General features: G+C 41.2%; 3 protein-coding genes across 8 annotated transcripts; 1 reads left to right on the top strand and 2 right to left on the bottom strand.

Moving 5' to 3' along the window:
* Positions 1-1,997: 1,997 nt before the first annotated feature.
* On the bottom strand, positions 1,998-4,447 carry SOWAHA (sosondowah ankyrin repeat domain family member A). The gene has a single exon (XM_089503733.1). The coding sequence runs from the start codon at positions 4,348-4,350 to the stop codon at positions 2,752-2,754; it is 1,599 nt and encodes a 532-aa protein (XP_089359859.1). The 5' UTR covers positions 4,351-4,447; the 3' UTR covers positions 1,998-2,751.
* Positions 4,448-29,947: 25,500 nt separating this feature from the next.
* SEPTIN8 (septin 8) lies at positions 29,948-116,722 on the top strand. Of its 6 annotated transcripts, none has more exons than XR_016281783.1 (11): positions 70,542-70,563; positions 70,681-70,795; positions 77,036-77,231; positions 81,004-81,190; positions 87,588-87,749; positions 89,654-89,750; positions 90,499-90,667; positions 90,988-91,120; positions 92,402-92,592; positions 106,128-109,891; positions 115,666-115,754. XR_016281783.1 is itself a non-coding variant. In XM_089530820.1 (10 exons), the coding sequence occupies exons 1-10, from the start codon at positions 30,031-30,033 to the stop codon at positions 94,188-94,190; spliced, it is 1,461 nt and encodes a 486-aa protein (XP_089386946.1). In that variant the 5' UTR covers positions 29,948-30,030; the 3' UTR covers positions 94,191-94,311. The 6 variants fall into 6 exon arrangements, 4 of the variants coding, with proteins under 4 accessions (XP_089386946.1, XP_089386965.1, XP_089386956.1 ...); XR_016281778.1 differs by having other exon boundaries at positions 106,128-110,475; positions 115,666-115,749; XM_089530820.1 differs by lacking the exons at positions 70,542-70,563; positions 106,128-109,891; positions 115,666-115,754 and adding exons at positions 29,948-30,060; positions 94,010-94,311.
* A 214-nt stretch (positions 116,723-116,936) lies between these two features.
* CCNI2 (cyclin I family member 2) lies at positions 116,937-133,559 on the bottom strand. The gene is made up of 5 exons (XM_089530869.1): positions 133,339-133,559; positions 124,443-124,597; positions 122,493-122,627; positions 120,461-120,535; positions 116,937-117,122 (listed from the first exon to the last, which is right to left on the bottom strand). The coding sequence occupies exons 2-5, from the start codon at positions 124,554-124,556 to the stop codon at positions 116,946-116,948; spliced, it is 501 nt and encodes a 166-aa protein (XP_089386995.1). The 5' UTR covers positions 124,557-124,597; positions 133,339-133,559; the 3' UTR covers positions 116,937-116,945.
* Positions 133,560-144,179: the final 10,620 nt, after the last annotated feature.

Genomic DNA, 144,179 nt, shown 5'->3' with positions numbered 1-144,179 from the left:
CAGTCCAACCCACTGCCAGCAGGAACTATGGCTATGGCTTAAAGGCAGTGGAAGGAAAGAGACTTCCATCAGCAGTTGTTCATAAGACTCAAATTCTGTTCTGAATTGGTGAAATTCATTTTGGTATGGACCAGTCTACATATAGCCTGTCTTGAGTTTTATATTCTCATGTAGCACAGCCTACAAATGTGTCTGGAATCTTGGTGGGATGTTGCTTGCTGTGGACTTGCACCTGCAGGAAATAGAATTGGAAATGTGTGCAAGATTCATATCCAGCAGATGATTGCCATTACATAATTACGTAGCAGAGCCAGCAAAAGGACCAATGTGCAACAGGACCAAAGCAAATTGGGACTGATTGACTACAGGCCCCCTACACGCATCAGACCCATGGGCACCCCCAATGCACAACTGGTACTTTTGCCAGTGTCCCATCTTGCAACTTTGCAATTCAGTAACCAGGTTACAGTAACTAGTGTGGTGTACTGGTTTGAGCATTGGACTATGGCTCTGGAGACCAAGGTTCGAATCCTGGCTCAGCCACATAAACCCACTGGGTGACTCTTGGCAAGTCACACTCTCTCAGCCTTAGAGGATGGCAATGGCAAACCCCTTCTGAAGAAATTTGCCAAGAAAAAAACTGCAAGAGAGTTGCCATAAGTTGGAAACAACCTGAAGGCACACGACAGCAACAACAACCTGGTTTTTAGCCCCTCTGCTACTTAGTTAAGTGTGGACAAATTTACTGGGGGTGGAAGGTCATACAGGATTCTGGTCATGAATATATAAGTGAGAAGTACTTCCTGGTAAAAACAAATAGATTCAGGTTGGAAGTCTCTACACAGCTTCACTGAATAGACAATGGTATCAATGAGATCAAGATTAACATCATGCCAAAAATGAATTTTCACTACAACAATATCTTTTTAAAACTTGCCACAGAAACATGGGCCCGTTACAAATGGGCCTATAGTACGGACTGGGTCCGTATTAGGGTTAGAAAGGGGCGTCCCTTCTGGATGCCCCTAACTCTAATACAGAACGAGTCCGTACAAAATGGCGGCACCCGTTCCACACGGGAGCTGCCATCTTTACGTAGCGGACGCACTGCGTCCGCACACTGCACAGCGCATATGATGCTGCAAGTGCACCATTGGCACCTCATGGTGTCATATCCGCGCCGTGGAAAGAAGCACCATTTTGGGGCTTCTTTTTTCTCCGAGAGGGAGCCGCGCGGTTTGGCTGCTGCGGCTCCCTCGTGGAGCAACCAGCAGCGGCGTGAGACTGCCCCTTTTGGGCGGTCTGTAATGTGGCATGGTTTTTCACAAATTGTAAGACTGCAGTCTTACCCACGCTTACCTGCAAGCAAGTCCCACTGAACTCAGTGGGCTTATTTCTCAGGAAACACAGAGATGATTATACTGTTAGTCATTTACTGATACTGCTGATAAAAACAATTCTTTTTTTCTTTTTTGCTCTTAATTGTGATTGATAAAACATGCAACACATTCAAACTTTGTTTAAAAGGTCATCACTGGAAATACATCAATGATTCTCCATGTTCATTCAATGAACACTATAAAAACAATTTGCCTAAATTGTTATTTTTCCATTATTCTGTTCCTCCTATCAAAATATGTACCCCCCAAATTTATCTCCTGTTACCACACTATTTAAAAACAATCTGTTTCACGGAACAGCAGAGGGTTCTATTACATTTCCTTAAGATGTCCCTGCATTCAGAATAGCACAGTGTTTCATAAGTTATTTTGTAAGTTTGCAGTTAGCATTGTATAGGTTTTCTATATAAAAGACAAAACTGAGTGGGCCACAAAAAGGTAGCATTGAGGTAAATATATTACTTGAAAGATGGCATATAAAGAGATTTTTAAAAAAAGTTATATATAGTAAAATATCTTCTCCATTGATTTTTCTTCCCTTTTCAATCACACTGAAAACTTTGATATAAAAGCAACATTTTTAATTTCTTGCTTCCACTTTATAAAATAGAGTACAGATTTTTACAGTGCCTTAATTTACTCGTGATTTTTAACCACAGGAATCACAGATACTCTCAAATGTAAGGTGCTTCTCATAAAACTGAATCCAGTGTGAACGACAACACAAAGGGCTGAACATTTTTAACATGGAAAATGGCACATTGTTAGAGAAGGGAGTCCTCCTTTCAATTAACAAATTAATCTGCTTTAGAAGAGCTGGCTAGGACGCTACAAAATACTTTTCATTCCCAGTTCAGAAGTGTTCAAAGACTTTAAGTCAAATGTTCTGTTCCTGAAAACTCTTCCTGCAATGAATTAAACATGGTGTTTTTGTTTCAAAATGCACTTTATATACAGGAGCACATGCAGACCAGACCTATCCTTGCTTACCCCAATGTACGTTCTTTGATTTCAGCAAGAGACAAGAGTTCAGCCTCACTCATTCAATTAATTTCCATTGAAATGCACAACAAATGAGGTTGAGGCAGCCTAAGCTGAGCACTTCCAGAAGATCCTACATTAAAGTTTGCTCACCAACACAAACCAACCCATCAAAACCCCGATGAAGCTTTGCATCAATTTAGGAAGAGTAACTTTTCTCAAGGCTATCTGTCTAAAGTCATACTCTGGAATGCTGCAACCAATTACAATGTTTAGATATACTCTCACAGAGGATCCACTTTAAATCACTGGATTATTAGACCAGCTAATATGCTCACTTCAGTGTTCATATTATTTGACATCAGGAAGACTAGTGACCAAAAAATAACTCTGACATTGGTCTCCGTTTTGCTGTTGTTGTCGTTTCCTCCTGATCTTCCTCCAGCGCCTCAGACAAGGAAGAATAAGAAGAGAAAGTCCCTCTGGACTTCATCTTCCTCCTTGGGGCTGTGGCTGCATTCAGAAACTTATTAAAAGAGGCTGGCTTCTTTAAGCCTTTAGTCAGCTCATAGAAAGCCGTATCGTCAGACAAAAGTCCCAGGACGGTGCTGGTGGAGCTCAGAATAGAGGCGGCCACTTTGGCGTTCTTCTTGATGGAAGCATTGTGTCCGGTGACGGTGTGAAGATGGGGGTCACGCAAGAGATGCCGGACTGCGAAAGAAGACCCTTCCTTCAAATACTGAAATGGCTTCTTCCCACTGTAGTCCCTCAAGCTGACTTTGGCGTTGTAGTCCCTGACCAGCTGGGCGACAACTTCTTCTTGCCCGTGTATGGCGGCAACGTGGAGCGGGGTGTACCCTCCGTGGGACTTGACATTGACGTTGATGCGAGCGCCTCCTTTCTCGGCCACCTCGATGACCTTGCGCAGCATGTCGCAGTTCCCGCTCTTAGCCGCCCAGTGCAGGACAGTGAACCCGCTCATGAAGTCCCTTTTGCTCACCAGGTCCTTGTCACTCAGGAGCAGGCCGTGCAGCTGCGGGGACCACTCTCCGGCCGTGGACTTCACCAGCCACTCGTGCTCAGCCGCTTCCAAGGGGACGGCGGTTGCACTCTCGGCCTCCTCACCTACCTTCTGAGACTTGGGCACCCGGCGTAGATAAGGGGAGCCTGAGCCCGTCTCCTCCAACTGCCGCCTCTTGGTGTACGGAGACAGGGCGCGGAGGGCCGAGGGAGCCACCTGCAACAAGTCCCTGACTCCGGGCCGCTCTTCCTCGGGGGTGGGCTCCCTGAGGCCTTGACCAGGCGCCCCAGCAGAGGGCACTACACAGCGCACTGGCAACATGCAGGGCTTCAAGGGGGGGCCTTTGGGGGCCCACCTGTCTTGGCTGGAGGGCTTGGGGGCCTCCCCATCCTCCCTTTGGAACAGGCTCTTCAACTGGGACACAGGCAGGGCCTGCTTCTCCTCCTCCTCCTCAGGGAGGGGTCCCCGAGAAGGGCCTGGGGAGCCAGGGTTGGCAGGAGCCACAAGGATGGCGGCAGCTCCCTCCTCTTCCTCCTCCTCCTCCTCCTCTTCTCCTTCCTTCTTCTCCAGGTTGTCTTTTTCTCCTTCTCCTCCTCCCTCCTCCTCCTCCTCCTTCTCCATGTTGCTGGGAGTCTCCTGGAGGGCTCTGGGTTCAGGAGCTGCCAGGGGGCGCCGGTATTTCTTCTTGAGCACCACGAACTTGACCCCTCCGAGCTCCTTGACCACGGCCACGGCGTTGACCCAGCCCTTGAAGCGCTCCCTCCGGGCGGCTGCCTCCTGCTCCTGCTGCCCATCTCCATCATCCCCAGCAGCAGGGGCCCCCGCCGAGTCCAGCAGGGGCTTGAAGCGGCTCAGCAGCTCGGCGTTGCGCACCTGGCCGCCCTGCTCCTCCAGGAAGCTCAGCACCGAGGCTTGGCTCAGGGCCGGAGGAGGCAGCCCCGAGGCCATTCCCCGGGAGAAAGGGCTGCTGGCCCTGAGGGCTTCTCCAAGAGGGGCCAAGGCTCTTCGTCCTTGCCTCCTCCTCCTCCTCCTCTCCCTCTCCACAGCCACCAATGGCTCCTTGCACCCCCCACTCGGCTGGGAGAAAGCAGGGAGGAGGAGGAGGAGGAGGAGGAGAAGGCGGGAAGAGGGAGGAAGCCTGCCCCCTTCCCTCAGCCTCTCTCTCTCTCTCTCGAGTCTCGCCTCCTGGAACACCTGCAGCCAAGGCGCCACTCGGGAGGCCCTGGAGGCAGTGGCTGTCCCCAGGGGGGTGTCACCCGGGCTGGACCCCACCCCACCCCCCTTGGCCTCCTCCCATGCCCCCCCCCCCCGCAGCCCCCTCCAGCCATGCTGCTTGGCAAGTGGCAATGGGCTCCTCAGTCGGCCACCTGCCATGGAAGGACCCTCGAATGGTCGGGAGGGAGCCCCTCAAGCAGCGCAATTCAAACTCCACCTTTGGATGAAAACATCACCAGCACAACCTCAATGTAGCCACACAGACCCAGGGAAGATTGGGTTAAAATGCAAGGTTTTTAAAGAATTTCCAAAAAATTTAAATCATTTTTTATTTTAAAAATATGTATTTATTTATTCATTCATTCAAATGAAAATTTTGAAATTTTCATTTAAAAAAAATATATTCCAGGGCCTCTCCTTACTCCCCCCTCCCTCCGTCTCTTAAAGCAGGGGTCCCCAAACTGTGCCCTGAAGAGATTTGGGGACTTCAACCCCCATGAGCCTCAGCCATGTTGGCCAATAGTCTGGGATTCTGGGGGCTGAAGGCCAAAATCCCTTAAAGAACACAGTTTGGGGACCAGTGTCTGAAAGCATTTTCAAGGGAAACGGATGAATGCCACAGCCCCTTTCTGCCAAAAGGTTGGTGTCTGAGGAGACCTTGTGTCACACACACCCGCTTTAAGGTGTCACTCTGCACACACACACCCCAAACACACACTCCCCTGGTGATGCCGCTGGTGGGTAGCACACCAATGCTCCCCAAAACCTCCCCCTTTGGGCACAAACAGACTGTGGCATTCACCTGTGTCCCTTTCAAACACCAAAGAGAGGGGCTGAATGGGGCGAGGCTTAGTGGAAGGGAAAAGGAGAGGCTCCAAGTTTTAAATTTTTTTAAAATATATATTTAATTTTTTAATTATTTTTTCTTTAAAAACATCAGCTTTTACCAATTTTTTTCACCTTAAACACATGAAACTATGTATAAAAAAGGAAAGGGTTTCCCCTTTGACAAGGTTTTAAGTCATATCTGACTGTAGGGGACAGTGCTCATCTCCATTACTAAGCCAAAGAGACAGTTGGGTTGAACTCAACTTCCATGGTCATGTGGCCAGCATTACTGCACTGACACACTGTTACCTTTCCACTGAAGTGGTACCTATTTATCTACTTGCACTTTTACATGCTTTCAAACTGCTAGGCTTACAGAAGCTGGGACTAGTGATGGGAGCTCACTCCGTCACGCAGCACTTGGGCCTCAAACTGCTGACCTGTCCATCTTGCAATCAACAGTCAGCATCTTAACCCCTGAGTCACTGCATCCTGACACTATGTATATGTATACCTATATGTAAATGCATTGTGGCTGTGCGTATGATATTGTATGAAAGGTATAGTTTTAATTTTGTTAGTTGTTTTATGTTGCAACTGTGACCATGGCATTCAGTGGTATGTGGGAATTACGATTAATGAGTAACATTAGTACAAAAAGGCATGGCTAAAGATTCTGTATGGTGTGGGTTGGGAATGGTCAAGGGGGAAAGTGTGGCACCATGAGTTGCCACACCAGGTGTTGCCTGGCACCTCCTGCTCCTGGAATTAAGGGGCAGCAAGGGAGGGGGAAGAGAGCCAATGTGGTGTTGTGGTTTGAGCCTTGGACTAGCATTCTTAAGACCAGGGTCCAAATCCCCACTCGGCCACAGAAACCCACTGGATGGCCTTGGGCAAGTCACACTCTCTTAGCCTCAGGATGGCAATGGTAATCCCTCTCTGAAGCTACTTGTCAAGAAAACTCTGTGATAGGTTCACCTTAGGGTTGCCATAAATTGGAAATGACTTGAAGGCACACAACACCCACACACAAGGGAAAGCAGAGAAAGAAAGGCTTTGTTTCTTTTTGCAAGAGTTCTTTTCTTTTTAAGCTCTTCCACAGTGCCTTTTTATTGTTCTTGTTTACTGCCCTCGAGTCGACCCTGACGCATGGCCACCATATGGGTGAGATATCTCCAAGCCCCCTGTCTGCCACTGCTCTGCTTAAGTCCTGTAGAATCAGGCCTGTGGTCCCTTTGATTGAGTCTACCCATCTGGCATGGATCTGAACAGAGCAGTGGAGGATAGCAGGGCTTAGAGGTGTCTCATTCCCAGCATTGCCATGAGTCAAGTCAACTGGAAGGCAGTTAACAAGAACAATAAAAAGGCACTGTGGAAGAACTTTTTTAAAAAATAAAAAAGACCAGCTACAAAAGGTAACAAAGCCTTTGTTTCTCTCTGCTCCCAGGTTGGCTTCCACCCTTCTACTGCCCTTTACCTTTCCTAGCATTATTATTTTTTCCAGTGAGCCATACCATCTCATGATGTGGCCAAAGTACAACAGCCTCAGTTTAATCATCTTGGCTTCCAGGGACAGTTCAAGCTTGATCTGTTCCCATTGGTTTGTCTTTTTAGGAGTCCATGGTATCCATTCAACTCTTCCCAAGCATCACATATCAAATGAATTGATTTTCTTCCTGTCCACTTTCTTCACTGTCCAGCTTTCATAACCATACATAGAAACTGGAAGTACAATGACAGGAATAACCCTAACACTAGTATTCAATAATAGTCATCTTAGCTTTCAGGGAGAGTTCATGCTTGATCTGTTCTAGAAACCATTTGGTTGTTTTCTTGGCTTCCCATGATATTCTCAGTACTTTTCTCCAGCACCACATCTCTAATGAGTTGATATATTTTTATCCATTTTTTTCACTGTCCATCTAACATATCCATGCATGATGATCGGAAATACACTGGATTGGAGCATTCAAACTTGAATGCTCAGTTGTATATCTTTATACTTTAGACTCTTGTCTTGTTCTTTTATAGATGACAGCTCTTTTAAAAACCCTCATTGACAAGTTATATAATTTGGAGGAAAATCAGAGTAGAATGCTTAAACAAGGAAAATAGCATGCGATTGCTGTTGTCATTGGCAGCGTCAGGTAAAAGAAGCAACCTGCACATACCAAGGCCTGAAATATGGGGTGGGTGAGGTGGTTCTGTATTTGCAGAGGTGGGTGGCTTTCAGATCAGAAAGACAGTTCTGGGAGTTTCATTTAAACTTTTGAGGAGCTTTCCAAGGTGCTGGACCTATTCTGAATATAGGATTCGGCATGTTGGACAGTTAGGAGTGGTTTCACTCCTCTACAGATGTGGAAGCCACCAGCCAACACTGTGTGCATGTATACACAGGTGCATATGCAGATGCTCATCTCCTGAGTCACCTGCTGACACCAGATATCAGGGTTTAAATGAACAAGAATGGCAAAAAGGAAAACATGAATATGGGAATGAGATAGTATAGGTCATCTACTCATTCAGTTATCACTTTTTTGTCTGTAATATTTGTTGTTGAAAGTCATGCATAGTCATGTAATGTGTTTTAATTGTGTTTAATGTATGGTTTTTTTTGTACATTTTTTTTTCTTCTTGTGTTTTTTTTTACTCAATAAAAATTTAATTAAAAAAAAATATGCCGGGAAAAAAAAGAAAAGAAGGTCATGCATAGGGTCACCATAAGTTGACTTAATGGCAATTAACAAGCATTATAAACAAAAAAGTGTAGTGATGACTGAATGGGTGGGTGATCTATATTTTCCCATTCACATATTTATGTTTTCTCTTTTTGTCATTCTTGCTCATTTTAAACCTGATATCTGGTGTCAACCACAGCCCTGCTCAGGTCTTGCAAACTCAGGGCTGTGGCTTCCTTGACTGAATATATCCATATGTAATATGGTTTGCCTGTTTTCCTACTTCCTTTTTCCTTACCAAGCATTCTTGTCTCCACTTAATATCACCAAAGTATAACAGTCTCAGTTTAGTCATTTTGGTTTTTAAAGAGAGTTCTGGGTTGATTTGATCTAGGATCCATTTAGTTGACTTTTAGCAGTCCACGGCATCCATACAACTTTTCTCCAGCACCACCTTTCCAATGAGTTGATTTCCTTCTTATCTGCTTTCTTCACTGTCCAGCTTTCATAACCATACATAGAAACTGGATGTATAATGGCATGAATAATCTTAACGTTAGTATTCAATGATATGTCTTCGCACTTCAAGGTATTATCTAGTTTCCTCAAAACTGCCCTTCCAAGTCCCAGTCTTATTCTGATTTCTGGATTTCCCTATGAAAACTTTGAGGCTGGACAGATGGGGGAAAGGGGTGGACAGAGGCCACCCCTTTATCCCCTGCATTGTTGCCGTGGCGACAGCACATCGTGGCAACGATGCACTCATAAAAAGGAGCTGTGAAATGCACCATTTTCTGCTGCTGCCAAGGCACCATTAGCGCCCTGGAGTGGTGTGCTGACATCTGTTGTGCACTGTGCTGTTTGGATGTGGCACACAATGCACATCATTGACAAGCATGCTGTCTGAAGGCACACATACCAAAATGGTGCCAGGAGAGCATGGTAGGGCTCAGGAGCATGGGGACGCTCCATTCTCCTGAGCTCTTAAATCAGCCTCAGGCTGGCGCATAGCACCAGTCTGTACCCAGCCTTTGTTGTTAACTGCCTTCAAGTCAACTTTGGCTTATGGACCCTATGAATGAGAGACTTCCAAATCTCCCTGTCATCACCAGCCCTGCTTTGGTTTGGCAGACTCAGAGCCATGGCAAATCTATCCATCTGGGATGCAATCTTCCCCTTTTCCTACTGCCTTCTACCTATCAAGCCCCAGTGGTGCACTGGTTAAATGCCAGTACTGCAGCCACTTGCTCATAAACCACAAGGTTGTGAGTTCAATCCCAGCCAGGGGTTCAGGGGCAACTGAGTCCTGCATTTTTCGGAGGTCACTAAAATGACTTGTTGAGGGCAATTAACTTACAGTTGTAAACCACTTAGAGACTGCTCAGTGCAGTATGAAGCGGTATATACATTGCTATTGCTGTTTCTATGAAGACAGATCTACTCGTGATGTGTCCAAAGTATGACAGCCTCAGTTTAGTCATCATGCTTTCTAGAGAGAACTGATTTGCTTTAAGACCATTGCTTTTTAGCAGACCACACTATCCGCAGAACTCTTCTTTTCTCTACCATCATATTTCGAATCAGCTGATTTTCTCCCTACTTTCTATGGAGCAAAATAGAGAAAAGATATGAGCATTTTTGTTTAAGCAATCCACATGTCTTGGGGCTCCATGCCTCCTTTGAGTGCTACCTTTTTGGTGTTACAAAGGCCATTGCAACCTCCAAAGTACAAGCTGACATCCAGAGATGCAATATAAACATATAGAAGTATCAAAAATACAGTGTGGGGATATTGGGTTGTGCACAGCAGGACCCTTGTGAAAGTAGAAAAATCAGAAATAAAAAACCCACTATTTTTTTACCTAAGAGAACATGTATCTAGGAATCTCCTGTTCATACACTGAAATTCTATAGCCACCCTCCACTGGAGATTGACCATAGAATCATGCTGGAGGACCTACAAATGCCTAGAGAAGTGTTTTCTCTAGGAATCTCTACATCCTTCATCATGACTCTATGGTCAACTTCCTGCTGGAGGACCTAGAGCTTCCTAGAGAACATATTACTCAATTCTGTGAATAATTAAATCCATAAAAGTCAGAGCTGCAAAGTAGAGGGCTGATTGTATACATTTGTACACTAAATGGAAGTCATAAGAGTGGAGGCTGGTTGGGGAAAAATAATCTTTGGATACATTTGGAAGAAGCCTTCAAGTGGTCTTTAGAAGGTTCAATATCTTTTGTTTACTTGTGCAATGCTTACTTGGCTATTTCATTTCAAATGTGCATATTGTCAATTTTGAATAAAAACTTTGCTGGTAAATGTTGAAATGCTCTTCTTTTTTGTAGCATGGAACATTCCATGCTATTTTTGCCTCCAGCACCAAATTTTCTGTTAAAGAAGTAATGTCCAGGAATACATCCACTCAGTTAACTGAGATTCGTATGCATTATAAACATCACAATAAAACAATTGCCACATAATTGTTTGAACAGAACATTTAAACCAGATGTGCTAAATGAGATAGTATTTATTCAGAGTTTTGCTTTTCCCAGAAAACACAATTAACTTCTCACATTGGCTGCTGCTCCCATGAAGCAGTTGTGCTTTTGCACTCTGTACCTGATGGATGTTTCTGAACTATCTTTGAGGAGACCACTGTCTTGTAGTATCCAAATGAAAGAGGCTAGCTAGGTTGGAAGATAAACACTTGATCCCTGATGTTATTATTAAGATTTCATTGTAACTTCCTGGACTGGAGCAAAATTACAGGCACATAGTTCTTAAGACAGTGAAGATAACACAGGCAAGGACACATCTCTCCTAGATAACTTAGCATCTTGCCCGAATTTGCCATCTCTTTATGTTGTAGAAAGAGGTCAGAGCACTGCTGTCTTTCCTCACATGAGTCACTGGTAAAGGCAGCATTATCTATAGGTAAGAAGATAGGTGGCTGCTTTTTCCTCTGCTGCTTTCCCCAGCATATCATGTTATTTCTAAAATAAGAATGTTACAGTTGCATGAAACCTCCTCCTTCCTCTGGGGCTATTTGGTGAGGGCTGCTTGTGGTTACCTACTGGAGATGGGATGGCATGCTGCATTTCCTCTTGGCCACTTCCTTCTTTACTTTTATCACTGTACTTTAGAAGATTAATTTCTGAGCAATCCAAACAGGTGCAGGAACAAAGTTCCAGAAAGCTAATGAAGCTGCCTTACAATTAAATTACGAAGCTGCTTTCTTAATCTAGCTCAACAAATATGTTCTTCTCTGTCTAGTATGCAGTCACACTGTACATTTCATAATTTAAAAATATGATTAAAACATAAAAACTGATCCATTAAAAATACATCAGTTAAGACAACCATTATTGTCATTGTTCAATCTGTGCCTGGTCAAACTGTTCTCTAAGATTATGTTGTTCAAATTCCAAAAATGAAGGTAGCTGTGTTCGATCCAAAGAATAAAACAAAATCCAAAATCCTTAAACAGACAATAGAGGTATATAAGCCACTTGTTGTTTAAATTGAGTATTCTGAAAAAAGCACTGTTGTATCAGACTGATCCAAAGTAAACTGGGTTGCACAAATATTTCAGTGTTGATAATTAGGTTGCTACATTAACATTTAGCCTCCCTCTTGCCCTCATCAAGGAGTGGATAACAGCAGAAGAGACATCAGAAGGAATGTTAACAACCACCACCCCATTATAGCCAAAAATGAAACTGAGTGTTACATCCAGCTTTGAGTTTAGGCCATTTTCAACTAATTTTCTTTTTTCTTAATTTTTCTTTGTTTTGTTTCTTTGCTTCCATCATTCTGGTAAGTAAGTTTTAAATCAACTTTTGCATTATTTTCACCCAAAACCTTTGTCACTATACAGTTCTAACAATATGGTTGCACTTCAACTATCATGGCAATATCCTATAGAATCCTGGGATTTGTAGTTTATGGGGAGGTGTATGTGGAACCCTCAGCCTGGGAGCTGCTCAGGTGCCTCTGACCAAAGTACAAAATCCAGAATCCCATAGGATGCAGCCATGGTCATTGAAGTGGAATCATAGTGCAATAACTGTGTCATGTGAAATGGTTCTGAGTGATGGTGCAACACAAGAAGGATTTGAAAGATCTAAAAGACTGCTGGGAGGTAGGGGAAAGCACCCAGGAGCTGCATTTTGCCCACCACTGCTGTAATCTTTTTTAAAAATATGTAGGTATAAACTTGGCCAAAATCCTGTTTGGCAGTGCAAATATGTAACTTTCAGTTACACATTCACAATTGCTGTGTATTCATGATCTGTATGCAGCCCCTACTTTAGGGGCTATACAGGGGCCATCGAAGTTTCTTAAGCCCCATTTACTGATAAGCAGCTGCAGGGATTGACGGGAGTCTGTTTCCTTGTTGATCAGGAAACAGCTGCCTGATCTTTCCATCCCCTTTGTGCTAGCAATCTCTGGCATGAGGGGGAATTGCAACAGAAGTCCTTTTTCTACCTGTCATGCCCGAGCTAGTTCACAGAAGGGGGTGGGGATGTCAGGCAGTGGCTTCTCACTCAACAGAGGAATGGCCCCCTATTGTTTTCAGTGGCTGCTTACTGGTTATTGGGGTGGGGTGGGGGAGACACACTGGAATTCACTAAGTAGCAATGCCATTATGGTGCTATGTATTATGCAATGGTTGCATAGGATTTCAGCAGTTTGGGGCGGGCAGGCATACAGTTCCCAGCCAGCTAGGGGTTTCTTGAAACTGTAATCTAAAAAGTAATTTTTCCAAACTCTAGCTAATAACATGGCTAAACATGTATTTGCAATGGAAATGTTATCCACATAAAGATTTATTTGAACAATTCAGTGTCTTTTAACAGATGAATAAACTAATACAAATATTTTCAATAAGAAAAATTCCATTTTTAAGGATCCTGGAGGAGCTGGATAATTGACAAAGTACATTGTATCCAACACCTTTGCTTGGCTCACCAGCACTACTGTACTTGCAATGAAAACTATTGCCCATTGTTCTGATGTAGCAATTTCTAAATCACCAAAATGGGGGATGTTGCTTTTCATGTCCCTTTCTTAGAAGCCACAGAAACAGCATCTGGCATAGGAGTCAAGCTGGCACTGTTTATATCGTAAACACTTTTGAAACCAGCTGTATAGGCTGCCGTTACAGATATGAACAAATGCAGAAATGGGGTGCCCAGCTTTTATGATGTGTAGGGAGCAAAGATATATATTTTAATCTTTCTGAATTTCTAATTTCCTTGACCAGAACTTGATATCAGCTATTTAGTTAAGTATCTTCTGGCTTGACACCCCCCCCCCCCCCCCCACTATCTTAACTTACTGGGCAAGAGCTGTTGCAAATAACAGGGATCTGTTTTGTCAATCAAGAAAAAAAACACTAACGTTTCCATTCACTCCTATCAGTAAATCTCCGGTGTGAACATCAGAAATAGGATGTCTGTTGCAATTCCTCCTTGCATCAGAAATTGCTGGTGGGGAATGTGTGGAAATGTCAGTGTTCTGCATTTTGATTTATGGAAGAACAGACCTTCATTACTTGCAGTGGCTGCAGTCTGGTAGGTCATGGCTGGGATACTTTTACAATCCCTATGTATGGGGAGCCAGCGTGGCACAGTGGTTTGAGCATAGGACTAGGACCCTGGAGATCAGGGTTTGATTCCCTGTGATAGCTTCACTTTAGGGTTGCCATAAGTCGGAAATGGCTTGAAGGCACACAACAACAACAACAACAACAACAACAACAACAACAGATATATTTCCTACATTTTAAATACATAGGGATTATGAATATGAAGCAGTTACAAATGTGTAACTCTCTTCAGAACTGCAATTGTGAATTCCAGCCAAAGACTGCAATTTAAATACTCTAAATAAATTTGCTCTGGCATAGATTTACTGTAGTTTGAGAACAGAGCAAGACATTTTTGAAAAAAGGCTGGAAAAATGCATGTGCATATGTGTATACATATTTCCAAATACAGGTAATTATGGACTTTTCCTAGTGTGCACATTTTTGTCAGTAATTTGCCCAATACAATAGACTAAATTCAGTAGTTAGTACCAACTGGAGTAGATGTATTGACTTACCAAGTGCCCATTAATTCAAGTCTAACTGGGAGAGACTAGCCATTGGATTTAGTCCAGTATTTGATGTATTTACTTTCCCTAGTATACACACTTTTGCATGCACTTTTACTTTATATATCTCTTCTTGTGCACAGTTTGAGTTGCAAATCAGATTACAAAATTATGAAAAACATGCATTTTGGTGCACTGCTGCATTCCAGTTTGCTTATACAGGCAGCACATCTGAAATTTGTTGAATTCATACAAAAATTCAGACCTGACAGCTTCTTCTTAATTTTCTGTGTGCTTTTCTACATTGTGCTTTTCTTTTGTTTTGAGGTGATGGATTTGATCACTCACCCAATCCTCTTTCCCTGCCTTCAGAGGAAGAAATGACAGATTCATTGACTATGCTCATTGCCAAGTGAGTCCACAAAATGCTTTCTCTCTCTATTAATGCAGTATAATCCTTTCGTTACTTGAAAACTGTTCTTGTTCATTGCTTAACACTGGCACCCTGCCTTTCATATTGTTTTTGCATACTACTCCACCCTTTAAGCTACCTGTGTGTGGGAATGTTGTAGAAATGACCTTTCCACTAGAATTTTTTTTAACTAAGCACTCCCATTGATCTCATTCTCTGAGTGCCCCCCCTCTCTCGTAGACACACACACCATCCTCAGGCTCATCAGGTCACTGGGACACCAGGAGCAACCTGTGCATGTCTCTCAATCTGTCCTTACCTACTTGTAACACAAAATAACATGTTTTCAAACTTCTTTCCCTACCACCACGCCTTTCTTTTTATTTTGAATGGCCTCTTTCTAGTGTGCAATCTTTTGCCAGGATGTGCTCCTTAATTCTATCTGAACTGATTCCATTCCTAGTACAGGCAAGAGAGAACATTCCAATATTGCTTGATTATCTAGAACATCCTCTACAGATCTATATGAGCTATATATGTGCTATAATGTGGGTGATCACATCTATTCTGTGGGGAGTAAAAAGGCACAAGCTTAGAGCCCTTTTTTATTTATCTGTTTATAAATAAACTGAATTGAATGTGTACTGTCAGCTTAAGTTGCCTGTCAACTTAAAGTGGTCACATTAATGTCATAGGGTTTTTCTAGGCAAGGAATAAGCAGAGATGGTTTTACCAGATTCTTCCTCTGAAATACAGCCCACATCACCTTGTACTCATTGGCAATCCAGGTACTAACCAAGGCTAACCCTGTTTAGCTTCCAAGATCAGATGGAAACTGGTGCCTTTAGAACTAAAGATGTGTAAACAGGCTTGATGTATGTACCCTGGCTCAGATGAAATGTTGTGATCTGTGAAAACTTCCCATCATTGTCCCATGGGTGGTGCTAGCAACACAGGGAATGCCATTGGAATTTTCTGAGTTCTTCATACCAAGATCAGGGCCACAGAAAGGGTAGATCCACTGATATGGAACACAGACTGGCCATGAATATTTAGGAATTTAGGAATGGTGCGACTTCTGTAAACTGTGCTTGTTAGCAAAATACTCAAAAGCAACAGAAAATAATTGTATTCTGTGTGCTTGTATTTGGAATCAGAACTCATAATTTCCACTTGTGGGTGAAATTCATAAATAATGTACCAGCAAGCCTAAATACCCTAAAGGCACAAGATCCCATATGATTTTGAAAACCAAGCAGGGGGATCCCTGATTAGTACTTGGATGGGAGACCACCAATGACTACCAGATGTGGTAGGCTATAATTCAGTAGAAGGAACTGGCAAAACCACCTCTGAGCATTGTTTGCCTAAGAAAATCCTATGAAAGCTATGGGGTTGCCATAAATTGATATGTGACTTGAAGGCACACAGAAAATTGGGGCTTGGGAATGCTTATGTGTGTGATAGAGACAACCAGCAATCTGTGTACATAAAATGTATAGTGCATGTTTACATACACTATACATTTTATGTACACAGATTGAGAAGTCACATGTGATCACCATATCACAAACAATAATGATGATGATTTTTTTATTGTTAACTTTATTAATTTGTTATTAACATTATTTATACCCTTTATTTCCCCCTCCAAACCAAGACTTAAAACAGCTTACAAATTAAAATATAATACAGTTCAAGCATATAAAAGAGAAACAATAACATGGAATTAAACTATCATGGCATTTATAAAACAATTTAAACAATTTCACCTTGTGAAAAAGCAACGTACAAATACAAATATAACAGTCTGGCACTCTGTAAAAACCACTGTCTTTAAAAAACTTCATTTCTTAAAAGTCTGTCAGAATTTTTTAAAAAGTCTTTGCCATCCTTAGGGAGGGAGATCTGGAGCTTAGGGGCAGCCACTCAAAGGGGCCTGTTTTGCTTTGTTTTGGGATTCCACAGGCCAGCGGCTAGTGAGTTGAACAGGAACCCCCCAATCCACTTTCTAGGCTCACCCTTTCTGGATGGAATGGGGCCACCATGAAATGGTGCCTACAGGTCCCATCTCATCAAGGCTGCTCAAGAAGATACCATGGTCGATAATATCAAAAGCCGTTGAGAGGGGTTGCCCAACCAACAGAGACACACTTCCCTGTCCAGTTCATGCCAAAGGTCATCCACCAAGGCCACCAAAGCTGTCTGTGTCCTATAACCAGGCCTGAAACCAGACTAGAATGAATCAAGATGACCCATTTCATTCAGGAACACCTGGACCTGGGAAGCCACCACGCATTCTATTTACTTTGTCCCAAAATGGAATGCTGCACATTATAAATCCCGCCCCCCCCCAAGCATGGTGTTGCAGCCCTTGATCCCACCAGACTTCCTGGAGTCTGGACTCTCTTTTTGGTAATCAGGAAAATAAAAGTGAATTGGCTTTCCTGGAAGTAGTGGTTCACTTTTTAAGTGGGTGACAGCCTCCTTCCCTCCGTGGCTTAAAATGTTTAAATCCACACTTTTCAAAACATTTAGCCATTTCTGATTTCTTCTTGCCCCATTTTTTGGCAGTTTGTGCCATCTGTTTAGCCTCCTCCCCCCCCCCCCCCCCCGAGGGTCCCAGGGGCTAGAAACTGACCCCCAGACCTGCAATAGTTGCCCATCTCTCCTTTTGTGAAACAGAATATTGTTAATCACTCAAACATCTACCAAGTGATCCAGCTTTATCTTCCATCCATGTCTGTCTTCAAATATTTCATCCTGTGTTTGTCTGCAGCATCTGGTCATCAGAAGAGTACTATCTATCTACATTGAGCTCTTTGTACCACTGTTTGTTTACTTACTACATCTGAAGCCTGCACTTTCCGCAAATAGACCTGCTAGGAAAAGTAGGAAAGCATAAAAAATATAGATTTTAAAATTAAAACAACAACTTAACTATTGACAGTAGTATTCACAAGCATGTGTCTGAGTCTTCCCTCTCTCAATGAAATAATGGTAATCCCAATTTTGTCTCCTTTTTTCAAAACAGCCAGTTCATTGTAGTGGTTGGAGTACTGGACTAGGATTTGGGAGTTCCAGGTTCAAGTCTCTATTCAGTCATGAGATTTACTGGGTGGAGTGGCCAGTCCTCTCTCTCTCTGCCTAATCTATCTCACTGGGTGGTACTAAGAATAAAGGGAAAAGGAGAAGAACCACATACACTATTGTGATCTCACTGGAAGAAAAGCAAGATATAAATGTAATTTTAAAAGTTTAAAATACATAAAGATATTTTCTAAGAATAGAACCAACACCTTGGGCTACATGTCATATTTTAGTTCCAGCTAGAATTGACCCATTTAAATTGTGAAATGGTGAACTGACAGATGGAGAAATTCTCTTGATTCATTGGGTCTATTTGAACTGGGACTAGGATTCAGGCCTTCATGTCGATTTTTCCTGATGGAATAATCTAAGGATCAAAGAAGGGTTGGGGAATTACAAGGTGTCCTCTAGATTGTGTTATCTGCTGACATAGCTGTGGTGCTTATTACTCTTTTCATTGTTTGTAAATTGTCCGGAGGTCTACAGGCCTGAAACCAGAAGAGGTCCACAGGCCAGAAACATGAACAGTCACAGCAAATTTCTGGCTCCATCAGTACGTTACTAACAGTGACTTATATTGGGACTTAAGCTGTTCTGCATAATGGCGTCATTGACTCTACTGGACAGAATGGAGCTATACAAACACACACTATATTATCAAGAAAGTGGGATTTTCCATATTAATTTCTAGATACAGGTAACAGTTGTGCCGTTGTGTTGTAGTGGGCTGAGTATTGGATTATAACACTGGAGACCAAGGTTCAAATCCCCACTCAGCCATGGAAACCCATTGGGTGACCTTGGCCAAGTCACACTCTCTCAGGACTGTATCACATGAGGAAAATTGGGGGTTTAAACAGCAAAAATCACATGAAAACCCTGCAATTAACAATTTCACATGACGTTGTGATTAAAGTGCCATTATCCCAGGAATCCCAGGCAATAAACAGCAACAAATCATGCACGGGGGATCTTGTGAATGATTTGTTGCTGTTTATTGCCTGTTTATTCCTGGAATAATGGCTCTTTAATAGCGATTGTGCGATTTCCGTGCGATTTCCGCTGTTTAACCACCCCCCTGATTTTCCGCAGGTGATAAAGTCCTCAGCCTCAGAGGAAGGCCAAGGCAAACTCCCACTGAAGAAATCCTGACAAGAAAATCCCACGATAGGTTCACTTTAGGGTCACCATAGGGCAGAAATGACTTGAAGGCATAAAACAACAAAGTTAATAGTTACTAGAGTAATAATAACATCATCATCATCACCATCGTATATGTGCATAGCAACTTTAAAAGCTTAAAAATAAACTATCAAAGCAAAGGAAAGAGAAAGGGAAAAGGGCAATGGAGGCAAAGTAAACAGGAGGAATAATATATAAGTGTTTAAATTTGTGGGGGGTCAGTGTGGTTTAGTGATTTGAGTATTGGCCTAGGAATTTGGGAGAACATGGTTCAAATCTCCACTAAGCCATGGAAACCCACTGGGCGTTCTTGTGCAAGCCACACTCTCTCAGCCTTAAAGGAAGGCAAAGGCAAACTCCCTCTGAACAATCTTGCCAAGAAAACGTTAGGATAGGGTCATCATTTGCAGAGTTCACTTGGAGGCATATCACAACTACAGCAGTTTAATTTCTCCTACTAAAATTTGTTAGAGTGATATGGGGGACCAAGGGGTTATATCAAAAGCTACTCTGGTGTATTTTATCCTTAAAAGTTCAGGGCCAATATGGGCACTTTTTCTGCCAGATTTTCTTTCCTGCCCAAACTTGCTGTTAAAAACAATTATGCTTCTGGCGCAAGGTGTGCCCTCACATTGCAATTCAGGTGAAAAGGAAAGGTAGCAAGGCTGAATGAGCAGGAAGAATGAGATTTTTCCATCCAGCATGAACACATGGAAGTTCAAAGTTGCAAGGCTGTTAGCTACCTGCTCCTTTCTCAAGAGCATTAAAAATAGTGGTGGGGATATTTTTAAACCTCCACTGCAGAACAAATCTGCTCCTGGAATACAATCTTATTCTCTGTAGCAAACAGAACCCACAGTGAAAGCTAGAGCCATTGAATTTCCTCATTCATATTTTTCTCCTAAACAGAGAGGATGGTCTGTAAAGGCAAACAGCTATTTCATTGTTCAGGAGAGAGATGCAGTAAAATGTCAATGGATAAACAATCCAACAAGAGCCTGTGGAGGGGATAAGAGGTGGGGGTGCCCACAGATAAAAGGCATTATTTCAGCAAAGACTTGGACACAAATCAAGAGCCTATTCTAAAATGTATCACTTTGTGTTGAGCAGTGGACAATATTACGTGCTGTTTTTCGAGCAGCTAACTGAATTGTGTTCTTGTTGTAGACAAGCTTTTGTTTCAAACTGATTATATGTGTGTGTGTGTGTGTGTGTGCGCGCGCACGCGCTAAAGGTGAGGGTGGAGATAGACCTGATCTAGCCTTTCTAGTAGCTACCTTGTGATGACGTTGCTACTTCTGAATAGAGATGGAAGGAGTCACAAGAAATCTCCTTACCTTATGAAATGTGAACCTGTAATTTAGGGAACCAACAGCTTTGCAGCTCAGATTCTGGCAGCCTAACTGCAGTGAGGATTATTGTTGTTGTGTGCACTCAAGTCATTTCTGACTCATGGCAACCCTAAGGAAAACCTATCATGGGGTTTTCTTGGCAACAAAAGTGTGGTATAGTGGTTTGAGTATTGTACTAGGACACTGGGAGGCCAGGGTTCAGATCCCCACTTGGCCATGGAAACCTACTACGTGACCTTGACCAAGTCACATTTGGCCATAGAGGAAGGCAGAGGCAACCTCACTCTGAACAAATTCAGTCATGCAAACCTCATGGTAGGTTTGCCTTGGAAGACACACAGGACACACAGCAATAACAATTATTCTCTAGCAATATGTAGTAGTTTCAAAATTGTTAAATAATTATATTATTTTCCATGTGGAAAAGCAATCGCTTTCTTCCAGAGCCCTCAAAATGTCTCCTTTATAGATTATTAGTTCATATATTTGTTGATGACAAATTAGTTGAAGGACAAATAATTATTCCATTAACTCAGGGGTAGGCAACCTGCGGCCCGCGGGCCGGATGCGGCCCGGCAAGGCCTTGGGACCGGCCCCCGCCCGGTCCTGCCGCCGATTGCCGCCGGAGCCTTTGGCCTCTCACGTGAGGGTGTGGGGCCTTTGGCCTATCAGGAGGAGGCGGGCAAGGGGGGCAAGTGGCAGGCAAGGGGGGGCAAGCAGCAGGCAAGGGGGGCAATTGTCTATAGAAGCCTCCGAAACATGCATTTATATTAACATTTTTGCAAAAATCAGCAAAAGTGTCCTCCATTTGAAAATTTTGTCCTACATTTGCACCAGTTTATTTATTTATTTAATTTTTTTTTAAAAAAAAAATTAATTATTTAATTTTTGGCTTCGGCCCCCCAGTTGTCTGAGGGACAGCAACCCGGCCCCCAGCTCAAAAAGCTTGCCTACCCCTGCATTAACTGTTTAAAAAAATGTTTGAAAAATGCAACTGTGTTGCAACACACACACAAACACACACAGGTGTAAACTGCTTACAAATCTTGGTCTAGTTTCTGCTGGCTGACAAAATTATGGAAATACAAATAGGTGTGAAAGGACTGTCTTGGTAGGCAAATTGTAAATGAAACCTGTGGACACCTCTCTTAAAGAGCAATTTAAACATGACCATCCAGCTGAGTCTGAAAAATGTTCAGGGGTGGTTCTTTTGGATGATATCAGCCCACATAGTACAGCCTGGGTTGCCTTGCAGGGCCAAACTGGAGGGGTGAGTAGACTCTGCCAAGACAAATGGGATGTTGATTCTCTTTCATAAACATTGTTACACCCTGGCTGCAACTATGTTGTGTTAGGAGTGTCATAGGATGTGTCATTTATACCAGTACTTCCATACTAAACATTCCCTAGCTGTATTTAGGGATTAGCCAAATAGAGTACAAACAACATGCATAAGAAGGACTGGATTGTGCATGCCAGCCCCACCCTCAATGTCTTTGCATGTGCCAGCCCCTGTTTTGAAAAGAGAATTCTATAGGGAGCATGTATAGTCAGCCCTCTGTATTGGCAAGGGTTCGGTTCCAGACCTGCCCTCTGCTGCAGATACCAAAAATTGTGGAACCTCAAGTCAAATTATTGTCAGTGGCCAACAATGTACACATGTCTGTGTTGGCATGCCTGCAGGCACTCACCACCATTGACAACAATGGCATGTGGCCATCCATTGATACTCCAATCCATGGATGGCCAGTCTGCCAATGCGGAGGGGCAACTGTATTCCTATAAACAGAAATGGAGTAAACCCTTTAAGTGTGTGTGTGTGTGGGGGGGGGGTCTTCAAGTTGCTTGTTGACGTATGGCAACCCTGTGAATTTTATAGGGATTTCTTAGGCAAGGAATCCTCAAAGGTGGTTTTGCCAGTTCCTTCCTCTGACACACAACCTATAGTAGCTAGTATTCATTAGTAATCTCCCATCCAAGTATTAATCAGGACTGACCCTCCTTAGCTTCCAAGATGAGATGGGATCTGATGCTTGAGAATATTAAGGCCTCAAACTCTTTAAGTAGTACCCCGATAAAGCAAAATTTCTAGCTGTGTGTAGGTTTTTAGCCAAATTAGAATGAATGGAAGCAAAGGCCCAGGACACAGTCTTGCTCAATGAGAGGAGGCAGGAACATTGGAGTTCCTCTGGTATGAACAACTCCAACTGTCTTAGGCCTAAATTCTATTAGTAACTCTCAAGTAGAGAAGTTGTTTGCCTTCAAATAATATCTGACATATGGCGACCGTAAGACGAAAATATCACAAGTGTTTCCTGACCAAATTTGTTCAGGGAGCACTTTGCCTTTCTCTTCCTCAAGCTTAGAGAGAGAGTGACTTGCCTAAGGTCACCCAGTGGGTTTCCATGGCTGAATGCAAATTTGAACCCTGGTCTCCCAGTTCCCTAGATCAACACTCAAACTAGTAAACTACATTTGCATTTGCTCAACTAGAACAGACCCATTTGACTCATTTAATCAATTGTTGAATGGCAAGTCAACACACAAGTAAATTCTACTTATTTAGTGAGGCCTGTTACAGACTGCCAAAATAAAGCTGCTTCGGGTCTCTTTGGAGGTATGCTGTTTCAATGATGCATGCATCCTAAGAGTCCAGAAGCTGCACCAAAGCTGCGCTCCAGTCCTTAGGACCGGATCGTGGCTTTGACGTGGCTTCTGGACTCTTAGGACGCATGCATCACTTAAACAGCATACCTCCAAAGTGACTCAAAGCAGCTTTATTTTGGCCTGTCTGTATGGGGCCTATGTCTGCTCTAGTTGTGACTCACCAATAGGCTCTAGGCCCTTGTTTGTACCATATTCGGCATAAAGCCTAAATAGGGTTATACTAATATGGTTATATGTTTCAATGAAATCCAGCAGGCCCATATAAGATTAGGGCTTGGACTCACTGACCTCCTAGTTCATTCTATCTCAGTGTTTCTTGATGCAAATACAGAGGGTGAATGGGCTTGAAACTTGTCAGACAGATCTAGCCTAGAATATTCCCTTCTTGGAACTAAGTGGTAGGATGATGGCTTGAAATGGGTTATCTTATCAATAGACAGCAAATATCTGAATGGGATGCCTCCCCTTCCTCCTAAGAAAAAGGATGTGGCAATCCCAGAATTTGGAAAAGCGTCCATGCTGAATCGAGGTTCCTGGGAGCTATAATCCAAAAAGTAACTGAATAATCCAAGTGCCTCTGTAAAAAATAGGATCTGTAGCTTGGAAGTAGGTAGGGACTGAAATAAACAAGGGGCTGGGAGTATTTTAGGGTACAGGCAAGTCCTGATATAGGAACTACAGAGGCTGAGCATCTGTTGGAATGCTATGCATTCCTGGTCTACAACCTGCATATTTATAAATTAAAATGGAGAAACTCTGGCCTGGTACAGATGAGGAGAAAGGGGTGACCAGAGCTCCTTGCCACGCCACCACCAAGGAGCCATTTCTGCCCTGGGGCATCATGGTGACACTGTTTGGACATTGCGTGTGTGTGACATCATTGATACATGTGCTGTGTGGACGGCGCTGTGTAACAATGGTGCCGTCCACATGAACAAGGGCTCAGGGGTGTGCTGTTGATGAGTGCTCCTGAGCCCTAGTTTTGGCCCGAGGATGCCACAAGGCACCCTTTTGTATCGGGCCTCTGTATCCTGAAATGAGCCCAGCCAAGTTTTAAGATCCTTGTGGGAGAGCTTTCTCACTTGCACTTGGTGAGGACATGGGTGTGAGCCTTCTCTGTGGTGGTTCCCAGACCCTCCCAGGGAAGACTAGGTTGGCCCTTCTTTGCTGTGCCAGCAAATAAAGGCCCTTCTATTTACATAGGAGTTTGGCTGTTATCTGTGCATTGCAAAAGGTCTTTTAATTGGAGTGTGCAATATAGGATTGTTTGTTTAATTGTTCAATTGTTTTAACTTATATTGTGAGCCACCTTGGGTCCCATATTGGAGAAAGATGATATAAATCAAATAAAATGATAGGTAGGTTCATACTTTCTATGCAACAGTTTTCAAGGAGATAGGTGTGTTAGTTTGTTTCAGCAGAAGAAGGAAAGTGTAGGAGGGGGGGAATCTACCCACAGCTAGGAGACTAATATATTTCTGCACAAGCTTTCATGAGAGACAGCATGGCATAGTACTTTGAACACTGCATTATGACTCTGGAGACCAGGGTTCAAATCCCTGCTCTGTCACAGAAACCCACTGGGTGACCTTAGGCAAGCCACACTCTCTCAGCCTCAGAGCAAGGCAAAAGTAAACCCCCTTTGAACTAATTTTGCCAAAAAACCCTCAAACCCTGTGATAGGTTCACTTTAGGGTTGCCATAAGTCGAAAACAAAGACACACAACAACAACAAGATTTCATGGACTACAGTCCACTTCATCAGAGGCATTAAAGCTTATGATGTCACCAGTTAGTCACAAAGCTAAGTAGTCTTTTTAAAACCTCCATATCACTGTCAGCTGCTTTTAACCACATCGTACCATGTATGGAAAAAGAAAGCAATTGGCTTATAACTGTGGAAGTGGAGAACCAGTGAAAAGGGGGGGGGGGGGAGAAAACACATGTTTATAACACAGCCCAACATTCTCCCACTGGCAATATTCATGGGAGCTTTAGGTTTAGAAAGAGAAAATATTGAGCTGTTGCTGGCAATTGCCATGTGTGGTCTGAATCTAACAAAATTTGTGAGGTGAGAGGCAAATGAGTGGAATGAAATGCAAATATTATGTCCCTTGCAAAAGAGGCGGAAGTTGTCTGTGTACAGGGCTATGAAAAGATCTTGGCGATCATCATGGAGAAACAAAGAGGGACACATTTTCTTGGCACAGTTGCCCATTGTTTCTGTGCCAAGGCCTTTGCTTGTCTTCTCTGAGGGGAGCTTTATAGGCACTTTTTGGCATATCCTATAATTTCAACTGCCTTGCTTCTAAGATATTTTGGACTTGGGTCTTCCCTTTGCAATTCCCTCCCCTGAACTTTTCATCCAGTGTCTATCATTCACAGACAGAGTTGGATCACTGCTAACACTGTTCTCAGTCTTCAGACTATGGTAAAGGTTTCCTCTGATGTGGTCTACTTTCACCTACTGTGTTAGTGACAGAATATCATGTTTCATCTTTTATTTCTTTTTCATATAATTTAAACAGGTTTGGCCTGAGATTAACCATCTGATAGTGGAAGGGCTGTTCTTGCAGAATTTCACCCACCTGATTTTGGAGCAGTCTCCCTAATTCTCCTTCTGATAGCCTACAGCACTCAACAGGACTTCCTAATCCCAACTCTATCTGTGTCATTTTCAGGCGGCTGGAGGAGTGGTGTGAGAAGAGAGGAGTAGAGAAGCATGGTTGAGTATGAGTACTGATCTAATGTACACACACACACACACACACACAATCTGTTTGAATTTGTAACCCAAAATGTTTTTACATTGTTGTTGTTTTTGTGTCCCATCCTTGCTAAAAGACTAGGTGTGCTAGGCTCCTTCACCTTCAGTAGCTGCACAAAAGAATACGCTTCAGTGGAGGTAGTTTAAATAACAAACTATACCCGGGTAAAATTATCTCTTTTTAACAAGAAGCTCTGTTCACTTTTTCTATCTGATCATCCTAATGGTTGTTGGTCACATTCAAAATGGCATCCACATTTAACAGATGCTATCTAATCTGCCATTACTGGGGCAAACCTAAAACAAACTCAGCTGTTAGGAGTCACAGCTCTCACATGAGAAGGGACTTATACAGGCCTGCCTAGAATATTTGATCCCTTGGGTAACAGGCACTCAGCAATCCCTTGCTACACTGAAGACCCCAGGGACACAGTACAGCAAATATCTCTTGGATCCACACAGCTTCATTGATTTCTCCTAAACATTTTGTCTCGTTTTTGTGACCTTGAGTTGCTTGTGCAATTGAGATGGCTCTGGAGACAAGATGAACAGTGTCTGAGACAAGCAAAAATGGATGACCACCCTAGTGCAGTCTTTCATATGTAACCTTCAGGGAGTTACAATACAGAAATTGTAAGACGTTCCATGCCCTATATCCAAGTGCTGGTTCCAAACAAACTAGATTCATAAAACTAATTCTTGAATGGTAAGTCAGCATTGGATTTCAATAGGTCTATTTGGGCTGAGAATAGTGTGTAGTTTGGTTTGGAATAATGTGGTCATCCATGTGATGTAAATTGCTATTCCATCCTTAGCCAGAGTACACAATGGTGACAAATGCTGGGAATTGCAGTCTGAGAATATATGAACAGCCACACAGTTCCCATCCTGATTTAGGCCACTGAGTCCACTGGGGTTTACTCAAGACAATCTTGGAAAATCTAAGCCAAGTTCAGGTGTGAATATTTATGAGCCATTTGACTAGCAGCTGATAGCCTTACTGTGAGGAATGTGTGTGCAGGATTGCAGCCTATGGCCTGAATCTATGGCTATTTTGTTGTTGCTGTTATTTGCCATCAAGTTAAGTTTAACTTTTGGTAATCCTATGAATGATAGGCCTCCAAGAGCCACAGTCATCAACTGCCCTATGTGGGTCTTGCAAACTAAGGGTCATGACTTCCTTGAATGAGTCTATCTACTTATAATGCCATCTCCTTCTTTTCCTATAGCCTTCCACCTTGTAAAGCATTTTATCATGTTTTCTAATGAATCATGCCATTTTATGTTATGTCTTGAATATAATTGCCTCAGTTTGATCATTTTGGCTTCTAGGGAGACTTCAGGCTTGAACTGCTAATTTATTTGTCTTTTTAGCAGTCCACAGTATCCATAGAATTCTTCTCCAAGCACCACATTTCAAATGAGTGGATTTTCTTCCTATTAGGTTCCCTCACTCTCCAGCTTTTACTAACATACAGAGAAACTGAAAGCACTATGGCCTGACTGCTTTTGCTACATCATGCCTCACTTATCCTGTTTCTCCTTTGATTCTCAATTTCAACATGGTGCAATGATCTGACTATTATGGTCCACTTTAGCTTGTTCACATCCAATATGGCTTTGTGCATCAATTTCTAGATTTTCCTGATTTATGTTTCTCACGTAGGATATACAGGAGATTATCACATGCCAAATCTGTGCCAGGATAGATGCAGGTTGTAACGTTATTGACAGATCTTATCGCACTACCCCGTGCCTTGGCAGTAGGCAGCCAGTATTCAACCTGGGCTTCTCCTGCAGCTTTTCAAGAACAGGAAAATCCTGTTCATGAAAAGCTGCAGGAGAAGCCCAGGTTGAATACTGGCTGCTTACTGTCTGGGCACGGGGCAGCACAATAAGAGCCATCAATGACAGTTACAACCTGCATCTATCCTGGCATGGATTTGGTGTGTGATGATCTTCATAGTATTCCTCTGGGATTTTTCTTTCACCGCCAAGCTTGGCAGCAGCTGAATATCTTTTCAGCTTGAGTTCAGTTGCACCATGAGACACAACACTGTTCATACTCATCCTCTACTCTCCCCAGTAGCTGCTTGAGTGTTCTGACTTGTGAATCTCACCTTCCCGCACCATCTCTTATTCCATTTTTCATTTGATCATAGAGTCTTCATGGTAAAAGACATTCAGAAGTGGTTTACTGGTGCCTCCTTCTGTGCAGCACTAACAAACATTAGCTATGGTAAAAGTGCCTGCCAATAAGAGATCCTCCACCAGTGTCACTTCTGACTACTTCTGCTGCCCAGTAGCTGTTTGGCTCTTTTATTCTGGCTCATCATCAGCAAAAGCCTAACATAGAAGACCCCATAGGCAGCAATGCTGCATTCAGGATAGCCTCTTGCCTTACAGGAGTATACAATCCCACCGTCATGGAGAGGTAGTGCCAAAGTGGTTCTCAACTATACTAAATCTATTGAATCAATGAGATCTGCATAAGTACTGACTCAGCATTCAGTGGTTCTGCTGTAATTGGATCTGCCAATAGGATTTATACCTAAATCTGTTAGCCGTTATGCCTCATCAAAACACTTCAAATCCAAGCCGTTGAATGAACTTTCTTCCCAGTAGACATGCATACAATTGCACTAAGCTGCACTGATTTAATTCAACACATAATCCTCCAAATTCTAGCAAGCATTTAGTTCTTGATTTATTTTTACTTTAGTTTTTACTTTCAAAGTTTTTTGTTTCCTCAGTGTTCAGACTTTTTGAGATTGAATCAGATGACTGGTTTCTCTTGGGGTGCATCTACACTGTAGATATAATGCAGTTTGACATCACTTTAAGTGCTAAAGCTCCAGATAGATGGACTCAGTTAAGGAGGTTATGGGAATGAATTTACAGGAACTAAGCAGAGAGAGACAGTGTGGTGTAGTGGTTTGAGTGTTGCACTATGACTGGAGACCAGGATTTGATTCCCAGCTTGACTATGAAACCCACTGGGCAAGTCACACTCTCTCAGTCCTAGGGAAGGCAATGGCCAACCCCCTCTGAACAAACCTTGCCAGGAAAACCCCATGATATGTTTGCCTTAGGGTTGCTACAAGATGGAAACAACTTGAAGGCCCACAACAACAAGCAGAGAGGTGGAAGAGAGAAAGTCTTGGAGATGTGTTCTCCACAGGGCTGCCATGAGCTGAGACCAACTTGGGAGAGGTTAAACACAACAAAAGAAGCAAAAATGAATTTCAACATGGAGAAATGTAAGGTACTACACTTTGGACAAAACAATAGATGCACAGATATAGGATGGGGGACACTTGGCTTGAAACAGTACATGTAAAAGGGATCTAGGAGTCCAAGTAGACCACAAGTTGAACATGAGTGAACAGTGTGATGCGGCAGCTAAAAAGGCCAATGCTATTTTAGGCTGCATCAATAGAAGTATAGTGTCTAGATCAAGAGAAGTAATAGTGCCACTGTATTCTGCTTTGGTCAGGCCCCACCTGGAATATTGTGTCCAGTTCTGGGCGCCACAATTCAAAAAGGACATTGAGAAACTGGAGCGTGTCCAAAGGAGGGCGACAAAAATGGTGAAGGGTCTGGAGACCATGCCCTATGAGGAACGACTTAGGGAGCTGGAAATGTTTAGCCTGGAGAAGAGAAGGTTAAGAGGTGATATGATAGCCCTGTTTAAATATTTGAAAGGATGTCATATTGAGGAGGGAGCAAGCTTGTTTTCTGCTGCTCCAGAGACTAGGACCCGGAACAATGGATGCAAGCTACAGGAAAAGAGATTCCAGCTCAACATTAGGAGGAACTTCCTGACAGTAAGGGCTGTTCGGCAGTGGAACAAACTCCTTCCTCAGAGTCTCCTTTGAAGGATTTTAAACAAGGGCTGGATGGCCATCTGTCAGGGATGCTGTGACTGAGAGTTCCTGCATGGCAGAGGGGCTTGGATGGATGGCCCTGGGGTCCCCTCCCACTGTCTTCTTCTAGGAGCGTATATTTTTCTGGGTGTTTGGGGCTTTTCTTGGGCGTCTCCCTCCCTTTTCGTGTGGTATTCCTGGCGGGCCCTGCACCCTGCTCCTCCTTGGCGGCGAGGAGGCGGCGCTGTCCCCGGCGGGGGCTGAGCTGCCACTGGGCCGCTGCCTGCCTCCCTGGGGGCCGGTGGGGCGGGGCTGATGGGAGGGAGGGAGGGAGTTTCCAGGAAGTGGCCATATTGGATCCATTCAGTGGCTGCTGCAGCCTCAGTGCCTCCGCCGAAGGGAGAGCAAGGAGAAGGAGGAGGAGGAGGCCAGGGGCCCGAGGCCAGGGAGCCAGGCGCAGCTGCGGGCCATGGCTGCCACCGACCTGGAGCGCTTCTCGGTCAGTCAGGGGATGGGCCTCGGGAAGGCAAGGGGCACCCTGGCAGGCAAGGAGGGAGGGAGGGAGGGAGGGAGGGCTAAAGGGGCCCCAGGAATGAGAGAACGAGGGAGGGAGGAATGGAGGCCAGGTGCGTCCTCCTCCTCCTCCTCCTCCCAGAAAACCTGGCGGAGGGCTCAGGCCCCCTGAGGCTCTCCGGGCCAGAGATGGAGGGCAAGGCCCGCTCCAAATGGAGGACCCTTTGAGGGGATGCCTCCTGGACAGAGACTAGGAAAAGCTGAGGACACGCCTAGAAAGGGAAATGCAGGCTTCTGGGTCAGGCTCAGAATGGAGGACTTTTTGGAAAGCCTCCTGGGCAGAGATTAAAAGCTAAAAAGACTCCTAGACATTTAAATTTATGCTTCTTGGTCAGGCTCAAAATGGAGGACTTTTTAAAATTCTTCCTGGACAGAGACTAAAAGCTAAAAAGACTCCTAGACATAGAAAGGCCTGCTTCTTGGTCAGGCTTAGAATGGAGGACGTTTTGGAAAGCCTCCTGGGCAGCAAAGAAAAACTACAAACACTCCTAGAAATAGAAATGTAGGCTTCTTGGTCATGCTAAGGATGGAGGACATTTTGGAAAGCCTCCTGGAGAGGAGGCTGAAATGTAGGACGTGTCCTGGGAAAGGAGGACATGCCTGGCCACCCTGGACATGAGGAAACATTGAGGTGGGGATGTCGAGAGGTGAGCAAGGTAACCAGAGGTCCTCACTGCAAGGGAGGAGAAGGCACAGCAAAATGGAGGACCTGACCAAATGCAAGCTCAAAACACTGGGAGAGAAATGTAAATTCAGGCTTTGTAGTTCTGCTCAAAATGGAGGGCATTTTGGAATGCCTCGTGGACAGAAGGTTGAAATGTAGGATGTGTCCGGATAGAGGAGGAGACCAGGGCACCCTGCTTCTGGAGGCTCCGTGCCCACCAGAACCTCTCCCCCAAAAGGAAGGATGCTGCCAGATTGCCTTTTCCTTTCCTCCCTCCTTTTAATCAAAAGGCCCATTTGCAGCCCTGGCCAGGAGGAAGGGAAGAGCTTGCCTCCTCCTGCCACCCAGCCTTGGAGATCGGGAGGAGAAGGGAGTTTTAATGCATTTTGACTGACCCAGGTCAGAATTCTGCACAGGGACTAGTAGTTCACCAGTAGGATGTTAGGCATCTTGGCCAGAGATACCCCAGCTTTCCTAGGCTTGGCCTGCAGTCAAGGAGGGGGATTTGTAGCAAGGATAGCTCTCCTCCCCAATTGTTTGGGGGATCTAAGCATTCCAGGGGACCAGGGTTGGGTTGGGTTTTTTTGTCTTGCTGCAGTCCTCCTTTTCAGCTCTGCAGAGGAGATGTGGAGCCATGGCTGCTGTTGTTGCATGCCTTCAAGTCATTTCCAGTTTATGGCGAACCTCAAGCAAATGTATCACAGGGCTTTCTTGGCATGTTTCTTCAGAGGGGATTTGCCATGGCATCATCCTTTTGACGCTGAGAGTGTGTGACATGCCCAAGGTCACTCAGTGGGTTTTCATGGCCAAGCTGGGATTCAAACCCTGATCTCCCAGTTTCCTAGTCCATGCCCAAACATTACACCACACTGGTGTTACTTGGAAGTAAGCCACACTGCATTCATTGGGGCTCACCCTTCCCTCCCATAAGTCTCACTGAAAACATGGGGGCTTTGGTAGAATTTTGTCTGTTGGTGTGTATGTGTAGAGAGGCACGTCTCTTTAGTTCAGAACTAGCTTAAAGGGGCCTAAGAAGAGCCCTGCAGAATCAGGCCAAAGGCTTATCCCATCCAACACTTTGTGCCCACAGTGGCCGGCCAGCCAGTTGCCCCAGGAAGCCATCCAGCAGGACTTAAGTGCAAAATGGATGGTCTTGTGATGAATGGGAATTCTCTTTGCTGGGGAATATTACATGGCCTCAGCCTCAGGGGAAGGCAATGGCAAACCTCCTCTGAACAAATCTTGTCAAGAAAAAAGCATGGTCATTATAAGTCAGAAACAATTCGAAGGCACACAACATGAACAATTACACATTTAATGCCTTCTCAATGGGTGGAAAGTCTGATTATCAGCATAAGCTGTGGTTGGTTGGAAAGTTGCTTCTCTGCTAGATATTACATGTTGACGTTTTCTTTTAAACCGTATCAAGCTCTAGTGATCAAGCAGTTGGGCATGAAGTCGGCTTTTGTATTTGATGATGGCATTTACAAACAGAAATGAGGAGAACTTGTGATTGTGGGTTTGAGTCTGTAGATGAACTGAGGCTAAATTGTTTGTTTCTGTCAACCTAAGTTAACACAATTGTAGCAATGCAGTGATGCACCCTGGCTGTTCAAGGCCCATTTGTTCCATTGATGCTCCTCACAGCAGTTGTTAAGAGCATCAGCCCCTATATCAGATTACCTTGGGAATGCTAGCACAGTCCAGATAATAAAAACTTCAGGCCTTTATTAGCTTTGAATTCCACAAGTGGTTTCTCACAAGTCCGTGATGCAATGTGTCAGATAAGAACGTGCTCTGAACAAAATCAGATGTCTAATGCATTTATAATAACTAATCCATGAGGCTCTGTTTATGACAGTTGTTATGTAGCTCTGTGCAAGAATAGGATTTTGCTTTCCTTAATACAGTTTTATCTGCGCCATAAATTCTGGCTGGTGTTTCCTGAAACAAACAGCTATTTTTCCCTCTTTTTCTCTTACAGAATAATTTTGGAAGGCTGATTGTCAGACTTCTGTATGCGCCATTATCTTTATTCAGAACACAGCCAATGTTTTGTTTGAGTTGCCAGATGTCATTGGCCATTGCAAATCCTTAATTGTATAAATGTTGGCATCCAAACAAGACAGAAGCAAGGCGATGGCTTTCTAAGCCAACACTGTGGGTGTCTCTGAATGGCAAAATCAATTAAAGGTTGCTTTGCACATGTATAAAGCACACATTGAGCTGTGTAGTGCTCTGTGTTTGAACGGTCAGATGGAAAGGTTTGGAGAGTGTTCTGTATCTTGATATGGTGAACCTGAAAGAGCTGATTATACTCCAGTTGAGAAGAATTGGGATATTGTATGCATAATATACAGCTGTTTGCATATACATTATGTATAAGTAACTGTATACATTGTGTAATCTCATTACACTCAGTGAAAGATGCTGTCTAAATCAATCTAATGCTGCTTTGCATTGTATGTTTCTCATTCCTCAATTGAGCAATTATAATGTTTCCTGCATGGCCTTTGTCACTTGCATTGATCCGCACAAGCATTTTCTGTGGCCATCTGGAGACATTTGTTTTTGTTGCTGCTGCTGTTTTGATACCATCCTATGGCAAGAAGCCAAGTGGAACTCTAGCTTCTAAAAGGATATAAAGTGCATTTCATTTGCGACAACCACACAGCCACTTGGATTTCAACAGCTGACTCGTGCATTGGGCATTTTCTCAAGATATAAGTTCTTTATGCAGATCTTGTCAATATCAGTTATAAATATGGCCATAAAGTGGGAAAAAGTTACCCACATTACAGATAAGAGACATTTAATCAACTAGATGTTGTTGGGTTGTAGGTCCCAGCATTCTTCACCATTGGCTATTGTAGATGGGGCATGTAATTCAGTAGTTTTGGGCAGATTGCACCTGAACCAGGAATGTAGTGAGACAGTAGGGACAGATATTAGTAAGGCAGAGGTATACAGTATTTCACTTGCTTGGTAAAGGGCTGACCCATTTCCTATATGAAAATCACATATGAATAGGAAAAAGAACCATATGTCCATGGCTGGATTAAGGCATGATGAGGCACTAAGCTATATTGAGTTGAAAAGGCCCCGTAGTATTGCCCAGGAAAATGTGTTTTATTCTTACAGATAATTTTGTTGTGATTTTTATTTATATTTAGAAATATGTCATAATCTGAAGCCCTAAGAAGTAGCATATTTAATTTGTGCAGAAATCTGACATTGCATATGCCCGTCACTTGTGGACTTGTTTCACTGCAAATGTTTGTGAAATTTCTAGCCGTGACTAGTGTTAAGCATGCATTACTTGTAGATATCATGAAACAGATTGTGTGTGTGTGAGGGAGGGGGGATGGGGTTCAGTGTTAATAGCAGCTGTCAGTTTTGCAAAAGTACTGCTGGTTTTTTGTGGGTTTTTCGGTCTATGTGGCCATGTTCTAGAAGAGTTTCTTCCTAACGTTTCTTTCTCTGAAGATGCCAGCCACAGATGTTGGCAAAACATCAGGAAGAAACTCTTCTAGAACGTGGCCACATAGCCCCAAAAACCCACAACAAATCATGGATGCCGGCCATGAAAGCCTTCGACTTCACAAAAGTACTGCTGTTTTTCTTGTTCTTTTTTTCTTCCTTTTTAAATATGGGTAGATCTGTTGTTTCTGATTGTTAAAAATATTTAAAAAAAAAAAGATTTGCAAAAAGTCACATTTGAAGCAGTCCATGGAGGAGGACAACTCAAAAAGAATGGCAAGTTTCTTTCTGGTTATTTGCATTTATGTCCTTCCTTTCTTCCATTAAGCTCAAGATGGTATACATGTCTCCTCCTTTCCATTTTTGTCTTCACCACTTTATGTTCACAAGAACAATCTTGTCAAGTAGATTAGATTGAGAGAGAGTGACTGGCCAGAGGTCTTCCAATTAATTTTATGCCTCTGTAAGGTTATGAATTTGGATCTGCCAAATCCCAGTTTCAGATTATGACCACTACATTTCACTGTCTCTGAGAGAATGAAGAGTGGTGGTTCTGGGCAGCATGGCACTGAGAGCAAAGGTTGCAGTCGGAACCATGATCTGAAATCACATGTTAATCCTAGCCCTAGTAATGCCACTCAATCAGTTGCTGAATGGTAAGTCATATAGAAGATGGAGCAAGCTTGCTTTCTGCTGTTCTGAAACTGGAAGAGCTGTTTGACAGTGGAATAGGCAGCCTGAGAGGATGATGGATTCTCTGCTTTTGGAGGTATTTAAAGAGAGGTTGGATGACCATCTTTGAGGATTGCTGTAATTGTGGGTGTCTTCTTTGTCTATCATGGTGGCGTTATTTCAACAGTCAAAGCATGAATAATGTATGATTGTGGCAACCTCAAATTGTAACAAGAGGGTACTAATTTTTAATGTTGCCACCCTTTTGGGTGTTCAGAGCACATGTAGAAAATTGATATAAAGGGGATAAAAATAAACAGCTCATTTGTATTCTGGTTTTGTGCTGATGCTTTGATACTTTGCCAAAAACATGTTCTCAGTAGCTACTGTGTTTCTATTGAGAAGCCAGCTCAGAGGAAAATTGTTCCTGAGCTAATGTTAGCAGCAGTTAGGAGTGCAGAAACATAACAAGCAAACAACCAAAAATAATAAGTGGTGCTTGAGTGCTAATGTGCATGTGCTAACAGCTAAATAAATAATCTAAAATACAATTGGCAGAATCTAAACGGAGCAGGTTGAGTAATTGTTCCCATAAACTGAACTGGGTGGGATCTGTGTAAGTTTGAAGCTGTGGTTAGTAGTGCTGTTCATAAGCTTGCATCCTGTTGTAAAGTTCTTGGAAAGTAATTGAAATAATAAAGAATAAAATGCTTTTCTGTGCTTGGAATAGTTCTGCTTCCTAAAATAGAGCAATGGTGCCTCTGCTCCCTTCAAGAATGAATTTATCCTTCTCCCCCATCTATTCTCCCATCCTTCTCCAAAATCTCAATGGGATTTTGTGGACCCTATTTTATGCGTTGTTATCATTATTATTATTTTACATAGCACTGTCAAATGTGCAGCGTAGACATCAGTGTAAAAAAAATAAAAAGATTAAACCAACATCCCTGCCTAAGTCATACAGTTTAATTTCATTTAATATAAAAAGGAGATTCGTATGTGTATTATCTCTCTCTTTGTATTAACAAATGATTAACAAACAAATTAGGGAAGTATTTCAGAAGCAAGCTGCATGCAAGATGGCAGTTTAAATCTTAGATTTTATACACATGTGTAGTGTGTATTTGGCGGACGCGGTGGCTTAGTGGTTAAGATGCCAATTCTGACAGTTGGAAGATCAAATGGTTGGCAATTCGAGGCCCAAGTGCTGTATGATGAAGTGAGCTCTTGTCACTAATCCCAGCTTATGCCAACCTAGCAGTTCAAAAGCATACAATGTAAGTAGATAGATAGGTACCACTTCAGTGGGAAGGTAACACCATTTGGTGTAGTTATGCTGGCCACATGACCACCAGAGTCATCTTCCCACAACTTTAGCTCTTCAGCTTAGTAATGGAGATGAACACAAACACACACACCATGGTTGGTTATGACTAGACATTCATGTCAAGGGACTACCCTTACCTTTATAGTGTGCGTCCACACTGCAAAAGTAGAGCAGTGTGGCTACTTTTAACTGCCATTACTATCCTACAGAATCCTGGGATGTTTATTTTGGTGGGGCACCTGAGCTCTGTGACAGACCAGACTGAATACCTCCCCAAACCAACTATTAAAAACATATATTAAAAATAAACAAAAGCAAGCAAATGGGGCTACAATTCAGTTGGTTGGTGTCCACATGGCCAAAAGGAATGGCATCTGCCTGCATGGATATCCCTCCATACCATCTTAACAGAGAACAATATCTGTACCAAATGTAGGCCTGTAACTTTAACCTCATCATATTTTTCTTTCTCCTATATGGTTTTTAACTCCTTTGCCAGATGAAGAAGCCAGTGGAGCTTCAAAAGCTTGCAACATGTATTTTATGCATTTGGGTTGGCACAATCGCTGTTTTATGGATTTTGGATATTTTACATACATATATAAGAAAAGAAAGGGACAAATACCATTTTAAAAATAAAAGTGAAAAACAATTGTCTGAGAACTCTGGTAGCAGTGGGGCAAGAGCAACAAATGGAGAGATATGCAGTATGATATAGTGGTTAGAGTGTTGGGCTAGGACTTAAATCCAGGTTAAAGTCTTAGTTGGTTTGTAACACTCACTTCTTGACCTTGAGCTACTTAAATTTTCAGCTTTACTTACCTTACAGGGTTGCTGCGAGGATAAAATGAGAAGATGATTCATGTACTGTACATTGCCTTGAGCTTACTGGGGGAAAGGTGTGGGAAAACTTGGTGTTCAAAACTGAGGAGGTTTTGGAAATATCACATTTAGATAAATGTAGCGTGGCCTAGCCATTCTTTGCTTAGACATGCTTTCTCCAAGAAACAAATACTAGGTTGAAAATTAGGAATTCTATCCCTGCAATTTGGCACTACCTGAATAGACCTAAGAAGTTAACAAAAGGGCCTGGGGAGCATATTGTGAAGATTAACTATGCTTAGCCGTAATTTAAAATGTAGGCATACAATATTGATATTGCAAGTATCCTGTCACATACCACATGCTGCTTTAGAAATTTGCTGTGTTTGTCTCTGCAGGTATGTGTGGCAGTAATTAAGAAGGACTGTGAATACCACCACTAGTTCCACCTCTGGCTCCAGTTGTTATGTAAAATTCCCCATCCCACCTCCAACCAGAACACCAGGGTGCTCTTCTCTGCATGTGACCTTAATGCTGGCCTCAGAATGAGTTGGTCAATACTAATTAGCAATGTGAGCAAACAGAGCAACCATGAAGCTCTCTGGGTTGCCTTGGGCAAGTCACGCTCTCTCCACTTCATCTATGTTATAGGGTGGCTGCAAGTGTAACATTTAAATCTGTATACTGAATTGGTCCATGAGATGGATGCTTTTTGTTTTGTTATATTCTCTTCTTAAACCCCTCCTCCAGGGCCATTAGTTAATATTCACCAAACTGATCCAATAACATCCAAACAGTGATGCCTTTATCATTGTTTGGATGTTATAGGATTTGCTATTTAGTCAACACAGCTACCCCTGTATGTTTTTTACCATACTGGTATTTGCTTGGTGCTCATGAAGAGGTATAATATCTATTAAATGGCATGGAAGGCTGCATTCCCATCCATGCTTGGGAGTGACACCCATTGATCTCTGTGGGAACAGCTTGTGTGGATGGCGCTGTGCAGCATGTGTTGTTTTTGGATTTGACCTGGAGGCTGGGTGCTTCACTTTGTTCAGGTGCCAAAAGGGAACCTGAGTGATTTGTATCTTTGGGTGTGTGAAAATATGGTTGACATTGTAGCCCTACAGGCTGGGGAGTTCAGTTGGTAAAACGAAATTCATCATAGGCAGTATGAGGCGTGGGTTTCTCTGCCTGCATATTTCTCCCCGTCGAAGCACTGAGATCTGACAAGGGAGACGTCATAGTTTTTTGTGGGGTTTTTGGGCTATATGGCATCTTCAGAGAATGCTTGCCTGGAAAAGAGTTGGGTGTGTGAGTGAGTGTGTGTGTGTGTGTGTGTGCGCACACACACAAACACACACACACACACTGTGTCACCCTGGAAAAGGAAGAGTGATTTGCATGTATATTGTTTTGTTGCTAATGGCAGGCCTCAGGGTGGGAGGATATGCAAAGGAGGATTAATGTCTGCTTGACATTGTCTGCTGGAAAGCCCCTGACCCATTTCTCATTTGCATTTGTTGAGTCTTCAGCTTGCTGTTTTTCAGGACTGGAAGCCAAATCTTGTTTACTTTGAGGGTTTCCTCTTTCCTGTTGAAATTGTCCAGATGTTTGTGGATTTCAATGGCTTCCCTGTGCATCCTGACATGGTAGTTCTTGGCATGGTCCAGAATTTCAGTGTTTTCAAACAGTATTTTATGCCCAGGATGGTTTATAACATGTTCTGCTACTGCTGATTTTTCTGGCTGGCCCAGTCTGCAGTGCCTCTCATGTTCCTTGATTCTTGTTTGCACACTGCGTTTGGTGGTCCCTATGTAGACTTTTCCGCAGCTGCATGGTATGCGGTAAACTCCTGCGGCTGTGAGAGGGTCTCTCTGGTCTTTGGCTGAGCGAAGCATTTGCTGGATTTTCTTTGTCAGTTTGTAAACCATTTGAAGGTTGTGTTTCCTCACCACTTTGCCTATTCTGTCTGTGATTCCTTTGATGTATGGTAAAAATATCTTCCCTTTGGGTGGCTGCTTGTCTTCAATTCTCTGGGTTTTTCTGGGCCTGGCAGCCCTTCTGATGTCTGAGCTGGAATAACCATTAGCCTGTAGAGCCCGGTCCAGGTGCTTCAGTTCATCTTCCAAGAAGTGGGGTTCCCAGATGCATTTTGCCCGGTCTACCAGTGTTTTTATTGTGCTTCTTTTTTGTCTTGGGTGATGGCTGGAGTTCTTGTGCAGGTATCTGTCCGTATGTGTAGGTTTTCTGTATACTGTGTGGCCCAAATGTTGGTTCAGTTTGAGATGACAAGGACATCCAAGAATGACAGTGTTCCTTCCTTTTCTTTTTTCCATTGTGAATTGGATGTTAGGATGGATGTTGTTCAGATGGTTCAGTCAGAAGGGAGACTTTGTCTGCCTCCCACCATTGGGGGCAGAATACTGTGTGGAGGTGTGAGGGAAGGCCTTTTCAGTCATGGCATCCTTGTTGTGGAAGGCTCCTTTTGGAGGCCTGACTGGCACTAGTATTGGCCCCATTTTGGTACTCAGTTGAAATAGTCACTGTTACCTCAAACTTTGCTGGAGGTGGCTGTAATCTGAACCTTTATCGGATATCATGGTTCAGACTTGGATTTTTTGGATTGTGAATTTTATTTTATTTTAAAAAGCTGTTAACTTTTTAAAAAACCTTAAAACGTATTTATTCCTTGTAGCCTGCCTTGTGGGCTTTGAGTACAGTCAGCCCTCTGCATTTGCAGTGTTGACTTTTGTAGATTTGATTATTCACGGATTTGATTAACTTGTTCTCTCTGAGGATCTCTGGGTCCTCCAGTGTAACTCTGCCAGAAGTTGACCACAGAGCCATGCTGGAGGACCTGGAGATTCCTAGAAAAACCCCTTCTCTAGATATTTGTAAGTCCTGCAGCATAATTCTGTGGTCACCCTCTGCAAGATGTTGACCATAGAGTTGACCGACCTGGACGGCCTAGAGATTCCTAGAGGTAAAAAATATAGTGTTTTTATTTTATTTTACAAGAGTCCTGTGCCCCTAATCCCAGCGAATGTGGAGGGCTCACTGTATTTTATTTCTAACCTGTTACCTATTTTAAGCTCTGTCCTTTGTTAAATTGGGAGTCTTTCTGAGCGATGTGTAGAGTGCACACCTCTGTTTTTCCTTGTGCTGGGATCTTGTCTGAGTTTCTGTGTACCAAAGGCAGAAACATTTGTTGTTTTCTTGTGCTTTTGTTCTTCTCTCTTCTTCCTTGTAGCAAGATCCCTTTTGCAGTTGTTCATAGGGAACGGTTATCTTTTAAGCATGCCCTCAATATGCAAAGAAGAAGCTGGCTGGGTTGGAGGGCCTTATTAAATATACCTTGTCAACTGTTGACACTTCTAAAGCTGGGTTTGGGGATTGATTGACTGATTGTTTTGGAGAGCTGCCATCACTTCCTAGGCTATCAGTTAAAAGAAGCCAACCTCCCAGCCACCCACCCAAAAAATGAAATATGACTGAAGGAACAATTGTGAGAACCTTACAGTTGATGACAGACAATCTGGGAAGCCAAGGTTGTTATGAAGAACTCAAGCAAAACACACATGGTTTTCCCTGGGATGGATGTGAAGCTTTTAGATGATCAGGTGTTCTTGACAAATCAAGGAATTATGGGTGTGTGGGGGGTGAGAGTGAGGAAGAACATTTTAAAATGGTACAAATAGCTGGCAACAGTGTGAGAACTGGTCATGTGGTTCTCTGCTCTCATTTCATAACAGACCACAACTGTGAAATGTTCTGCGGGGCATTGCTGTGGGAAAGTGGGTTGCTGCGATTTCCTTTTGAATTGTCTTGGCTCTGCTTCCTACCTAACCAAAAAAAAAAAAGAGGGGAGGGCCAAAGACGCTCTCCCCAAAAGGAACTGAGAGGGTGGTGGTGCTCTTAGATTCCTCCCCTCCCCCCAAAAATACATCCAGTGGCTTATTTCTTCCCCACATCAGCCTTTGGGGATATGTGCTTGTTTCAGCTCCTCTTTCTCTTTGGAAGCTTCTTCTATTAGTGTACCATTCACTAAAAAGTATAAAATAATGATCATGAATGCATAATTTAACAATAAAAACAAACAAAGAGATACCAAGACAGCAGTAAGCATTCAGCAGAGCAGATAAAACTACTGTTGAAATCAGCTCGTGTTATACGCTGGAGGAATGTTGGGTGAATAAAAACATCTTTGCCTAATGCTGGCTGGAATGACATCACAGTTGGCAAAGATCCCTGGCAGGAAGGCTGTTTTGTAGGAGAGCTTGGGAAAGTTCCTTCCCCCCCCCCCCCCCTAGTTCTTGGAATTCCTCTGCTACCATGCCCATGTTGGTGGGGTGGTAGTGGTTCTAAGAGTCATGGTCCAGAAAAGTAACTTTTCCAAGTTCTATTCTATAAATAAGATGTTATGGCCAAGATGGTTTCTTCCCCAATAGCTACCCATGTAATTTCAGTGGAGGGACATGGCAGAGACCCAGATCTGACCCTGAGGTGGCACTGGTTATCAAATGTGGTAAATGGGATAGAACGTGGCCAAGAGTTGTTAGGCAAAGTGAAATACCATTTATTACTTCACCAGTGAAAACCACTGATTTTGATATATTGCTACCATTGGGCTGTAGTAGAGGAGGAAGCTGAGTATTTGCTTTATTTTGAGAGAGGCCACTGAGTTTCCTCAGAAATGCCAAACAGAAGCAGATGTTAAACTAAGTGGGTTACTGTATACAAAACAGATGGAAATGCAAGTGCAAAATTCCTGTGCTGTTATATTATATATAATTAAAAAAATTAAAAAAGGAACACAGTTCTAGCTATAAATAAAATACCTTTCTACCAGTGCTACTCAAAGGAGAGAGAGAAAGGAAGAGAGCAACATTGTTTTGTGTATCTGTAGGGAGAAGGGAAGGGGGACCTTGATTCAGACCTTGATTCAGGAGATAGATTCTCAGCTAGGTTCAAAAGCTGAGTCTTTAGTATATTTAAGTTTTTTTAAAAAAAAATACACAAAAAGCATCTGTTGCGATGACTCTAAACATCTAATAATAATCAGAGTTATGCACATATATGGTCATCAGATATGTCTGAAATACGAGGGTGGGAGGTAATGAAAGCTTGCTACCCTGCAGGTGTTGACACATTTGGGGTAGCTTCCTTTGCCAGGCAGAATTGGTGGCTCTTGGGAACCTGTTCCTTTCTGAACAGAGGAGGACTTGATTTCATTTGAGGACATTGCATGGTGCCTAGATTTCCTCTGAAGGGCAGCATAATGTCAGAACTGAGCCTCTTTGCCTTCATCCTGAGCTTGATAGGGATCTTCCTCCTAGTTTTACAGCATGTTCCAGATTCCTCCAATACATGAAAGCCATAGTGCAACCATGTGGCTGATCACTGATTCATCCAAACAAGCTCAGGAAAAGTGGTCCGAGGCTCCTCACATTCATTCAGAGCACATAAGAGCTGGGAGCATAAAAACATATAGTGGTAGGAGCACCAAACCACAACAATACTATCCTTTGCTGGAACTTCCCAATACAATAGGAATCACAGGCTATCAGTGGGAGAAGATGGCAGTGTTTGTGGCTGAAGTACTGTTAAGTACCACTAGGAAAGTTTCACCATACATGTGTGCAGTGTGGCATTGTGCTTAAAATCCCCAGTCCTCAAAATCTCAAATCCTTACTTTTTGTTTCAAAGTAGCTTTCACTGCTTCCTGTTTGTACAGGCAGCCATTTTATTTAACTAGCAGTAAAATAGTCTCAGTGTTATATTAGGGCTTGGGGAGATCAGGGGACAAATTCTCACTCAGCCATGGAGCCTCACTGTCCAAGTCCCACTCCCTCAGTCTCAGAGGAAGTCAATGGCAAAACTCCTCCGGTTCCTAGGAGAGGGTTACCATAACTTGATATTGGGTTGAAGGCACAAAACCAAAACAAAATCTGCAAAGATAAGCTCAACATTGTGTAAGCGTTGTCTGTTTAAAAAAAAAAAGGGGGGGGGATAGATAAACAGGTCTATCTGGGTGAGAAAACTTCAGAGCCCTCCACAGTTCCCGGTCTAGCTATTAGAAATTGTGTCTTTTGTTTGTGTTTCCACCCACAGAAATAATTCCCATTAAAACTAGCAGAGCTTGCTCTTAGTTAAGTGAGCATAAGTTTGCAGCCTTCATTTACATAGTTTATCCAGGATATAGAAGTAATGTTCTTGGACTAGAATTTGAGGGATTAAAAAATATCCTAGTGTACAATTGCTCCTATCTTTGTGTAGTACAGAACAGGAACAAACTGGGTTTCTTTGCTGCAGGGTGCTGATTCCCATTTGGAGAGTGTGATATAGTGGCTATAGCAAGGCTGAGAAGCATTGGACTACAATTTCTGAATGGCCAATTATAAGGGATTATGGGAGTGGTGGTCCAGGACATTGGTAGGACAAAATATTGACCATCCTGGGACAGTGGATCTTCTGTTGGCTGTACAGAATGGTTACTATCCCTGCTGGGGTTTGTATGTGGCTTGTGGATCATCTTCATCCCTGCTGTAAAGAAGAAAAGTGCAGTGACCCTCTTCACTCAGAACCACCTCACCTTCTCAAAGGAGAGGTGCTGTATGACTGTGATGAAACCAGATCTATAGTCATTCTGGGCTCTGAGCTCAACATTTTCAAAGAAAGGCCTAATAACCAATGTAAATGCACAGCAGCTCTGCAAACCTGGAGTATGTGTGTGCGAAGTATGATAGTCTCTTTCCATTACTGAGGAACTCTGATGCTGTGAGGGAAAGCATAACTCTTGTGAAAGTTTAGATGAGTGGTGACTTGTTAGTGTTACTGACTTGGCCTTTCTTCTTCTTTCTTAAAGAACCAGACCATGTTTTCCATTTCTGAGTGTGACCTCATTTGGGGAATGGAATTTTAGTACTGCTGAAGCAGTGACCTTTCTCATCCCCTAAGGTCATCCTGGAGGAAATAGCTGTCATTTTTGTGTGTGTGTATGTTGTGGCCTCCCTCTATGTTCAATCACTTTGTCAAGGCACGATTTGTGTCTATAAAAATTCATTCTGTATATCAGTGTTAGAGGCAGGATCCTGGTGTGCCACTGAAGTCTGCTGATTGAGATTCACATGATTTAATTGCTCCTTCATTTTTTAATCACTTAGTTGTTAACTGCCATATAGGCAACATCAACTTATGGTGACTCTATGAATGAGAGCCCTTAAAGAACCATGTTTTCCTTGATTGAGTCCATCCATCTGTAATCTGGGCTTCCTCTTTCCCAACTGCCTTCTACCTTACCAAGCATTATTGTCTTTTCTAGTGAATCATGTCTTCTCATGAGATGCTCAAAGTATGGCAATCTCATTTTTGTCATATTGGCTTCTATGAAGTGTTCAGACTTGATTTGCCCTAAGACCCATTTATTTCTCTTTTTAGCACTCAAGGCTATGCTCAGAATTTGTTGATTTGCTTAATAATGCAAATCTGTTTTTCAAATTATCTTCACATTCTATGGTAATGTTCTTCAAGGTGTATTTTGGCATGATGGTTAGTTTAGTGTTCTTCTTTAGCTTTACTTTAATTTTGGATATCAGCAGTACATGGCATGTGCCACAATGCTTCTGGTCTTGTTTTTGCAGAGACAATGAGATTTCTCCATCTTCTGTTTTCAATTATGTAATATATTTGTTTTGTGTGTTAGCCACTGGGTGATGTCCATATACACAGTCACCTCTTTGGTTGTTTGAAGAATACGTTAGAAAAATTGCATACGGTAGGGGGGAGGAGGTTTTTGACCTTGTATCCTACCTAGTTTTCTAACTATAGGAAATATTTCTATGGTGGAATAAGCATGAGCCCATCCCTTGCAAGCTGAAATTGTATAATACAGACACGTTTCCTTCTACACTTAGAGCTAGGCCAGAGCAAACCTTATTTTCTCTTTCTTTCTTATCTCTGTAAACATTAGGCTGCTTAGCTTGTGTAGAATAAATCTGAAAATCTTGGTCCTTGCAGCATTCTTGTAGTTTGCATAGGGTGGAGAGGCTTCATTCCTAGAGGGTGGAGAGGCATCATTCCTAGAGCCTTACCCATCTGTATAAATAAGTAGATGGCTATTCTTTCAGTGTAAGCAGAGTGACAGGATTAGCATTTTGAGGCCAACTATGTGGGTTTGACTTGCTTGTCTGGTCCAGGAAATGTATTACTTTTTCAATCTATGGATGTTTCTCCAGTTCTACAATGGATGCTTCTATAAAGCTTCCAAGAGAATAGTTATTCATTTCATTTCATTTTATTTTTTAAAATAAGATGGCTGGGTAAACAGATTGTACAGAATAAGTAGGCAAAGGCCTCTTTATTTTGATCCACCTTTACTCCATAAGTTGATTAAAACGTCATTCTTAGCTTTAATTCTATGTTTTAACTGAGATTTTACCTGTCGTGTGTGATTTTAACTTTGTGCTTATAGTATTATATTTGTATTATGCTCAGACCTCTTGAGCATCATTTGAATGGAAAGATGAGTTAAAAGTACTGTAAAAGAAAAATTGAAAACTTTCTTTTTAAAGTGTAGTTTGTGATAAGGGGATTTAGGATTTAGGACACAGCAAAGTTCAACATTTCAGCAAAGGTCAGGATTAACAGAACCTTGTGTAAATGACAAAAGTAATTCTGTGTTCTCAGGAGAAGTTTCAAAATTCCTCTCCCCTCACCAAATTCATCTGTTCTTCATTACAATGCTTCTTGAAATACACAAATGATTGTAGTCACAAGGGGAGCCCAGCACATGAAGAAAACTTTGTGCATGGCTTATAGGATCCCATCGCTTGAGATTCTAATGTCTTAGGATTTAAGAGACAGCATTCTACCTCTCAAATCCTGAGATATCTGGAATAAAATTAAACAATACATTTGTCACATACACCCCAAAAGTGCTCCCTTAATGACAAAAGACAGCAGTTTGTCATAGCGTGGGATTGTCCTCATTTATAAATCTTGCATTTAACATACCATTTTTTTTGTGAGTTACAAATCATAAAAGGTAAACATTGGCTGACTTTGCCAGTCTGATTACAGAGGCACATACCTCTGTGGGAGAGAAAGCAGGTTAATTATGTATGCCCCTTAATATCTTGCTTCACAGATATCTTAGATTTAACATATATTAGATAAGGAAGAGAATTATCATACAAAATGCCATAGAGTTTTCAGATACATAAGGCATAGTGCAAGTCAAACATGTATAATGGATTTTTTTTTTTGCTAGTTGTATATAATTATGTCCAGCCTTGTATTCAAAAATAGGCTGTTGCTCACTTTTCATGAGTGCTTTAGATTATTTTTAAAAAGTTAAGAAATTCAGTAGAAAAGGACAAGTAGGTGTGTTCATGTGGTGTGTGTGTGAATACATGAGAGAAATACCCTCTTTGCTATTATGAATGGGATGGGCAACTGGGAGAGCATGTGTTTCTGGACTAAGCAGCTGTTTCTTTTGCAACCTGACTTTTTAATATCTTGATGATCTTTAGGCTTTGTTTAGCAATTAAGATGCTTGGGGGTTGAGCAATACTTAGGCAAAGATAAGTGAAGTTATTGTTTACTTTTGAAGACTAAAGAACAGAACTTAGATAAAGGGATTAAAAGGGGAGGGTGTGTGCGCATATAGAATTTGTTTTTTGAGGGTGAAGATGTCTCAGTGGCACAACATTACTGATTATAGTTTTGGCCCAGCCATCCTTCAAGTAGCTCAGGGTGGCATACTGGAGGTTATTCCAGTCTGATGACAAACAGTACTGTTGGATAGGGTAGAATGATAGAGCTTACTGACTCAAGACCACCTACTGTACTTTGTGGGCTGGTAGAAATTAATTTGTAAACTAGACTGGGTTTCTCCATTCTCAGGCCAGTGTTCCAGACAATTACCACTGGCTGCATTCAAATGTAAAACTAAATCACAGTTTAGCAATGCATGAACTTTCCAGAGAGACTCTTAGGGTCATGAATTTCCCATACTCTCCTCTGTACTCCAGTCCTCCTGTTGCTGTTGTTTTCAGCTATTCATGGTTACTCATTTCATCCAAACCAGGTACTTAGTTTAGCCCAGGGGTAGGCAACCTTTTTGAGCCAGGGGCCAGGTTGCTGTCCCTCAGACAACTGGGGGGCCGAAGCCGGGGGTTTGGAGCTTCCACTCTCCGGAGGCGGGGCTGCGTGCTGGGGGCGGGGCTGCATGCCGGGGCAGAGCTTCCACCGAAGCCCTGCGGGGAGGAGGAGGCGTGTGCCCACTCTCTCCTCCTCGGTCCCTTTCCGGCCAAACACCCCCAACCTGCATTCCAAAACACACACAACAGCACATTTGTGCATTTCACATGGCTTTACTTAACGTGGCCTCTTGCATATTTCAGAGGCTTATTCCATAACCAAACTCCTTGGGTTTAACACTTAGCATGGTTTAACATGGCTATGCATATTGAACATGTCAAGGTGGTTTCACTTTTCTTGCACCAAGTGTACTTCTCAGAAGTGTGTACTTGGTCAAGGGACTTTGGTCTTTCTTCACTGCACATGGGTTTGTAAAAATCACAGCAATTTACATTGGCCAAGCCTCAGAGGCTTGCTGATATCAATATCACCATTAAAGAACCAAAAACACACAGAAAAGGCACTTTGGAAAGTCACACTCTCTTGGCTTCAGAAACAGTGCTTGCATGCCTCTGAAGCTGAGTCATATCATCATCACACTATCATTGTCAAAGCAAGGGAGACTTGTTAGCATTAAAAGCACCCAAAACACACTTTGGAAGGTGACACTCTCTCAGCTTCTGAAACAGCGCCTGCATGCCTCTCAAGCTGACTCATATCATCATCATCATCATCATCATCACACTATCATTGTCAAAGCAAGGGAGACTTGTTAGCACTTAAAGCACACAAAATAAAATTAAAAAAACCTTGAGGCCTCTGGCCACTCACCACCTCCTCCTTCTGCTTTCCCTCTTCCTCTTTCTCCTCCTTCTGCTCCCCCTTCTCCTCTTCCTCCTCCTCCTCCTTCTGCTCCCCCTCCTCTTCCTCCTCCTCCTCCCCCCTCCTCCATGCGCCACGCGGCCTGTGGGCGGGGTGGAGGAGGCAGAGGAGAAGGAGGTGGGCAGCGGGGGGCAGGGAGGGCTGCGTGGGGCTGCACGTGGAGGAGGAGGAGGAGGGCAGCGCAGTCAAGCGGTCATGCGGCTGAGGAGGAGGTGGAGGGGGAGGAGGCGGCGGTGGTGGCGGCGGCAGGACCGGGCTGGGGCCGGTCCTGCCGCCTCTACGGGCCGCATCTGGCCTGCGGGCCAGGGGTTGCCAACCCCTGGTTTAGCCTGACTATCGTTTAAGCTAGGTTGGGAACAGTGTGGCCTTCCAAATGGTGCATCTCTGACTGGCCTGAGTCAGAATAGCTGATAATGAGGAATGTTGCCATTGTAGTCCAACCTGTGGAGGGCTATACTATGTCTATTCCTGTTTTAAAGAAACAAGCCAGTATCGTAAGTCATGGTTTGAAATTGGCTGTTGGCTGCTCTCAACTGTACAGTAGTTAGCTGTAGCTAAACTAACATTTGTGAAGTCGAAGGCTTTCATGGCTGGCATCCTTTGTTTTTTGTGGGTTTTTCAGGCTATGTGGCCATGTTCTAGAAGAGTTTATTCTTGACGTTTCGCCAGCATCTGTGGCTGGTATCTTCAGATAATGTTGGCATAGACTAACATAAACTAACATTTGTTTGCGCTTGGACATAATGAGGAACTGTAGTTAGTTGAAAATGGAAAAGAGAATTTCAGATCTCTTCTTCATGGTCATAAAGCTGGAGAGAAGAATGGTTGGAGTACAGGTCTTGAGGCTCCCATATTTAACTCAGATTGTATTCTGCCACTGCTTGAGACCAAGGTTTTACAAAGCATAAATATTAACATGGCTTTGACAGGTGGGGAGGAGCAGATTGACAAATACAGTGTCTAATTATCCTGCTTGAATGTCCAATATGTTGGGGTATCATAAAGTGGCAAAATTATATAAGGTACTTCTGACTTATGAGTTAGAGAAAGAATCCATCACTGATAGTATGACAAAGTGGGCACAAGAAGTGGGGCACACAATTAGTATAGATCAATGGGAAAATTCATGGAAACGAACAAGTAAATTCACTGTTGCGCAAGATCTGAAAGAAAATTATGTGAAGGTAGCCAATAGATGGTATTTTACACCTGTTAAAATAGCCAAAATTTATAAATTAGGCAACGATAAATGCTGGAAATGTGGGACAGAAAGGGGTTCATATTATCATATGTGGTGGGGCTGTTCAAAAATTAAAAATTACTGGAAGGAAATTCATCAGCTCATACAAGGAATGTTCAAAAGAAAATTCCCCATGACCCCAGAGCTTTACTTACTAAACATGACAACCTTCATGGGAAATTCAATAGAAAAAAAATACTGGAAAATCATGCTCTACTTTGTTACAGCAGCCAGAATATTGCTAGCAAAATGTTGGAAAAAGGAAAATGTCCCAGACACAGAAGAATAGTTAAAAAAAATAATGGATCTTGTTTGGAGGTTCTAGCAGGGGAGCGCAGCTATCGTATACCCTTGACCGAAGAACGGTACGGTCGTCCTCTTCCACCGAGCACGCAGCTTCGGGAGGGACGCACATGGAGCGGTGAGGGAGGAAGGGGACACCCGCCTAGCCAGCCAGATCAGCCGAATCAACCCTGGCGATAAAATATTAAAAATATTAAAAAAAATAATGGATCTAAAAGAAATGGACAGATTAACTATGATACTAAAGGGAAAAAAAGAGGAGGTTAAAAATTATAATATAGTAGACGACTTTCTGAAAAAATATTGGAAATTAGAAGATTAAGTCTGAATATATCATTAATAGGTTGGAAATGAAGAGTAATAAATAAATATATATGTATATAGGATATGTATAGGATTGACCGAATCTCAACGAGAAAATGCCTTAGACTGGAAAAGATGCAAGGATGTATGGATTGCAGTAAAAATATTGTAATTGCAAAAGAAACCAATTTTCAAGAAGATGTATGTAATATTTATTTATTTAATTAATTGTAACTGTATTGCAAATAACTCTGTGTAATAAGTACTGTTTTTAAATTAATAAAAATTATTTAAAAAAAATAAAGTTTTAATTATCACCTTTAAAAAAAATTGACAGAAAGTTTGTTTTGATTTGTAGTTGTTAACTTTTCTCTACATAGTCACCATTCAGATTTACACATTTCCCCAACATTTCTTGACCCTCCAAATACCACTATTTTAGAAGTCTGTAGATTGTGCCTTAAACCACTCTTCCACTTCATGAATGACATAATCTGTGTTGTCAAATTGGCGACCCCGCAACATATTTTTCATTTTTTGGAACAAGAAAGAGTTTTTTGGTAGGGAGAATAAGGCGGATGCTGCAAGATCTCAAAGCCACATGCCCTTGCTTTGTTAACTTCAACTTGAGATGGCTGAGCTGGTGCATTGTCAGCTAGGAGACAAATGTCTCTAGAGAGTGTACTCCGGCGATTCCTTTTCAGAGCATCTCGCAAATTGTCCAGAAGATTGCTGTAGTATGTGCCAGTGATGGTTTGTCCTTTTGCAAGGTAATCTGTGAGAATCACTACATGACAGTCCCAAAAAACTGAGAGCATGACCTGCCCTGCTGACTTTTGCACCTTTTTTGTGGGAGGGGAATTAGCATGCTTCCACTCCATGTTCATGGTTTTGGTCTCTGGATCATACTGATAGATCCAAGATTCATGCATGGTTACCAGATGACCAAAAAAATCCTCTTCATCCTGTTCCAACAGTGTCAACATCTGTCCTGTTTCCTTTCTGGAAAGGGGGTAGCAAACGTGGAACCCAGTATGCAGACACCTTAGACATGCAGTTCATCATGAATCATTTCCCACACACTAACATAACTGAGACCAGTTTCATTCGTGATCATTTGGATGGTTGCTCATCTGTCTTCCCGGATTAAACACTCCACTTTCTTCACTGTAGCTGCAGGCTGTCAATGATGGTCTTCCAGGTCTTGGCTCATCTGTGAGGGACATGTGACCAGTTTGGAAGTTCCTTTTCTACCTCACAATAGTGTCATAAGATGGGCAATCGTTTCCATAAACTACCATCATCTCATCATGAATTTACCAGGCACTATTACCCTTCAAATGCAAGAACTTTATTACTCTGCGAGTCTCCATCTTCTCCATCTTACACTTTAGTCATTTCTGGAACAACCTGTAACAAAAATACAGGACACAGTGAGATGATCATGCACTTAGGGACCAATTATGACACTGAAAAAATTTCATCAATATACCATTCTAACTTCCAGGTGATAATTAAAACTTTACGATACCCCCTGGTATAGGCTATAAATCATCCTGTCCAAATTCAAAGCATGGGTTTAGTACTATAGCAAGGAAAATACCATGATCTCTAGAGCTCTTTTTAAAATGTATCTGCTGTATTTAACTACTCTGTGACATTTGTGCTATTATCTGTGAAGCTTCAGTTATAAGAAAGGCTTTGAACAATAGTGTGTGTGTGTGTGTGTGTGTGTGAAACTACCCATTATGGGCAGTTCAGTTCTTTTTCCTGTTTTTAAAAAAGCAGTGGGTACTTCAAGGTCTCCCCACCACCACCCCAAGCTGCTTTTCTGTTTGTGGAAGGAAAAATAGGGTTGCTCCATTAGTATAAGGACTGACAGTGCTAATGTGTCTTTTGGCCCTCAGTGTTGCCTGGAAATTTTTGACATTCCAAGAAAGAGATAAAAGGGTTATTTTCTTTCCTTTTCAGTGAAAACATAAACACAGTGATGGAGAGCTCCAGTTTGGCTGGGTGCTCTATTATTCTTATCATGAATCCTTTGAGGAATCAAGCAATGAATATGTACCTGGGACTGCAAAAAGAAATCTTAAATATTTAACATTCTTCCTTGGTTATTAATTTTGAAGTATCTATAGATTTAAAAATGGAAGAAATTATTAAAATTGAAAGGCACCTTACTTTGGTGAGGACAGTAAGATTATCCAGAAACCCTAACTTTCATGTTACAATTCCCATTATTCACAGGTAGTATGTGTAAGAACTGTGCCAGATAGGATTGATGGGATTTCTAGTTCAATGTATCTAGAGGGTGCCAGATTGGCGCAGGCTATCCTAGACCCTATATCTCAGCCAGGTGGTCTGGCTAGGGGATCATAGTAAAAAGGGAGAGAGAGGGACCAAAATTATGATTTAGAACCTTGTTTATGATTTACAGAATAGCTGGTAAGTTTATTTTGCCACTTGAAAAGAACATCTGATGATGGCTGTGTCCAGATTCTGTTCGCAGGCCCAAGTATACTATCACCTTTTCCTGCACAAACTTGTATGACAAGCTTGTCTTACTGTATATTACATGCTATACAGTGTCAATTTAAAATGGATGTTATACAGTTGTAACTTGAATGTAAAAGTTGACAAATAATGATGGAAATAGAAAGGGAATAAAATATTTTGAAAGTGAGATAGAGAGATGTATGAAAAGGCAAAATGCAGAAATAGATTCTGTGCACAGCTTTGATAATTGTGCTCAGATACAATTTTTTTAAAAATCACAACTGAATTCAAGGAGCAAGGAGAATTTGAGGGGTCTGTTTTATCATTTAAAAAAATCACTTTAAAGGGACATGGAAAAGGTAAGTAATGGGTGAGGACCTTTGAATTAGAAAGTAGTTTATTGTCTTCACATTTGGAATGAAACTTAGTGTTTGCTTTGCAATGTAGCTGAACATATAAGAAGAATTGGATGCTATTGTTGGTACCTTGTCTGCTCTGTGTGTGGTGGGAGAGAGGAGCGTGAGAACGTCTTGCTCTGTAACTCAGTTTCCCTGTTTGGAAAGAAGTAGAGTTTATTTTAGAACTGCCTGGAGCCACAGAGTTTGATGAAACATTTTGCTGCTGCTTCCTCCCTTTTCCTTGATCTGCATTCTGGGATTGTACTGCTGGTTGCAAATGAACAAACAGAAGGGAATGTAATCCTTCCTGTGTTCTTTCCCAACCTCACACAATCTGTCCTAGTTGGCTACTGTGTTGTGTTGCTCAACACAGATCCAGCTGAATTTTTGATGTCTGAAAGCTTTTGCTTTGTAGTAATGATAGAGCAACTACTTGAATAAGACTTTGTGGTAAATTAAACTGTCATTCTTGGCTGATACCTGGTTGCTGACAAGAGTGTTTCTCTGTGTGAGCTGAATTAAAACTGAAGCCTCATTGCGATGAAATGGTTGGCGTATCTCTGGGCTGTACTAACTTGAGTAGAAGGTAGAGGCTGTTGTATCTGAGTTTTTCTCCATTCAAAAACACAGAGCTAGATCTCACAGAGAAGGGTTACCTGCCGGCAAGTTTTATATACAATGATATATTTATGTAGAAACATTCAATCATGCAAATTCACACCTGCAGTAGTTTAACCCAGATGCAGGTTTATCATCTCAAAAAACCAACCAAAACACCTAGAGTTATTTGATGTTGCAATTGATCAAATAACTGTCCTCCTCACATTGGCAGTTCTTTTCATGGCTTGCAGAGCTTTCCCAAAGATAAAGGATGCTGCATTTTAACCAACGGACCATTAGCTGGCTGACGTGGACTGCTCAGATCCAATCTGTGAGTGTGGAGAGGAAGTACAATCCAAAAGCACAGTAGACATGTAGGACAAGGCCTCAAAAGTGCTTGAAATGCTGGAGAGGCAGGGACCACATACTGATCAGCTGTAATTCTGAGTGATACCAAAGCTATTGAGCTAGTGCTGTAATTAGTTTAGAGCAGGGATGGGCAAAGTGCAGTTTGCAAGCTTCATGTGGTCTTCTTGAACTCCTTTTGTGGCTCCAAGGGGCTATGTGGATCAGAAATATTTTTACAACAACTTTTTTTTACCCCAGAATGCCCACAAATTCACTCTAGTGGGCATGGAGGGCATTTCCTTCATTTTTGAAGGGCCCCTGCATTCCCCAGGGGTCAAAAACAATTTTTACCCCGAAATGCTGCAAAACCTTCCTCTAGGGAGGCATGAGTGCATTCCCACCACATTTTGTGGGGGCCCTGGCCTAGTTTGGGCCCGGAGAGCCTTTTTTGAAACCCAAAATGTATTAAAATGTTTTGTATGTTTTTAACTGTATTTTTTTTTTAAATTGTAAGCTGGTTTGTATCCCAATTTTGGGGGGAAAGCAGGATATAAATAAATAGAGGATTTTGAAGGAAAATAGGTGTCAGTAATGTTTGTTTGCTTGTTTCTTTTTGTGGGAGAGGAACAGGCCTCCAAGGCCTTTTGGGGAGCTAATGTGGCCTTCTACAGTTGCTCACCCCTGCTTTAGATTGACAGTGTTTTTCAGTATTCTCTGAAGGTGCCAGCCACAGATGTTGATAAAACGACTCTTCTAGAACATGGCCACACAGCCTGAAAAACCCACACAAAAACTATAGTGTTTGTCAGTGTTTGTGTTAAATTTGCCATCTTATAAGGAAGGTCACTTTGGCAATTCATTGTGAGCCACATAACAATAGCTAATTGGTATGTTTAACTGCATACTATTAATATAGCTATAAGGTTCTTGCTATCAGTCATCATCCTGATTTTCCAGGAGTTTCATTCAGCAGTCTTTTTCTCAGGACAGACTACAGGAGCATGCCTTCTTTCAACTACAACTCCCAGAGTAGATAAGAGAGCCTGCATGGTCATAGTGGTTTGAGTGTAGGACTATGACTCTGGAGATCAGGGTTCAATTCCCAGCTCAGCCATGAAACACACTGGGTGATCTTGGGCAAGCTACATGCTTTCAGCCTCAAGGGAAGGCAATGGCAAACCTCCTCTGAACAAATCTTGCAAAGAAAACTCCATGATAGCATTGCCATAAGTTGGAAACAACTTGAAGCCACATAACAATAACAAACTGATGATGGAAGCAAGATGGCTTCTATCTAAATGCAGGGCAAATAACCAGTTTATTAGAATCTTTGCACTTTTCTATTAACTCTCTTTGTGGGGTCTGAATTATGTCTGAGCACCAGAGAGGGAACTTTTTATAAGCTCTTAAACTTTTCAGAAAGGAAAGGAATGGCATTTTAATCAATGCCATTTACATGGAATGTAATCAGAGCGTTTGATGCATTGTGCCCCTCAGTGCCATAGACAGACATACAAAATGTCTGAAACTGCTTCAGGGTAAAATCTAATCCATTTCCCCCCCACTGATGTAACTACTTCCATCAGCAGAACTGGGACAGTGTGTATGATTCCCTTTTCACCTACACACTGTGTAAATATGCTCTAGAGAGTTGGGGCACTTATCAGAACAAGGTTCCAGAGGGATGAGTGTGTTGCATTGGGGAGGAGGGAAAGGGAAGTTCAGTTGTGTAAGTTGTCTTGACTGCTGTTTCCTTTCCTGCTCTCCAGAACTTGTGGTTCTCGTTCCATTCCTTAACTTAAGATGGACATGAAGCCTTATTCCTGTAATGGTACTGGATGTCTTAAGCAGCTATCATCTTTGCAACCTCTCCATATTGAAAGCCATACTTCCCCTTGTGTCTTCTGCTGGTACAACAGATATCGGATGCCTTTCTAGAACCAGAGGTTTAAATGCAAGAGATTTATCATGAGAAACCTTAATTAATAACATGCAGTGGTACATTAAGGCATTCTTTGCTTCTTATAAAGGTTTGAGCAGTGAACTCACACATATTTTATTTGTGAAATTATTTTCTAACTTTTTAAAATAGTTTTTTTGCTTGTGATAATGTTAATAATGTGAAGAATCTCATTAAGCCAACATTTACTTACTTTAAAAACAGTTAAAAGCAGTTAAAAACAAGATAAATAAAGCTATTAAGAGCAATAAAAACAAACAGTAAAAGAGCAAAATTACAGTACGTTAAAAGTCTGGGCAAATAAACCTTGCACACCTAAAACTAATTATATGTCAAAAAGTCCTAGGTCCAGGGAGATAGTTCCAGATTGCTCCACTGTAGAAAGTTCCATTCTTCATCTGGGGTAGGGACCTATGGATTCAGCTTAAACAATTATACTTCAGCAAGTAGTTCCTACTAATATTATCAAAATAAGATATAGTGTTTACCAAAATCAGAATGTGTTTTGACCTGAATGAGCCTTTAGTTACATCCTGTAATGTTGTTTAACAGGCTGATAGTTGGCTTTTGAAAGGCCATCTGTAGTGAACATACCATTTTTCAACATTTAGACCCATAGTCCTTATGGCCTGAGTTGCCAGTGGACAGATTAGGGGCACAGGGAAGTCTGTGAAGTAAAGTGAATGGTTCAGTAATGGTTTTGGTTAGAAACCGGACAAACAGAAGCTGTAATATATCTCTCCTGTGCAACTTCTTAAGGGCCAGATGTGTCTCCCTGTTCCCCACGCCTGCTGTTTACATTGGCTAGAAAGTTCTGATTGGCATCAAGATGAGGACATATGTGTGTGTGTGTGTGTGTGGGGGAGTGACAAGTGCAGGAATCATCATATGGCATCCTATGATCTTTCCTTTAAAAAAAAATGATGTGATTTCCTCTGTTTCATTCATAGAGTGGGCCTGGATGGTTCACAGAAAGTAGAAAAGAGAGTTAGAAGCTTTGATTGTAGGAAGTTCTTTGCCTTTACCCAGAAGGCCCTCTTTCTGTTCATTCCCACCTCTTAAATGTAGCCAAGCAAATTCGAGATTCTTGATTAGGGCTACGAAACTCGCTCTTGTTGTAGTATACCTCTTACTTACAGTGGGGATGGCAGGATGAAGGGAGGAGATACAAATAAATTGGAGTCAGACCTTTTTACAGGAAACAAATGCTAGCAGAAACATGGTCATATGTTCCATTGATATGATTTTTTTCTCCTCTGAATGACATAAGACTCAAAGATTACAAAGTTGAAACTGAACTCCACATGTTACTGTAAGTATGTATTTATTTTATTGATATCTGGCCCCAAAGTGGCTTTCAATACAAGTTAAAAACAAAACAAAATTTAGTTGAAAGCTACTCAGTTATAAAGTCATTGAACAATTAAAGTACAATTAAGTAAAACACTTTTATTAAAATCAAACACTGAATTGAAACCAGTTTTAAAATATGTAAAAACATAACAGAGAGTAAGGCATCAACATCACTCATGTGCAGACATTTCATGGGCAAAAGCCTGTTTGAATAAAAAGCTTTTTGCCTGCAATCAAAAGGAGAGTAGAGAAGAGGCCAACCTAACTTCTTGTGAAAGAGAATGCCAGAGACATGCAGCTGCCACTGAGAAGGCTCCCTATCTGTGCGGGTGGCAAGACTGAGAGAAAGCCTTCCTATGAACATCTCAAAATTTGGCAAGGCTCATAGAGAGATGCAGTCTTTTAGGTAATCTGAACCTAAACTTTATGCAGTTTTGTACTTTGAATTGTACCTGGAAATGGACTAACAGGCAGTGAAGTTGTAATTTCTGTTCTGCTTCTGTGTCCTGGCACACTTTTGTTAAATTTGGAATCAGCACTGACACTCACCTTTAATGCCAACAGCTTAGTGCTCAGCATATTCTAATTTAATTGCGCACTTTGGGTGGTATTAACAAGGTCAAAAGACTTCCTCCTGATGGTTTATTTTTAAAATAATCAGTGGATCCTGTAGGCTCCAGGAGTTGTTTGTCAAGCTTTTGCCAAATCTTACACAGAGATTTGTTTTACATACCACTTGTATTTGCAGCTAATTGCTTTTGCCTTAAAAGTTAGCAGTCTTAATTGTTGTGTTATGCTTTTCTTTCCTATTTGGTGAGCTGGGAGCTGTACACTTTAATTTCACTTGACTGTAATATTTTTGTTTGTTACCCAAGAGAGTTTTTGTGATTATCAAATAGAATTGTACTGGATTTAAAAAAAATCCCTATGCCTCACAGGGCTGTTTTTTTTTTTCTATACTTAAACATTGTTGCATGTTCACTGGATCCAGTACTGTCTGCTCAGGCTGGCAGTTCGAGGTTCAGGTACTGGGTGACAGAATGAGTACCCATCACTAGTCCCAGCTTCTGCCAACCTGGCAGTTCAAAAACATGCAAAGGCAAGTAGGTAAATAGGTACCAATTTGGTGGGATGGTAAACTGCATTCTGTGCAGTCATTCTGGCCACACGACTCACAGAGTTGTCTTTGACAGTGCTGGCTCTTCAGCTTAATAACGGAGATGAGCACTGCCCCTTACAGTCAGACGTGACTTGACAACCTTCTCAAAGGCGAATACCTTGATCTAATTCATAACCTATACGTTCTCCAACATAGTGGTGGATTTTTTTTTGTTATGTGCCTTCATGTCATTTCCGACTTATGGTGACCCTAAGGTGAACCTGTCACAGGGTTTTCTTGGCAAGGTTTTTGCCTTTGCCTGCCTCTGAAACTGTGCCTTGCCCTAGGTCACCCAGTGGGCCTCCATGGCCAAGTGGCGATTTGAACCCTGGTCTACCAGTGTTCTAGTCCAGCACGGAAACCACTGCTGGCTCTCGCACCTTGGATACATAATTTAAATAATAGGGTTAAATCCTCAGTCTTTATGTGAACAATGATCTGACAGAAATCATTATAAGAAAAACGTACAAAGTTTAGAAAAATAAAAACATAAAGCAGGATTTTCATTTGTGCTGTGAATTTAGAACACATGTTGAGGCAGAGCTTTATAGTATCTACATTTGGCTACACTAGAGATTCCAGAATCTGTTGCCATTCTTTGTATGTCTCAGACCATTCCTGGCTGTAGTATCATAGGACTTTATTCAGGAGGATATTATCTCAGTCCATGTTTTTTCAGGTTTCAGGTACTGCCTGCAAACTTATCCTTGCCCAATCCTGGCACTGATATTAAAAAGCACAACCCTGCCTTCTCCATTGCAGTTGGATTGAGGGCCATTGCTGGCAGCACAAATCTGTGGAAGCTGTTGGAAAAGACCTTCTGACCAGGAATTACTCACATTCTTCCCTCATCAGTTGAAAAAGTCCTATGAAGTAAAGTCACAATGCTTGGGAGACTCAGAGAAAGATAGCAGCCCATATAAACCACTCTGTACATTGCAAGAAAGAAAGCAGTAGTATATTAACATTATTTGCGAGAGAGCTCTACTTTCAAGCATTTTTGTAACTTCAAAAGATTTAAACAAAGAGAGCTTTCATGATGAAAGTAACATACATTCTAGGAATATTGTCAGCACAGTTAATTTTGCAGCACAGTTGAAAAGGAAGATAAAGAAAAGGCTCTGGTGATTTCTATATCATTTTTGACATATTCTATGTCCTACTCTTCATTATTTTATTTATTTCATTTCTATGCTGCCTTTCTCCCAATGCGGGACCCAAGGCAGCTCACAAATAAAACCATCTAAAAATTTTACTAGAAAAAAATTAAAAACAATCAAAACCAACTAGTATAAAACTACATAAACATGCAAAAGTTAAAAATATAACTAAAGCACACACCCTGTATAAAAGCCTCCCTGGCATGATTATATATTAAAAGCCTAGTTGAATAAAAATGGCTTTGCCTGCTGGCGAAAGAAAAGTAGTGAAGGACCCAGCCTATTCTCCCATGGGAGGGAGTCCCAGAGGTTGGGAGCAGCCACTGAGAAGGTTCTCATGTTCTCACCAAGCAAGCCTTTCATGGTGATGTGACCAAGAGAAAGCCTTCCACTGTAGATCTTAGGATCCTTGAGATATGGTCTTTCAAATAGACATGTAGTCATTCCCAAAGAGTTCTCAGTGCAGCTGATGATAAATGGTAATCACTTAAAAACAACAAATCCTTGATAATGAAATATTACAAATAAATATCAAGAAGATGTATCCTTTGACCCAGACACATTTTACCCAGTCACGTTGGTTATACAGTGAATTTATATTATTTATACCCTGTATATTCACATTTCTTTCATAGTAGCTTACTGATGTTGTGTGAACAACTGAGGGGAGAAAGAGGAGAAATGAAACAATGCAGTGGTGTGTATGATTACTCAGAGGCAATAGGTTCAGTGGGACTTACTCCCTGGTAGTGGATTGTGTGTTGTACTGCAATTTTGCAGACCAGGGTTCAATTTCTCTTTGGCCATGAAAACCACTGGGTGGCCTTGGGCAAGTCGCATGCTCTCAGCCTCAGGGGAAGGCAATGACAAACATCCTCTGAACAAATCTTGCCAAGAAAATCCCATGATAGGTTCACCTTAGAGCAGTGCTTCTCAATTATTTTCTGTCATGCCCCCCCTAGGAAGAAGAAAACATTTCGCGCCCCCCGCGCGACTGTAAATAGTATCATTTGTCTATAAAATTGTTATAAGTACACCTCTGCATAACAGAGCCTCGCGCCCCCCCCTGGGGGGCCCGCCCCACTATTTGAGAAAGGCTGCCTTAGAGTCACCATAAGTCGGAAATGACTTAAAGACATACAGCAAAGGATTGGAACTTGAGGCAAGAGGAAACATGAGCTCAATATGTCTGTTGGATTTCCTACAATAAATATTTGTTACATTGAACATCTGGCAAGCTATTTGAAAGACAGTGAATAGAAAATGGGTCCTGGATTCACAGCAACAGAAAACAACACTAAATCACAAACTAAAAATGCAAAGGAGGAAAAATGCATGCAGGTACAGTTTGAGTGTCACTTATTTGGAATTCCAAAATCTGAAATACTCCAAAATCATCCGCAGAACATCTCAGCCATACTCAGCAGACTTCATTTCGGAGATCAAGAAAACATATTTGGTCCAAAAAGGGGTGAGGCGGAGGAGAAAAAGAAAATTCCTCTTGACTTTTCCACATGTCGCTTGTATGTATTCTGGGGACATCCCCCTCCTTTTCTTCCCCTTCCAATGCAACCTCTTATGTTGAATTGGAAGCCACTTCTCAGTGTCTGCCAAATTTTGGAAGCATCTTGTCAGGAAGCATGGAGGCTGCATTTGGAAAGAGAAGCTTTAGAAGTCCTGCTGTGATCAACACAGTATTTGGTGGCTTACGGCCCAGACTCGGTATAATATAGATTACATGCACTGTAGCTGTTTCCAGAGTTAAAAAGAGAAAAAATGACCTCCTTGTAGCAGCTCAGCTTGTAGTTAGTGCAGGAACTTTAAAGCTTTCAAATTACATAGACTTCCTGTTGGAAAGAACAGAAAGATAGTTGTACAAATTGGATACAAATGCACACTTCAAAAAAACCACAAAGATTTATTTTAGCTATCTAATAATCTATGCATATAACATGTTGGCTAGCTGTAGGTTAGAAAGACTTGAAAGCCCAAGATCTAAGCAAATCTTCCTCCTGTTCAGCAAGGTATTTTAGCACTGATTTTCAGTAACTGATTTTTTAAAAATGTTCAGGAATATTAAGATAGAAGAGTCATACTTCCCCCTAAAATAAAAGATCCTGTTCTTCACAATCACTTTTGCCAAATAAAAAAAATATTTAGCTCTTAGAAATATATTGTTTGTTCCTTCTACCATGGATAATTCAGGGTTTCAGACTTCCAATATCATTGTGGTGACAGATAGTATTTTGTCATAAAAGGTCTGCTAACAAATTTAAAATATATGTACATTATATGTTAGTCTGTTACAGCAGAAAGGGGGGTGGGGGGTGAGGGTGAGGCAGGATTAACAGCGTTTCAGATAATGCAGTTGTTCCAGACCTCTCACTGCCTAGGGACCAAGGCTGAAAGAAGAAGATGTTGCCTGTGTCTTCCTTTTCCACATCACTTCCTTAATGCCCTAATGCTTCTGATATCACTAGTAATTTATGTGTTACTTGAGTAAAAATATATGGATTAGGATGTTGGTCTCATGGATGTTGCAAGGTTGAAAATGCATAAATTTTAGAGCTGTTCTCTATTGTATGTTGCATTTTGTTAACCTATGCCACTGTTCCTAGAATAGCTCATACATGTGCACAAAGGAGGAGCTGTTTTGGAACTGTTCAAGCCTTAACCAGGCTGGAGTGGTAGACAAATTTATATTGTCTTTGACTGAAGCCTGCTTCATCAGATGCATGAAGTATATATACAGTACACATGGTTGAAGACAAAAAAGGTCAGGTGACAATTACACAAAAAATTATGGATCATCGTACAAATTCCTAGCACTTGGTGAACCAGCACATTGATAGATTTTTAAAAACACACTAACAGCCACACTCAGCCCCAGAAAACCCCATGATAGGTTTGTCTTAGTGCCACCAAAGTCAGAAACAACTTGAAGGCTCACAACAACAATATGCAGTACAATTCCACAAAATTCTCTTAATTGACAACTTCTGTTGCTGAGGCTGTTGAACTTTGGCCACATCATGAGAAGGCATGACTCATTAGAAAAGACAATGATGCTGGGAAATGTAGAAGGCAGTAGAAAGAGAGGAAGACCGCACACCAGGTGGATGGACTCAATCATGAAGGTCATGAACCTGAATTTACAGGACCTGAGCAGAGAGGTTGAGAACAGGGAGACACGGGGGATGTCTCATTCTCAGGGCCGCAATGAGTTGGAGCTGACTCAAGGGCAATTAACAAAAACAGAAGTTGCTGGTTACATTGATACTGCAATGATTTTGAAATATGACCTCTGTGTTGTTGTTATGTATGTTTGAGTCATTTCTGACTTATGGTGACCCTAAAACAAACCAATAATGGCGGTTTTTGAGGCTGAAGAGTGTGTGACTTACCCAAGGTTATCTAGAAGGTATCTGTGACCGAGTGGAGATCTGAGCAGGGAGACTCTGGTCTCAAGAGTCACCGTGAATGTTAAAACTACTATGCCACATTGGCTCCCATGACCTCTTTATTGTTAAGTTTACACCTCACTCATGTTGGCAAATGTGTTTTATTAAAATTGGCAAATCTGGCAGTGCTGGTTGGGGATGCTGGGTATTGCTGTCCATAGGAGATAATGTTCTTAGGGAGAATTATCTTAGAAAGTATTTGAATTGTAATTGTAAGAGGTTGGGTTGAAAAAGGTTGAATTTCTTGTAAGCAGTATTGTATTGCAATACATTCCAGTTCCTAGAGTATATGAGTGTGGACTATATAATGTCAATGTTTATATAAACTGTACCTCTAAGGAGGATGTACCTATACCTGTTAAACTCATTCAAGAGAAATAAACATTACTTTTAAAGCTGCTAACCTATTCTCCTGCAATAATTTCCCTTTAGATAAAGGTCTCCTTAAGGATATTGCTCTGATATTGCTATGACTACATTATTTGCAAGCCCAGGTGACCAAAATAGAGACTTTTGGGAAATCTGGCTAGACACAGATTTACAGGTATAAGGCAAAGACCCTTCAGTCTTCTTGTACAAGATATAGGGGCGGAAGAGCAATGCTTTTATCGCTATCACAGCTCCTTGAACCACTACTCATCCATTATTGACTTGCTTGATCTGATGATATCTAGATTTAACTTTTTAACAGCAATAAATCTGTGGGGGTAGCTGATGCATGTAAAAATATATCAGTGTCTTAATACAATTTCAGGGGAGTTAGCTTACCTTCTAGCTAATTTCATAGTTACAAAACTATTTTCAGTCTTTTTAGAATGTCTGCTTGAAAGCCCAGTGTAAGATTTTTGTCTGGTAATGCAAAACAGTTGCACTATAATGCATACTAGTAAAAAGTCAGCCTTTGCTCCCTTTTTGTTAGTTGAAATACACACCATTTTATTAAGTTTAAGTAGGCTTGTGCACACTTATTAAATCAGACTTTTTTGGCACATGTACTAGAGCAGTCAGAGATGAGAAAAGGTACTTGGTTGGATTATAACTCTGAATGCCCTAGCCAGCATGACTACTGTCCATGCTAGCTGGGGGATTCTGGGAGCTGTAGTACAAAAAAAGTAATTTCCCCAAACCCTGGCTGTACTAGTATATTTGAACTGTTGGAGCGTTTGATCATCCCAATTTATTGAAGTACCTGCTCAATGGAAGACCATGTGAACATAACCTCTTCTGAAGACAGTACCTTGTAGAATGAAATTTCAAGCATGTGACCTTTGCTACATCACCTGACATAACTTGTTGCCCCAACTACATGACCTGATCAGCCTATATAAGTATGTTTCAACAGGTGGATTCATGGTACACTTTCATTCCTGATTGCTCTGTTCTTCTGTACTTTGCTCAAAACAGTTGTTATGAAATAGATGGAAAATTGCACTGGGGGAGCACAGTTTGCAACAGTAACACTCTTCATTTTGCATACTTAATTGCTTTTATATTATTATTGCTATTATTATTATTATTATTATTATTATTATAAAATTATCTATCTAATACAGCCTGGCCAAGCTCTGGACACATCAGAGGACTGAGGCAGGTAGCAGGTGAAATTCCCATTTTCCCCCTTCCCTTTTGCAATTATCTTAGTTTGTGACTTGGCTTGGATATAGTTGACCTTTCTTTTAAACTCATAATACTGTACTGGTGCTGGCTGTTGCCTAGAAACATCTCTCTTGGTCTTTTGGGACATTCATATTCTAATCATATCTTTCTAGCAAAGCCTTGTTTACTTCTCTTTCCAGGCAGATACTGATTTAGGCCTTCAAAAAAGCTGATTTTATTGGTGTGTTTATATTTGCATTTTCTCCACTAATGCATATGCATCACCCAGGCAACTTTTTCATTTAGAATGCAGTTTGCCACTCAGAATGATTTGATTGCTTTTAATTTGTGTTTGCATTTTGATTAAAAAGTTGGCCTTGTAAAATGACACATGCCTGGTTTCCTGTGGCGAGGAAGGTAGAATTGTCTTCAGGTGGCCAGAAGAGAAGATTCTGTATGCTGTTAAAAGGGTTGATTCTTTTCTCTGCCACTCTCCCCCTTCCAATATATCATGAAGGACTAAAGGACAAACATTGCATGATATAGGCATGTAACATGAATTGTCTTTTTTTTAAAAAAAGTTGAAATATGAATAGAGAAAGCAGAATTGAGAACATGGTGGTTGGGACGAATGGTTATGCTCCTTTGGTTATGCTAAAAATTCCTTACCCTATCCAACCCAACTGTTGAAATTAGTGGGAGGTTTGAGGTTCCAGCAATGAGAGCGTTCTTCATAGGACTAAAAAACTATATGTGGGGGTTGTGCGCAACTTTGGGAGCACATAGTTCTATCCTGCATGGAGTTGAGTCCTAGTTGGCCCAGGATTGCAGATTCTTGTCACAGCCATTGGACTTTGGTGTGATGGGAAGGGATAGTCTGTTCATTTAAAGTTTGATTCCCACCCTAACTTGATCCAAGGCTTCATTCTAAAGTTTCCAGTGTTATTGTAAGGGAAAAGGAGACAATTACTCCATTAAGTTGATGTGTTGTGGTCTGAGAGGGACAAAATCCAGATGTTTAGTCCTTATCGCAGTGTTGGATGTTATGATGGAGTTTTCTCTGCCTGATACTTCAGCTCATTTGCTCTACAACTACTTGGAATCTGTTAGGATGGTACCTTGACTGTGCAATATTACAAGTGGCTCCTGTACTGCCAAATAGAATAATAGAATTGTAGAGCTGGAAGAGAGACCACAAGGGTGATCCAGTCCAATCCCCTGCCATGCAGGAACTCTCAGTCAAAGCATCCCCAACAGATGGCCATCCAGCCTCTGCTTAAAGACCTCCAGGGAAGGAGACTCCACCACACTCCGAGAGAGTTTGTTCCACCGTCGAACAGCCCTTACTGTCAGGAAGTTCCTCCTAATGTTGAGGCGGAATCTCTTTTCCTGTAGCTTGCATCCATTGTACCGGGTCCTGTTCTCTGGAGCAGCAGAAAAAAAGTTTGCTCCATCCTCAATATGACATCCCTTTAAATATTTAAACAGGGCTATCATATTACCTCTTAACCTTCTGTTCTCCAGGGTAAACATCCCCAGCTCCTGAAGTTGTTCCTCATAGGACATGGTTTACAGACTCTTCACCATTTTAGTCGCCATCCATTGGACACGCTCCAGTTTTTGAATTGTGGTGCCCAGAACTGGATACAGTATTCCAGGTGGGGCCTGACCAGGGCAGAGTAGAGTGGCATTATTACTTTCTTTGATCTAGACACTATACAGTGGACCCTTGTAATATGCTGGGGTTTGGTTCCAAGATCTCCCATGCATAACAAAATCCGTGTATGCTCAAGTCCCATTAAATATAATGACATAGCAAAATGGTGTCCCTTATAAAAAATGGAAAATCAAGGTTTGATAGTTGAAATTTATACTTTTTTTGAATATTTTCAAACTGTGTATGCTTGAATCTGTGTATAAAAATCCGTTTATAAGAAGGGCTGACCGTACTTCTGTTGATGCAGCCTAAAATTGCATTGGCCTTTTTAGCTGCCACGTCACACTGTTGACTCATGTTCAATTTGTGGTTTACTTGGGCCTGTTCCGCACGGGCATATAGTACGCGCTAGGGTTAGAAAGGGGCGTCACTTCCTGACACCCCTAATCCTAATACATGCGGAGCGCGCACAAAACGGCGGTGCCTGTTCCACATGAGCACCGCCATCTTGACATAGCAGACGCATTGTGTCCGCACATCGCGTGGCACAAATGACACCGCGAGTGCGCCATTGACGCCTCACGACATCATAAGCGCGCCACAAAGAGAATCACCATTTTGGGGCTTCTTTTTGCAGTGCGGAGGAGCTGCGTGGTTTGGACGCTGGGGTTCCTCCGCACTGCAAATGGCAGCGGTGGCAGACCACCCATTTTGGGCGGTCTGTAATGCGCCTTGTACTCCTAGATCCCTTTCACACATAGTTTCATTCAGCCAGGTGTCCCCCATCCTATATCTGTGAATTGCATTTGTTTGCTCTAAGTGCAGTACATTTCTTTTTGTTGAATATCATTTTGTTAGCTTTGGCCCAGCTTTCCAGTTTGTTCAGGTCATTTTGAATTTTGATCCTGTCCTCTGGGTTGTTAGCTACTCCTCCTAATTTGGTGTGATCTGCAAATTTGATACGTATGCCCCCAATTCTGTCATCCAAGTCATTTATAAAGTTGTTGAATAGTACTGGACCCAGGACAGAGCCCTGTGGGACCCCACTGGTCACTTCTCTCCAGGATTGGTATCTTACCATTAGATTAACTCTGTGATTTGTCATTATTGCAGGAGGTGCAGTTTTACATTGCAGATACAATACGGCCCTTGTGTCTGTGTAGGATATATTTATAGACTTACTGTGCAAACGCAAAACTGCATATAATAGTGAAACCTATTGAGATAAATTTCTTCTGACAGAAGTTGACCATAGAGCATGCAGTCTTAGGGATAATGCCTTTCTGGGCATTTCTAGATCCTTCAGCATGACTCTGTGGTCAACATCCGCTGGAAGCATACCATGGAATCAATGTTGCAGGTGAAATGTCAAGAGTAAATTCTTCTAGAATGTAGCCACACAGTCCAAGAAAACCACAGAAAACTATGAATGCCTTCAATTTCACAAAAGCCATGAGAGACCAGGCAACAGCACCAAGAGTCCTCTGGTTTGGGAACAGTATGATTCATTGCTATTGGTACCCTGCTGCTTGAGGGGGCTGCCTCATTCTGTTGTTGTTGTTTGTCTTCAAGTTGTTTCCAACTTATGAGCAACTGTAAAGTGAATCTACCATGGAGTTTTCTTGGCAAAATTTGTTCAGAAGGGGTGATTTTCTGTTCTGTCAACCTCTTTTGTAGACTCTCCTGCTGTACTTCTTTGGGAATGTTAAAAAGGAAGAATCAATGTCTATCATCAGTATGTTCAAGAGAAATGGTTAGGTCATTTCAAAGAAGACTTTAATGCCAGGTTTCTGTCAGAGAACAGGAAAGAAGCTTCTGGTTTCTTTTCCTTTAATATAAAAAAGCATGTGTTTGGTCTTTTGAAAGAAAGTAGTAGAAAAGGCCCTAGTTGTGTTATAGGGGAATAAATTAATATTTTGTTTTTGTTTGTTTGGTAATTTTGAGGATGGTGAGACAAATCTTCAGGTTTTTTTTCTGAAAATAGATTTTGAAATTGGCAGCCATTCAAGGCTTTCATAAATATTTAGCTTTGTTAGACTGTCCTGCTTGCTGGAACATCATGGCAGGATTTATGGGGATGGGAACTGAGAGAGATGATCTGACAACATGGAAATTTATGTGTTTCTCGCTGTCTTTTAAAGCCTGTATTATCCGATAGGACTAGACACAGAAATTGCCAACATTTTTTTAGCAGATCTCCTGTGCCTCTTGGAACTGTAGGAGAAACATATATTTAATATCTGAAGCTTTTCTCAACAGAGGGGTGCAGTGATATATAGTGGGGAAAGTCTTTCTTCTTTGTCTGCTTTTGGCATGGTTGTTAATGAACAAAAGCTTGTAGGTCCAGAGAAAGGTTAGTATTTTTCATGTTGCAAGAAAGCTGTAATCCTATAAAAGTGAATGGGCAACTTTTGGAATAATACATGAGTGCAGTTCTTCTCTGAATGGGGTCATGCCATTGAAGCTGATGGAAATCTAGGGGTCTTGGCCCCTAGATTTCTGGAAGTCAGAGCAGTTTGGAACAGTATATTGAAGACTTGAAGAATTCACTGATGGGTTTTGTATCCCATCTATCATTCTTCTTCCTTGCAATGTACGCTGTTGGCTTCCCTTTATGACACATGTATAAGGAGACAGGGCTTAATTTTTAAAAAATAATAAATAAATAAGAGGAAAGCAAGACCAGAAAAATCAGCTAGGAAGAATCCCAGAAAGCTATGCTTGACTCTCATCTCCCAAGTGCCAAATTAAGTTGCTTTTCTATTTTTTATTTTTCTAAGTAGGCAATAAGTGCACCTAATACATGCAGTGGTGGTTGGTGGCTCCTATTTCATTGGGGAGGTGGATCCACTCTGGGTTTTAAGACTGAACTGTAAAGGTGCTGAACCTGTTTGAGAGATAAGGCTTTGCATAGCTTTTTAAAGGTCTGGGCGAAAAAATGGAGCAGAATTACCTCTGCTGGCATGGAAACCTTCAGCAACCACTGATCAGTTATAAAATTAAATCGGTGAAAAGGGATTTATTATAATTTAATATCAATATCATTTCATCTTGTGGTCTTGATGCTCCCATTTGTAGCCCTGCTAGGTTCAGGAATGTTGGTTCAGTGGGTCTTGCTGTCACAGGGTTTTCTTGGCAAGATTTATTCAGAGGGGGTTTGCCATTGCCTTCCTCTGATTCAAAGAGTATACTGTAACTTGCCCATAATCACCTGGTGGGTTTCCATGGCCCAAGTGAAGATTTGAGCCCAGGTCTTCAGAGTCATAGTCCAGTATTCAAACCACTATGCCACTCTGTCTCTCTATATCATGCAAAATTTCATTTTGAGATAAATTGCTTAGCACATCACTGCCATCCCTGGAATTGAATGTCATGGCCACATCTATGGCATTATCACAAGTGTTGACATATGATTGCAGCACATGGAAAGTTTTGCTCTAGACTGTGAATGTATATGTCACCTCCCCTTGCAGAATGTGGCTTGATCCTCTTGCTTAAGGAGTTAAGGCAATGGAGTGGACTAGCTTGACTGGAGCTTTTCTGCCTTGTGACAGCATGTAACACCGCCTGCTATGAACTGCATGGATCATCCTGTATGTAGTACCAAGCTTGGGAATGTTACTGTTTTTGGACTATAGCTCTCACAATCCTAGCAGGTTCTAGAAGTTATAGTCTCAAGAAATAATATTCCTAAACTCTGTTTTAAAACTAGTTACTGTGTGATCTCTTCTAATGTCCTGATTTGTACATGGTATTAATTTTCTAAAATGTTAGATACATCTGATATAAACAAAGCTCTTGCAAAAACATTTTCAGCCTAATGCTGAGAGGAAAGGAACAGGTGGATGTTCCCGGGGATGGGAAGAAGATGAGGTTAGAACAAGATATTTCTATCACAAGAGAAAGCGATGCAGTCACAGATGGTGAGGTGAGCTGGTTCACTAGTCTTGTAGCATAGTACCCACCCCCACCTCCACTCTCACAGAGAGTATGATTGAACAAAGCTGCTTACAGTAGAGCTCAAGGAAACTGATCAAGGACTCTTACGATGCACCACTTGGGTAACATGATTCAGATGCAGGACACCTTAGGAAATGAAAGGGTTCAAAGTGATTAAATAAATATGTTAATTGTATCCCCCCCAATTACTTTAATTATGTTGCGCAGGATCTTATGGTATTTTGATTTTCCTTTGAACCATAAATTCACAATTTAGTCTCCTGTCTCTTTAAGATAATTCCCTGTTAAGATCAGGGAGGGATTTTCTTTTCCTTCTGATGCTTGACGATAATTACCAGTATGTCTGGAATGTGGCACACATAAAAATATAATAAACCTCTGTGTGGGTGGCAGTAGGGTTGCTTCTGTGATGAGGGAAGTCAGCTGCGTTTCAGGGAAAATGGTAACCTTCCTTTATAACTTGTAAAATAATTTTTCTCAAGCTCTTTCTGACTCTACAAGCTGTCACCGACTTCCCTTCTGTAGACCCTGGCTAAATGGTATCCCTTGTTTTTAACAGAATGAGGAGAAGCGGAATCTTTCTCTAGGAGGCCATGTCGGGTTTGACAGCCTTCCTGATCAACTTGTCAGCAAGTCTGTGGCACAAGGCTTCAGCTTCAACATCCTCTGCGTGGGTGAGTAGAGTGTTTACTATGAAGGAGGAGTGCCTGGGAATAAAAACACAGAAACCAACTTGTCAGAAGGGAGTGGGAGGCCAGTAGCTCATTGGAAGGATTGCTGCTCTGCAAGCAGCAATCTTACATTCAGGCATTTCCATATGAAAGGATCAGGAATTAAGTGATGGGAAAGACCCCTACCTGAGAGCCAGAGAGTCAAAGACAGTGTGGCTGGGGATTCTGAGAGTCAGTAACCTAAATCCAGTTGCTTGTTCCAACTAGACTAGAGCCATTAAATCAGTGGGATTAGCTTACTTGCTGTTCACCGCTATGATCTTTGGAATAGCGGTATATAAATAAAACAAATTATTATTATTATTATTATTATTAAATATGTGTTGGCCTGCCTTTCAGCAATAGGTCTGCTCTAGTTGGATCTAAGAATTTGATTTAGATTCCCAAAAGTAAGCTTTTCAGCCCCTGATTAGGTAAATCGGTACACCAACTGGAAGTGAAGGTTTTTCTGTTCTCTTAAGCTTCTCTTTTCAAATCATGCTTTTGTGTCTTCTGTTGGTGTGCTAGGAACTCTGCAATTGAATCCCAGTTGGAAAGGTGCTCCTGAGTGATATCATCCAACTAATTTAGTGTTATCTTGAAATTTTTGTTGTTGTTCATTGCTATGTAACAGAGGAATATAAAAGAGAAAAATGCATAATAAAAGAGGGAAATATGTCAAGCAAAAATGCTGGCATGTTGGTTGTTATTGCTGTTGTTGCTCCTGTTGCTGTTGTTATTGCCTGTTTTTTCCCACTCCAGGATTTGAGGCAGTTTATGAAAGCATTATACAGCTTAAAAAGATTCATCATACAGAGTTAAAAAATATAATTACAATAAATATAAACAACATAGTACATGAAAGGCTCTTTCCTTTGAGCAGTCAGCCCTCAAAGGCCTGCTGAGCTGAAAATTTCTCCCTCTACCCACAAAAGATAGCATGGAGGACACCAGTCTAAACTCTTCAGGAAGTGAGTTCCAGAGCCTGGGAGCAGTTCCAAGAAAGCTCTCCCCTCTATTCTTGCCAGATGTATCTGTGGTGGGACAGACAGCAGAGCCTCTCCAGAAGATCTCAAGACTCTGGAACGGAAGGACAAAAAAGATGGTGGAAGGGACATAAAATATACAGATATTTCAACATAGTTGGAATATGTTGGCATAGTGGGCCAGATCTTGCAAAGGGGCATAGACACTCTGAATTCTGGCATTCTCAATGTCAGGGTGCCCTCTGGTGTTACTGACTTCATTGCAGAAGTGCCAGTGGAAGCTTTTCCACCTGGAGCTATGGCCAGGAACCTGAATGGGCTCTTCTTCCTCATTTGGGGTGGGGCAAAAGGAGAGAGAAACTCACAGCTGGTACTTGCAAGAGGCCTTGGGGCTCAGCTGCTGCTTGCAGATGGACTCTCAGAGCCAGAGATTAGAAGTAATATAATACCATGCACAACATTTCTACATACTACTTTTGTGTGTAAGAAGAGACAATGATATTAGTTTTAAAAGGTACTATAATTGCAAATGTTGATGGGGTGGGTATAACAAGTCATGTTATCTCATTGCTAAAAATACTATCTTACAAGTGTTTTTCCCCCCACCATTTTTGTATTTTAAAATTATTTTTCTCATTCTGCTCCTATTTAAAATTAACATTTAAGTAATGCCTTATTAGAAACCAATACAGTGTGTTGCCTCATCAGCAAGAAATGACTAATAAGTATATTATAAAGTAAGGCAAAAAAGGGACAGATAAAGGGTGTTTCTCTGAACATTGTTGGATTCCATTTTCCAACATTCATCACCTTTAGCAATTATGGTTAGGGCTTATGGAAGTTGCAGTTCAACAGCATCCACTGGAATACGTTGCCCATTTTTGCATTCACACACTAGCATTTTGAAAGGAATTCCAAGCTCTGCTTGTAGGAGGCCTGGTGACACAGTGGTTAAAATGCTGGCACTGCAGCCAAAACGTTGTGAGTTTGATCCTGCAGGGCTCCAGGTTGACTCAGCTTTCCATCCTTTGGAGGTCAGTAAAATGAGTACCCAGCTTGTTGGGAGCAATTGGCTTACACGTTATGAACCTACTTATTTCAATATGAAGTGGTATAGAAATGTAAAGTGCTATTGCTATTGCTACTGAGAGCTCCCACTTCACTCTCACTCTCAGTTGGGTGTGAGAATGCTGCACAGGAGAATGCTGCACAAATAACATTTCTATACCACTTCATAGTGAAATAAGTACCCTCTATTGGTGGTCACTGAGCAGTCAGAGATAACCAGGGGATTTCCCTCCAGGAGGTAGAGCTGTAGGAGGGAGGGACATAGTACTTCCAGCAGACCATATTCTGACCTTTGGCAGGGTTGGATTAGGCCTGTGGCTTGAGCATTCCCCTCCACTGCTTTAACATTCAGCAGGGAAAGCAAAATTGATATATACAAAAACAAATATCTTTATAACATAGAAAAAAAGATATATCATTGTCCTTCATTTGTAAATTTGTTACTAGAATGTCAATAAACAGTTACTATTTCTTTCTGCATCTGTCTATTTGTTTACTATTGTAGCTTTTTCTGAAAGGGATCAGTTAAGGATGTTTTTCAAGCCATTTTTAAAATTGTGGAACGTGTGTGTTGTTTTCTGGTATTGTACCAGATTTTTTTTTTATTTTATTTTTGCATCTGCCAGTAAATTTTGAACAGGTTGTGAAACTAGCCACAGTTCAGCCATGTTCACATGCAACACTGATTTTTGGTTAATTATAAACGAGAACCAGTGCTTCTGTTCTCACTTTGGAGGGAAAGTGGCGAGTGCATCAGCCCAAGGCTTATCCACGCTGTGAGAAACCACATCATTAATGCTGCGCCCAAATGCTGCTAGCATGTTTAAGTTTTTCCTCCCTTACTTGTGTTGTGGTGTCATCATGGGACCAGAATTGCTAGGAGCAGAATGACCATTAACAAGACCAAAACATGAGGGAGTAATAATGTAACATACGAGTTGCTGTTTTAAAAAACTAAGGGAAATGTTTCATTATCAAGACTACTTGTTTGTCATCTAGCTTGGGAACTTCCAGGAGCCATGCCTCATCTCCTAAAAGCAAAAAATTGAAGTGGCCAGACTTCCAGTTGTACAGAATTGTTTTTATGAGTGGTGGGCTTGAGAACAAAACAAGGCATGAGAGAGCCCTGTTTCTCATTTCAAGACAGTTGCTGTTCCTGGAAGCTCCAAGGAGTGGCAATTGCTCTTATTTAACCTAAACAATTTGGGTGCAGAGAGTGCTGTCTTGGGCATCCCCTCTACTTGGTCCCTTTTTAAATGGAAGATGTCAGATAGTGAAGATGTCTGGGTCCTTCTACCTGTAAATCATGTAAACTGTGACTCAGCTATGCTTCCTTTACCTTACCCTGATTGGAAGAAATACGGTGAATTATCAGGAAATGTATCTTTTAATAGAAGTGAGTGTTGATACCACATCTTGGAAAATTGTCTTAAATATTCTTGCATGCAAAGTACTTTTCTTCCTGTGGCTTCTTACAAAACAGACCCACGTCTCCTAGTTACTGTATGAACTATATTTGAAAAAATTGTATTTGTACGCAAATGTGAGGGGTCAACTGTACTTGGACAAACCTCTGTGAGTCTGGGTGAAGCTTCAGTTCACAGCCATCCTTTCCCTCTCTTCTTCCTGTTCATTTAGGAGGAGGAATTTACCAAGATGGTTTCTGCAGTTTCTGGATTTTCCTTATATAGTAAAAAGGAAACCTGGCTTCACACAAACAAAGTTTAGTCAAACTATAAAACATCTTCATACTGCAGTTATGGTTTAAGGTTAGCGTAAATGCAGATACTGAACACAAGATTGGATGTGAGGAAAAGAGCTGTATGTGTAACTTCCTAGGTTTTTTTCTTTCTTTCCTTTTCCTGTGTTGATAGATGCACCACTCATGACTTTCACATGCAGCATTACTGTTAGGTTTGTATAATTGTTATCATGTTGGAACAGTTTGCTAATGGCAATGATTATTCAGTCCTATGATATTTCCCCCCTGCATCAGTGCTTATGATCTGTTTTATTGGCAGGGGAAGAGGTCCTGGCCTGAGGGCAAACCAGTCTACAGGGCCAAATGCTGCTTTACTTTGCAAAATTAGCTGAAACAAAATAATCCATAAATGCCTCCTGTTCTTATTATATATAAACTTGCCAGCCAATATGGAAAGTATCAGAAAAGCCTTGAATTCAGAGCTTTAAAAAAATATACAGTCACCCCTCTATTTTTGTGGGGGATTCGTTCTGGACCCTCTCCCCCACAAAAACAGAAATCTGCTGATATTCAAGCCCTATTCGCTTGAATGGTGGCATGACCCCACAGGTGCATGATGTGGGCGTGCACCCCATTTTAAGTCCCTCTGTTTGCCCCTCACAAGTAAGTGAGGGACACAGATCTGAAATCTGCATAAAAAGAGAGACGATTGTATATCAACGTGCTTATGATCTGTGTTTAGCAAAAATATCTCAGAAAAGAATTGTAATATATTTAAGGTCCCTATTGATAACCAAAAGTGTAGTTTTAGAATAATCTTGGAGAATCTCTCATTTGGGTGAACTTCTTTTTTGTTTTTCACAACATACTTTTCTGCTTAGCTAAGATATTTAACCAGACTACCAAATGTTTTAGTTTTGATTCACACCTTTGAAACTCAGCTCTTCCCTTGCTCTAAGACTTGTTCTTCTGACCCGATAACAAGAAGAAATTAGATGTATTTCTAGAACAGTGATTGTACCAGCCTTTCATATCCTACACTGCACTCATCAGTCTTATCAGAGGACCTAGGTAAACACAGAGAAACCAGAAATTATTCCATAATTATTTGGAAAATAGTAACAAAACTGTTGACTTTAAATTTTACTGCCTTGTTAACTGTAAAACATAAAGGTAACAGCACATCACATTTTAAGAACATGGGTATAGATGGAAAGTAAACTCACAATAATTCTGTTGAAAATGCTGTATCCTACCTAGACGATGGCTGTGGCACAAGTGGTTGAGAACCACTGCCCTAGGAAATGAAACTAATTTGATCTTAATTACTAAGGACTCAAAATACTTTGAATCTCTGCCTCTTTTCAGCATTCAACACAAATTAATATGGTAAAACAAAGATGATGTCAGTTTTGACAGGAGGATCAAGCCCTGAGTGCTGATGCAGCATTATGGGTGGGGGAAAGCAATGAAAGTTTAAGCTATAAATCAAAAGCAGTACTATATGAATAATCTTTCTATAGCTTGGAACAGCTTAAAAGAATCTCAATTATTATTTGGCCTGGGCCAGCTTTGAAAGCTTTATGTTGGCTCATATTTCAAAATATACTCACATTTCATTGCCTCTCTGGTGAAACAGTGCTACTATTTCACAAACCTGGGTAGCTGCCAGCCATAGCCAGGAGTAAAATATTCTCCGCTTCTGTTCCTATTTGCTCTGCCAACCTTGCCAACTGTGTATCCTTGCAACATCAAGTGCCAGCCCAGAGGTGTTCTGATGCTCTGCACTCTATTGAAATGTATTGATATGCAGAGATTTTCAAAATAATTCCTTGTGAATCAAGAGGTTCTTGTTTTTTGGCTAATCATTTGAATATTGTAGGTGTTATCTCTGTTAAAATCCTGCATATCTATACACTGGCTGTGCTAAGCCCCCCCCCCCCCCCCCGCCCTAAAAAAAAAAAAGATTACCTTTCTGAGATGATAGTGCCTTGATATAGGCTGAGATTGTATAGACATTTGCCTTACTGGTCTTTGCATCTTGCTGCTCTTTTAATTTTGTAGTGAAAAGGGCAAAACCAACTTGCAGCTACTTAAAAGTACAGAGGGCTGAACTTCACTGAAGAAAACTGAGCTTCAAAGACTGGAAATGTTTAGAGTAGTGAAAGGAAAGGATACTGCTATATGCTATTAAAATAAAGGAAGTGGGAAGGGAATAGAATACAACATTTGTATTTAAGCAGAGGTTGAAGAATTGCAGAATTGTTGTTCTTTAGGAGTCTGGGTTTAAAAACAAAGTCATAAGAATATCAAAAAAAGTGCCTTTATTTCTAACTCTATGGATTATGCAGTGTTCCCTGGGCATAGTTTACTTTAAAATCTCCAGAAATGGCCAGTGGAAAAAGTACTGATCTCTCTTATGCTTCTTAAATTTCTTAAATTTTGTAGGTGAAACTGGCATTGGGAAATCCACACTGATGAATACACTTTTTAATACAACATTTGAGACTGAAGAAGCCAGTCACTATGAGCACACAGTTCGCTTACGGCCACGGACTTACGACCTGCAAGAAAGCAATGTCCATCTGAAGCTGACTATTGTAGATGCTGTGGGGTTTGGCGATCAGATAAATAAAGATGAAAGGCAAGTCACGTTCTGATTTTGTGCAGCAGAAATTTGCTTGCTTATAAAGGAATATAATTCTACTTGGAATGCATTAGACCTGCTTACAGCATTTCTTGTGTCTCAAAAACAAGAACAGAACAGGAACAGGGAACTCCTGTCTCTACCTACATACAGTCAAGTCCAGGCCTTCCTTGGGTGTATTTACAGTTAAAGCAGTCCGATACAGCTTTGTATGCCATGGCTATGTGCTACAGAATCCTGAGATTTCTAGTTTGCCGAGGAAGCGTTGTAGTTCAGAGAAATGAGCTACAGTTCTCTACCAAAGAATTCTAATTGCTGCTTCAAACTATGTATTAAAACAACCCAGTCTACAGATTCGTGAAAAAATGTTGGCCCTCAACTTTTGGCTTTGAAGCCAAAGGAGGATTTAGGGACTAGGATCTGAAATGCTCCTTCTTAATTTCCTTCGGTTGTTCCATTGATCCTGACTTCTTTTCTGCAAATACTTTAAGCTTGCAGTTGCTTTGGCCCATTTAATTTCCAAGATGGTGGCTGGTATGCCTATTGTGACAGGAAGGAAATCTAGGAGAGGCCATTGATGCTGAGTTACTACAGGGGCCCATTCACATCACACAATTATAATTTCTGTGGTTACGATATAACTGTATGAAATCCTGCAGTTTGTGGTTTGACTGTGGTTTCTCTGGCTCCCCCTAAAACAGACAGTCCCAGTATTCCATAGGATAGAACCATAGCAATTAAGTTACCTCTATAATTTTTTAGTGTGAAAAGGCCTCTGGAGGGAGCTATGGCTTGCTTTCACATCATATATCTAGGTTTCCCAACAGCATCTGTTTGGCCAATGTGGAAAGTAACATCTAGAGCTGAGCAAATTTACTTGTTTGGACTACCACTTCCCAAAAACCCAGCCAATGCAGCGACTGAAGTAGATGGGCCATAATCCTCTCTAGCAGTTCTGCTATTACTTGTGAGAATGATAGCCTGTGTTTTTACTGTTACTTCCTGCTATTTTATTCTGCATGTAATTTCCCCTCCTGCAACTTCTCTTCCTTGAAACAAGCTACCAAAGGTAGTTTCCATCTGAGTAAATGATTCAACAGCAGACAATACTTGCCACATGGGAAGGGTAAGAGGACCATTTACAGTCTGTAGCAACCATTTTCTCTCTGGCCTGTTACAGACAGCCAAAATAAAGCTGCTTCGAGTCAGAGTGGAGGTATGGTGTTTCAATGATGCATGCGTCCTAAGAGTCCAGAAGTCACACCAAAGCCACGCTCCAGCCTGGAGTGTGGCTTTGGTGTGGCTTCTGGACTCTTAGGACGCATGCATCATTGAAACAGCATACCTCCACTCTGACTCGAAGCAGCTTTATTTTGGCTGTCTGCTTGTTTCTTTGGCTGTGCTTGACCAATCCAGTCAGTACTTGTTGTCTGTGATTGCATTTTTCAGACACACAAGTTAGAAGTAAATGTGGTTGTAATTAGAGGACTTCGTTATGTTAGTAGCAGTGTTCTGTTGAATACCAAATTCCTATTTAGATTTCAAATAATATTGAATACATAGCATTTCAGTTAATTTGTGTACATGTGTTCAAACTCACACACATCTGATATTAGCAGAATGCCTCTCAATGAGGATATGCCAAGGTATAACTGATCAAAGCAATAATGCCAAAGCCTAGGTTGGCTTAAGCCCACCAATACAGCAATCCAAAGACTACATGCTACTTATTGTACAGATAAATTTAGTTTATCACATAATCGAACAATGGGAAGCAATATCAGAGGCTGAACAGAAAAAAAAACACCAGAACAATCTGTCTAGTTTAGTTTTCTTTTACTGCTTGTTCCTCTGAATTAAAGTGGACTGATGCAGTGTCTATCATGGTATATTTAGCTTGGTGAATTAAAAACAAATAAGTAATTTGATAGCTATCTTTAAATATGTAAAGGGCTGTCATGTGGAAGATGGAGAGAGCTTGTTTTCTGCTGCTCCAGATACTAGAAGACAAACTGATGGGTTCAAATGACAAAAATGGAGATTCCAATTAAACATCAGGAAGACCTTCCTGACAGTAAGATCTATTCAGTAGTGGAAGAGACTGTCTCAGAATGTAGTGGATAACTCTACCTCAATGGAGGTAGTTAAAGCTGAGGTTAGATGGCTGTCCCTTAAATGATTCAGCTGTGGATTCCTGCATTGATGGTAGGTTGGAATAGATAGCCCTTTGAGTCACTCCCAGTTTTATGATTCTGTGATCAGCAAGACCACCTTAGCCTCTGAAGGTTGGTTGGGGAAGAGAGTCCTATTTTTTGGCTTTAGGTTACATTCCTCCAGCCTGGTTGCCCTTGGCTTATTTGTCTTGAAAAGCTGGATCTGTTTATGTGTCGTAAAAGTGCTAAGGAAAGGAGAGGTTACTTTTATAATCCATTGATTAGAACAGGGGTTCCCAACCTTTTTGACTTACAGTGCTTTTTAGAATCAGTTTCTATGGCGGAGTCCCTAACAGGCCTACCCTGTCTTACAAATTAATGGTGTTTAGGAGTAGTGTTACCTTTTGTTTCTTATTCTTTAATTTCATTCAATTTTTATTTCTTTTATTTTCCTGGAGCGGCCACGGAACAACTGGGAAGTGCACATGGAGCCCTAAGGGCTCCTCAGAGCACAGGTTGGGAATTGCTGGATTAGATAGTCCTTTTGATCAATTAAAAGAAAATTAAAATTAATGGTAGGGCAGGGCTGGGGAGTTGTTGGATTCCAGCTGCCATTGGCCCATCTTCCATGACCAGTGCTTGATGATACAGTAGTTGTAGTTCATCAATGTCTGGAGGGCCAATGATTTCACACCCAGTAACGGAGTAATATCTATCATAGAATCAGCCCAAATGTTAGAAATCTGTGAGTAAGCTTTTGAGGCCCTTTATACTGTTTCTCAAGATGGATGCTAACCAATGAATGCATGAAGAAGGCAATGAGGTGAGGGGGAAACTTTTCCTTTTCCTTTCCTCTTAGCAAAAAAGACAACTTATCAATAAGAAAATGAAGACCTGGGCTTCTTCACTGTGTTTCAGAACATCTTTTCTTTTTTCCTACATCCCCCCTTGCTTTTTTGAATGTGCAGCCTGAAGAAGATTTCTGAAAGCTCCTGTAAAGATCAAATCCTTGGCTTTGCTCAAAACCACTTGTTAATTCTCAGGGAAGCTAATTGGGGAAGTCTGGGGAGATATCCCAGACTTCCCTTCTGTATAACATTTGAAAGAGAGCTGGTGAAAGTGAAAAGAAAAACAAAACATACGTTTTTGTATTTTTCTTCATCATATCATATGCTTATTAGTTACATTCTTACTCTGCCAGGTACACCATTTTAGTCTTACAGAGAGCCCTCTGAGGTTGGTTCTTGGGGGTTGGGTAGTGACTAGCTTAAAGCTGTTCAGTGGACTTCATAAATAAAGCATCATTGGATGCTCTTTTGAACATTGGCAGCCCTAGGTTTTGGGTTGTGGCATTTTCACCCCAAAGCCTTTTTGGCCCTGTTTCCCTTCCTTGCTCATACACATCACCTTCTGCTAATTTTAGCTTGAAGGAATGACACATAGAGTATAATTCTCCTTCTCTTCTATTTGCATCTGGTCAAAGGCTTGTAGATGGGAGAAATTGGGCCATCCCTCTTAAGGATAGATAACTTGGAAAAATTAAAACACATACCTGAAAGTACCTAACTATTCTCAGTTACTGTACCATTCAGGTTGCTAATGGAATTCGTTTTTAGTTACAGGCCGATAGTAGATTACATTGACACGCAGTTTGAAAACTACTTGCAAGAAGAGCTGAAGATCCGGCGCTCCCTCTTTAATTATCATGATACAAGGATCCATGTCTGCCTTTACTTTATCACTCCAACTGGCCACTCACTGAAGTCTTTGGATCTGGTAACCATGAAGAACTTGGATAGTAAGGTATGTATCTGAGTGTACACATTTCCCATGAGTCTTGACTTTCAGTGAATGTATGTTTCTAGGGCTGTGTCTGCATGAGCCAGAATACTCTGGGAGCAGCCTGGAGTATTTTGGCTGCAAAACTGCCCCAAAGCCCCCCCCCCCCATTACCTAGTCACTCTGGAGTGATGCTGGGTGATTGTTTACAATGTGTCCTGCTGCTGCTCTCTCTGAGGCCGAAAACGAGGTGCCCAGCATTAATCCTATGGCTGGGTGCCTCGTTCAGACTTCAAAGGAGCAGCTTGCATGGCAGTGGGTGGCACAGTGGGAAGTGTTGTAAATAGCCACCTGACATTGATCCAGAGGGATTTAGATTTTCTAGGAAGATCCAGAGCAAAATCAGAGTTTTAAAAATTTGGTTTAAGTATGGTATACCATGAGTTTGGTGCTGAACTGGCCATACATTGTCAGGGCAGTTCACATAGGAATCGTGGATTGGGTGCCATATTGTCCAGACTGATTGCCATGAGGGCAGGGGAAGATATGTTATTTGGCCCTTGTGGACACAGCCTAACCCAGGACAGAATGTTTCCTTTTTGGACTGTAGTTCCCCAAATCCATCAGTCAACATAGCTAGTTGATTCTGGATGTTCTGGTCCAAAAGTAACTTTTGCAAGCTTTGGTCTAACAACAGGCTTAGTGGGCATTTTTCCTTTACTTTTCTGGAAGCATTTCAAATGTCAGATACCAAAGATTTTCCAGCCCTGAAATAAGGAAAGGAAATCTTGTTGGCCTGTGTAGCTTCATTATCACTGCTGTGCTTCTAGCATGTTCTGCCCCAGTAGTTGTTCAGAAAACAATTTAACAGGGAAGTGACAAGAAGATGTTAATGGAGTAAACTGGCCTGTATGTGTTTCTGTTTTTAATGCAGAAGTTACTGTGAGAAATGTCTCTTTTAGAGTGCATCTAAGGCAACAGCCATTTGTAACAAGGGTAGCCAAACAGAGCCCTTAGGAACACAGATAATTTTCTTCCTTACAGTGTGTGTTCATTGAACCTAGCTGATAAATGGTCACTTGATTTATTGCAAGATGGTGCAGAGAGAAAAAACAAGTCTTCTGAAGTTTATGTTGTAAGGGGAGCTTGGGGCAGACAGCAAAGGTCATTGACGTCAAAAGATTCATGTTTGAAACAAAAAACAGACATGTTCACATCTTATTTGTAATGAGTGACCTTTTGAAACTTAAAGAATATTTAATACTCAGAGCAAATAAGCAGTGTCCTTTTCCAAATATGAAAAGAAACATCTTGTCTGCTGGAAAGTAGAAATGAATTCACTTCTCATGTATTTCTGTTCTCCACCTATAATCATCACCTTTGATCCAAGAGCATTGAATTATGGCCAGTATGTGTAGAACAGTTACAGTGGTACAGGGATGGTAGTGGAGTATCTCCTCACCTAACAGGGTATACCTGACTATTTCTCCAAACCAGAAGAGACTGGACGTTCACTTACGGTTTTAACAATTGTAGTGTAGAGCCATTGTAACAGAGCCCCTCCTGAGGCTGGCCCAGTGTTCCAACCCTTGGGTTGCTGTCAGTCACATTGCCCCCTTGATCCTCAAGATAACCTTCCCTGGACCACAGCTACTTGAGCCGCAGGGTGATTCCTGTCATGGATAAGTAAGTGGCCATGTTGATCGCTGAGTTCAGTATGGTAAGCGTGACCAATCTCCATATCAGTTTGTAAATGGAACAGTCAGACTCAGTTATAGAAAATAAAACAAGTACAGTCCGCCCTCTCTATATGTGAGGGATCCGTTCCAGATCCCCCCACATATGGGGAAAAGAGTGTATGCCCAAGCCCCATAGAAAATAATGGAGCACACACTCGCGGCGGCACACGGGTGCACAGCACGGGTATATGCCCCATTACTTATACCGGGGCTTGCCTTCTGCATAAGCTCAAAGCCTTGAAAGGCAAACCCACCTATGGGGAGGGCTGACTGTAAATATTTATTATATAACATGTAAGTTAAACAAGGTATATCCCTGAAATCTTCTCTTAGTCACAATCTACAAAATGCTATTAAGATCTTCATTTTGGTGCATCGTATTGTAGAAGCAATGCAATTTGACACCACTTTCTGTAGCTCCATCCTATGAAATTCTGGGATTTGTAGTTTTACAGGGTCTTTAACCTTTTCTAGCAAAGAGTGCTGGTGCCTCACAAAACTACAAATCTTAGGATTTTGTAGGATGGAGCCATGGCAGTTAAAGTGGTGTCAAACTCCATTATTTCCACAGTGTAGCTGCACACTCTCTCTCTGACTGCCCTAACTCTGCATCATCTTTTCCCTATCTCATTCCTATCTGACTTTGACAGGTAAGGCTCTCATTTTTATCTCCCCCATCCTTAGGCTCCCTTCACAGCATTCTCTGAGCTGTGATTAGCTGGCTTTAATCAGCTTTCTTTATTCACAGCCATTTTGGAGGGATATTTTTGGCTCTCCCTCTCACTTTTTAGGATCAGTCGAGAGTTTCCATATATCCCCACAAAATGAAGCCTATTGATTCCATAATTCTTAGGCAATGTGGAGTGCTGCCTATTAACAGAAGTGTGAAGCTGCGACTGTCATGTTGACATTTCCACAAATATGGCTTATATTCAGTACAATATTTGGACAGATATCATACCTGCATATTTATATTCATATATGTATTCCTTGAAGAAGAAAAAAACCCAACATGAGACTCATTCCCAAGTAAATAAGCTTATGATGGGTTGTTTAAGCTTCACTTTGGCCAGCCTTCATGTGTGACATACTGAAGCGTGAGGCATTCATCCAGGATCAGTCATCAGAAAACTGGCTAACTACGGCTGTGCAATTCCACTGCAGAACCTTTTTCATTATGTTGCCCTCCCTTCATACAGATCAATTGAGGTTCTTAAATAGTGGTATGATTGCTAATAAAATAGTAAGCCCTTCTAAAAGCCCATAGATAATGTCTACTTTTTGCAGAAGAATGTAAAGGACAGTAAGAATAGTAAGGATTCAGGGAATCAGGCTGGATTTGAGAGATAAACGAATTTATTTAAGATATGTGGAAATAATGCCAGGGTTAGCTCTACCTTAGGCAGAGTGGGGTAAATGCCTCAAGTAGTAGATACTGAGAGATACACATTAGGCAGAGATATATGTATCATGTAATCATACCAGTGCCCAGGCCACTGTCCCTGGGTAGAGTGGACAATGTTATCTTGTCACCAGTGTTAAGCTTTAGCTGCCAATTTGATGGACTATTATAGATGGAATCAAGGAGTGGGGTGAGATCACACCATATTGTCCTTTGCTTCAGCTGCCAAAATATTTTGGGCTCGCCCCTGTTAATACTCTCATTTCCTTGCTTTCACTTCTGCCGCTTTCCGAGAACTCCTCCTAGGTCGGATGTGACTTGGAAACCACATTGGCTGGAGATCTGCATAGGAAAGTTGTATTTTGGTAGGCATATGAATTGGTAATGCATCAATGGGGGCAGCTGTTCAACACTCTGCAGTGTCAGCACAATGATGTCAGACACAGGGAGACTGTCTGGGTTTCTTGTGATACTAATGTATCTTGTTCATCCAAGTGATTTCACCAGGCTTTTCCAGGGCAGACGCTATTTCTGCACAGTTTCTATCATGCATTTATGTGTGGCTGAACTTATAACCAAAGCAGCTGTTGCCTGCTGTATGTGATTACTTCCAGACAGCCAAAAAGTAAATCATCTTCAAAGCTAAATTCTTCAGCATTGTAATACAGTATATGGATGGAGTTGCCACTGAAACATGTGAAGTAGACTGGAATTGAACCATGTCTAGCTGTCTGTGTCAAATAAACACACAGTTCAAAGGAGCCAGCCCTATCTGATTGACCCCTGTATCTTGACTCACCATATGTGATGGCCCCATCAAGTATAGCTCTGTTTGGAGAAATGTTTGTGTCTCTTAAAACATTTGGGGTGTGTGTGTCTAAAACTTTTATTTTAATCAAAAGCAAAATTCCCAAGCAGGCAATTTATTGTTTAAATAAGTACCACCATACCATGTTGAAAGTGGGAGAAGGACTCCGAAAGATCTGCCTCATTCATGCCCATGCACAAGAGGCACCCTGGGCATTTTATTTCAGCTGCTGAACCTTGAGGCATGGCACCACGCAACCTGTTACCTTTGCAACTCTGTTCCCTTTTGAAATCAGTTGCCAGGTGGCATAAGGGAGTAGGGAGGCTGCTAACGGAGAGGGGGAGGGGGTTGCTGATAAACCTAAAGACTCTCTGGACTGACTAAACAAGTTCTGCAGTTCTTTGAATCTTGGCCTGTGTTGACAGTTCACCATGCTAATGGCCCCAGTAGTGCCTTGGTACACAGAGCCAGAGACACACTTCAGTTTTCATACAACAAGCCAATCATCTGCAGATTAAATGCAATTAGGATTTCCTAGGGACCTTTTGCTTCCTCCTTTTTCTTTTTCTTTTTGCATTAGTAAGCACATGGGAAAGCCATTACTGATGTATCTGGGTATTGGTGGGTAGACAGGTATTCCCCTTTAGGCTTAGTTTCAGCAATGTTTCCTAACTGATTTTACAATCCTGATTTCTAGTAGCCCAGTGGTAAATTATTCTTATTATTATTTTAACTTTTTATGGAACACATGGATGTCTTTTATTCTTTCTCACCTAATTCACTTTTTTAAAAAAAACACTGCTGTGCTTCTTAACAGTTAGTTGGCAGTCACTGAATGAATAGTGTGGCAATTAGTTTTGATAAATGTTAACACTGGGATTGGCTGCCAGCTGTTCATAAATTCTATTAGTTCACAAAGCCTCCTAGGCAGGGCATTAAAGTCAAAGGCTGAGAGCCAAATGATCATATTCAGGGTTCTGCTAAAGCATTGGGGAAATGTGGGGGGAGGCTTTTCAGTCCTCACTCCCTCCTGTACCTTCAGGGTGGTCCTGCCTAGTACTCAAGGAGGCCTCCAGAACTGCAAAGAATTGCCATGGCAAATAAGTGTCCTCACCCTCCCCAGCCATATGGTTGGTTGGTTGGTTCTATATAGAGAGGGGAGCAGGGGTGGTTCCTAGTCAAATTCTTTGCTTTTTCCAATTCATTTTCCTTTTCAAAGCAAAAGACTGTAATCGGAAGGGATTACCATAAACCCTAGCCCTTCTTGGCTTTTCTTTATCCCTTTAGTGCAGGGCCTCAGGGAAAATAGATATTTGGGATGGAAAGCCAATTTCTGGCATGAGTTAGGTTTAATGAGTTGTGTGGCGATTGCTAAGCAACTGTTTCTGCCTTGCACATTAATTCACAGCATTCTGTGCAGTTCTGATCTTTCCTAGCTTTATTCTGCTAAGAGTACCAACAAGAATAAACTAAATTATGGAGGGGGCAGGTATTGTCAGAATGGAAGAAAATCAAGGCTGTAGATGGATAACTAAATGCACAAAACCTGAGTGGTAACATACGCTAACTCAGCTGTTTGATGTAACAGAGTAGTACTAATATTGTGAAGAACATTTTCCTTCTGGCTCTGGCGCTAGAGGATGAAGGGTAGATGCTGACAGCAATTATTTTAATACTCAGGAATATAATTTAACAGAATAATTTGTGATGTGTATACAGATCTGAACAAATGAACACATTTTAAGTTTACTTTTTCTGTCTAGAAGGATTATGAGTAGATTGTGAAGAAATATGCTTGAGTGGATTGTGAAGAAATATGCTTGATTTGCTACCTGGGCTAAAGTCAGGTAGCAAATCCACAGAAGTAATATGGTAGATCTAGTTAACAGATACCTGCTGTAATTATTTCGATCTCTGTTTCCTTATATGTTTGCATTTATATCACATATGTCCTATACAGTAGGGTCTAACACATCTGCATTACATATGTATATACATTATACATATATCTGTTTTTAAACTAATTATATAGCCTACAAATTATTAATTCTAATATGAAATAAGCATTAAATAAGTTGGTCAAATAACTTCAGTTAGTTCAGTATTAAAAACGCCCTCAGTACCTTGGAGCATTCCAGTCAAAATTGCCAAGAAGGCATTCTTATTAAGCCATGCATTTCAGTAACTTACAGACCTGATCTGAAGTTCATAAATTATTTCCTCTGGCATTTCTATTCCTTCATAGAGCTGTGCCACACACACATATGTAAGGTATTTCAATATATCTTAAATCACTCCACTAAATGAGAAATCACAGCATTTTTGCTTTTTCTACTTACCTCAATGTTGGCAGTATTTCTTACTGATTGCAGTCTGGTTTCAGAGCCAGAACTTGATTAACTGCAGCTCAATGAATGACAAGTTTTAAAATCACATTTTAAATTATTTTCACTGGTTTTATTTCCTGTGTAGGTGAACATTATCCCAATAATTGCCAAAGCTGACACGATCTCCAAAAGTGAATTGCACAAGTTCAAGATTAAAATAATGAGTGAACTGGTCAGTAATGGAGTCCAGATTTATCAGTTCCCCACAGATGATGATGCTGTAGCTGAGATTAACTCAGTAATGAATGTGAGTAATGCCTTTGCTACTTGGTTTGTATAGTTCTGTGTTTCTGTGACATTTTTAAAAAATGAAGGTTATTCTAATAGAGATCATTGTGATACTTAGGGGCTGCTATTCCCATTTCTCTGATGGGTGCTCATTTTTGTTTGAGGAAGGAGTAGAGTCCTATGATGCCGGTGGCTGTATTATCCTATGATGCTGGTGACTATGCAGTATCAAATAAAACTTATCCTTTGTTTGAGTCTCAGTGCCTAAATACCCACAGGTATTTTGGTATATCTTGATGGACGGAGAGCTAAAAGTGGTACCTTTGTACCCTAAGCAACCTGATTACTAGACTGGGACAGTTTTATACCTCTTGCTTAAATTTGTAGTATGGTATTGTATGTGTATGTACCTTCCGGTCACCTGTCAACTTATGGTGACCCCATTAATTTCATAGGGTTTTCTTTGTCAAGAAATACTCAGAAGTGGTTTTGCTAGTTTCTTCCTATAAAGTTTAGTCTACAACAGCTGGCATTCATTGACAACCTCCCATTCAAGTACTAACCAGAGCACGAGTGCCTTTAAGTTATTTAGGCCCCATCTCATTTTCAATGTGCTTCACTGTGTTTCACTGTGACATTTTTGTGCGTTTTTGTCCTGATCACTCTTGTATCAGATTTTTTCCTTATGACTGAGATATGTGTGTATGTTTTTTCCTAAAAGTATACTGTACTTTTTTGTATAGATCTGTATTATACAAGTGCATTTTCCCTGTTGCCTAAATTGTGCTTGTGAGCATTTCTCCATTATTCCCCTTTCTGAGTCATGAACATTTTAAAACTGTTCTTGCACATTTTTTCTTCACTGAAATGTATTGCAAGCCTCAGAAAGGTACAGATTTTCCCAGTGAGATGCCTTTTGTCCCACTGCCAGTGTTAGAAGATGCAAAATAGATAAATTTGGAGGGTAATGTGAACCCAATGATGTCCTCCGCAATTTCTATATATAGTATGCTCATACTGTATTAGCAGACAGCATCCAGCCAGACAGCTAGTGAAGGAATGTAAGGACAATCCACAACTTCCCCCCTTGTGTCCATTAACATTCCCTGGAATGAAAAAGTAGCTTTGGAGTACCAGAATCAAAACATGCTTGCAGTGCAATAGAGTACCGAAGGGATTCTACAAATTCTCACTTTATCCACTTAATTGTGGAAGATGAAGCAATGAAAATGACCAACTTTTAAGTGCTCAGACCACTATACCATACTGGCTCTCAGTGTTCCAAGTGACTAGTTAAAAATCACGCAGTTTGTTTTATGGCCGAGAGCAGAATTTCATCCAGAGTCTCTCACTCCTGACATTCAAATGTCTTCACTAGCTGGGCTCTGGACCAATGATATTAGCTGTTACTGCTGAATGCAGATTGTACTGTTAGGTATTCCTGTAGTATTTTGAACACCCAAGAATTTTTGCTACTGCACAGTCATTCTTTTGCCTCTATTAATTTGATTCAATCCCATAATGCAGTTCTGAGAAAGGGACCTAAAATAGCCAGGTAGAGTATTGGAATAAGGTCTGTATATTTCCTTGATTGAAAAACATCTTGGCAAAATCTGTGTATGCTGACATTTTCTACATCACTATGTGAAATCTAAGTTGGTGCTTAGTTAGAAATTTTACAATTTTATAGCTGTAAAAAAAAACAGTGTATGGGGCTGAAGATCTTTCCAAGTAAGTTTTTGATGTGTGAAGCTTCTGCCTTTACTTCTTGCTATCACAGATAGAGAAAACAAGACTCTGCATTCAGAGAGACTTTAGGAGCTAAATTGATACCAGACTGATATTGGCAGTGTTGCAGGACTGAGAAGTGACATTTCAACTTCTGCACTGAATTTCATGATTTGATTAAATATGATTTTTCAGGCTCATCTACCATTTGCTGTTGTTGGTAGCACAGAAGAGGTAAAGGTTGGAAATAAAATGGTGAGAGCTCGGCAGTATCCATGGGGTGTTGTACAAGGTAAGTTGGACTCTGGGCACATCTGACAGTGTTGTGCATCCTTGCCTTTTGTGGTGATTATGGAATGCCTACTTGTATTGAGCCATTGCAAGTGGTGAGCTCACTGACACTGCTTTATAGCCAGACCCTGCTTTCCTTGGATTCCAGTAAATGCCATGGTAAGATGTTACTTAAACAAATCTCCATAAACAATGCATCTGTAAGAATTCAAAACATTTCCCAACCATAACAAACATTTAAAATGTAAATATTATTCCAGTCAGTCTGTCAACATATCCATATCAGTGTTATTATCAAAATGTAGCAGAAATGCAAGAAAAACAATTCAGCAAACATTTCAAATACAATTTCATATAATTCTGCAACAATTTCCCCCAAATTGATACTTGATATAAGCCCTTCTATGTAAATAAGCTTGAAATCTGTACATTGGAATTGAACAAAAATGTAAATATTATATATCCTTATAAGGATTTGGATCATACCAAGATTGCTAGAGAATATGCTACTTTGAACATGTATGACTTAATTGTGAATAAACATGCATAAGGTTGCTAATTTCCTATGGTAAATTTTAAAATTTGCTAATTTCTACTTTGGGAAGCTCTGAATTTGTTTCCAAGTTAATGATTATTTTAATTCCATTTATGATGACATTCCAACAAAAAAAGATGTCAGTCTAGAGATGGTGAGAGAGCAAAACATCAATTTTCACCATTGGTTCCACTACATCTCTTTGTTTGATCAGTTGAAAATGAAAGCCACTGTGACTTTGTAAAGCTGCGGGAAATGCTGATTCGTGTCAACATGGAAGATCTTCGGGAACAAACTCATACTCGCCACTATGAGCTCTACAGGCGGTGTAAACTAGAAGAAATGGGGTTCAAAGATACTGATCCTGACAGCCAGCCATTCAGGTGAGAGAGGTTCCTTTCATTCACTTTTTTTCCTTGTCAAACTTGCATGGATGTGCAAAGGCTTGGTGGTTCCACTGAAATCTAGGATTTTTGCCTGTTGACAGGAACACAACTTGTTTTAATGGTGATCTTCTATCTTTGCCTGCCTGCTGGGATATTTTATGTCTTTGCCATGCTCACACTTTGTGTACAAAAGCAACACTGAAGACAGGCGTGTCTTCATGGCTGCTTATAATCATTAACTATTTTTCCAAATATTTTAAAATGTTTACATGATACAGAGTTTGTATGTATTGCATTGTTGTTTTTGTTTTTGCCAGCCTTCAAGAAACATATGAGACCAAAAGAAAAGAATTCCTTTGTGAATTGCAGAGGAAAGAGGAAGAAATGAGACAAATGTTCGTAAACAGGGTCAAGGAGACAGAATCAGAATTGAAAGAGAAGGAGAGAGAAGTGAGTATGACAGAGAATGAACCTGGGCTGTAGACTGATGTGTGTGATAAAGGCCTTCTTTCAGTTTCTGGGCATATCAAACATGTAAAGGAGGGGAATATGCTGGGATTTGGAAGCATGAGTCTGGCTGAGAGGCATGGCCACTGGTGGGTTGGCAGCCCCTGGGTCCCCAAAAGTGGCTTAACTCCATTGTCAACTCTGCAGTCTTCCCAAAGTGGTTTGTAGTTCACTAACAATTTAATGTATTCATTAAACCATGAATCATCCATTTTAAACAAATTCAAGAACAAATCACTTAATTAAAACTGAATCCAAAACTTAGATAACCAAGAAAAGCAGCACATATGTAATACAAATATTTTTGGTTAAAAATGCTCCTGTCCCAAAGTATATATCTTAAACCCTCTCCTTATTTATTTATTTATTCCAAGGATTTATATCCCGTCTTTGTTCCATAATGGGATTCAAGGTCGGACAATGGGATTCAAGGTGTATAGCAGATGGAACTAGCCATATATCTGTCATGTAGCAGTTCTACAGAGTAGGGATTGCTAATGAGTAGTCTTGTAGATTTTAATGGTGGGAGAGCAAGTAGGTCCCTTAACAGCGATCTTGAGACACATCCAGATTCTTAAGAGTTTAAGCCCATGTCCAATCCATAAATAAAATGAATTTTCAAATGTTTTCCTTTTTCATTGCCATCATCACATCTTGGGACAGTATGTTTCTTGTCCTTTTGTGGAGAAACAGCTGGTGACTAACTTTATTGGTTGTCCTGGTGGTGAAAAAATAGGGAGAGAGTTTTCTGCAACAATCACCACATTGTTATAGCTTGCTTAAATGTCCCTGAATTTATGTTATATTTCATTTTCACACCTTACCAAAAAAGGCTACTGAAGTGTCTTCCATGTGACTAATAAATGACAACCCATGGCAACATGCCCACTGTGTAAACAGGGCAACACATAAGGAGAAAAGATGGCAGGAAAGGAAAGAAAGCAAGTAGGGTTTTTGTTGTTGTTGTTTTAGCAGGCTGATGGAATTGTCTGATTTATCACCACTTCTCCCTCTGTGGCAGCCTGCTCTGTGACAGTTGAGGGAGGGGCCTGGTGGAGGTAATATGGAATGGTAGAATAGTTGCTGGAATTGTCTTCTTCTGTGACTTCTGCAGTCTGGCTTGAATCATAGGCCCCTTACAATAGGAGAGGGTCTGGTCTTCTTGCCAGGTAGAAATGAAAACAGCATGGACTGCCCATTTTGTTGTTCTTCTTCATCTTTTAGCTGCATGAGAAGTTTGAACATCTTAAAAGAATACATCAGGAAGAAAAGAGGAAGTTGGAGGAGAAACGAAGAGAGCTGGAAGAGGAAATGAATGCTTTCAACAGACGGAAGGTGGCAGTCGAAACCCTGCAGTGCCAATCCCTGCAAGCCACTTCACAGCAACCACTGAAGAAAGATAAAGACAAGAAAAAGTAAGCATTTTAACCAAATCTTTTCTTTATGTCCACATTTAATGGAAGGAAATTCATTTACAGTCATAGAACAATCAAATACGATACCATTTACAAAATTTAAGAATCACATTAGATTAAAACAGTATAAAAACAGTATAAAATTACAGTATAAAATTTTAATACTGTAATTTTATACTGTTTTTATACTGTTTTAATCTAATGTGATTCTTACATTTTGTAAATGGTATCTTCTTTTATTGGACTATGGCCATAAATAAATTTCCTTCCACTTCATCTTAGAAAATGACTTAATTATATAAAAACTGTTCCAATCATTTAGGTCCAAAATACACTGCAGAAATAATCCAGTTTGAGACCGCTTTAACTGCTCTAGCTCAGTGCTAGGGAATCCTGGAAACTATAGTTTTGTGAGCCATTTAGCTTTCTTTGTCAGAGTTCTGGTGCCACAATAAACTCCATCACTGAGCCAGGGCAGTTAAACTGGTCTCAAACTGGATTATTTCTGCAGTGCTTTTTTGTGGGTTTTTCGGGCTATGTGGCCATGTTCCAGAAGAGTTTCTTCCTGACGTTTCGCCAGCATCTGGAAGAAACTCTTCTGGAACATGGCCACATAGCCTGAAAAACCCACAAAAAACTATGAATGCCGGCCATGAAAGCCTTCAATTTCTGCAGTGTGTTTTGGACCTTTGTTAGCTGAAACAATAAACACTTGGGGATGTAGGTAGCTGACAGACTGATAAAGCAGCACTAGTTTTCCATCCTTTAAAACATATAGGATGAGCCAAGGCATAGGTGTATAAATTTAACACTTAGTTTCAGAACTGTTTCAGAATTACAGAGAGAAAAGCCTTATATCTGCCCAGGCCCCAGGATCCTGTAATGACCCAAGGATTGCCTCAGTGATATTCCTAGAAGTTTTGTCTTTAAAGGAATGTTGTATCTGATGGCCACCATGGAAGTCAAACAAGAACAGAACTTTATTGACATAACCATCAACAGCAGCAAGCATTTTTGAACTATAGGAGCTTGAAAGTTAGTTTTTAAAATATTATTACAGAACACAAAATAATCAATGTTGAGAGCAGGGTAGAGCACACTAGGAATGGGGAAATATGTTCTTGACGTTCATCACAGCCTTGCTTATTGCCCTAAAGAATTGAAGTGTTGCCTTCTTTCCCATAGAAGCATATTCTGCTGCCTTATAAAAAAAAATCAATCCATGGGTCCATGGCTCATACAACTTCTTTTGAGTGGTGGCAGCTGGCTTCTGGGCTTCCATCAGAGACCTATCCCAGATCATTTTAAATAGAACTGATATGCCTCTTCCTCATACACAGCATGCTCTGTCATTCAGCCACTGAAAACCATTGTGTGTACATGGGAATTATTGGAACAACTGATAGTTTTATCTCAGCATAGGCAACCAGATGTTCTTGAGCTGCAGCTTCCGTCATCCCCCTACTGCAACATCTAGAAAGCTGCAACTTGCCTGGCCCTTATTCACTAAATCCACATGTCCCAGCAAAACCCACAAAGAAAGCTTGATAGAGAGTGCAGGCGCATCTCTCCCATGTTTGTTTCCAATTATCTGTTAACTGGCATGGTAAGTAAAACTGAAGCTCCATATTCTGAGATATTGGGTCTCTCTCAATTATGAATTTATCTGGTCCTCTTGTATAGCCATTTGAACCAATGGCTACAACACCACTGTGTATCACTGAATTTCTTAACATAGGTTTTCATCATATGAAAAGATACACTGTGTTTGTGCTGAATAACTCAACCTCTGAAAGGGGCAAAGGGAACTCCTGGCTCACAGGCTTTGTCTGCCCTCTGGGCTCTCCAATATGGCCCACCAAGGTTTCACCATCCTCTTGCCGACTCCTTGAACTCACCTCCTTCAGAATGTGGAGGGAATATAATTTCTGTGGATAGGGAGAGGGCGTCACTCCCCCACTCATCTTCTCCATAGAGGCTTGGTTGGATGCAGATCCAGTCTGCTACCCCCTATGTTAAAATGGAGTATATTTTTGGTGTGCCTTATCATCAGGTTGTGATTTATCGCTGTTGCTTTTGATTAATTTGTCTGCCCTTAAGAAATTGTAAAAGGATTTGGATGAAACCCATGCCACACATCATCGTTAGCTACACATAATATGTTTATATTTCTTGAATTAAAATACTGATGTTCAGGGAGATCCAGATCTTTCTCCTCTCTCCCCAAGGATGGGATAACCGTTTGTAACAATGTTAATAATGGAGAGAATATAAGCTCAGGTTTAGCGTAGTATTTCAAGTTGACACTTAAATGCACAGTTTCATGAGTTTCTTCTTTACCTCCATGAGTGTTTCAAAGATGTGAAATCCTCCCATCCCAAATTAATGGTGCCATTCCCTGTATATAGTGCCTTATAATTTCTGTTTATTTTTGGAGTCCACAGCATTTTGGACTCTTACTCCCAGAATTGCCTGAGCCAGCATGGCTACAAACATGAGAAATGCTGACTGTGGGAGCTGTAGCCCAGGAAGGCTTTGCTCTTGCCAGTACCATGGATGTTGCCTATCTTGGTCCTTCATGTAGTTATATCATGGGACACATTAAGAAGAAGGGAGATTAGTCCATGAGCTATTAATTGTTCATCATTGTCAGCTGTAGCTCTTGCAGCCTGGGTCCCATGTGGAATTGCTTTCTTCTAGGCTAATGTATAGCCGGGCAGTGGCTGTATAAGCTCTGTAGTGCCACTGCAAATGCATAAGGACACTTTTGTCTGTATGTAAACTGGGAGAGTACCAAAAATGGAGGCATGAAGGGAGTTATAGCACAGAGTTAGTGAGCTCTGAAACCCCCTAGCTTAGTATTGTCCACCGCAAAGCTAGGCAGCTCTGAGAGGCTAGGGGACTGCATTAACTCCCCCAGGAGACTTTGAAGGATCCCTACCACCCCAATCCCTGTGCCACAAAAATCAAAGTTTTGCCCCCAAATGCTCTCAAATAACCTCTAAGGATCAGGGAGGGGGGCATTTTTGTCATATTTTGAGGGACTTTGAGCCATTTTAGGCCCAAAGAGGTCTGAATTCCAAAAAGAAATGCCCCAATTTTTAAAAGTCTTTTTAAAAGACTTCCAAAACATGGCAAAGTGGAGGCTTTGGGAACAAAAAGGTTTGGGTTTTTTTTAAAATAGAAAACTATTTTCTTTTATTCCTGGAGGCCACTTACAGCCCATAGGCAACACTTTGCATAACCATGGTCTGTGATGATTGACAGCAACTCCTTGAGGGAATCTTTCCTAATCATACTGACAGGCCTAGGGCTGAACCTGCTCCTTCTGTAAGCAGAATGTCCACTCTACTTTCCCTGGCCCAAATTATACATACTTAGGGATGAAACAGGCAAACAGAAGGGGTGGCTTCAAGCCACCCCTTCCACAGATGGATTGGGGCTGCAGCAAACACACAATGGCCCCATTTTTTTCCATTGTGGTGTGAACCTCAGCTAAGGAGAAAGTTAGCACTGAAAGGCAATGTAGTTTGTGCTTCTGCACCAGAATGGACATACACATTTTTTGTTGTCAACAGCCCTCAAGTTGACCTCAACTCATGGGACTCATGGCAACCCTGTGGATACTACTCCCTAGTGTTACTCAGTGTAGTAGTCTCCACATCCCATAGGTGGCAGTTGTTAGATAAATTGTCCAATCTCTTATTATGAATTCATACTATCATATCTAGTATAAGACATAGAGAAGTTAGAAAATCAAGCAACAACACTGCGCCAAAGGGCTTCTGTCTAGCCAGTTTTGACATGTTTCTTTGTTTTTTATTCCAATGCTTGTTATTATTATCTAGGAATTATGAATGATACTGATCTGAGTTTACATGTAACCTCAATATGGACATTTGCTGTTGTGAAATCTCCAATTAATGTTAGTTATGACTAAAGTTGGGAGAAGCCTAAATACCCTGAAGGCACCAGATCTCGTCTTATCTTGGAACCTAAGCAAAGTCAGCCCTGGTTTGTACCTGGATGGGCAACTGCCAATGAAAACCAGGTGCTGTATTTCAGAAGAAGGAACTGGCCAAACCACTTCTAAGTATTCCATGTCTAAGAAAATCCTGTGATGCTGATGGGACTTCTTTAAGTCAACAAGTGACTTGAAGACACATTTATGTTTTTAATTCTAGTAGCTTTGCTCAACGATCTGTTCTAGCACATCATTTCAGCTGGAACTGGCAAAAGTATAAATGGCATCAAATGACAGTGTAACTGTCATTTCTATCATGACCAAGCTAATTTGAGACATTTTGAGCTGTCAGATACTGAATCACCGAGCATGTTTGCACTACACAGATATAGCACTATTATACCACTTTAACTGCCATGGCTCCATCTTCTGAAATTCCATGATTTGTAGTCTGCTGGGGTACTTTGAATTCTCTGCTAAGAGAGTTCAGTTGCTGCAGCTGTAGAAAATACTTAGAGCTCACTAACAGATTTTTTAGTATCTTATCAAACTATAAATCCCAAGATTTCAAAGGGCAGAACCATGACAGTAAAAGTGCAATCAAGCTGTTATAAACTGTGCAGGGTAGATCCGCACACAGAATGTCTGTTTACTGTGTGTGGATCTAGACTGTCAGTGATAATTCAGAGCCCGCCTGTTAGCAGAGATCTTAAAAAATGGTGGAAAGCCAAGGGCACAACTTGTGCCCTTATATTATTAATAATTATTCTCTGCCATTAAGATGAATTCTTAGAGCAAGGACAGGGAGCACCCTTCACTTTAAGGCCCATATTCAGTTGCAGAGAAGTTTGTGGTATGTGTATGTTGGGAGGTACATTTCAGTGCTGGGTAGAGCCAAAGATAAAAGGTTGGGACCAGTTTTAGCAGCATATTTTGGCTTCAAGCGCTTATTGCCAAGAGAAAAGCAAGAGAGTTCAAATTGAGAAGCCACCAACATGCTGGTGGCATGGGGAAAGTAGCATGTCCATTTGGAGGAGCCCAAAGGGCCAGGCTGGCACCCTATGAATCTTTCTACACTGGGTTACATCTTAACTCTATGACCTGTATCAACTTGTGGCTTTCTAAGAACAGAAGTAGTTTAGATTTGATCACAGTGTGTGTCAAAGATTCATGTCACATTTTTCACCAATTATATTTATATTTTCTACTTTGTTTTCTTTCTGTTGTATTTCTCTTGTTTTAATTCATGCTTTTTATGTTTTTGTTTCAGTTAATCTTAACACCCAGGTTTATATGCCAGGAGTGGACTCTGTGCAGTCATATGTTTTAGTTGCTTTGCTTTCCCACCCTGTGAATCGTTCTGTCATACCATTGTCCAGGGGAAACAACATGAAAGACAAATAGATCATCTGCCTTTTTCAGAGAATGGATTGTGACTGTGCAGGATATTAACACTGTTAAGAAGAGGAAATATTTCCTTTCTCTTTGCAAATTCTCTGTAAAAAAATTTATTTTGTATGTCTAGTTTTGAAATGCTGGGAGTTTTCTTTGATGTAAATCCATTTGTTTTAAACCCATCAAATGGCCATTCATTTATAAACCACTTCTAAATGCATCCAGTACGTATTTAGTTTTAATTTTTTGAAATTGATGTTGGTATAAAGATCAACAAAAAGTAATATAACTGTGCTGACTATTACGTAAAACTTTGAAAAAAACTTTGAAAAAGAAACTCTTCATGACTTACACATGATTAATGGTTTTGTTAAGCAACATACATCTTGGATGCTGTGTGTAAACTGCAGGGGTGATAGAAAAGGCCTATGTCAGAGTTTAATTTTTCCATTTTTGAGATACCACCTGATTCACCAGGAATCTGTTCACTGTGCACTGGGGTACGCAACTTCACTGGGTCTGGGGACCAGTTCCCCCCCCTGGAACCTACTGTGGTCTGCCCCATTGATGCCAAAAGTGCATCATCAAATTTGGGTGGAAAATGTAGGAAAGCCATTAAAACAAGTAGAACATGCTTGTTTTAAGGTGATTTTATTTATTTGCTGCTGTGTTTCAGTGGGGTTGTGTTGGGGGGGGAGGCAGGACCTTGGGGATCAAAAAGCACATGTTGCTCACCCTGTTATAAAATGCAAAGGAAACATACAACTACTTTTTGTTCATCAGTGTAGATGCACCTATGTGAGATTATGTTTCTTCCTCAAACTTACTTTTAAAAAGTAAAATAAAGACCACCACCATAATGAAAGGTAGGATACAAAAATTGCTGGGTTTTTTTTAATCAATCTCCACTCTTTCAAGGATTGTGCTTCTCCCTTTAATTTTCAACACATAGGATTTGATGATCTCTGTAGCTAATAGCTACTGTCATTTGTTCTGTATGACAGGTAGTCAGATAATAAGTGGCTTTCATAATAAGAATTCCATGTATTTAAAAGTTAGTGAAAGTTGTTATCTAAAGCAGTGCTACTCAAAGTGATGGTCCATAGGCCAATGCTAGTCCATGAACCATTGGCTGTTGGTCCCAGGAGAGTTTCCAAGAAAGAAGCAGATGTAGCCAGTGGGCACCAGTATGGTACCAGTTCTTAGCCCGTTAGCAACAAAATGTCAGTCACCCACATTACAGAATTGTCTGAGAAGCACTGGCCTAAAGTAAATTCACAACAGCTTAGAGATAAATATTTATGAAGATCATGCCACCTCCTTATGTTATGCTGTTAAATTAGGCAAGTGTGCATGTTGTACTTGCTTGTGGTGACCATCTGAGCAAAGGGAAATTCTTTTGACCCCTAAGCAGAAATTCACTTGATTTAAACATGCCCTCCTTCTTTTTCCCTATTGCTTTGAGAAAAGATATGTTTGCAATGGAGCCTTTGAAAGGCATGCACTTTCAGGAATTTCCCAGTTTACAGAAGAGTGGGCAATCCAGGGATTCAGTAGGGTTGCCCATATGGGTGGAGATCCAGATGTGTGATAGTTCTAAGCATTAGAACTTCAGTGTGAAGTCGAAGGCTTTCGTGGCCGGCATCCATAGGTTTTTTTTGTGGGGGGGGGGGTGCAGGTTATGTGGCCATGTTCTAGAAGAGTTTCTTCCTGACGTTTCGCCAGCATCTGTGGCTGGTATCTTCAGAGATGCCAGCCACAAATGCTGGCGAAACGTCAGGAAGAAACTCTTCTAGAATATGGCCACATAGCTGGAAAAACCACACAAACTATTAGAACTTCAAACGAATCTTGATAAATCCAGGCCCTCCTTTGCAAAGGAACTCCTTGTGATGTCAAATCTTATGCACAATCTGAATAATTGCAGGAACAAGGATGCCAGATGGCAGAACAGAGTTGAATTAGGTCATATACCCTCTTAACATTTGATGCCTTCAAAGAGTGCAGTCTGTTCTTTCTATAAGAGAAAACACCTTTAACTAGTTGCTAAAACTAGTTTGTGCATTAAATTGAAAAGCAGATGAGTGCACAAAAGAAATATTAGGTGTCACTTATCAATACTTCTGTGCTATTTTTTACTTAGTGAGATGCATCTCTCACATGCGTGCAACATCTGTAAGCCCAGAGAGTGCCCTTAATCCAGTTGTGAGTCCCAACTGGACCCATTAAATGAGTGGGATTTCCATAACTATTGGCTTATCATTCTAATGGGTCTACTGTAGTTAGGACTAGCATTGGATTTTGACCATCATGCCCTGGTCTCCACACCACACCACCTCTACATCATACTAGTGATTGTTCCAAGATAATTTTGCTCTGGACATATTTTAGCCTTCCACTTAAAATTCCCTTCAATTGCTTAGCCTATAATTTAATATTTATAACATGAGGGGCATGGTGATTGCCTTTCCAGAAGTAGCATTTAGTTGTGTTGTAGACTTGAGCTTCTTCATCTTGTACATCCTCTTACAGAAGCCTATTATACATGCTTCGGGGATTAAATATTGTCTAGTTCTGGATTTCCCCCCCATTAAAGGCCAATGTCTGAATATATTGAAAAATGTGTAACAGTATTACTTGATATTTTATGGAGATTAACAAAACCTCATGAAAGAATTATACAGGTACTTTTTAATGGCAGATCACCTAATGGGTGATATAGTGAATATTTACACTTTTTAAAGGAGTTTTGTTATAGTCTGACTCTCCTTTTTTTAAGAAAAAAAAGGCTGTGCCTCTATTAAACTAAATATATTTTCTAAAAGATAACTGTCAAAATGCTAGGGAAGGGAACTGGCTGTGTACAGGATCAGATACAGTTTAATGTTATATTCATGACAATCCTGATACATGACCAATTAGTTACAAAGAAAAACAAGATTTCCTTTGTGAATCCAAGATTTTTTACTGAGTCTGAAAATAAACACAAAGGAGATAGCAGGATGGTAGAAGAATTTTTTTTATTTGATATGCAAACCAGTGCAGCTTGGGAGGTTTTTTTAGCAATTCTTAAAGCCAACAAGATTTTCTATGCAAATCCTTTCTCTCTGATTGGCTTTCTGGAACTCATGTTTGTTCCTGCCCTTTTTTGGAAGTTTTTGAAAATGTGGTAGTAATAATGGAACAATAAAACATGTAGAAACATAGCCACAGTGGCAGTATATTTCTGATAAAGACATTCAGAATGTATGTAACAATATATTAATTATTATTATTATTATTATTATTTTGTGTATATGTGTGTGTATACTTTATGTTGTGCTGACCATGTTGTCATTTTGGGTGAAATACTGGCCTCATTTGCCTCTGTCTTTGTTAATCTATTTGTTAACAGACGTCTCTTACAGAAGCCCATACCTTTCTCTTGGATGGGATTCTGTTTGGTACAGTACTTCATATTTTTTGTATGAGACCAAATTGCATATGATAATTCTACACATTATTATTATTTAATATGTTCCTGGTTGTTATAATGTGACACTAATCTTAAATTAAATCTTAAACTAAGCTTGAAGGTGCACCTCACTACTTGTGTGAGGTAAAAAAAAATAACAGGAAAACATAACAGCCAACTCTGATTTTCCTGTTCTAGTAGTTTTCCTAATGGAAAGAGGTATTTTTTGAACCTTAGCTACCCTATATTTTTCTGCCTTCAAAATTTGTGTATTTTAGCTGGCTATTAATTTGTAGTGTGTTTACATGAGAGGAAAGCAGAGGATTCCACCTGGAAGAATGTTCCTTGAAAGAAGCCAACAGAAAAACCAATGGATCTACTTTCATGAAATGTTAACATGTCACTCTCATTTTTTGTTTTAAGCATTTTTTTTTAAAAAAAAGCTTTCCCCCCCCAATTTCCTTTGTACTTCTTTATTTCTTTTTATTAAACGTTAATTTTTAGTTTGAGTTCTGTGGTGCTTTATTTTTGTACATTTCCTTTAATTTTATTATATCTATAACTGGGAAGGGGATAGTTGGATCATTCTGTCCTTGGCTTGTGCAGCTGTAACCTATCAGCCACTTGAGTTGATGTTTACCTGTGCTGAAGCCATAATCTCATTGATGTCAATGGACCTAAGTCATTTTTACACACAGTAGCAGTAGTCATTAGTGTTTGTCTGGAGTTAAAAGTAGATAGCACAGTAATATGGTTGATACAGCAGACATAAAATAATTTTGCTCCAGAAAAGTATAGGAAATTCAAACTTCAAGTGTATTTTTCTGGGTACATAAGGTATTGCCTTTAAAAGAATTGTCCACATGACTTGCCACAATGTTGAAAGGCCAAACCCATTCTGGATGGGTATGATGGTTGTTTTCTGGTCAGATTCTGAGTGATGCAGTTTGTCTTGCATGTTCATGAATGCATAGATATTGGAAAGGTAGGAACCTGTGGCTCTCCACATGTTTGTTGTGGGACTCCTAGCTTTGAGATGTCATGATCTGGGACAATGGAAGCTGAAGTCCAGCAACATCCTTACGGAAATACCTAGTCCAATGTTTGCATGTATAATGTCTTGGTACTGGTTAGAGAAAGTTTTAAGCACTTTGCATTACGATATACTATAATCAGTGCCTTCTCAAGAGTCAATTGTTATCTTAGTTTCAGCATCACAAATGATAAAGAGATGGACAATATGAAGAGGCCAAATGGGAAAGCTGAGAATAGCCTCCCTCCTTAACTTGATAGAATGAACTAGAGAAATAGAAGTTTTTTCCAGCTGCTGAGGAGGGTAAGAGTAAGCCCACCTAGAAGGTGCATTAGTATCATAACGGAGTGTTCATAGCTGAGAATGAGAAGTAAACAAGGTAATAAAAGTAATACAAGTGCCTGGAAGTCAAAGCAGTTCTGATCTAGGGGCCGGGGGTCTCAGTTTGCTTCAAAGGGGTTGCACATGTCCATTAAGAAGAAAGTGTACTGAAGTGCAGTAAACTCTAGTGCTTAATGGGTGTTCCTTCTGTTGACTGCTTCAAGTTATATTGGAAGTTACATGCACTTTTATAGGCCTCCCTAAGAGATTTTATAGAATCATATGAGTTGGAAGAGACCACAAGAAACATCCAGTTCAACTCCCTGCCATGCAGGAACACACAGTCAAAGTGCTCCAGTTTCTGTTTAAAAACCTCCCAAGGAAGAGACTCTACCACACTCTGAGGCAGCATATTGCATTGTCAAACAGCTCTTACCATCACAGTTCATTTGCAACAGAACTTCCTTTCTAGGCTGGATAAGGATATTTTTAGTCATATGATTCTTTAAACATTTATAGAATTAATGATAAGATCTAATTCTGTTGGATTCAGAATTTAATATTGCATTTAATGTATAATCTGAAGAAGATACAAAACATCATTGTGAAATACGTGTGAAATACCTGTTAATAGTTTAATAATTGTAATTTGGTCATTCGGATGTATTGGTGAAATTAACCTTTCCTAACTTAGAGTCCCTCCAGATTTGCTGGTTGGCTAAGGATGGTGTGACTTGTCATCCAAAGCATCCAACAGTTTCTGGTTAGGAAAGATTTATGTTGTCTTAGTCTGCAAAACACTGCACTTAACTATGTGATTTATTTAATTTATTTACAAACTTTGCCCCAGACCTAGAATCCCCTAAGGTATCCCAGAACAAAATTAAAACAGATGGCATAGGTTAAACTGGTATAGAGAAAACATAAAAGTCTATTATGTTAAAACACACTTTAATAACTGGAGAGTGTGTAGTCTGTGTGAACTGAAGTGCTGAATGAGCACATCAATTCATGGATACAAAGCAATATTCTATGAGTGGATAATCCCACTGCCTTTTTTAGAAGAGTCGTTACAGTAGTGGAGTCCCATTTGCTGCTGAAGACAGTATAGTTTCATACTTGGGAGTTGCTTGGCATAGAACCATAGAATCATAGAATCGTAGCGTTGGAAGAGACCGCAAGGGCCATCCAGTCCAACCCCCTGCCATGCAGGAAATCACAATCAAAGCATCCCTGACAGATGGCCATCCGGCCTCTGTTTGAAGACCTCAAACAGGCATACTGGTAAGTGTGTTAAGAAAGGAACATGCGTGGACATTAAATCTGAAAAAAATGGGACCAGCATTGTAAAAAGAATGTGCATTTAATAATAATAATAATAATAATAATAATAATAATAATAATAATTTTTATTTCTATTTCCCACCTCTCTCTGTGGATCAAGGCAGGATTACAACAATCAAATATTTCAACAGTAAAACATATCAATTACATACATTAAAACTAGCATTATTATCAATATAGTGTGAATAACTCTTCATAAAACCATGCAATACTAACAGAGGTGAGATGTTTTACAGCAGGTTTGGTGGATAGGCTCGCCAGAAGAGATCCATCTTAAGTGCTTTCTTGAAAGCGTCTAGGGTGGTAATAAGACAGATCTCTTCCACCAAATCATTCCATAACTTGGGGGCCATGGCGGAAAATGCTCTGTGGGAAGTTGTTGTTAGTCTGGTTTTTACACTCTAATAATTTCTTCCCAGATGTTCTGAGAGTGCAGGGCAGATTGTGTAGGGAGAGGCGTTCCCTCAAGTAACTCGGGCCCAAGCCATATAGAGCTTTAAAAGTGATAACCATCACTTTATATTGGGCCCGGAAGCTAATCAGCAGCCAATGAAGAGATTTTAATATTGGTGTTATGTGGTCAAACCTAGATGCTCCGGTGACCAATCTAGCTGCTGCTTTTTGGACCAATTGAAGCTTCCGAACTTGGTACAAAGGTAGCCCCATGTAGAGCGTATTACAGAAGTCTAATTACATAGCACTTCCTACTTTTGAGGGCAAATGATATAAACACAGGGCAGTTTGCTCAAGTCAGAAACTGGTAGCTGATGTCCTTTAAAAATGATTATTACCTATATGCTACCACATCCTTTGGCTAAGGGTTAAATTAATTCTAATATAGGCAGCTGCAATGATATCTGTGCTCATTACATACTTTTTTCCAAGGCTTTTTTTTTTCCTATTGAAATGACTTGTGGAGGTCATGAACATGAAGAAGTATTGTTCATATGGCAACAGGAAATTAAGAGATCACAGAACTGTTTGGAATAACCATTTATTTGAAATAGGGTTTATATGGTACCTTGAATAAAAACTGGCTTTGTCCTGTAGTTGGGTTTTTTAAAAAAACATAAAAAGGGAGAATGAGGTGAACCACTAGGTTGTTCTTGTGCCATATTATGATTGGTGGCAAGAACTGGGGGAAAGCCAGACCAAATGTAAGCTTCTTGAATTGAAACCACTATGTTGATGGCCCAATGTGTCATTTAAGGTAGAAAATCCCTTGACCTGGTTAGGAACTGAGTATCTTATCAGTATCTCCTTCTTTAGTGTATGACAGGCCTTTCTGCACACCCAGATCCTTCTTCCAAACTTTATCTCATTTCTTGTTAAAGATGCTGATCTCAGTTTCTTTGATTTATGAATTGGCTATCCTCTGTTCTAAACAAAAATGTTTAGAGCAAGTCACTCATGACAATATTTCCATCACTTAAAAGGAGATAAGGAATTACGGTATCCTGTGGGTTAGTGGTTTGAGCATTGGACTATGACTCTGGAGACCAGGTTTCGAATCCCCACTCGGCCATGGAAACCCATTAGGTGACCTGGGGCAAGTCACACACTCTCAACCTCAGAGGAGCATATAATAAAACTCTGAACAAATCTTGCCAAGAAAACCCAATGGTAGGGTCAGAAACAGCTTGAAGGTACACAACAACAAAGTCTTGACTAGAGTAGACTCAGTTGTTAATACATAGATAAATCTCATTGATTCCTGATTGGGACTAACAACAAGATTTAGCCCTTGTTATGACAAAAAAATCATTAAACTTACCTGTCACCGCCATTTTCCTATATAAAATAGTGGTGTCTCCTAAAGTCTAGCTGCTGGTTTAAATGTCTTCTGACTCTAAGCAAGATGGAAGAATACATCCCCTCTATACAGCAGCTTTTGTGTCTCTCTGAATTAAACAAACTATCACCATGCTCCCTTTGCTTTTGGAGAAAATGCTTTCATGCTGTACAGTGAATGTCATTAAGTAAACCTGCAAGCTAAATACTGGTTCTCTCTTGTTTTATTATAGCTTCTTTAGTCTTCCCAGTTCGTCCTCCATTACAACAGGAAGATATGTAAATTAGAAGATTTATTAAGGCCAAAACACCTCACACCGAAGAAATATAATTGGTGCTTCTACTTTTTAATACTTGCAAAGTATTGCACAGAAGAGATTTTAAAGCGAAAGCTGATCTGGACCACATTGCCTGACCCAGGTTTCTTGATTAAGCAGAAACTCTAACAATAAATCTGTTAAATCTGGCTAAATGCATGGCATGCACTAAAACCAAAATACTAATCTTATTTGATGGTGAAAGAACATAAAACCTCCTCAGTGGTCAATTGAACACACTTGGGGTACTATTCAACATGAAATGGAAATTGCAACCTTACACATGTAAGTTATTGTAAATAGGCACATGAAAAAACATTGACCTATACATTTTGCTTTGGATCTGTAAAGTAACATTCTGTATCCTACCTGCCCCAAACCCCACTCCTTCCTAATATTCTTATATAAGATTAATGGCCATTTAATTTTTTCCTATATTGGGGCATTAAACAACTATTTAAATTATCCCTAACCTTTCTGAGGAATTCTAGTATGTTTTAGCACTAACTATTTTGCAGGGATTTCACTCATGTAAACTTATATGCAGAATTTTTACATGAAATAGTCCACTTGTTTGGTTTCTTAATTATAATGTGCCTAATTTGATAGTGAAGTTTGTTTCTTTCCTTGTTCCATCAAATGGCCAGAGTATCCTTTCCTATCTGCATACTATAAATCAAACCTAAGCAGGAAACCATTTTTAAAGGACAACTAAATTGGGATGAATGGGGGCAGATTAAAAAGCAAGGGAATGCCACACATGATGTTAGCTGAATCTCATCGTCTTGGAATAATGGAACCAGACAGTTACATGTTTAAAAAAGTAAGCAACTGCTTTGGGTGACCATGAAACCCAAACTCCAAAAATGATTTAATGGCACCAAAAAAGCAATTTGGCTGAGCTTTTATCCTTCATTTTGCCAAATTTCACAATGCAGTGATAAGGTAAACTGAATGCAATGTAAACTGACCAGGCAAATTAAACTGGAGGGTGTAAACTGACCCTCATCTTATACCTGTCTGTTGTGAGGGGATAATGAAATTCTGGCAACATCTATTATTACAGTATCCACATGCTTTTTAAATAATCCCTAGCAGACACAACTTTCAGCAAACCCAATCTTATGAAAATTTGTCTGACCTCACTGATTTTCATCTCTAAAGGAATAGTAAGATATAAGTAAGCAGCAGTAGTGATTTGTTTTACAAATAGATAATGAATTATGTTTGGAAGGCAAAGGTATGCCTAAAATATGTAGTCCTCTGTTCTTGAAGAAAGATCCCACTTAGAATGCATTAGCTTTGAAATTGTAGAAATGTGATGCATAGATGAAGAGAAGCTTTGATGCTACTGAAGAGTTCCTTTGCAATGAGGAAAAAAGTTCTATGTTACACTACAGTATTAACATATATTGTAGATATATGTTTATATGCAGCCCTTTGTCATAGGATCTCCGAGTGGGGGTAAATAAAATCAATTTAAAACAATTTAAATTTGAAAGAGTGCAAGATAATTTAAACAGACTTAAAGCATATTAAAGAGCCTGTGCGGGGCAGTGGTTTGAGTATTGGATCATGACTCTGGAGATCAGCATTCAAGTCCACATTCAGCCACGGAAACCCACTGGGTGACTTTAGGCAAGTCACACTCGCTCAGCCTCAGAGGAAGGCAATGCCAAACACTACAGGCAAGAACAAATCTTGCTTAGAAAACCCCATGAAAAGTTTACCTTGGGGTGGCCAAACATCAGAAAGGAAGGCACACAACAAACAAAATCATATTATATAATTTAACAAATTGAAACAGTTTAGAAGCCACATCCATGACACCAAGGTCCCTCAGAGTCTTTGCAGGACTCAGCATTGCTTAACTGAACCAAAGATGAAATATGTGCATTGGAATCCTTTTAGAGTTGCATTTGTATGTTGTCAAGATTCTTGCCATGAAATAAATTTTGCTCTTTTATCCAAACAGCCTTTATTTTGTGAAGTCGAAGGCTTTCATGGCCGACATCCATAGATTTTTGTGGGTTTTTCAGGCTATGTGGCCATGTTCTAGAAGAACATGGTTATTTTTAGCAGCAGAATTACTGTCGTCAGACTAAGAAAATCTGCTGAAATGTGGTGGCAGAATTTACTAGCTTGGCCCTACCTTGTGCATGTCTGTCCAGGCGCAAGATCCACTTGCTCAGTGATGCTTACTCCCAGTTGTGTAGGATTTGTAGCTTTAGGCACACTTCTTTTTTGGTTTCCATAAGCTGTGGGACCCCGGACATTTTTTTTAAAAAAAATTAATTAATGCAGACGTTAGATTTCAATTTTTTTTATTAACAAAATAGATGGGGGGAGTACAAAACAAAAACACAGACATACCAATGTTAAAAATACAAGTCACAGTTTGTGATCAAAGAAAAAGAGTAGTGCTTTTGGTCCCGTAGCTGAAAAGCAAGAGCAAGAACATTTTTGTTCCAAGTTTGCCCTTAATAACCAGACATCCATACATGTGGAAGCCTCATGCAGATTTGGCTGCACAGTATGCTGCATAATTTAAATTCCTACATTCCTAGCTTATTTGCAGTGCATTAGCAGCACTCAAATGCTGCTGTTCTGTCCAAGTGCTCCTTTGGGCTCTTGAGCACTACACAGACCATTCACAGTTGGTGCTTTGGGGAAGCGGTAACTTTCATGTTGCTGCTTCCCTACTGCAATACCTATTTCATCCTGCCTCCAAAGTGCTTCATCAGGCATGTGGTTACCTCAGGGAAAGTGTGTAAGAATGCAGTGTAGGCCAGGTGATCAGGCACACTCTCTGTGTCTCTCACACAGAGAACTGACTCCCAGCAGAACACCCAATTTTGCATTTGTCACATCTGGAGTTTACCTACATCCAACTGATCAATAAGCTGGCAATGAGAACAACATTTTGAAGGCTTTCTGTAGCTACCATGTTATGAAGTAGTCATGTAAAAGACCCCTCCGTGTTAATACCAAACATCACTTTGATATCATCACATTCAGCACCATTTTGCAGACATCCCTCTCTTTAATGATAGCTTTATGTCCACTGCAGTGTTGATTCTCCTAGCCCTACCGTTAGAGAAACTGGGACAGTCCACATCAAACTGTAACAATTTGGGTACCATTCTGTGGACAGCAGCTTCTCAGTTATTGAGTCCTGTATATTGTATTTTACCATTTTGTCCATGTGTGCCCATTGGTTTATTTTCTGGATTTGGTTGTCAAAGATTGTCCTGTTAGTCAGTCCCAGTTGAATAGTGAATCAGCATATAGGTAAATGCTGTTGAATTGGTTCTACTCTCAGCGTGAGTAACAATAGGGTCATTCAGTTTTTTGGGCCATCTCTGATTCTCATGCTATTTGTTTTTAAAGTAATCCCAGCTGCACTGTGGGGTAACAATGATCTTTAAGGATTTCAAGCAAAACATCCAAAGCATGTGTGTATCATTGCACTTATTGATCAATGTTTTTTCAGCATGGTGATGCCAACATTTGCACGAAGTCTCTTGTGCAGTGATTTTTTGATTTTTATATAAAGAGGGTCTAGGGTGGGAGACTGTTCATCCAGCACTAATGGAATTGCACTTGTACCTGTACCACCACTGATCTCAGCTGCTACCTGGAGACTACAAATCCCATGACTTCATTGATCTAGCATCTCTGTGAGTACTGCAGTATCTTTTAGTCATAGCTAAGTTATTCTTGCTCTACCTCACCCTGTAACTTTATAAACCCTTAACAAATTTCATTGCACAGTTCAACAATGATGCCATAACAGACTAACCCTAGTGCTTTCTTCATGGAAATCTTTTAAACTGCCTAGCAAATTATTTGATCCTTCATAGATTTGTGTGTGTGTGCGTGCATGTGCGTGTGTGTATGAGTTTGTATGTGTATGAGAAAACCAACATAATATGCTCAAGTAACATCAGTGCAACATCAGGAAAAGCTAAAACCTGTGATCTGTGTAAATTATGAGAATTAAGCATCCCCTTCCTCATATGGCACTATTCATTTAACTAAGCACTGTCTGCTTAATCCTCTTTACTGCCGAGAGTTCACCAACTGGAGAAACTTGAACTCATATGCCTCCTCAGCCACAGAAGCTCACTTGGGAAATCTTCACCAGTAACCTCTCAGCCTTACATAGCTCACAGAGTGACTGTAAGGATAAACAAGAGGGAATACACATGCCATACTGACTTATTCAAATGAAGGACAGAGTAACTGATTTTATTTTAGAAAGGTAGGTATATAAAAACTATGAATACATAAGAATCCAACTTTTGGACAGAACTGTTGTTACGTCTTAGCTATCTGATTTGCCAAACACAGATCATCAGAAATCTGACAGGGATGGGCAAGCCTGTCAATTTTGCTTTCTTTGGTTTTTTTTTAAATCATAAGCTCTTTTTATCCTATTTATGAGGAAGTTTTGATAGATTCCTTTATAAATCTAACTGAACAAATGCTCAACCCTCTACAGCTATCTAATTCAATAGGTACAACTACTCTGAACTGGAGATGACTGTGTAGTATGTGTCTGCCATGTAACTGCTAAACCTGAGAAACATCATGGGGGGCAAAAGAAACAGCAGATTTGATTCAGCACCAGAATCATGGTTGAATACACACACAGTCAAAGTCTTAGCTCAGCACTCCAAGTCCTAACCTGCACAAGCAATTAGGTCAATTGTTTTATCCCACATTTAAGGTTTTTTTTAATTTCACATTCTTCCGCTCAAATTGATTTTTAAAAATTGCAAATTTGGGGAAACCTTTATACACACAAACTAGATGAAAGTTCAACCACTCCCATGACAGTGATTAGAAATACAAGGAGGTTGACAACCTGACAATTGGACTGTGTCAAACTGTATGTGGGAAAAATGGTTCAGGTATATTTTGCATATGCCCAAAGCAACATTTTTAAAATGCAAAAATAAAACAGATGCTTGGGGTGCTGAATTCTGTACCATTCCAGAGCTGCACATCATAAATTAGGAATGAAAGAGCTGTGACCCTTTCACGTTGCAGTGCAACTTCTATCATCCCTGGGAGTTGCAGTCTGACAAATTCTGGAGGGGCACATCAGTAGGACAAATGACATAAGACCCCCTTTTCAGAGATAAGGAACAGAAAATGTTTCATCTCTACCCCCACCCCATATTATGAAGCTACAGTAGCTAAAGTAGCTAAAGACTGCTCTTTTCTGCTTTGTGACAGTCAAGCTCTTCTCATCTCACTAGCAAGCATATGTCATCTTATATTAATGCAGGTCTATGCCATGTATCTATTCGAACAGTCATCTACTCAGCTGGATAAATGATGTATGGTCTTAGTAATTTTTCATTCACACCTGAGTCACACAAACCCCTGACTGTATGCCTGGCATCTTTTTTCCAACAGAGCACATATAGGCATGCACCAGCAGACCACCTCTGACTTGGCACACGACTGTAAAACAATCATTTTAATGGATGCTAGTGGTGTGCGCCCTGACTAATATTGATATTAATAGTATTAATAGTATTAGTTATTATTATTATTATTATTATTATTATTATTATTATCACCTTCATCATCATCATCATCATTTCTTACCCACCTCTCTCCATGGATCACTATTGTTCACATCTTTTTGTGGCACAGTTTAATTTTAAGCTGAGAGCAGCAAACCTGTGGCCCTTAAGAGAATAGACTCCAACCCTAGTTCATCCATCACCACTGGTTATACAGGCCAGCCTTGATGGACACTAGCCTCTGAAAACAAATGTAAGATTTGAGATTCCCCACACCTAATTTACACCCAGCTCAGACATTTTTATCCAAGTATTGATCTGTTTGATTGCTGCCTGTTGTATCCCTGAACCAACATTAAAATATCAGGTCTACCATTTATTTATGCAGCTAAGCTAAGGTGGCTTGTTACTTGAAAAGAGAGCTACCCAGCTCTAGAACTAATTTTCAGAATTTATCAGCTGTTCATCAGTAACACCCAGTAGTTTCATGTATGCAGGAGAATAAAGCCATTGTCAGAATAGAAACAATTCTTAAAACTGTCCTGAGTAAAAATTTAGCAAGTTTCCCTTCTGTCCTGGAATTATGTTTGACCTGATACTTCTAGAACATGACCTGGCCTATTGAATGTTGATCCCTGAGGTATTATCCGTGTATAGCTCTAATCTTTATCTTCTACCCTGATATGACCAGAGCTTGATATGAACATACCAAAACAAAACATGCATAGTGTAGTAATGCAGAAAGCAATTTTAACAATTGAGTGTTACAAGCTAAAAAAACAGGCAGTGTTTTCTAATAAAAGCTCTGCTAACCTTTGAAATATTAGATAGCTTTTGGAGCTATCTGATCCCTTGTTACCATACAGACATCAGCTAGTCAATCTGAGGGGCAGGCTGCAGTGGTGGACAAGTGCTGTTACTTTCCTCTTGCCTATGATAATCCATACCATCCATATCGGTGGTCTGCCCAGCTTCTGGCATCCCATCTTCATTGTACAGGCACTTGAACCCATCAAAAAAATCATCAGTCTGTGTCTCCTCTTCCTGGGCTTTGGCTCTAAAGCCAGACCAGTTTCCCTGGGCTTGTGAATGACTTTGCATTGTCTTTTTCATTATGGAAGAACAGCAGGGTAACCTTTCATCTAGGTGAGTTTGGATGCTTCGATTTGCTGGGTTGAAAATATAGACGGCGTTGGTTGACTGAAAGCTCAGGAGCTGCTGATCAACAAGTTCTTTACAGTGGATGAACTGGGCGCTATCCATCTGTAATACAATGTATCAACAAAACCATTTTCCCCAGCTTCTGAAATTATTAACTTATTGTTTTCAGTATTAACCAATACGCTGTTGTAAGGACATGAAAAGGAAAGATGGTCGCTCTAATATTTCCAAGTAAGCAGCTATTTGAAATTATTCAAGTCATCATTCAACTTGGGGCATGTGTACAGAGTAGCCACTATTAATTAATTCTGCTGCATATAGTAAATAGGCAGTCTGTACACACCAGATGTGGGCAAGACACAGCCTCCAGATGCTGATAGATTACAACTCCCGGTTGCCTCACAAGAACTAGAACTATGTTGGCTAAGGATGATAGGAGCTACACTTTAACCCAATCTGGAGGGCTGCTCTTCCCCATGTACACTCTGTGATTGGGTTCCAATGAAGCATGAAACTGATTTGCTTTAACCTCTGAAGTTGAGCCTGCCATAAATCCTAATAGGTTTTTTTGTGGTCAACAAACCAAGTGCTGCAGCCACAGATCAAAATTATTCTACAAGCTACTGTTTGTGCTGACCCTGCCTTGCTAGAACGTCTGAATCCATAGATCACCAGTAAACCACAGTTAAGCTTACCAGTCTACTATTAACAGCTACTTTACCCATGGAGTGAGTACACTAAACTGATAAGCAGGTGAGAAACTAAAGCAGATAAGCAGCTCACAACCATGGTTTCCCTGTTGTACAACAGGATACTAAAACAATGGTGCAGGGTCTTAGCTATGCTTAGCAAAAAATCAAATCAGTTTCATATTCTGCACCGCAATCAGATTCTACAAGATGGTCAACAACAAATGGCATTGTACCAATAGAATACCTGATGGTTTGTAAGCTGCCACAATGCAACAATCTTATCAAAATACTTAAATTATGTCCTTACACAGACGTATCCTCTAGAACTGGGGTGGGAAACATGGGGACCTACACATGTTGATAAACTCACCATTGGCCATTGGGTGGTGGTGGTAAAAACACCTGAATGGCCTCATGATTTTCATCCCTACTACTCTTTAAAATCTCTAACAACTGCTTGAAGGGCAGGAGGAAATCGGCAGGAGAGACCACAATGGGGAAACATTTGCTCTTCTGGTGTTACTGGACTCCACTTATCCCAAGAATAGGAATCTATAGTGCAGTAGCACAAAGACCTGAAAAATAAGGCAAGGTGCAATGTTCTATACTACACTATGGCTGATATCCTGTTAATGAATTTAATATTGTTAATGAATTTTGATGACATAGATCAGCTCAACTTTCTGGTCATTGCAAAGGTTGGAATTCTGTTTCACCCACTGAGTGTCCAAAATCCCACCCAATCTCTACTTGTAAGCTGCATAGCTCCCCTCTTACAAGCAGTGTAGCTCCCCAACTCAGAGAATGGGTTGACCAGCAGGGATGTGTCCCGCTATTTTACTATATCTGCACACCCTACAAGGGTGTCATCTACAAGGAGGGCCCAAGGTTGCTTGGTGGTCCCTGCCAATACCTGTGGCAGCACATCCAACAAAAGGGAAAGCGCTTGACATGTCCTCACTGATCCCGCTACTCTCTGGCCACAAAGAAATAGTTGTGTTGGGAGGGGGGGTGTCCTGCTTTCAAGGTGGGTTTGAGAGGGTTAGGATTGGAAGATATAGTTCCAGAAACATAGATATGTGATACATGTATGTCTCCCAATGCTGCATCTAACCCATATTGTTTTATCAGGGTTGGTAAACCTCTGCAAATGTTGCTGTAGCCCAATTTCCCTTGTGGAGTCCATCAATGTCTGAAGTGGCAATGGTTCTCCAGCCTAGTTTTACAGTACTGACTGTCAGAACCACTGATCTATTCTTCCCTATTCAGACCCATGGAAAACAATAAATTTATTGATAACTACAGTGAACCCATGCAATACTCAGGTGTGCCATACACGTGGAAGGTAAGCCCTGTTTAAAACAATGGTGACTGCACGCACCACCGTGCATAGGAGCATGTGCCCATTGTTTTAAATGGGGCTTGAGCATATGCGTTTTTCCATTTATGTGGGGTGGGTGGGTCCAGAACAGATCCACCGCGTATGGGAAGGGTCCACTGTACCAACACGTCTAGCAATTTCCTGTTTTCCTTGGATCTCAGTTAGAGCTTGGCTTGTGAGCTGGCCACTTGCTATGAAACCACGTGAAATTTAAATGCACTGTAACATGACAGGTTAAAGATTAGAGTGTGATAAATCCCCCACATGTGAAAAAATGGTTATTTTAATGTTTTGATGAGAACATCAAGCGTCCATGTTGGACAATTCTGAAAGTATGTTCTACAACAAGTGCAATGTCATGAATGTATCACTTAATCCAGTAATGGACTTTCAGTGGCCATTAGTATTCATCAGGATATTAACTCCCATTAAACTAACCCAGAGTTCGTACTGCACAGAAACAACATCTTAACGCAGAAACTGCATCCTAACACAAAAGCTACATCCTAATAAGCATTCCTGAGAAGTATAAGTTTAAAAACATGCAAGTTTTTTTTTCAAGTATTGAAAACATTTGTTATTGGTTTATCTTTTAAAAATCTCTTTATAAACAAATCTTTCTGTGGGCCTCAGATTTATCTTGCAGAGCCTGCTTTGACTCCTACCTGTGCTTTTTTTAGCAGATCAGTTGTCACAGGAAACCAGTCAGGAGTCAGCCTCTCCAACTCCAAGGTGATGATCACCAAAGCCAATGTGGAGCCCTTAAACTGCAACACTTGGTGGCATGCCATACAGTGCTGTAGCTGTCTTGTCAAGAATGCAACATGGCGGGAAGGATTCCTCTGAGGCAGACCATTTAGTAGATGGGGCCACTTGGATATCACCATGGCATGGAACTGGAGTGAAGAGAAACATTTATTTATATTATATATCTTTCTCTTTAAAAATACACCCATAAAAAGATATATATTTAAAAAGAAACACACCAAGACCAATGTGAACAATGAACTTTGTACGTTTTCATATGTCATTGACCAGAAGTGCAAACCAATTCTTATTCATGGCAGGAAACCTCTTAACTTTGTTAAATATATTTTTGTTCTACTGTTACCATTTGTGTCGTATTTGCCAAATATTGAAATGTTTAAGCTTATACTGAATGTAACTAATTCTGAATTCATTGCATTGTTGCAATTGTAAATTCAGACCCTTTGACTTCTCATTTGTTATAATTAAGAAATAGGTGATATTGAAGCCAGCAAAAAAAGCAAACAAGGGTGGGGTGTATAATGATTGACAATGCTGGAAGCAGGTTTAACCCAGCCTTAATGTCCAGGCTGTGACTAGGTCTGTTGCCTGAACCATCTCCCACCAGGATGGAACATGAATCCAACCTTTGCCATAAAGAGATGAGCTCTGAGACATTGTTCTATCACATGATTTTTGCCTTACTATATAGCACATGCTAACTTCTTAAAGAGGAGTTTTCTTTCTATAAATGTTAAGCAAATAAAATGTGAATTAAGTGCCAGATCAGAATGATCTATTTTGTCTAAATATGAGGGTCCAGTGTGTTCATGCAGGGTGAACAAAAGAAAGCTGATCTGAGATTTGTGAAATGTAGCAAAAATTCTGAAAGCTTTTAATGTACAGTATTAAGAGTACAGAGTTAGAAATATTTTTGCAATGTGTATTTAAATCAATAAACAAAAGATCCCTAGGAGTACAGTTGGAATATCCTTACAAAAAGTCAAATATTGTCCTTTCAAAGTTGTCCTTTCAAAATGGGAATTTACATCATTTGGAAATCAAAAGTTCAGCATTTGGAATGGAGGGGTGTCCGTACAGAAATTCTGTACCTTTCTGTTAATACACTTCAAAAGAGTTGCAGATAGTTAAGAATGTGTGGCCTGAGGCTAACTAGAAGGAAATGTATGTGCACCCTTGGTGTTTTCTAGTCTTATTTGGTGCAAGAAGCCAAACATTCAGTGCTTACAATGTTTAAGAAATCCATTGATGTTGCTGTGTAAAGATCCCAGTGAAGTTTATCCAGTATAATTCTTTCCATCCTCAAAATCTCAGCTGGAGAACATTTACAACCACTCTGCACTGCAAGCTTCTTCACTGATGGTATTATCTATTTTGAAACAAAAGAAAATAATAATAATAATAATAAAAGCCAAATTCCTATGAAATTTTGTGTGGTGTTATATATATATATATAATGTGCTGAAAAATGAGGAGTTGCTTTTTAGACTACAGACCTTACTATCAGCCTACACTGGGTTTGAAATATTTTCTGTCAGAAATGTAAAAATCCAAATGTCTCCCACACTCCATTTTATAGAACAATATTCATAAATGTTTTAATAAAACTAATTGACTCCCCTTATTGAATTGCCTTACGGGCAAGAGGAACTTCAGCTACGTGATCCAGACAAAGGAGGAAGATCAGAAAGGTTTTGCTACAACTAGACTCTGTTTTCAGAGATTTGCCGATCCCTGCTGTAATCTTCCTTGCTTGTTCATCTTCTCTAGTCTATTAATCTAAAAAAATGGTGAAGAACCTGTGGCTGTACAAATATCACTGAGTAACAACCTTCTTTTTACTTTGGTTTTAATGTTGTTTGTTACCTGCCTTAAACAGTATTATTTTTCTAGATGAAAAGACATAACAAATAAATAAATATCATTCCTCCTCATTAAGTCCCCGAGGATGAGGAGAAATAGAGTCCAGGAATTTCTGGTGAGCTACAGGTTTCCTCATCCTAAGCTAAAGCTTGTTCATTTGTGGTTTTATATTTTTGTTTTAAACAGTAACCTATATATGTATAAAGGCTGGGTGAAAATCCTTGAAAATTCTGATGAAATCTGCATCTAATCTACATGGTAAAGATGGGGAAAAATATTTGAAAATAATGCAAAAGTGTCTGGGTGACACTACTTAGGCTGAAAACAGATGGCCCTAAAGGGGCGGAATCACACTGCCCCTTTGTGCACCGGATTGGGGCCATGGCAACCACATGCCACGGCCCCAATCTGGCCTTTTCCCTGTGCAAAAAGGAGTGGCACTGGGGAAAGGGCAACCTTTTTGTCGTTACTGCAGCTCCTCTCCACTCTTGTGGCATGCGGTGTCTAATCGCTGCACCACAGGAGTGTTCCCAGTCTGCTTGCCATCTGGTCAGGCAGGTAGCGTGATTCCAGCTTGGGGGCGGAGCCATGGCATGCAGCGGCCATGCCCCCATGCCACCCCCAAACTGCCTCTTATTGTTGGTCTGCTTTGCCCCAAAGTCACATAACTAAGGTGGCTATGTAGCTAGGTAGATCATACAGAATCACAACCAGAGAATAAATACTGATCTTGTTCAAAAACTGTGTAGTTTTGGAGACTCTCTCACAGCAGAAAGAAAATTATTTGTTGCTAAAAATGCTTTCCTTTCCTTTCCATTCCATTCCATTCCATTCCATTCCTATTTATTTATTTATTTATTTAGAACAAAATTAACAAAGAATTACTATCCTACTACATGGCAGATTCCACTTGATGTCTGTTGGTAAACTGCTTCCTTTTTCTCACTGTGACTACAGTCATATGGCATAAATCAGACCTAGCCACTAACACTGTACTTTAAAGGAAAGAGTAAGAAAGGGAAAAATTGTTATTTTACAGCCCAGTCAACTAAACAACAGAGTTTATAGGAATTTCATGAAACCAGGTGAAGATTATTCTACAAACTGGAATTTAGACAAATGATTCTGCAGCATGTTTGTTTCACACACAACTGCAAAATGGAAAGAGCACATATGTGACACATGAAGACTAAATTTAAACCTAGTGCTTGCTCTTAAAAGATATGATACTGGGTGGAATTCTCTATCATGATCTACTTTACGTAACTTTTTGTATTCGTAGCTACCATAGAAGAGGTACTCAGGGCTTATTTACATGGGCAAATTAAATCAGTTTCCTCCTGCCCTCACTGTGACCTATCTACATGATGCAGAACCAAATATCTGATTTGAGTGTGAATTGTCTGCACAACATGCAGCCAGTTCCACACTGAATATACCTTATCCCTGCCTTAATATGCCTTTTGCTTTGGATTTTGCACTCTGTAGTGACAACAGGCAGCTGTCTACACACATGTCTCTGTGTTGCCGACCGCCACAGCAGGCATGATCTGCTCCCTCTAAAATCACACTGAGGCACCCAGCCATGTAATCAATGCTGGGCTTTATTTCTGACATAAGAGAGAGAGGGACCTGTACCAGCAGTGGTACCACCAGGCAGGACATTGGGACACATATATAGATGGCCACCCAGCACTACTACAGAGTGCAGAGTTAATGGAGGGAATCAGGCAGGTCCAGGCCAGAATACTCCCCGAGTTTTAAGTGAATTGCAATCATGTAACAGGATACCAGCAAGAATGTCCTGTGGTACATAGGGCTCTACTACCATTGGCACCAGCATCGCTTAACTGATGTTCCTGTTGTGCATTGGGCATTCTGTCAGCTCACCTATATAGTAATGTGACAGCAGTCTCTTACTAGAGATGGATGTTATAGAACTGTCCAGTTCTAATTCCCGCAGATGTAAGTCCACGTCTGAAGATGTAAGGCCCCAACAGCATTCCAGACATTTTTACTACTAAAGGGCCAATTTTGACAGTCCAAAGGATTAGTAGCCTTACTGGCCATAAGAAAAATTCTAGTCTATACAAAGGGTAGTGCGTTTTATAGCAAACAATACATCACAAAATAATATACAAACTTTCAAGTTCTGAAAAGTGCCTCATGTTAGTTGGTTAAAAAAAAAAAGCAAGGATGTTGAAGCCATTTAATCATAGGCTGAAGAGGGAATGGACACATAGTTAACAGATGTTAAAATTGGCATCCATCTATTAGGTGCTATCAAGGTTTCAGATTACTCCTAAGACTGCTGGGATGATGAAATGTACTGGGGTTGATCCTACATTTCTGGAAATTTAAAATCCAGTTGAAACATTTATTAAAAAAAATATGGGATCAACCATTGTATGCTTCTTTGTCCCAGCAATTCCAGGGCAATCTGACGTCATCATAGCACTTAACAGATGGAAGATAGTTTGAATGTCTACTAGTTTGTCCCACATTTCATTTTAAGATTATGACTAAATGCAGACATTTTGTGTTTATCAGCTACTCCTTCCATCTGGCACCCACTACTCTGTTTACAATCTAAACTGAGGAAGAGTTCTGTAGAATTTGAAAACTAGTGCCTTATTTTGTGAGAACTACTGTAGGTCAATATAACTCTGCACATCTGATATACTGACATATTTAAAATGGGATTGCAACAGACAGCTAGTTTAGTGGGACACCTGTTTTTCACAGAATGATGCATATTACACAGACTACCACAGTAGGTTAAGCCATTGTAGCTATATCGTGACAACAAGGTAGACATTCTTATCATATTTAAACCAAACATACCTCATCTTCTTCATTGATTTTTGCTGCAAGAACCAGGCATGCTATTGCAATGCATCTGAGATATTTCAACTGTGTCTAAAGCAGACAGGTAAATAAAATGAGGAAAATAATAAAATATGACACCAAAGTGGGGGAAACAACTTTATTTATTTATTTATGTATGTATGTATGTATGTATGTATGTAAAGTATTATAATCTCTCAGCTTGCCAGGGCTTCAGAGAAGCTGCACAATAGATAAAACTAGGTGAAAGCATTCCTTTAAAAGATATTAAAGAAAATTTGAATAATCAGTTTTAAAAGTATATAATTAAAATGATCCAGAACAATACTGCATCAACCACCTGAGCTGCTAGTGTGGCATGTAATGAGAATCCCAACTGTAAAGAGGAAGTTTTGCAGCAATACACTTTGAAGCTACACTGTCCTATGCAGAATGCCCTTGAGTAATGCACGATGGAAAGGCATAATGTAAAATATTCAACCACTTCTGATTTTTTTCCTCGTTTCTGGTTTTTGGTTGTTGTCCTTAACCTCTTCTGAATCCAGGATCATGAGGAATATATAAATGAGTAGAGTGGAATCCCTTTATTTCCAAAGAAAGTAAGGCATGAGGTATTGTTCAAGCCTTGCTCATGCTTCAGTTGATGGAGAAGCTGCACACACACCCATTACAGATGCTGCTGAATTCCAATTCCCATAAGCCTTTGTCAGCCCAGCAGATGGAGAAAGATGATGAGAACAGGTGGAGGGTCCAATGTTCCCAAGCCTGGAGCTATGCCATAATGTGAGTAGAGGTGGCACATTGACGTAGATCTCAGCTAGAGCTTGTACTAGGTATATGTTGTCAACACAATTTCAGTTCTATGTCACCAGCTACCTGCTCTCCAGAGCCAACCCCTGCAACCCACCTTTTAAGTCCTATCTCCAACATGGCCATTTCCATGTTTTTGTAGAGCAATGAGATTAGCAGAAAGACACTTCCAACGATTTTCCTGTAGCTGGATGCACTGCAACAGGCATCTTCAGGGACTTCCCAGAGGTACCTAGGGACAACCAGCTACAAGCAAATAGCTGGATGTGTCTCCACTGAACCCCCTGCTCTCCAATGACACAGAAATGTTTTTTGGGTTTTTTTGTGGGAGCTGTGTCTCTTAAAATGTGTTTGTGTGTGTGTGGGGGGGGGGGGTTGTTGCTGTGTTTTCAGTAAAGAATTCTGACCTCTGCAACAATTAAAAAGTATGTTATAATAGCCTAAGTTGGACCTACAGTACTTTATTTTAATCACTAACAGGCTGCCATCCATTATTTCCTGAGGCCAATCTTCATTTTGACATTACTGGCTGGGAATTTCAATTGAAAATAAAAGTTAAAATGAACAAACAGAAAGTCCTATGCACAAGAATACAAAGAAGACCCCTAATTCTTTGTAAATGACAGTCCCAAGTTGTCTTCTAAGGTTTTCTCTCAAATGAAGGAGAAGTACTGGGCTGTGCTCACTGCTCCTTTGCTTTCTGTTCTGTCTTTGCTGCTTAGCTCTGTTGCCTCCCAAATGCTGGATCAGGGAAGCCTGAAGGAGGAAGCCCATTCAACACACCTGGTTTAGACCCCTTGACAGAAAGGAGACCTCCACAAGTACAGCTGACTTCTTCCTTCATATCTTTTCAGTTCAGAACATGAAAGGCAGCAGGGCCAAGTGGCATGGACATGACAGATGGCAGTACCTGTAAGTGCATGCCTACCCTACCACTTAATAAGAGGCTAATTACATGGAGGACAAAATAGGCTTTACAATTTATCATCTTTTTCACTATGGGTAAATTTGTGGGGAAACTACAGGGAAGAAGCCAAAGAGATACAACCCAATACATACAATAAGCTTCACTGAAATCAGTGAGACTTTTTCTGGATACACACTTAGGACTGCACTGTATGTTCAACTCCTTGAGATTTCATATATTTGTATGTCGCAGCCAATGAGATCACCATAATATTATCAATTCTTAATAAAAATGATATGCAGAGCACTTTACCTTCACTGATGCCAGCAACCGGTTCAGAAAGCTGACAGCCAATGCAAATGTTTCAGAGCAAAACTGAAACAGTGCATTCAGTTCTCCGATCCACAAAACTGCTTTCTCATAATACAAGGGAGAGATGTCTGTACCCTAAAATGGAAGTAGGAAGTTAATGCAAACACCAAAGCATTTGAGATCTGCAAGGATTAAAAAATAATCTTTGTCAGTAAGGCTAGAAATATATTGCATTATTGTTTAAATTCTAAGTTGCTGCATAGTTGTTTTGCACACACATCTTATAGCTGCTCACTGTAATCAATGTGCAATGCTAATTTCCATATGGAAGACGTTTTTGAGATTTAATGTTTTAAGGACACCTAGGGTCTCTTCCCCAAGTGGAATAGGATAATCAGTGGTGTAGTGGTAATTTTTTAAATGCTTTCCCCCTCCCCATGACATTTCCCAATAAGAGTCTCAAAATGCAAGCAGCTGCACTGATTCACATCAGAAAACCATTTCTGGAAGTTTTTCCTTCCAAGAGCAGAACATATATAGCATTACTGGGTTTAACTATCCATTTTAAACCATGCCACTTCAGATTACTTTTCTTTAGAACATGAGTGGGCAAAGTGTGGCCCATGGGCCATGTATGGCCTTTGAGGCCATTTTGTGGCCCCCAGAACCCCATAGGGGTCAATATTTTAAAAAATGATTGCAATATGGGCTCTAGGGAATGGGGACGAAATTTCCACTATATTTGGAAACCCCTGGCTCCCAGAAGTAAAAAAAAAAAAAAGAAGAAGAAGCTCCCCTCCCCAAAATGCTTTTGCATCCAGATGCCCTCTAGGGGGTGTGTGAGGAGTTTCCACCACATTTTGAGAGTCCCCTAAGACACTATAGGCCCAGAAGAGGATTTTTAAAGAAGGATTCTATGATTCTAGGAAGTAACTTCTCATTTACTTTTTTTTAAAGATTTATCTTGAACCTCAGATAGCCCAGGAAGACCCCAAATCACAGTGGGGGAAAACCGCAAAAGGGCATATGGGTACAAAAATATATATTTGGAGGAGGGAGGTGGCAGGAAAAGATGTGGTGATGAGTGTGTAGGCTTTTGCCACACTGCAAAATTAATGCAGTTTGGCACTGTCATAGCTCCATCCTATGAAATTCTGGGATTTGTAGTTTGTTGTGGCACCAGAGCTCTAAATTCCATAGTATTAAGCCATGGCAGTTAAAGCAGTGTCAAACTGCATTAATTCTCCAGTATAGATGTAGCCATAGAAGGCTCATGCAGCCCCTTAGCTGTCCACAGTTGCCCACCCCTACTTTAGAACAAGAATAACTTACAACAATATACTTTAATTGAACCAATCCAGCCTCCCCACTCCCCTCTGTATACTGTATACATAACTAAGTTCAGAGGGTACAGAGAAGCAGAAGGGAACTGGGAGAGGACATCATTCCCTTACTAATCTGAATGTCCTGCTGGCTCTACTACACCACTGAAGAGGATAAAAGGTAAGGGTAGCCAATGAAAGTGAAAACAGGGTCTCTAGTTTTTCTCTAGACTCAGTCTTAGGAATGAGTCTGTTGTGCAAATGTTATTAAATGTATGCAACATATTAGATGTCCATCTATAATAAACACTGGGTCCTTAGTATCCATTGAGGTTTAGTTCCAGGACCTAATGTAGATAACAAAATCCGTGGATGTTCAAGTCCCATTAAATACAATGGTAGAGTAAAATGGGGTCCCATATATAAAATGGCAAAATCAAGGTTTCTCTTTTGGATTTTTTTTTAAAGTTTTCAAGCTGTGGATGAAGAATCTGTGGCTACAGAGGGACGACTGTATGCCATATCATGATGGATTTGCATGTGGATGCCTAAGGACTGGGAAGCAGGACTTTTGCAGGAGAACATTCATCATAATTAATCATTTCAAAGGAAAGCTAGAAGAACATACCTTCAATGTGAAATTGTGGACAATTGGCACCTTCCAAATCTTTGCCTCTCTTGCTAGAGCCCACTCCAGTGCCAGGGCAAGTTTCTCACTCTCTGGAATCCCTGCACACTTCATACTAGTTACTCAACTGGCTTCTGTTAGACAGGAGCCACTACCTGCAACCCAAACAATAAAAGCAACAATAATTATTATTTTATTTCCAAATTGCTATCCCATCAGCAAATAGATTTCCTCAGAGCTGAGAGGGAGGCATCTATCCCTCCAGATGTTGCTGGACTGCCATTCCCATTAGCACCAGATAAGAAATAGTAGCAGATGTACCCAGCAACATGTGAAGGGCCACCCCTTCCTAGCTCAGATTTAGGTGATAGTCAAACAGAAATGAGCAAAGGCATATAAAATACATGGATTAGGAGTCTGAAGCCTATTCTGTTTTTTCAATATGAGTAGGATATCTAACCAAGATTCAGCACTTAAACATAATTTCCTGTTATGTCTGAACTTGCTTTAAAACTGGATTCTGACCATGGCTTGTTTAGGTGAACTTAATTATAGTTCCCTGTTTGGATAATGACTTGAAGGCACACAGCAACAAACAAATTTGGATGGAATGGGAGCCCATGTTTAAGTGGTTTTTGAGGAAAATTACTGAGTTACTCTGTCACGGCACTAAAAAAGAAAAGAAAAAGGAGGAGGGAAGAGGAATCTTGCAGCACTTTTAGAACTAACTGAACTGGTTTTTATGGGTTTTCACAGGTATCAGTTCATTTTTTCAGATACCCTGATAAGAGTTATATTAAAATCACAGGTAGGTTTTTACGTATAGCTTCACGGTTGTGGGAGTGAGACAGAGTGTAATAGGATGCAATATTAATAATAGTAACAGAATACAACTGTAATAATAGTGTAATAAGATAATATTAGTAGTAATATGAGTATAATTTATCCTAATACGCACTATCCCACTCCCACAACCATGGAGCTATGCTTAAAATCCCATGGCTTTAATATTATTCTATCAGGGCATCTGAACAAGTGAATTAATTACCCCCCCCCCAAAAAAAAAGCTCATGCTAAAATACATCACATAGGGTTCAGCTAACATGCTGAATAATGCAGTTTGACACCATGTTAACTGCCATGGCTCCATCCTACAGAATGCTGGGATGTGTAATTTTGTGAGGCATCAGCACTCTTTGACAAAGGTGGTTAAAGATCTTGTAAAACTACAACACCAAAGATTCCATAGGGTGAAGCAACAGCACTTAAAGTGCATTATTTCTACATTGTAGATGCACCTCCACCACCACCCGCCCTGTTTTGACTTTTTATGCCATGTCTAGGCCCTGGTTGGTTGTAGCACATACAAAGGGAGTGAATATTCATAGCCTGCTTTATGAAGCTAGAATTTATGCCCTCCCATTTTATGTTCACACAACCTATATTCCACCATACAATGTACTGCTACATTTACAAAAAGTTACAGTGAAGTAAATTGTTAAAGGAAGTGAACAAAAGTATTATAAACATATGCAACATTACAGTGTGTTACAATATACTCTGCATAACTACATCTTGTCTTTGAAAACTGGTGACTCTGATTCTTAAATAAATTTTGTTTAAGTTGTATCCACCATGCCAAAACACTTTCAAAATCTGGTCTAAATTCCACTCTGTGAATATTGTGGTTGCATCTGCACTGTAGGAATAATACAGTTTGACACACTTTAAGTGCCGTAGCTCCATCCTGTGGAATCCTGGGATCTGTAGTTTTGCAAGGTCTTTAGTCTTTTCTATCAAAGAGTGCTGGTGCCTCACAAAACTACAAATCCCAAGATCCTGTATGATGGAACCATGGCAATTAAAGTGGGATCAAACTCCATTATTTCTACAGCGTATATTCTCCCTTATTGAGAGCATTGCCCCTCTCTCTTTTTCCTTTGTGGAGCAAGGCTGTTCCCTCTATCCACAACAAAAGCAAGGTTTCTCCTAAGAACATAAGAGCAGTTATGCTGGATTAGATCAAAGGACTATCCAATCCAGCATTCTGTTCTCACAGTGGTTGACCAACTGCTTCTGGGTTGTCCACAAGAACACAGGAACAATAGCAGATGTTGTTGTTGTGTGCCTTCAAATCGTTTCTGACTTAGGGCAACCCTAAGGAGAACCTATCATGAGGCTTACTCCTGTACATTAGGTCTGTACAAGCTACTAGGACGACTGGGGCCAGCACATCATAGCGCTATGGAGAAAATGGGTCTCTCTCTAAAACTAGGGAAATAATAATCTGTACACATACCAACCTAAAGGTCAAGCAACTTCAGAGTACAATTCACCACTTCTGGAGCCCTGAATAGCAGGGTTTAAACATGCAATATGAATCTAAGCAAATGGATCGTAAATGGATAACCAGTCCAATAGCTACAGATCCAGGGGATTATAAGGAACAGAGGGCCCTACAGCTTGTAAAAACATTGCAAGACCCTTGAGTCTAAGACAATTATATTATCCTGTGTAACATCTATGGAGCCAGAGAAGTGTAGAGGTTTGCATGTTGGACCAGGGTTCAAATCTCCTCTCAGCCACTGGGGGAGCTTGGGCAAGTTGTACACTCAGTCTCAGAGGTAGACAAAGGCAATCCCCTCTATGAACTAACCTTGGCAAGAAAATGCCCATGATAAAGTTGTCTCAGGTCAGAAATGACTTGAAGGCACATAGCAACAAAAAAACGTCTGTTACTCGGCTGCTACAGGTGAGTCTCCGTCATCCAAAATGCTTCAGATCAAAAGTGTTTTGTTTTTGGGATGGGATGGGTTTTTGTTTGTGTTTTAATACCGTATTTGCACACACACACACACACACACACATATATATATAATGGGATATCTTGGAGATGGAAGTCTAAACATTACATTTTTCATGTTTCATTCATTTATGTTTCATACACCTTACAAAAAATATCCTGAATAATTTTTTGCATGAAACAAAGTTTGTGTACACTGAACCATCAGAAAGCAAACCCATCAGAAAGCAGAAAGCAAAAGTATTACTATCTCAGCCACCCATATGGAAAATTTTGGATTTTGGAGTAATCGGATTTCAGAATTCCGGATAAGGGATATTCAACTTGTAGTAGTAACAACATCTCAATGGTCTATAAGAGGACATTGTCCAGCCAAATTTAAGCACCTTATCTCCCAATGTTTCCAAACAGAAACTTAAACACACATTGAAGTGTGTATTTGCACATGTAAATACCTCAGACATAACAATGCTAACTTGATTGTGAGTTTACAATGCCAGCAAAGAATGTACAATCTTAAAAAAGGCTGGTCTGCAAAGTGTGAAGGCAAAACAGTAGGACACTTGACAGGCTCCAGTCTTTAGTAAAAGCAATCAGGAGTCCTGTAGAAACTTAAAGCCTTAGGATACATCAATGGCAACTCATCAGGATGCTCTATATCACTCTCAGTATCAGATGCAGTGTTGTGTAGTAGTTTGAGTGTTGGACTAAGACTCTGACGACCAGGGTTCAAATCCTGGCTTTGGCCATGGAAACCCACTGGGTCACCTTGGACAAGTCACACTCTCTCAGCCCCAAAGGAAGGCAATGGCAAACCCCCTCTGACAAAACCTGCCAAGAAAACCCCATTATAAGCTGGAAACAACTTGAAGGCATACAACAACAATCAGAGACAGGGTGTCTTGAGAAGAGAAGAAGGAGGGTGCTTTTCAGTTTATGACTTGTTTGTGGATTTCCCATAGCCAACAGACTGGCCACTGTGTGAAGAGAACATTAGATAAGCCTTTGGTCTAATCCAAAATTGACCTTATATCCTTATTCAACCACAAGTTCCCACTAAGTCATGAACATTCACTGGGTGACCCTGAGCCAGTTCCACTCACACTGCCTGATCCCTCTCACAGGCCTGTTATGAGGATAAAATGGTGAGGGGGAGGTATATAAACCACCCTGAGCCCATTAGAATTGTGTGTGTGTGTGTGTGTGTGTGAAAAACTACAAAATAAATAATAAACTCAATATATTGTGAAAAAAGCTTTCCTGGACCTTTTTTCTTCAAAGTAATTCCACTGATAGCTGTGGAGCTACATCATGGGAATTCTTGGAAAGATTTGCAAACTCCCAACCCAGTATCAGCTCAAAGCAAGGGCTAATATTCACATTTTACATGGCACCATGAATACATGGCAGTAAGCATGAAAGGGTGACATGCATGTAGCAATATATAATGAACATGTTTCAGGGATTCATGGGCATGTGTCAGGGACACAAGGTAGCCTCAGAGAGCCTGACAAGTGCCCCAATGTCTCCACACTTTGCATGTTCATTGCTGCAAAGTGTCCACATTTTCATATGTTTCATACATTACCATTATCCTTATGTTTACCTGCTTATCTACGTTTGTGTGGAAGACCTGTTTCCCTTCAACTTCTCTTTGGCAGGTTACAAACTGCCGAAAAGCGGCGCTCTGCCGCTGCCACCGGTTGCTGCGTCTAGGAACCGGAGCAGCCAAACCGCACGGTTCCTGGACGCAGCGAAGAAGCATCAAAATGGCACTTCTTCTTGCGCCCCGGATGGGACGCCGCGAGGCGCTACTCGCGCACTCGCGGCATCACATCCAGGGCGCGACGTACGGACGCTAAGCGTCCAGCACATAAAGACGGCGCCGCCTGTGTGTATAGGACACTGCCATCTTTACGCCGTCGTCACGTGCTAGGGGTGAGGCCAGTATGGACGCTAGGTGCTTGGCCAACCCCTAGCACATGACGGGGACGCCGCAAAGGCCCGTTTGTAGCGGGCCTTTATGACCTTTCTTGAGACTGAACTTACCACCCCATCACCACACCAGAATGTTTTGCATCTCTGTGACAATTTACACTTTGCTCACCTCCAAATGCATATGTTTGTCTAAATAGGCTTCATGCATCTAATGAAGTGGAATGGAGTCCATGAACGCTTAGGCTAAAATCCCATCTCCCCACCCCCCCAGTAAGTCTGTGAGGTGCTACAGGCTTCCTTTATATCTTTTTATGCTGAAAACAGAACTATAGATGAATATGTCTTTCTACATACTGATGTACACAGAATGGTATGTAAACTATGAATTGGTTCACCATAGTCTCCATGGAATCGTAACCACAGCAATATTATTAGAGCTACTAAAATCTTCATTGTGCCCAGAGAATTCTTTTCAAATTTGTTAGCAGAAAATTAGGTTAGAGCTTTCACACTGTACACTTATAGTTCTTTGATTCCACTTTAACTGTCATGACGACATCAGTGGTATCACTAGGGTTGGTGTCACCCCAGTGTGGTAATTCATGCTGTCATCCCCAGGCTGTCAGGCATCATGGTCCCCCCGGCTTGGCCAGTGGTCCCACAGAAGTAGATTGGGCCACTGTGGAAGAGAAAGGATCTGGTCAACTTGGCACCAGCAGCCATTGGACTGGGGCACCCAAAGGGACCATCCTTGTCCCAGGAAATTCCAAGCTACCATCCTTATTCACAACTCCTGAAGGGGTCCAGGCACTATTTGGTGAAGGGAGCGCCCTCCAGGTTTTTGCTGTAGTGTGATTACAGCTTCCAAGCTGTCTTCCTTGCTGTCTATGGGCGGGCAGACCAGGTACTCCCCAGAACCTTGTCTCTGGGTGTCCACCTCCACCTCCATGGAGAGGTGCAGCAATAAACACTGGAAAGCAGTTCCTTCCCACAAGTGCACCAGGGAAACCCCCCCTCTGAGATGTCACCCAGTGCGGTACCCCTACAAAGGCCCCTAGAATAATAAATAATAAAATATTTTTTTTATTTCTATCCCGCTTTTTGCCAGGCAATCAAAGCGGCTTACAACAGGTTAAAATACAGACATATATACATAATGCCCCCCTTAAAACAAGATTAAACAATGTAAGATTAAAAACTACATATTAAAACATCCTATAGGATCCTAGGGTTTGTAGTTTGATCAGAAGCACCAAAGGAGTTGCCAGGCTGAGGAGTCTAAACATTTGACCACAAATCCTAGCATTCCATAGGTTGGCATCTTGGCAATTAAAGTGAAATCACAGTGCTGTGATCAGTATGCAAAGGGATCTTGTAACACCTTTAAGACTAACTGAAGGAAAGTTGGTAGCATGAATCTGAGGAAACAGGCTCAGTTCTATGAAAGCTCATGCTATCAACCTCTCCTTTCCAGTTAGTCTCAAAGGTGCTGCAAGATCTGGTTCCCAGACTAGTGTTGAATTCTAGTGTTAAGATTGTGTGGGGTGGAAGTGCTTCCACTGATATGGAGAGCCAACTGTACTTCTGTTACACACCAACCCATCCAGCACTGGCATATTTATGGGGTTTGTCTCCTCTTGATTTTGGTTCTATGTCAAAAATAAAACATAAATAAAACTGTAACTGCCCAGGGAATTTTGTTAAAGAGCAGTCTATAAATCACCTAAAGTTGCTAAAGGGCAGTCTATCCCCTCTGCTGGCTTAAGTGCAAACTACTCAACCATGTAAACAAACAAAGCTGTCCCCTGTGACAAACTGCTGCACCCACTGCCCTTATAACTTAATAAAAGAGAGACGCCAAGGAAATGAATAAAATTCCAGGGTTGCCCAGGGGCGGAGTGTCCTCACACACTGCAACCCTAGTATGTGGCAGTGCCGTAATCATGGAGCCCTCCCATCTACATAGGGGCCGCCATGATTACATCACGCACGCACCGCATCCAAACAGCGCAGGCACATGCATGATGTCGCTGCGCCACCCCAGGCCGCATGAAGCCCCAAGGACACCCCTTTTCCATGCCAAGGAGAAGCAGCATTTTGCCGCTTCTCTGTGGTCCAGAAAAACTCTGGACTGGGGACACAGGGCTGCCCGTGAGGCTGCCCTGCCCCCAACCCGGAGCTAAAAGGGGTGGTATGTACCACGCCTAAGATAAGAAGGGGTGACTTTTCCATACTCTCCAAGATTTCATAATCTTTAAAACTGAGACCTGTGTGGACAGACAACATCAATGTTTCCAAGATGGCAAAAGTGATTAATGAGGAAACAGACACAAGCAAGGATTGACTGCAACAGTTGCTTTTGCCTGGGTCTCCTGGGAAGGGCAAGATTCCAGCCTTCCTCTCCCCTCTGCTGAGTTAAGTGCAAACTACTCAGCCATGTAAACCCATCGGGTGACCTCGGGCAAGTCCCATTCTTTCAGCCTCAGAGGGTGGCAATGGCAAACCTCCTCTGAAGAAACCTGTGATAGTTCACCTTAGGGTTGTCGTAAGTAAAAAGAAATGACTTGAAGGCACACAACAACAAACACTTTTGCAATCTGAACTGAGTTTGCAGCAACTGTAGTATGCCCAGGATGAAGGGAGAAATTGGGAGGAGGGACAAAATGGGACATTTTAAAAGCAGCTGAAAAAGTGGGATGGCAGATTGTCCCTGTCAAACTGGGGCAGTTGGAGTGTACAGTATGTTGTTCCTGAGTGCTTCCTGTCTAAAGCTCCCAAAGTGCTTTCCCCAGCAGGAGCAGATGAAGACAACAAGGAGGCCAAGACGGTGGCCTGCCTTCCGTTTTCACAAAACCCAAACAACAGGAAGCAAAACACGTGACCTCCTGCATGCCAGCGGTGGCACGTTCACAAAAAAAAAAGTGAGACAGAGAAGGAAGAATAACAAACAACAGACATAGAATTCAGAGACCTGGCCCTGTTAGTCTGGGATATCAGTATGCAAAGGGAACCTGCAGCACCCGTGAAAGTACTAACTGAGAAAGAGGTTTTAGCATAAGCTTTCCTAAGACAGAGGTATAGCCATACAGCAGAAATCAAGCAGTTTGACCCCATTTTAAATGCCATAATGCTATCCTACAGAATCTGGAGTTTTGTGGTTTGGTGAGGCACCAGGGCATTCTGACAGATCAGGCTGACTACCTCATCAAACTATAAATCCCAGGATTCCCACAGGATGTTAAAGTGGGGTCAAACTGCTTGATTTCTGTAGAAGAGCAGTTGGTCTACCTTGCATCGAAGGAAGTAGACTTCAGCTGCTTCTACACTGCAGAATTAATGCAGTTTGACACCACTTTAACTGCCAAGGCTCAGTACTATGGAATTCTGGGATTTGTACTATTGTGAGATGTCTTCTTTGTTAAAGAGTGCTGGTGGCACAACAAACTACAACCCCCAGGGATTTTGTAGGACGGAGCCATTGCAGTCAAAAGTGGTGACAAACTAGATTATTGTTGCAGCTCTTTGTCTATAAAAGCTTGTTGCTATAATGTCTTTTGCACAACGAGTCTCAACACAACAGACTTTTCGGGCTGCATTCCCACTGAAGAAATAATCCAGGTTAACACCACTTTAACAGCCACGCTCCTGGGGTTTCTAGTTTGTTGTGGCACAGAGAAGACTACATATCTCCCAGAACTGCACATCTTAGGATTCCACAGCCTTGAGCCAGAGCAATGTCAAACTGGGTTATTTCTGCAGTGCGGAATCAGCCACGGAAAGCGTATGTTCTTTTGCAGAGTGTGTCTCAACACCACAGAAATGCTGACCTTTTGCAAAGGCCTCAGAAAGTGGGCAAAGAAGAGAAGCATCCCAAAGAACAGGGGGACCAGGACCTAGCCTACATTTCATCCCGTGTCTGTCCGGGAGGAATCCCCAAAATGTCCTCCATTTTGAGCATGACCAAGAAGCAGGCATGGCCATTGCTAGGAGTGTTTTGAGCTCTCTCTTTTGGTTTTATTTTATATTTTGGCCAGGTCCTCCATTTTTGAGGCGAGGAGGACCTCTGGGCCCCCTGACAAAGAAAGGGTCCCGAGATGGAGAGCATTCCCCCCCCCCAAAAAAAAAAGCCCCTCTTTTCCTGGCAAGGGCTCCTACCTGCCTCCCTGCGAGGAGGAGCAGGCTGCTGGGCCAGGCATCCGGGGGCTCCCCCTCTGAGTCTGGGGCTCAGCCTCCTTGGGGGGGGGGCATGGGGGGAGGGGGCTTGCTTCTCCTCTCATGCTCTCTGGCTTCCCTGGGCAAAGGCCCAGCAGCCAAGCAGAGGAGGGGGCTGCTCCAGCAGCTGAAGGAAGGGCCTCAAGCCCCAAAGAAGCAGCAGAAGGAAAACATCCTCTGGCCTCCCAGGGCAGCCAGGGGCCCCACAGCCAGGACTCCCGCCCCAGAAAGGCGGGCTCAGACCGCCCCAAAGGCTCCCAGGCTGCAGTCCCTCCCGCCCGCCTTGCTTGCATTTGGGAGGATGCCAAGGGGCTGAACGGCGCCAAATGGAGGGCCTTGGAAAAGAAATGGAGGACCTGACCAAAAGAGAAACCTCAAAACACTCATGCCAAGCCATGCTTCTGTAGGCCTGCTCATAATGGAGGACGTTTTGAGAACAGGAGGCTGAAATGGAGGACAGGTCCTGGAAAAGGAGGGCCTCTGGTCAGCTTGACCCATCCACACACAGACACTCCTTGCAGCTCGAAAGGTGTCCCTTTCCTCAAGTCATGATGGATGGTTGTTGTTGTTGTTGTTGTTGTGTGCTTTCTGGTTCTTTCTGACTTCTAGGCGACCCTGAGGCCAATGAAGCATTTAGAGGCTTTTCTTGAACAAGAGTTGTTCAGAACGGGTTTGCCTTTGCCTCCCTCTGAGGCTGAGAGTATGTGACCGGCCCAAGGTCACCCAGTCTGTTTCCAAGTTTCCAAAATCTTTGTCCAATGCTTAAACCACTGACTACACCACTCACCAAAAGCAGAGGAGGTGCAAAGACATGGGAGGGGAGGTCAAGCTTCCCCAACGCTAAGCAGGGAAGGAGCAAAGCTCCTCCAAAATTATCTGGCAAAATTGGACTGGAGTGTACCAAATGATCATGAGTCAATAGTGTGATGCAGCAGCTAAAAAGGCCAATACAGTTCTAGGCTGCATCAATAGAAGTATAAGGTCTAGATCAAGGGAAGTAATAGTGCCACTGTATTCTGCTTTGGTCAGGCCCCACCTGGAATATTGTGTCCAGTTCTGGGCACCACAATTTAAAAAGGATGTGGAGAAACTGGAGCGTGTCCAAAGGAGGGCAACTAAAATGGTGAAGGGTCTGGAAACCATGCCCTATGAGGAACGACTTAGGGAGCTGGGGATGTTTAGCCTGGAGAAGAGAAGGTGATATGATAGCCCTGTTTAAATACTTGAAGGGATGTCACATTGAAGATGGAGCAAACTTGTTTTCTGCTGCTTCAGAGACTAGAACACGGAACAATGGATGCAAGCTACAGGAAAAGAGATTCTACTTCAATATTAGGAGGAACTTCCTGACAGTAAGAACTGTTCAACAGTGAAACACACTCCCTCAGAGTGTGGTGGAGTCGCCTTCCTTGGAGGTCTTTAAACAGAGGCTGGATGGCCATCTGTGAGGGGTGCTTTGATTGTGATTTCCTGCATGGCAGAATGGGGTTGGACTGGATGGACCTAGTGGTCTCTTCCAACTCTACAGATCTATGATTCTATGATCAAGCTTGTGGTTTGAGCATAGGGCATGGACTCTGGAGATCTGAGTTTGACTCCCGCTTGACCATAGAAACCCAGTGGGTGACCTTGGGCAAGCCACATGCTCTCAGCCCCAGAAAACCCTGTGATAGGCTCACTTTAGAGTTGCCATAAGTCAGAAACAACTTGAAGGCACACAACAATAATAACAAACTATACTGAACTCACTCCTCTAAATACTGTACATGTGCTTGCAAAAGTGTTCCTCTTTCAGGATGTTTAAATAATAATGGATGGGGAAAGTAATTAACCTTCCTCCTGCAACTACCTGCAAATAGACAAAATTAATAACAATCTGCCCTTCAAGGTGGAGCCCCCTATCTTAAAAATAATTTTGAGGTTCATAAAGAGAGCACTAATTTGCTTAAAAGCTGGAGATACTAATGTAGATGGATAGCTGCATGGGATGACACTTCACCATTTAGATAACTGCAAGGCTTCCCTTGCACTATTTAATTAAAAACAACAACAACAGAGCCTCCAACATTTCACAGATTATTATTTATTATTATTATTCTTTATTTATATAGCGCTCTAGATTTGTGCAGCGCTGTACATAAAAACAACAAATATAAAAGAGTAAACCTGCCTATGGTGTACAATCTAAGAAATGATAGGATAATACAAATAAAACACATAGCAATACAGGAAATGATTCAATAAAACAGGCAACAAAAGAACATCAAATAGCAAGTGACAATTATGCAATGCCTGGGAACGCTTCTCTGAACAGGATAGTCTTCAACTCCGTTTTGAAGCTGGTTAAAGAAGTGATGGCTCTTGCTTGTGGGGGAAGAAGGTTCCAGGAGTGAGGGGCAGAAAGTGAAAGGGGGCGAATCCGGGATGGGGCAGAGGAAATCCTGGGCTGAGACAGCAGACCTTGACTACCAAAATGGAGGGCCCTAGTGGGAAGGTGAGGAGAAATAAGGTCTGATAAGTAAGGAGGGGCCAGTCCATGGAGGGCTTTGAATGTCGACAGCAGGAGCTTGTACTGAATGCGGAAAGGGAGGGGGAGCCAGTGAAGGGATGCCAACACAGGAGAGATGTGGTCAGAGTGGCAGGCAGATGTGATAATGCATGCAGCTGAATGATGGACAGAGATTAAAGGACGGAGGTGAGAAAGAGGAAGCCCAGCCAGGAGGACGTTACAGTAATCAAGTCGTGAGATCACTAGGGCATGGACCAGGATCTTGGCAGTGGAGGCGGAGAGATATGGTCGGATTTTGGTAATATTGTATAAAAAGAATCTACAAGCCTTGGCTGTGGTCTGGATCTGAGGGATACACAACAGAGAGGAATCAAAGATAAAACCAAGACTGCGGGCTTGCTGAACTGGTTGAATAGAAGTGTTGCACACAGAGACAGAAAAGGAGTGTTGAAGGGTGGACTTAGGCTACGGTTGCCATAACCCGGCTGCAACCGGGTTTTTCCCGGTTTTGGCGGCACCTGCCCGGTCACGGCACGGGTGCAGCCAAAAACTGGGAAAAGCCCGGTTGCAGTGGGGTTGCTAGGAAACCCTGGGGCCTCGCTGCCCTCCTCCTCCTCCACTGTGCATGACCGCACGGAGGAAAAGGAGGGCAGCGAGGCCTGGGGTGGAGGAGGCTGCAGGGAGGCAGCGCCTCTTGGGCGCAGCCGCACCAACCTCCCCGCCTCCCTGCAGCCTCCTCGCCTCCTTCCTGGTCCCTGCGGGGGCCAGGAAGGAAGCGAAGCCCTGGCGATGGCCGGCGGCCTGCTTGCCTCCTTCCTGGTCTCCGCGGGGGCCAGGAACGAGGCGAGGCCCCGGCGATGGCCGGCGCTCTCCTCGCCTCCTTCCTGGTCTCTGCGGGGGCCAGGAACGAGGCGAGGCCTCCCCGCCGGGGCCCAGGCGGGGAGGGAAAGCCTCCTTAAGTGGAGGCTTTCCCTTGCCGCTTGGCTTTCGCTCCACGCCGCGATCGCAAGGGGAAATGTAGGACAACATTTTCAAATGTAGGACACATTTTTGTGTGTCCTACATTTGAAAATTTTGTCCTACAATTTCCCTGGTTTGATTAGAAGATTAGAAGATAAGAAATTACTAAAACTAGAGGGTCATGATCTTAGATTTGGATACCACGCCTATATGTTTTATGATAAAGCTAAAGTACATGCTGCCTTCAAAAATAATTTTATAAGAGCTTCCCTATACAAAATATGGGAGAAATATAAAAGATGGATCAGTTCAGATATCCCCCTCTGGTTATCCCCCCATGAAGCATTGTTTAATACTGATGTACAAAAAAAAGAAAATTGGTTGAGGTATAAAGATGTATTAACAAAAACGGGTAATGGATTTGCAATGAAACCTTTAGAACAGATTAAAGATGAAGGCTTTAAGTGTAATTGGTTTTTATATTATCAAATGGAAGCTAGATTTAGAGTGGATAAAAGTACAATGAAAATTACAGAAAATCTCTCGAAACTAGAAGAAATAATGTTGAAAGAGAAACCAGCTGCCCTATCAAGATTCTATAAGACATTATTGGATTACCAGATGGAAGGAGATCTAGTGAAAGAAAACATGATCAAATGGGCGAAAGACTGTAAAAAATCATTGGAATTAAGACAATGGGAAATTTCGTGGGGACAAAGAATGAAATATACTGTAAGTCAGGATATAAAGGAAAATTTTGTTAAAATTATGTATAGATGGCATTTATCTCCGGAAAAACTGTGTAGAATCTATGGTAATGGTCAAATCTATTGTTGGAAATGTCAAAGGGAGAAAGGTACGTTTTATCATTTATGGTGGAATTGTATATATGCAGAAAATTTTTGGAAAATGATAGTTAAAGGAATTAAAGAAATATTGGATATAGAGTTAAAGCACAAACCTGAAATTTTGTTATTAAATATGTTAGAGGATGAGATAGAAAGAAGATTCGGCAAAATAATTTTCTACATGTTAACAGCTGCCAGATTAACGTATGCAAAATACTGGAAAAAAAAGAAAGACATTATGTTGGAAGAATGGATTCTCAAATTGTTAGAAATGATGGAAATAGATATAATCTCGGAAGGATTAAGAGATAACTTAGCCATAAATGCCGAAGCTAAAGAAAAAAGGAAGCAGGATAGAAAGGTCTGGGAAAAACTGTATAGTTATATAAGGGGAAAATGGCCTAACATACAAGACAAAATCTAACAAGGTACTTACGTAGGTAAGTCAGTTTAAAAGAAAATCAAATGTTTAAGAAAGTAATATAAACAAGGAGAATGAATTAAGATCAGGAAAGTCAAAAGTATTATAGGTGAAGTCAAAACAAAATCAGTTACTACTAACAAAAAGATAGACAATTAGAGTCAATAAAATAAACGGTAAGGGTTCAGACCAAGGAAGTCAGTTTTGTGTTGTCTAGTCTAGGGAATGTATGAAGAGGAGTATGGAAGGTATTTTAAGTTTAGGGGAGGGGGAGGGGGGAGGGAAGGGGACGATAGAGACGAATGTTATTGGTTTATGTTATATGTTATATGTTACATGTTATGTATGTGTACTTTATTTGTAATAAATAAAATTTAAAAAAAAACAAAAAAACAATTTCCCTGGTTTGGAGGTCTGGCACTATGGCAACCCTAACTTAGGTGGAAAGACAAGAAGCTCCGTCTTGGACATGTTGAGCTTCAAACGCCGATGGCGCATCCACTGCGAGACAGCTGTGAGGCAAGACGAAACTTGCTGTTCAAGCCTTGGAGAAAGGTCAGGGGTGGAAAGATATAACTGGGTGTCATTGGCATACAGATGGTAGGAAAAGCCAAAAGAGCTGATGAGTTTTCCTAAGGACAGTGTGTAGAGAGAAAACAGAAGGGGACCCAGAACAGAGCCCTGGGGAACTCCAACAGATAAGGGAACAGGAGAAGAAGTCTGACCACCTGTGACTACAGCAAAAGATCTGCCAGACAAGTAAGATCTAAACCAGTCAAGAACAGAGTCTGAGAACCCAAGGTCAGAGAGTATGTCAATTAGGAGAAAGTGATCAACAGGGTCAAAGGCTGCAGACAAATCAAGAAGGATGAGAACAGAGTAAAGGCCATTAGCCTTGGCCTGTAAAAGGTCATTCGAGATCTTAGTGAGAGCTGTCTCTGTGGAATGCCGTGGGCGGAAACCAGACTGAAAGGGATCGAGGTTGGAGTTGGCTTCAAGAAACTCAAGACAGCGAGAATAAACAACCCAAAACCTTAGAAAGAAAGGGAAGAAGAGAAATCGGACGATAGCTAGACAAAGAGGAGGGGTCAAGAGAAGGTTTTTTCAGAATTGGGGAAATGAGAGCATGTTTGAAGTCCGACGGGAAGGAGCCTGGAGAGAGAGAGAGAGAGAGAGAGAGATTGAAGATATGGAGAAGTGAGGGCAGAAGAGAGGGAGCTATGGAAATTAGAAGACGAGTAGGAATTGGATCAAGAGAACAAGTTGCAGGTTTGGAAGAGTTCAGAAGTGTAGAGAGTTCATCCAAAGAAGCAGGAGGAAACAGAAAATTTATTAGGCGAGGGCGATAGAAGATTATGAGCAGAAGAAGAATCGGGTGCAACTATCTCAGAGCGAATGGTGGTAATCTTTGAGATGAAGTAATTAGCGAAGTCATTGGGAGAGAATGATGAAGAGACAGGAGGAGAGGGAGGTTTGAGCAAAGTGTTGAAGGTGGAGAACAGACGCTGCGGGCGCCTCTCATTGGTGGAGATCAATGATTTGTAATAAGTTTGTTTTGCTATAGACAGGGCACGTGAGAAGGAGGAAAGAAAAATTTGTAATGAATAAAGTCAGCCCACTGTTTGGACTTTCTCCAAAGACGTTCGGCCGCTCTAGAGCAGGACCGGAGAAACTTAATGATGGGGGTAAGCCAGGGCTGAGGCCTAGTCATAGAGGAAGAAATGCGTACAGAGACAGGGGCAAAGCGGTCAAGAGTCGAGGAAAGAGTGGAGTTAAATAAAGACATTGCTGAGTCAGTAGAATCCCCAAGATTAAGGAAGAGAGAGATGAATCCAGGGTCAGACCAAGATGGTTAGAGTTAACAGATTGAAGATCACGAAAATGGCGTTGAACAGTATGAAGAGGAGGTGGAGTATAAATGAGAGCAAAGGAGAATAAGTGATGATCAGATAGTGCAAAGTCAAGTGCCAGATAGTCAGAAATGGTGCGGTTTGCAGCAAGAACTAGGTCAAGACAGTGACCGAGAGAATGAGTTAAAGAGTTGGAATGTGGTTGGAGGCCAAAAGAAGCCAGGAGAGAGTTGAAGCGAGACGTTGTAGGGTTACTGGAATCGTCAACGTGGATATTGAAGTCACCTAGGATCAAAGTGGGGACTGAATCTGATAGGAAGAATGTCAGCCATGATTCAAAGTCTGAGAGGAACTGGGTAGCAGAACCAGGAGGGCGATAGATAACTGCAACCCGGAACTGTAGAGGAGAAAAGAGTCTAATAGGATGAAACTCAAAAGAAGAGAAATGATAGCTGGGGGGAAAAGGTAGAACTTGGAACTGGCAGGAGTTAGATAGCAAGATACCAACCCCTCCTCCTCGACCCTCAGGGCAGCTGGAGATGAAAACTGGAACATGTGAGGCAAGCAACATCAAAGTGTGGCCAACTAACTTCAGAGTGCATTCTAGATGCCAAATGTTATTAATAAGGAAGAACACACAAGCTAGGAGATGCCAGTGTTGTGTAGTGGTTTGCGTGTTGGACTAAGACACTGGAAAAGTTCAAATCCCTCCTTGGCCATGGAAACCCTCTGGGTGACCTTGGGCAAGTTACACTCTCTCAGCCTCAGATGAAGGCAAAGACAAACCCTCTCTGAGCAAATCTTGCCAAGAAAACTCCATGATAGGTTTGCTTTGCTATAGTCAGAAGTGACTTGAAGGCACACAACAACAACAAACAAGAAAGGGCAAGATTCTGTTCCCTCCTGTCTTTTCCCTCCACTGAATTGAGAGCAAATAACTTTCCCACTTTTAGTTTTCAGCAACTAAGCTGAAGACAAAAGAGAAAGTGGGCGAAGGCGAGAGAAACTGGGACGTTTTAGAAGTGTTTGAAAATCTATGCTACACAAAAGGATTTGGATTTGCTGTACTTCTCAATATGGAGAAAATACACAGAAAAGCACTCAGCAATATGTGTACTACAGAAGTGAAATTATTTCCCCTTCACTTTATTGCTGAAATCAATACGGAAACTGCTGAGCTGGAAACTGGAAATGCACAGTAGGTTGACATGGGGTGTGGGTGTGCCTTCAGGTCTTGTGCTGACATATGGCAACCTTGTGAACTTCATAGGGTTTTCTCAGGCAATGAATAATCAGAGGTGGTTTTGCCAGTTTCCTAATAATAATAATAATAATAATAATAATTATTATTATTATTATCCCGCTTCTCCAGAAGATCGAAGCGGCTAACACTAAAAACATCCATAAAATACAATAATTGACTGTTACCATTATATCCCAAGACCTCGAACACTCCCATCCACAATAAAATACAATTAAATTATTGAACAGTTATTAAAACAATTATTAAAATTACAAGGCAGAGGCAATTAGGACAGTTGTTGAATGATTAAATACAAGGCTACTGCAATATTAATCTGGGCAAGCCTGCTAAAAGAGATATGTCCTGAATGCTTTTTAAAAGCAGTCAAGACTAGTGATATATCAAATCTCCTCCAGCAGGCTATTCCTTAATTTCGGAATGGCAGAAGAGAAGGTCTGGGTAACTGCAGCCAGGCTAGTTTTAGCTGGCTCCAGTAGGTTTTTATTAGTGTGGGGCAGATTATATGGGAGAAGGCAACGTATAGCCTACAGCAACTGGTATTAATTGGCAGTCTGCCATCCAAGTACTAACCAGGACCTTCTTCGCTTCCAAAATCAGACAATGCATTTAAGCTGCATGGACTCAATCTAAAATGGGTTGGCAATTGCAGAGAGAATGGGCCCAGTTGTTGTCCTTATGACACCCTAAAGGGACAGACTGACATGTGCAGGCACACTGGAAGCAACATAGTGTCTTTGGCCTTTTGAGTAGGGAAGAGTATGCTCCATGTTTGGGGGCAATTTCTTGTGATTGGCATGGTTTTAGAGCCACGGGGACTCATGTTGGGCTTTGTGGGGCTGCTAGGAAGGTGGGTCTACATCCACTCTCCATCTAACACATAACTTTGCAACTCTGAACCTGTATGTTTGGAAATAAATTCAACTGAGATCAGTTGCATATTATTCAGTAGAACTGTGCATAGGACTGTGATGTAAATGAACAAATTGAACATGATTAAAATGAATCACTCAGGCATTGATTGCTACCGGCAATCTAAGAGCACAATTGCGGCTGTGCAGAGTACTTTTCTATCCCATTGTATTCAGTGAAAGAGAAATGCAGCACAATCCTAAGGGTTCAGAAATGTATCTCATTGAGTTCAGTGGAGCTTGCTCCCCATTAAGTGGGAACAGAATTGCAGCCTGAAGCTTGTGAAATCAATTGGACATAAAAGTGCTTAACTCTGAATTTAGTAGCAGCAAAGTGTTGCTGCTATTCTTGCTGAAAACGGCTAGCCATGCACCACCGGTCTGTCTTCTCTATTTTAAAAAACTCAGCTTACTACATTGTCAGCATTTTATCCTTTATTCATTTTAACCTTTTACTGAAAAAACAAAACAAAAATGAAATACAATTTATGAAACAAAGTTTACAAATCAACACCACTGCAAAAATATTCGCATCATATTCTGTAGATCGATAAGGCATCCAGAGTTAATGTCTATCTCAATGGTATTAGCATCACTGTGCTATAATAATTATTATACCCCAAAGCATTTTAAAACAAAATTCTGGTGCAGTTTTAGCAACAGAGAAATTTCACATGGTGTAAATATGATAAATAGCTCCCAAATATATTGCCCTGACAATAGTGAGCAATGGATGGGAGTAAGAGCTAATGTTGTGGTAGATCTTGTTATTTCTTTTTGACTGACTTCTCAAACTCTTCATATGAGTAAGAGGAACTGATACAAGCTGTAGGTTATCTGTAAGTTGCTAGGCTTAGGTGCCCTGGCTAGACTTTTTAAAGGTCATCCTTAAAGCTCAAAAATGAACATTTAAAAATTCCCATAAGAAAATTTTGGACTTCAGCTCCCAGAAGCCTCAACCATGTTGGCCAATAGTCCTGGGATTCTGGGAGGTAAGTCCAAAATCTCTTAAGCACAGTTTGGGGACCACTGAGCAAGAAGGCCTATGAACAGTGCCTGGTTTCTTTTACAAGGTTGCAGTCTTATGTACATCCTGTAATTGCAGGATCAGATTCACCTTGGTTATTATTTGTCATTCAGGGTGCAATCTGAATGGGGAGGGATGTGGTAGCATTTATGAGATACGGTACGCAAGTCACACTCTCTCAGCCTCAGGGGAAGGCAATGGCAAACCTAAACAAATCATGCCAAGAACACCCCATTATAGGTTTCCCTTAGGGTTGCCATAAGTCAGAAACGACTTGGAAGGCACACAACAGCAGCACCAACAACAACAACAACAACAAAATGGTAAAGTAGATGCAATAATGTAAAGATCAACTGGCAGAGAGGGAGAATATGGAATATTGGGAGTGACTGGTGATTGGCTGAGCGTTTGAATAGGATTTTGAAGAAGGCAGGTTAAAGACAGTTGGGTCTGTCAGAGTAAGGCTGCACCTACACTGCAGAATTAATGCAGTTTGACACCGCTTTAACTGCCACGGCTCAGTGCTATGGAGCTCTGGGATGTGTACTTTTCTGAGACATTCTTGTGTCATAGACTTCTGCTGCCATGACAAACTACAAACCCCAGGATTCCATAGGATGCAGCCATGGCAGTTAAAGCTGTGTCAAACTGCATTTAATTCTGCAGTGCAGGTGCAGCCACTGTATAGAGCAGTGGTCCCCTAACTGTGCCCCTTTAAGAGATTTTGGACTTCATCTCCCAGAAGCCTCAGCCATGTTGGCCAATGGTCTGGGATTGTGGGAGCTGACGTCCAACATCTCTTAAAGGGCAGTTTGGGGAGCCACTGGTATAGAGGCACAGTGTGCCATCTACACTGTAGAAATAAACGCAGCACCACACCACTTTAACTGCCATGGCCCCATCCTACAGAAAGCTTGGGTTTTGTAATTTTGTGAGGCACCAGCGCTCTTTGCCAGAGAAGGCTACAGACCTTGTAAAACTACAGATCCCAGGATTC

Source organism: Sceloporus occidentalis, unplaced genomic scaffold (assembly GCF_023333645.1).
Source record: "Sceloporus occidentalis isolate IW3139 unplaced genomic scaffold, rSceOcc1.0.p SCAF_1, whole genome shotgun sequence".
In the NCBI taxonomy this organism is placed as follows: Eukaryota; Metazoa; Chordata; class Lepidosauria; order Squamata; family Phrynosomatidae; genus Sceloporus; species Sceloporus occidentalis.
Note: the sequence above shows the minus strand (reverse complement) of the source record. Positions and strands in the feature narration are given on the sequence as shown.

Excerpts from the sequence above, each read along its gene's own strand:
- CCNI2 (XM_089530869.1), bottom strand. The coding sequence starts at position 124,556 with ATGAAGTGTGCAGGGATTCCAGAGAGTGAGAAACTTGCCCTGGCACTG. Across the intron at positions 122,628-124,442 it reads TCCACAATTTCACATTGAAG|GGTACAGACATCTCTCCCTT; the intron begins GTATGTTCTTCT and ends CTTCCATTTTAG. Across the intron at positions 117,123-120,460 it reads AAATCAATGAAGAAGATGAG|ATAATACCATCAGTGAAGAA; the intron begins GTATGTTTGGTT and ends GTTTCAAAATAG.
- SEPTIN8 (XM_089530820.1), top strand. The coding sequence starts at position 30,031 with ATGGCTGCCACCGACCTGGAGCGCTTCTCG. Across the intron at positions 30,061-70,680 it reads CCGACCTGGAGCGCTTCTCG|AATGAGGAGAAGCGGAATCT; the intron begins GTCAGTCAGGGG and ends TGTTTTTAACAG. Across the intron at positions 77,232-81,003 it reads CAGATAAATAAAGATGAAAG|TTACAGGCCGATAGTAGATT; the intron begins GCAAGTCACGTT and ends ATTCGTTTTTAG.
- SOWAHA (XM_089503733.1), bottom strand. The coding sequence starts at position 4,350 with ATGGCCTCGGGGCTGCCTCCTCCGGCCCTGAGCCAAGCCTCGGTGCTG.